Below are 144,179 nucleotides of genomic sequence, written 5' to 3'. Positions count from 1 at the left end.
TTCCTGCTGGAAGAAAGAGTCACAGGGCAGTGGTACAGGATATCACCTATCTGTCATTGCAAAATGAGAAATTCGTACCCAATTCCATGCTAAGAACTATTTCCCTTATTCTGTAATTCCTGAAGTAAGATATACATGCAATCATGAAATACTTAAACATGACTCCAAGACTTAAGCTGGTAGGGTGTTTTGTGACAATATTCAATAAATAAATATGTCATTAAATTTGTTATTTAAACTAGAATTTAAATTGTCATTTAGATGATTATTTATGTCATTTAGATGATTATTTAAACAATAATTTAAATGATGCCAGCAACCATTTAAATTATCTGTCAAAGACGCTCATCAAACTTAGTGGGAGGGCTCTAAACAAAACCGAACTTCCGATTCACAGTACAGCAAATTGTCATGATCTGCTTTCTGCCAGATCTGTCAGATGCCAGCTGATCGACAGCTTAGCCCTTTTGAGGAAAAGCAAAAGCAGTAAAGAAAATGAGATCTTAAACTGAATCCTAAAATGAACAGGGAGCCAATGAAGTGAGGCCAGGACATGAGTAATTTGCTCTCTCTTTTTAGTACCAGTCTAGCCGCTGCATTCTGGACTATCTGATGTGTTAAGAGTGAAGCGTGCGTTCATAAATGGACTCTACAGAACAAGGCACACCCATTGAATTTTCAGGTTATATATGTTTGAAATAATTATTAATTATTACATTGTATCCATATTATATGCAACGGGGAAATACACAAATGAGTTAATAGCTCTAAAATCAAATCGGACAAGCATGTCCTGTGAAGTGTACATTCGTCAGTGGACTGAATGCACATAAAAAACAATGCACATGTTTTGGATTTTCAGGTTAACATTGTCTGTAATAGTTATTCATTATTGTATTGTGCAACACACTAATGGGTTAATAGCTCTAAAACTAAACACGATCTAGAAAAGTGTGCATTTATCCATTGGTTCTAGGAAACAATGCACACCTCTTGGATTTTTCCAAGTGTCCGCATAATTGCCGATACTGCACTATATCAGGGTCAGTGCTGTCCGACCCTGTCCTTTGTGTCCCCCTCCTTGTCTCTTGACCTATCAGCCCCAGTGTAAACTGTTTTGCCTGTTCACTGGGCTGCTGCATAGCTCAGTGGGCTTAGTGTGCAGCTTAGGGACTGTCCTCCTCTGGTCAGGAGTTCCAGGCTGGCCAGAGGGCAGCCACATCTGTTATTTGGTCTTTTTTGGCTTTCTGAATCCATGGTGTTTATTTTCCATTTGTTTCCCTGTCATGTTTATCATGTGTCCTGTTCTCTTCCAGTCCTGTTTGTATTTTTCTTCCTTGTTGTGTTAGTGTAGTCCTCCTGGTTTGTGTTTTCTAGGTTCACACTCAGCTGTAAACCGCCTCAGTGCAGGTCACAGCCTGATGAAGCCAACAGGTCGACATCATCTGGAAAAAGCAAAGACGCGATCTTGAGGTCACCAAACAGGACTCGCGCCACCCTTTGGCTATGCCTAGAAATTCTGTCAATAAATGATTTCAAAATTGGTGATAAAGGGCTGCCCCAGTGGAGTCCAACATCCACCGGGAACAAATCTGTCTTACTACTGGCAATGCAAACCTAAGTCTCGCCCCATTTATGCAGGTCTGACTATATCTAGTCAGTATCTCTATACCTCCTGCACCAGCTCAGGCTTCTTTCCTGCCAGAGAGGTTACTGCTGCTTCTTTAGTTTAAAAGGCCTGAGCTACGGCAGATTGCTATTATCGTGGAGTGTTTATCTGACAGACCAGATCGGTTATTAGCCAAGAAAGGGGACCTGCCTAGGCACGAAGTCGAAATGAGTGAGCACATCATTTACGGGAGCACCACCGTTCCATCTGAAGTCCATATTTTACTTTTCCGTGTGCTGTTATGAGGGGATGTGATAAATTTTGTCATCAGGAGGTGGCTGTAGACGGCTGCAGTCAGTACATGTGCAGCACTGATTTTTATGCCTACCGGAAACCGTCCAAGATCACTGACTAAGTATATCCAGCAGGTGGAATGTATGTAAACTTTCTCCTTTCAATTTGTTCAGTTTGAAACAATAAATATCAATATGACTGGAAATCTTTTCTCATCTATATTTCTTCAACACTAATGATATTTCTCCTCTTGATTATTGTTGTGGAAGTTTCATTCAGTCCCAGAAGATGACCTCTGCCCTCTGCTGGTCTGAAGGAGAATTATTGCAGTACACATGCACCAGCCGCAATTTGCTAAATTGTGTATATGAACTAAGCCTTTTGAGATGAAGTAGGCGTGGGATGAGGTACCAGCAACTGTGTCCTCATTTTCTGACATCATCAGATCATCCAATCAGTGCCAAAAGTGCTATAATGATGTCAGAAGATGTGGAAAACAGAAGCTCGCTGCTGAGCCTGGTGTGTTTAAATACCCATTTTTGTCGAATGATCAAATAGCCTATTATGAATACATAGTTCTGATAATGAACTTGAATGATTTGTAATGATATGATTTATTCTTTATTTATATTAGTACACTTCGAGTGTGTACCTGTGTCTGTATTGAGCACCTGCGCGTTTCTAAAACGCTCCACTTAAATATGATTTAATAATATGCTGCTGATGTTTTCTTGGTGAAATATTAAATGTTATATCACTGCCTTAAAATGTGCCAGTAATGCGCTCAGTCACACCTCATTTAAAAAACACTACTCCAACAAGCAGGAAATGAGCGCAGAATCATTTACTTTGAAAACATGCGTACGGTGTTCATTTTAGGACATCCTTAGGTCTTAGGAAAAAATCCACCAGACTTAAGGCAAAACGGCATCAGACATCAGACTTAACATCAAAAAGCATCACGTGTCAGGAAAAAATCCATTAGATTTCAGACAAAACAGCGGTTTTACTTTCTGAGATATTAATGTTTGTTTACATGGTGACGTCATCAGCGTGAAGTTGGCCTCCCATTTGCGTCTGATTTCCACTAGACGGATTTTTTCCGTTACCTGATGCGTTTTGATGTTAAGTCTGATGTCTGATGCCGCTTTGTCTGAAGTCTGATGGATTTTTTCCTGATATCTGAGGATGTCCTAAAATGAACACCGTACATGTGTGCTTGATGTGAAAATTAGGAATGTGCTGGTATGAAACTAGCAAAACCATTTTGCATCACATTTTCCAGCAGTGCAAAATAGGACCACGTCTGTTATTCTGCCGCTTTCCGGCAGTGCAAAATAGGGCCACGTCTGTTATCCTGCCATCACAAAGACTTGCCTAAAATGCTGCACATGTTTGTTCTGGTTTTAACTACAGAGTGGTACAATTAGCAAAACTGTGTCTTCACTGTATTTTTCACTGTATTTTTTTAGTTATGTTAATTTTCACGCAGTTCACTGCTTTAAAAGCTTCTCATGATCTTTGTTTGCAACATAACCGAAATAAATAGTTTGATGGTGAAGTGTTGCAGAACCCATGAATAAAATGCTTGTTTTATTAGGCCTACTTTTAAACTAGAGACAAATCATTTTCAGGTTCATTGTGCCACCACTATATATTAACCCACGTTGCTTCAAATTTTGAACAAAATCTTCTTATCAGATGTGGATCTTAATTCAATGTTATAATAATGAAAATCTTAAAAAAGAAGTTTTCTTTGGACCACCCTAATACCAGGGTTTTCAGGTTGACTTAATGAGGCGTTTAAGCAAATGTTGGTTTCTGAAATGAAATGCTTCCTATTTTAAAGGTGTTTTCGTCTCAAACTTTTTGCCCTTATACCATAAGTCTATATAAGACATATAAAACAAATGACATTATATTTGGAAATAATGAATGAAATGTAATGTAGGTCTAAGCAATAAAAAATTTTATGGGAAGGAGCCTAAAAGGACTGAAACACACATAGACACGCAGCTATTAGACTTATTCCTGCTGTATATTGTAATAATAACTGTACATTGTATGGTGAGCAAATATTATTTTATCACACATATGATTATTAAAGACATCATTATTGTGTAATAGCATCACAATCATTTAATATGGCTCTGCCTTTATGTTTTAATTTCTGACTGTATTGTATTATCCACTGCATTTTAAACAATCAATCTGGTCTTTTTATTTTATTTTCAATTTTTGATATTGTAAAGAAAAACTTAAATAGAGAATTCTTGAGTTTGCCCCTTGTTTCGTTAGTAAGGTTAATGTCTTATTATGTTAGTAAAGTTTGTTGGTTTATTTCAAATTAGGTCGTGGGCGGGGGGGGGCTGGATATTAGCCAGCCTGCTAGCTAGCTGTGCATAATGGCAGACACTGCTAATATTGTTGACCTGATTTTAGGAAAGCCGTTTGATAGTCTTCCTTACAAGGAGAGACTCAGATTTAGACAGCAGGGCAGATCAACACCCAGGATTCCATAAAATGTGCTTCAACTGTTTGAAAGACCACCAGCTGCCAATGGGTCACAGATTAGAAAGGATGAGAATTGATCCCTTGTGTATTTCAACACCATATAATCAAAAATTAAACTGGTATAACATTCTTTTAGTTATCAATCCATCCATCCATTTTCCAAACTGCTTATCCTATTGGGTTGCAGGGGGTCCGCAGCCTTTCGCGGAAGCAATGGGCACGAGGCAGGGAACAACCCAGGATGGGGGGGCCAGCCCATTGCAGGGCACACTCACACACCATTCATGCACACATGCACTCTTACGGGAAATGTAGTAACTCCAATTAGCCTCAGCACGTTTTAAGACGGTGAGGGGAAACCAGAGTACCCGGAGGAAACCCCACGACGACATGGGGAGAACATGCAAACTCCACACACATGTAACCCAGGCGGAGACTCGAACCCGGGTCCCAGAGGTGTGAGGCAACAGTGCTAACCACTGCACCACCATGCCGCCCCATTCTTTTAGTTATATTCAATTAAATCAGATTTAATTACATATTGAGAATTATTTGTGCACCTTTATCGAAGCATGAATGCCTTTATTGTGAGAAACAGAACTAATGTAAACAATTTATTAATCTCACTTCAAGAAGTGTTTTCTTGTTGCCATGGGGTGAACGCTAGCAGAGCAGCAGAAGACAGCGCCCTTAATGTGCCGTCTCAGGATATCGTCACGTAGGCCGTAAATGAGGGGGCTCAGGAAGCGTGGCAGAAGGATGACGCAGAAGAAGTTGAAGAAGATGATGTTCTCACGCAGCCAGCTGACATGCATCATGAGGAGGTTTTCCGTCACAGGCTGGGCAAAGGATATCATGCAGAGCAGCAGCTGGAGCCCGTGCAGCAGCACAGTCTGTAGCGCCTTGGTGACAGACGCCCGGTCCTGACGCATGCGCCGTGTCTCAAAGAGGATCCTGATGTAGGTGAACAGAATGATGATGGCCACTAGCCCAAAGAACACCCTGTTAAGGACCACTTTGAATAACGTCTGAATTGGAAACAAGTTAAGAATGCCTGATCTGCAGAGCACCATTCTGGAGAAAGTTCCCGAGTCAGGCTGTAGCTGGCCCAGGGAGAAGTCGACGATGGGGAGGATGCAGCTGGTCAGCCACAGGGCCAACATGATGACCCAGATGCGGTCTGCCTGCCACATTGTGGGCTGTTGTAGGGGGTACAAGATGGCCACGTAGCGCTCCAGGGACATGGTGGCCAGGATGAGTGGAGTGTTCTGGAAGGTAGCAGTGGACAGGAAGAGGAGGGAGATGCATGAGGCAAAGAAGATGCGCAAGTCAGCCATCACAAAGAAGAAGAGGATCATGGAGAGGGAAAGCTGTAGTGTGTCATTGATCAGCATGTAGACAAAGAGGATATAGCGTGAGCTGTCCCAGAACTGCCGGTTTGATGCAAAGGTGTACAGCATCACGACGATGCAATAGAAGAATATCATGAAGAAAGGAATTACAAAGAATATCTTCAGTGTCGCTGACAGGCCCTTGTTCATAGTTGTATTGCCCAGAATGCCTGTTTCATTCTGCATTATTTACAGGAGGCTTCAGGAGCTCTAAAGTGAAACAAAATGAGAGGCACATCAGTCAATAGACCTTACATGTTTTACCAACATTAATGTGTGGAGTAAATAATTATGAATTGGCCCAGTTTGTAACCAGAAAAGTAGCTTACCATTTTTTTTAAAGTATTCTAAGCATAATGAATATAATATAATAATTTCTTAAAAATCAATGTTCCTTTAATTTTAAATTGTCATTTCACTATAATTATTTTTTTTGTAACATCTGTAACTATAACTGTCAATAGCATAAATATGTAATAGGTATTACTAATACATAGTTGCACTAATAACTAAAATACAGTATTGTGCAAAAGGAACTCAAAAGAAACGTTTAACGCTATTTATCTGGGTAGTAAGTGCACATTTTCTTTGGACAAAAAATATAATTTAACATAAGAACATATGAAAATTACGAGTAACACAATAAAAACTAGTAAAAATGTCTTCTGTTCTCGAGAAAGTTACTGATATCTACTTGGATGGCTAGGTGAACATCACTTCAGTTCCCAAACTTCTCCTCAGTGGCACCCGAACCATTCTATGTATTTATGAAATTTCGCCACCAGCTCGCCTAATTAATTAACTTAATTAGTTAAAAAAGCGAACGAGATATTGAATAGATATATGAGGTGGGCTAGTGGTCAGGTCAAAAAATACACAGGTGTAATGTATGGTTACTGGAAATAACAGGGTTATGTTAGCAGAGGTTTTGAAATGGCTGAGCTGACACACTTTGCTAGGCATAACAGCATAGTTACACCAACATGACAGTTATTTAAACATAATTTTTTTTGCCTGCCTAAGACTTTTACGCAGTACTGTATCTGTCATGAAGCAAATGTCATGTTATCCAAACAAGTGACATACAGCATATAATGGAACTGAAAAACCAAACTTACCTCACTGAACCGCTCACACTGAACTATGGGGTGGTGAAAAGGTGGTGGATCAAATTTTATATGATTATGCCAGAGAGTTGTTGCCTGGAATTCTTCCCACTGGAGGAAAGGCTTTGAAAGTATGCACAAATTGTTTGTGTTCTTTATTCCTCAAGAGGGAAAATTAATTTCATGCTGTTGTCATAATGGATAGCTTTCGTCATTGCAGTTTACCACGGGTACCTAACGAAATGAAGGATCTACTCGCTTTTGAACTATTTTAATATTGAGAAATATTGATATTGAAATTGAAATAACAAAATGCAAAAGGAGATTTCAACAATAAAGAGTAATTCAGAGCAGTGGTGATTATGGTTGCTATTCACTAGAAAAAACATTTTGTCAGTGATTCACCTAAATTAGTTATATTCTATTACATCAGATTTAATTATATGCTGAGAATTTTTTGTCCATAACATTTTATCATAACACGAATGCCTTTATTGTGAGAAACTTAAATTATAGGAGGTCCATATCAACAAGTACTAACAAGTACAGATCTAAAAAGAAATTAATCTGCTTTACCTTTTATTATTTGTTTAGTTATATACTGTAACATGGTTTGCATAATCATCCCAAACTGTTTTCCTCTTCAGAGCACGGCATGTCTTGTTTTTCGTGGATAGTTCTCTATTCCCTGGTGAGAAAACAAGGAGGAGAAACCTGGGGCAGCAGTGTCTTGCTCAGTGCCTATAATCAGAACAGCTCCCTGGTTCAGGCCTGGCCTCGTCATGTCTGCAGGTCCTTGAGCAAGGCCCTTAACCCCCAGCTCCCTGGTCACCACAAGAAGTGGCTGCCCTTTGCAGGCAGCTTGCTGTAATCTATAGAGAGCACAATGGGGGAGGCAAAAAGAGAATTTCCCCCTAGGAATCAATGAAGTATCTATTATTATTATTATTATTATTATTATTATTATTGTTGTTGTTGTTGTTGTCATGTTGTTGTATTGTTATCTTAAAATCATATTATTCATAACTAGGCTATTCATAGACACATTTAGGTCTTTTAAAAAAATGTGTAAATTAAGTAAGCATTTTGAGACTAAAGTATATTGACTGAGTTTTACTGATGCTGAAGGGCTGTGGTGTTTTTGAATGAACAGCTTCTTTGTGAGTTTTTAAGTTCTCTCTGATGCACGATGCATTTAAAATATATTAACTTCATTTATCTGGAACATTTGTCAAATACACACAGCAGTTTTGTGAATTTTCTAAAGAGAGTTTCAGATTGAAAGAGATTGGGAGGGCATCAGCTCTCGGAAGACTTTTCTCTCAGCACCATTGTTCATTTGGTGGTGTGTTTGGCTCGCTGTGGAAAACCACAAAGGATGGATTTTGACATTGACAAGCTGTCTGTAAACTTTGTCCTCGCTATGTGTGCCTCCTGAATAGGCATAACCAGAGATCTCTAGAGTACAGTTAGTGACACACACGTAATAGGCACATTAATTATTAACAGTTGAGCCCTGAGCAGTGCCTTGTTACATCAGAGTGTTTGCACATTTGCTAGGCAAACTGGATCTCTCCCCGGACTTCTGCCACAACAGGCTGGAACTGGATTCCTCACGGCCACCCAGGATGAACAAGAGACCTGAGTGATTAAGATAATGAATGCATTCAAAAGCAGAACAATACCTCTGACCTCTGAACCTATTCAAATTGTTAGTTTTATAAATAATCAGAGCGTTTTAAATCTTGTTTGAAACTGAACTCATTAGCCTTTACTTATAACATACAATAACCCTCATGTAAACTTTGAGACATTTCATTAAAGCAAGACCAAAATTTGTGACAATAATGTTAAGATTTTTTTGGACATTTTTACTTGTGTCCGTCTCTGTAAAAGGGGAAGGGAAAGGTTTCCATTGTGTGTCTATCTGTCTGTGTCCGTGTGAGGATTATGTTCCTATTACCCAATGAATTATGTGATAAAAACCTGTTATTTTGGCATAGTGGGGGACCATTTTTCATAATCTCATTCATAAATAATTGAAAAACTGAAGGTGCACAGGTTACCCCATACAGCAGGGGTGGCCAGTCTTATCTGCAAAGTGCCAGTGTGTATGCAGGTTTCCGGGGTTACCTAAAGCTCTTCAAACCCAGGTGTCAGGACTCTTCAGCCAAAGAGTCCTCTAATTAGTAATGTATGTCATTCAAAAAGTGTAAAAGAATCTATATGAAAAATTTATATATCTTCTACACGATGACTCCCTCCCTGTAGACATCGCCCAAGGGTAATATGTTCAATCCTCTACAGTATATGGTTAACAGGGCTGGATTGTTCAACCTGCTGCTAGGTGATGTCCAGGGTCCACTGTTTGCACAATTGGTGCTCTACGTTCTTTCTGTCTGCTGCATGATCAAACATACTCTTGAAGTGTGCATAGAACTGTTGTGATGGCAGACTGTGATGACAAGACTGCGCTCTTCTGATGCCATAGGGCTGAATCCCAGACCAGGGCTCTTCCAGGCGGAGATCTTCTCAGGCAAGATCTGAGTGCGTTTCTTGAAAATACCACATGAGTAGTAGCAATGCCTACTGCAATTTAACCAAATTGTGTGTATGGATTCTATAACAGTGGGCCCTGGTGTGTTCTAAACAGAGAATTTCAACAGAGAAGTGCTGCCTCAGGTTAAGAATCACTTATCAAACATTTTCCATAACTTAAGAGTGGTATTTCAAGGGTGTAAGAACACCTTGTTGATGCAGGGTTTTCTCTCCAACATGTCCTCTAAATAATCTGCTTACATTGGGTGGATATTTTAGATTGTCATTGATTAGGCCAAGCAAATGGTTTGAAAAGAAGCCACAAATTTAAAAGCAGGGTGGGGGGGGGGGGGGGCAAGAGTACCCAAAAGCTGTGAGACTTCTTTATGTTCTAGTAATCTATTTATTAATTAAGATGTTGTAACAAAGTGCTGTAAGTGACCTGGCTGCACTGTGTAGGAGACAGGAGGAGGGAGGCTATCACAGACTACTCCACAGGAGAAGATGATGATACTGCACATGAGCAGAAAGTACATTTCAGGTTCCCCGAGGAATGAAAAGGGATGATGGCATTGCCATTTGTAAGCATTACATCATGGCATGTGATTAAAAGGCAAAGCGGAATTGGCTCATTAGTCGAGCGGGGAGAGGCCTCCTGGAACAGCCCTAACAAAGGAAGGAGCTTGTGAGACTGTAGCCGCTTTTCTATTATACCTTGACAAATTGTCACAGGTCTTAGATATTCTTGCTCACCCACTCTGCTCTTCCATCTAAGCACTTACTTGTCTCCAGGGGCATCGGTGGGGCATGGATACCCTGACAGATTCAGGAGGTCCAGCACTTTACTGGGTCCCTTGAATATGTATAATTATGCGATCTAAGGGGGCGGGGGGGCCAAGATAACATTCTTTCAGGGGGCCTAGAATGTCTAGCTACTCCCCTGCCTACCTCATTGACCATCATTCCTCCTCTGGCGCTGAACCTGCCTGCCTTGAGTGGCCACTAGAAAGTGCTTGAGGAGGCCAACATGGACCCACAGGATTATGTCTACCCAGTATTTACACAGTATTTACCCTAATTCAGAGTCCATCCAAAAAACCCAGAACTCAGAACACTTACAAATATTCATAACCACTTAAAACAACTTGGACATAAATCAGGAAACCAAGCCTATGTTTATAATCACAACACTGTTAGGCCCTAAACCCTCACCTGTTTATGTCTATGTGAGTCTCATAGGAAAGCAAGATGGGATATGTGAGAACTAAAGAATTATTACATATCTGTATTTGTAGAAATGGCAAATGAAGTATCATCATCATAGCCAGATCTTCAAATGTGTGGAAGAAAAAAACTGCGGACTGTGGTGAAGAAAAAGCAAGAAAAGGCCACAAAAGGTGAAACACTCTGATTAATGATAAAGTCACAATTAACGCTTGTTTCATAAGTGTCTCTCATGTTAGATTAGTTACCCCATTTTATGATTGTAAGTATCATATACAAAGAAGTAAAACAGAAAAAGCTTTTGTCTATTATGTAACGGAGGGTAACCATGACAATATAAATAGTTTTACAGTTTTTCTGAATCGCTAAAGCACATTTCATAAAATCTCATCTCTTTGTCTCAAAACACTAAACACAAACTCTAAAATTCAAGCTACACTCACAAAACCAACTTGTCTTGCAAAACCAAACATTTGACCCAAAACTATTTTAACTTTACTCAAAATCAAGCACTACTGTCAAAAACCACACAAAACCAGCCAATGTACAAACATAACTGAGCAACAATTACAAATTACATAAATAAATACAAAACACTGTGGGATAGCGGGAAAATAATATTTATTTATTTATTCTTGTACTCACCTTTAAACAAAAAAGTCACATATAAACAAAAAAGATACAGTAAGTAAAAAAAAGCCCAACTATGCTGCATCCTCTCCTCTGTTTCATTCTGGCCACAGCACCTCATCCACATCACAAGCAGTGTTTGCCCTGGCCAAGCAGCGGGGGAAACATTACCTAGCATGGCGAATCCAGCCATGAAAAGCATTACAGTTTTTTTCAATTGCTTAGACACTAAAATTAAAACTTTCTCACAATTAACAAATCCTTATACTCAAGGAGCAAAACACCGGCCTAGATTTGCACAACTGTAAGCACATTTTCAGCTTCAGACTTTTTGCAAAACATAACACACAATGATTTGCAAAACACTAAACACACTTAACATACATTACACACAAAAATCTATCATGAAGTCACTTCCTTGCAATACCAAAGCACTGACTGTCAAATTACCGCACCGTCCAACCAATTGGTTCAACACAGTCATCAGGTGTGCAAACACTTGTTTGCTTAATTGTAGACACACCAATCAGGTGTTTAAGCACTATAAAAAGGCAACAGGCAAGTTCACCTGTCTTCAACAAAAATGGACAGTGTCGGAAGAAGAGGAAGAGTACGGATGAGAGGGGGAATCCGGAGAGAACAAGGTGGAGGAAGAGGCCAAGGTAGGGGAAGAGGAAGAGGGAGAAGAAGACCTAGAGGAGGGGTAGGACATGCACAAAGAAGAAGACAACCAAATCTGTGTAACGAAATTTGTGCTACAATTGTGGACCATGTAATAAACCACGGACTAACACTGAGGGAGGCTGGACTGAGAGTACAGCCTAACCTAAGCAGGAACACAGTGGCATCAATAGTTCGGACATTTCGTCAAGAGCACAGGTGAGAAACTTATCTTCTGTCAACAGAAAATCCATAGCTTACTGCATGTACTATATCAACCGTTTTGGTATGTATTCATGTTTCATTTTACAGTAAGCTACATGTATTTTGTTTGCCCAACATAGGATTGAACGTCGAGAACACCAAGGAGGGAGGCGCCCTATATTCACACAGGAGCAAGAAAGAGAGATCATAAACCTCGTTTTGGCCAATAAAGACAATCAGACTTCGAGAAATTCAAGCCCATATTGTCAATGATCACCAAATTTTCAATAATGTCCTACAGGTCTCTCTGTCAACAATAGGCCGTATCCTTAAAAAACATCAAGTTCTGATGAAACAATTGTATAAAGTGCCATTTGAAAGAAATTCAGACAGGGTGAAAGTCCTGCAGCATGAATATGTGGTGGTATGTTTTGTTCACTGACTGTAGTATTGTGTTCTGCACACATAACCTTTTTACAGTACATGTAATTTTACTGTATAGCATACCTACAGTATATTGATAACGCAATGTGATATTTTGCTGTATTTCAGAGAGATTTGCGAATGGATGCGGAAGAAGTCCCGCATGAGTTTATATACATTGATGAAGCTGGATTTAACCTGACAACAGTGAGAAGAAGGGGAAGAAACATCCTTGGCCACAGGGCTATTGTCAATGTACCAGGGCAACGTGGGGGTAACATTACCCTTTGTGCTGCCATTTCACAGAATGGGGTCCTCCACCGCCATGCCAAATTGGGTCCTTACAACACTGACCTCATTCTTACATTTTTAGACCGATTACACAATATTATCACAGCAGCAAACCAAAGGGACCAGATGCAATACATTGTCGTCTGGGACAATGTGGCTTTCCATTGTTCCGCCCAGGTCCAAAACTGGTTTCATCAACACCCACTATTTATAGTTCACTACCTTCAACCATACTCCCCCTTCCTAAACCCCATCGAAGAGTTATTTTCAGCATGGCGGTGGAAGGTTTATGATCTCCGGCCCTTTGTCCAGATGGCCCTCATTCAAGCTATGGAGGAAGCATGTGATCAAATTGAAGTAGCATCCATACAAGGGTGGATTCATCACTCCAAAAGATTCTTTCCACGTTGCCTTGCAAATGAAAATATAGCCTGTGATGTTGACGAGGCCCTGTGGCCAGAATCAGCTAGGCGGAGAGATGTTTAGGTTTTTATTTTTTATTTTTATTCTGTACTGAACTGGATATGTAATTTGTTATTACAAGTGTTTAAGATTGAGCACAGCAGTGTGTAATTGGTTCAAACAGAATCCGACTGTATGAACCATGTGTGCGCCATAGGGTACCAAAATGGGCTTTTGGTAAATTATTGTACAGTTTTGAATTAAGTGTTTCATTTTGGGGGGCGGCATGGTGGTGCAGTGGTTAGCACTGTTGTCTCACACCTCTGGGACCCGGGTTCGAGTCTCCGCCTGGGTCACATATGTGCGGAGTTTGCATGTTCTCCCCATGTCGTCGTGGGGTTTCCTCCGGGTACTCTGGTTTCCCCCCACAGTCCAAAAACATGCTGAGGCTAATTGGAGTCGCTAAATTGCCCATAGGTGTGCATGTGTGAGTGAATGGTGTGTGAGTGTGCCCAGCGATGGGCTGGCCCCCCATCCTGGGTTGTTCCCTGCCTCGTGCCCATTGCTTCCGGGATAGTCTCCGGACCCCCTGCGACCCAATAGGATAAATGGCTTGGAAAATGGATGGATGGATGGATGGATGGATGGATGGATGGATGTTTCATTTTGCAAAAGATCTGAGATGTTCTGCTACTTGTGTGTGTGAATTGTGTGTAGGATTTTGACAAAATGAGCCTTGTTTTTAAAATCGTGCCTAAGCAATCGTAAAAAACTGTAACTGCCATACCTCCACATGCATCTTCCATAGCTTGGAGAAGGGGTATACGTGTGTGTGTGGATTTCGGTCATACACTTTCCATCTCCAGGCAGAAAAAAATTCCTCAATAGGATTGAGGAATGGAGAATATGGAGGGAGATAAACAACCAAAAAAAGTGGGTGGGCAGTGAAACAGTTGCGAACCAGAGCAGCCCGGTGGAAACTTACGTTGTCCCAAATGACAACATACCTGAGCTGCTCTGAACCATCTATCTGATCTGGTGGAATGAGTGTGTTGTGTAGGATTTCCAGGAATGTGATCAGATGGGCAGTGTTGTAGGGGCCAAGGGTAGCATGGTGATGGATGACACCATGGTTGGTAATTGCTGCACACATTGTGATGTTCCGACCAGGCTGGCCAGAGAGTTCAACTCTCTTTGCCCAGCCTCTCTCATTGTTAGACCATGGTTGACCACATGGTCAATCAAAGTGGCTTTGATCTCATCAGAGATTACGTTCCTTGGCCTTCCTCGTCCTCCCTGTCCTCCTCCTTTTACTCTCACTCCTCTGGCTCTGCCTGTTTCCAACGTTGGCATCCATTGTTCCAAAACAGAAGAGCTCGCCTTTTGGCCTTTTATAAATCTCTGATTTCTAAATTGCTATTATGTGTGACAGGTGTTTACCCATGTGATGAGTTAGTATGCAAAGTAGGGCAACTGAATTTACAATTTTGAATGACAGTGTGTTCCTTGTGAAAACAAGAGATTTTCTTCATGAAAATTGTGCCAAATGCAGAGAATTGTGTGTAGTGTTTTGAAAACTACATTTCATTGTGTCACAAGCAGAAGTAATTGTGCGTAAACAACTAAGAAAAACTGTAATGGCACGTTGACTTATGACGTTGTGACCTCTTCTTCTTCTTTTTGCTAGATTGAATCCAGCTTCATCCACGAAGATGTATTCATGAGGCCTAACCATTGAGTCAAGCTTATAGATTCTCTGTACACAATGAAAACAAACTACATTTAGTTCTGTAAATGACACAGTATAATATATACATGTGCTGCTTCCCAGACAATACAGTATACATTCTAGTACTGAGTTTACTGTGAAAGTTTAATTACTTGCACATATTGACATAGTTGCTTTCACTCTCACACAGTTTCGCTCAAATGTTACCCGATAAACTTGTTTCATCCTTATCTTGTTACGTTACAGGACACAGTCAATTGTTGACAGACTTACACTATTTATTCCCTCAAAATGTATGTTGTCTTCTATAATCCGCTGCTGTATTTCACGCAGTCAAATTGTATTATTTTCAAGGACCGTATCCACAATAAGGGTCTCTTGGTGTTGTGAGAACATGCGTGTTTTTCCACCCTCATGTGGCCGTCTTTCAATTCTAAAAAAAACCCATTTAGTTAGAAGTATACACACACACACACACACACACACACACACACATATATATATATATATATATATATATATATATATATATATATATATATATATATATATATATATATATATATATATGCATAGACTCCTCATCCTCTTCTTCTTCTATTTATTGCTCCATTGTTGTATCCACTCATTCCATTTGCATTTGACTAGGCTTATATACTGTTGACTAATTGGGTTCAGTGATTGGACATGACATATGTGTTTTCAATTTTGAGTGGCAGTGTATTGTGGATGAAATTTCTCGAAGTCCGATGTTTAAGTGTTTGACAAAACTTTATTATTTGATGAGCTCAAAGGGAACAGACACTCAGCAATCATGCGTCTCGTGTTCTGCTCCTCGAGCAACAAATGCATACATCTTTTATAGCCAAAAATGCGCCAGTCATCAGACAGTTCAAGGACAAGTCGGATATCTGGACGTTCCAGTTATTTCTGCCTTTCAAGGCCCACAGACAGTTCAAGGAAAGGTTGGCCATCTGGAGATACCACTTTCTTCTGGTTTTTCAAGGCCCACCTATCAGCTTAGAACAAGTCCATCTATTTGGGACTTTTCCTTTTGCTATATCATTCTAAGTCGAGTCCCTTGTTCTCTTTTTCTGCATTTATATTATCCCATACCATGCATGCATTTTATAATATCTTCTGCAACAGCTTACTTCTCAGGTCATGCCTTTGCTTGACCTGGGCCTCTTGCTGAAAAAGCAATATATGGCAAACATGTTAGTTCCTCTATAGAAAATAGCAATCCCTTACTTAAGCAAATTTGCGTTATTTTTTGATACATTCAATGAATGACAAGTAGGATTACATTGTTTCGACCACTATGTGTAAATCAACAACAGCATTATAAACTCAATTGTTAATTACTGATTAGGTAATGCATTTTGCATAATCATCTATATTCCATTATTGATTACTGATTAGCATAATCATGAATTTTCTATCATAGTGTACATGATGAAAACAGTGTGTTACTTTTGTTCAACTTCTGTATATTTTATTCAGTAAATGTTTTCAAACACAGTACCATGGAGAAATTATTTGTCATTGTCTCCTTACTGAGAGAAGTATACTTTTTACCTGTTTTCTTCTATGAAGGTGCGGATTATAGTAGCCATTGAGAACCTGCTTATGTTTGGTTGCACACGATGCCCTGCCTCCCTCATAGTCATGCCATGCACCAGATCATGATCTATGACAGTTGTTCGAATGTAATTTGAAATTACAGATCTTCTTGGTCTTACAGTTTTTCTCCATTGCTAAAACACTAAATTCTATTGTCTGAACCAAATTCCCAGTTGCCAGAACCCACTTATTGAATCAGTCACTCTTTTGACAAAACCATAAACACTCGTCACCTGTTTAGACACATCTTGTCAACACATTGTCATTGTGATGCACCTGTGTTGCATAATGGTGAGCACAGGTGGCAAAAGTCAAACACAATTAAAGCTCAGGTGTCACCGGTTGAACACAACAACTCAAAATATATCACACTTATGGCTAATGATGTGAGGGTACATATAAGCCAGAGCACTGGTTTGTGAGGCACTACAATGGATAGAAATCTAAGCAGAGGAGTTCGTGTAGGAGGAGGTCGAGCAGGTCAAGGTGGTCGAGGTGGTCAGTGAGGACAAAGAACAGTAATATCTGATGAAATCAGAGTTACTGTGATTGACCATGTTCTTGTCCATGGTATGACAATGAAGGAGGCTGGACTAAGGGTACAACGAAACATCAGTAGATTCACTGTATCCACCACAATCCGAAGATTTAGAGAACAGGTAGTTACTTTTTTTGACATTATAGTATGTAAATGTTGACAACAATTATATATGTACAATGACTTTACTATATACTGTCCCACAGTAAACATGTTTCGGTACATCACTGTGCCAGTGTACTATAGTATTGTATTGGAGGGTTAGTCTGACTGTTTGTAGGCCTATTCCACGTACAGGATGTATTTTTGTAAGTGCATGTTCTCTTTTTGTAGAATTGAACGACTGCCAAATGGGGGTGGTAGGACATCTATGTTCTCCCCACACCAAGAGACCCTAATTGTCGATATGGTCCGTGAGAACAATACCATTAGACTGCGTGAAATTCAGCTGAGGATCATTGAGGATCATGTGCATTTTGAGGGTATCGACAGTATCACCCTCTCTACTGTTGACCGTGTCCTCAAGCGTAACAGACTGTGCATGAAAGAGCTGTACAGAGTGCCTTTTGAACGCAACTCTGATAGAGTCAAAGAGCAAAGATCCCAGTATGTACAGGTTGGTATATATCCAGATACATAAATGTTGGTTACTGTAAGTAGTGATTTACTGTAGTTGGCCTACATCACTCACAAAAATATATATCTATTTCTACAGAGAGTTTTTGAACTGGATGCAATGGAAAAACTCCATGAATACATCTACATGGATGAAGCTGGGTTTAATCTCACCAAAAGGAGAAGGAGAGGCCGTAGTGTGATTGGCCAACGGGCCATTGTTGGTGTCCCTGGGCAGCGTGGTGGCACATTGTGTGTTGCCATCAGCAATCATGGTGTTGTCCACCATCAGGCCAACCTAGGGCCCTACAACACTCATCAGCTCCTCATTTTCCTCAATCACATGCAAGATGCTCTGTTAGGGCAGCAGGATGAGCTATCTATGTTGTTGTTTGGGACAATGTGAGTTTTCACAGAGGCCTCCAGGTTAGAGAGTGGTTCAATATGAACCAAGGTTTTATCAATCTTTGCCTTCCACCGTACTCCCCTTTCCTGAACCCCATTGAAGAATTCTTCTCCTCATGGCGGTGGGAGGTATATGAACGCCAACCTTACACCAGGGTAAATCTCCTGCAAGCCATGGAACTGGCCTGTGGTGACATGGGTGTGGAGGCATGTCAAGCCTGGATACGACATGCCAGGGGTTTTTTCCCCGTTGTCTGGCCAGAGAAAATGTGGCCTGTGATGTAGATGAAGACCTGTGGTCTGACCCAGTACGGAGAAATGATGCTGTGGCGGAGTAATGGACTTATTTTTTTTGTACTTCATTTGTATATTTTTGTGCTTTATGGTTACATACAAGTGCTACATGTAAATGCACAGGATTTCAGTTTTTTTGCAAATTCCTTTTTCTATGTACAAGGGTTACAAATGCCCAGGTATTTTGTTTTGCAACATGCATTTAGCCTAAATAAACATTTATTTATACCGCTTCATGTCCTGAGCATTGTGTTTTCCTTTTTTCTATGTAGTGTTTAGTGATTACTCAGTGGAGTATTTACAGTTTTTGCCCGTTGCCTGAACACATTTTGCAAAACTGCGCTCATTGTGCCAAAACTCTAAACACAAGTAAACATGACACAACACTGGGAAATATACCATTCACATCTGTGCCAAAGTGAAACTCTACTCTCAAAACTTAAACTCTGCTATCAAAACCTAACATTCCTTTGTACTTGAATCATATGCAAACACTTTCAGATCAGGGGGAACACACTAGTCTACTTTATATAAAACACTGCAGTCTTTGATTTTCATTGTTTACTCAGAAGGCATATTTTCAGGAGACACATTTTCAAACAACCAAAAAAGCAAATAGGCCTACTCAATATTGTACATTGCAGCACTGTACATTGCAGTACCATGAAGTCTGATCAATGAAAAAAAAAAAAAACATAATACAGTAATAGAAAAAACACTATACTGTAAACACAAAAAATCATGACAATTGTGCATACGTGGGCTCATGGATCCCGCCGTCTGTTGGGGTCTGGCCACAGGACCTCATCGACATCGCAAGCAATGTCTTCTCCCGCTAGGCACCGGGGAAAATATCCCCTTGCATGTCGAAACCATCCATGGATTGCTGTCACCTGAATGTCGCCGCAGGCCTGTTCCATTGCCTGGAGAAGAGGCATGCGGGCATGTGGTTGGCGGTCATATACACGCCATCTCCAAGCCGAAAAAAATTCCTCTATAGGGTTTAAAAATGGTGAGTAAGGGGGCAAGTATACCACTTCAAGTTGATTGTGGTTGGAGAACCAGGCCTGGACCAGAGCAGCCCGATGGAAACTGACATTATCCTATATCACCACAAACCTGGGCTGATCTGGTCTGTTCTGTACAACTATATTATGGAGAGCATCTAGAAATGTGAGTATATGTTGGCTATTGTATGGACCTAGTTTTGCATGATGATGCAGAAGCCCTCGAAGGCTTATGGCGGCACACATTGTGATATTTCCCCCGCGCTGGCCTGGGACGTGCACAATTGCCCTTTGGCCAATTACATTACGACCCCGTCGTCTTGTTTTGCACAGGTCGAAGCCAGCTTCATCAATGAAAATGAATTCATGAGGCTGTGCAGCTCCATCCATGGCCAAGAGTCTCTGTAAAAAAAGAGAACATATTACTGTACTACAGTGCTACACATACAGAACCCTCACCCCATCACACAGGTACCTGTGTAGCTCTCAGAATGGATCCATGTGGTACTGATATGGTACATATTCAGCTGCTACTGGATTTCACCAATACTGTATTGTAAATGTAAAGGACAGTTACACCCGTACATATTCAGCTCGAAGTCCTTTGACCCTGTCACTGTTCCTCTCAAATGGGCTTCATGGTGATGTTGTGTTTTCCCAAGATGTGTCTGATGGTGGTGATGCTCACATGGTTTATGTTGTTGAACACTTGCCTGTCTGCAAGTATTTTCTTTCGTAGCTGGTGGAGACGGATGGCATTGTCTGCCCTCACTAGGTCCACAACGGCAAGTTCCTGCTGTTGTGTGAACAGGCGCTGGCGTCCTCCCCCAGAAGGTCTTCGAGTCATTCTAGAGCAATACAACCACATATTGTCATCGGTTTGCTTATTTTTCTTACAGTACTTTACTGTATATACTGTATCATCCACTGTACAACACTGTACTTCAATATAAGTAATCATGGTATGTTTCACAAAAACTACCACTTTGGCTGAAAAAGGAGCATTAGCACCCTGCAATATCCTGTACACTTGATATGGTAATGTGATATACTGTAGAACAGTACTATAAAAACCATGTGAGTAGAGTAGAAGGTAGAGAGGTGACGACATACCTGTTTTCTAGTCGGAATGTTCTTATTACAGATGCCACTGTGAAGCGGCTTAGATGTGGGTGGACTCTCTGCCCAGCTTCCCTCATGGTCAGGCCATGGTTGATGACATGGTCCACCAAAGTTGCTCTTATATCATCAGAAATATGGGTCCGTGCATGGCCTCTTCGACCTCCTCCTCCTCCTCCTCTTCCTCTTGCTCTCCCTCCATCCATGCTTGCAAAGTTCTTGAAATGGCTAAACTGGGGGCTTTTTGTAGTTGGCTAATTGGTGTTCAGTTTTGCAAGTGAGTGCCTTCAGGTGTGTATTTGAGTGGTTGCAATTACCTGATGTGTTTTGTATTTTGGATACATGTGTTTTCCAAATGGCACCCTGACATTTCATTTTTGAACGAAGTGTCTTATGTATGAAACGGAGTGTAGTATGCAGGACCATGTGTGTTGCATAAAGGGGTAAGTGTGTTGCATAATTGCAACTGGAGTGCAAAGCAACGCTTTTGTTTAAGGTATGGGTACATGTGTTTGAGGTATGGTAACAAAAGCTTCAGGTTGTGTTACTTTAGTCTAACCATGGGTTTATAGTGTTCAAGCAATGGGCAAAAACTGTAATTTAGATTGACTTGAGGCATGATTTGACAGCATAGTTCAGTTTTGAGCACAGATTGAACTCTTTTGGGGTGAAAGTTTGATTTTGCAAGAACAGTCAGAGGTTTTATGAATGTAGCTTGAAAATTGGGTTTTGTGTTCACAGTTTAGGGAAAAGGAGAGCAGTTTTCCAGGAATGTGTCTTAGCAATATAGAAAAACTGTAATCCTTGCCCACCACCTCTGACATAGACTCCTCATCCTCTTCCTCTTCTATTGTATTGCTCCATTGTTGGATCCACTCATGCCATTTGCATTTGACTAGGCTTATATACTGTTTACTAATTGGGTTCACTGATTGGATACATATGTTTTCAATTTTCAGTGGTAGTGTGTACATGATGAAAACAGTGTGTTAGTTGTGTTTGACTTCTGTAGCCTGTGTGCATAATTCTGGGTACAAGTGCACCACACTGCTAAATGTGTTTTGTGCTTGAGAATGTGTTTAGCATTTTGGTAAATGGGAGATTCAGATTTGGAAATTGTGTCCTAACCAGATGAATAGTGTTTAAGATTTTGACAACTGTGGCATTGATTTGATGAAAGAGTTTTGGTAGTTGACAGTTTAGTTTTTACAATGGGATTTAGTGTTTTAGGAATTCATAAAAACTGTAATATAAGGTAATAATATCGGCATAGCAGGTTTAATAATGTAATTAAACTAGATAAAGTTAAATGGTCAGTAGGAATAATAGTCTGTGAAACTTAAGTGCTTTTTCCCCACACAGTGACTCTAAAGGTTGGTTGAGAAAATTTAATCAAAGCCTGATATAACTTCTGTGATAAAGCACAAGTATTACTATGAACCCATCTAGCCATACATACATTCAGGTGCATCAGAGGGACATGGATACCCTGGCAGATTCCTGGGGCCAAGTATTTTATAGGGGCCCCAAGACCTACGGTATGCCTGAACAATTGTGAACAACTTTGTGGTAAAGCTGGTGCATTTATAGTCTAAACTTACCCCAGGATGAATTTCTCATAGGTACAGGGACGGATTATGGGTTGTGTGGGCCCCTGGGCAAAAAGTTCGCGAGGGCCCCCCCCCCACCACCACCACCACCACCACCACCACAATTCAAGGGCCCTTGGCAGCCAAACGCCCTCCCTATAGGGTCAGGGGCCCTTGTAGGCAGAGGATCAAAGAATGTAGGCCCTCTAAAATAGACAAACGAAAATACATTGTTGATAAGCGTTGCAAATTGTTTTGGGCTAGGGGCCCCACAGGCCCCCTGCACCCCAAGGGCCCCTGGGCAGCGGCCCCGCTGGCCCGGTCCGTAATCCGTCCCTGCATAGGTATACCTGAACAATTGTGTACGAAGTGGATCTAAGCAACAGTCAATGTGTGTGAACCTCCACCTGGTGGCAGTTTACAGTCACACCTCTGATTCTTCACCCTACAGTCTTTTCAAGACTCAAATGCAAACACACAATATTTGAACACCGAATAATTTATATATGCTGATAAAAGATTGGTAACTGATTTTGAAAAAATATGGTATACAAAAAATGCAGGAAAAACATTTTTTTTTACTCATCTAATTATTAAATGTTGTTTGATGTCTGTGTTATACTGTAACTCACAAACTAGAATATAAGAAAGCGTACCCTTCATATAAATGGTCAACATACTGAGAATTACTATTTTCATCCATTTATCCATGCAGGGCACATAATCACACAATTCAGCCATTTTAGGAGCACTAGTTTACCTGACCAGATATTTTAGCAGAGCAGGAGCAAACCAGATACCCTAAAAAAGGATGGATTTAAACCACCCGAACAGAAGGTCTGAGGCCATAGTGCTACCCACATTTATATTAAACAGAATTACATTTTAATTTACTTTCAACATTTATGGATTTTTTTCTCAGATTTCAAAAATGAAAAATTACGGACGTATATCGAGCTGTTAAATAATAATAATAATAATAATAATAATACATTTTATTTATAAGCGCCTTTCAAAACACTCAAGGTCGCTGTACAATGCAAAAAATACATAGAATCAATAAAACAAGATAAAACCTAACCATTAAAAGAAACATGTGTGATTTTGGATGTAAATGGAGTTTGTTTGGTGCTGATGTGCTGTGGCATTTTTAGGCCTCTATGAGTTTATGTGTTTGTGAATTAGGCTTCTTTGTGAGTTTATGAATAAGGCCTGTATGGTTATTATTCATTTGTTAAAACAAGTTGGTAGCTGTGGCTGTAATAATTCTTTGGTATTCAAATGGTTTATCACGGAGATACCCACTGCTGCCTTCTTGCACAGAATGAGTAACATCTGAAATCATATAATTGCAACAAATTATTTTTCAGTTTCCATATAAGGTATCAGAGTTTATTAAATGTGAATATTAAAATATTTAATCAAGACATGCCTGTATACGGACATCTGTAGAACCAACATTAATTGTATAAAAGTCAGCATAGCAATTTCCCCTGTTAATTAAAGATTTTGTAAAAACATAATATGTGTACATTCCAATAATCCAGCATTGATTTTTAATTACACGGTTCCAGTGTCACTGGATGCAGTTTTTAACAGTTATAATTTTATGATACATGGCTAAATATTTTTACATGATTTTGTCTTAAATTTTGAACGACTATTGATCAATAAACTTGGGATATATTTTCTTATTTAACCCACAAAAAGCATAGTGTTTCAAAACAATGTAAAAGTGATCATCCCGTAAACCATATATCAGGGGATTAAGACATTTAGGTGCGAGAATGAAAGCAAGATAATCAAAATACCTGATATGTATAAACAGTTCCAGATTTCCGATTTGAAGCACAGCCATTTCTATGAAAGGGCACCATAGCTGGAACAAGCTGAGCACAAGCTGAAAACCGTGAAGAATAACAGTTTTGAGGCACTTGGAGGTGGATTTCTTCTTCGTATCCGTCGAGGCCATTTTTGCAGCCTTCAAGATTTTGATGTAGGTGAAGATGATGGTGCTGCTCATGATGAGAAAGTAGAACTGCGAGGCTGCAGACTTGAGGTGACTTTGCCAGCTATTCACTATGAGCATTTCCACGCTGCAAATCATGTCCGTGATGTAGAAGCTGAGTGGGACTGAGACTACAAAAATTGGAAGAACAACAAATGACTGGAGGATACTGAAAGCGTGGATGACCAGGATGCCGTACAGAGCTCGATGAGGAGTAGAGATCTCAACATGTCTCAGAGGCATACAGATGGCCACGTAGCGCTCCACACTCATAGCCGTCAGGGTGAGCGGTGTAGCAAAAGTCAGAATGATCATTACCACGCAGATAATGACACACAGTCCGGCAGGCATTGGCATTTGAAAGTAGATCAGTAAAAGCAAAAGGTCAGACAGGAAAAGAAAAACACAGTCACAAATCAGGGTGTGAGCAAAGAAAATGTAACGTGTGTTGGTGTAGAAGGTTTCCTTTTTGAAGAAGGTGAAAATGAGGAGAGAGTTGATATAGAGGAAGACCATCACTAACACTTGCACTATTAATATCATTAATATTCTCTCACTTTTTTTCAGAGAAGGGTTAATGATACCGGAATGCAGTGTTGTATTATTCAAAGCCATCACACTTCCAGATTATTCCAATTGCCAGATTATTAGTGTTATTTACACATATAAACACTTCTTGTACGCCTAGAAAGAAAACACTGCAAGCACAATGAGAAGAAATATTTTCATACTAGAAAGTGTAAATCACCAGATAAGATTTTCAAAAAATTTAAATGAATGAGCTAAAATTAATTTGAATTAAATATTAATTTACAATGCATTTAGGTATCAAAAAAGAAAATGATAAGGTACTTGTTAGAAAGAGCCGAGTGTTTTCCAGTGTCCTCAAAGTCCCCTGTGAAGTGCAACACTGACAACTATGTGGTAAAGGTGATGCTTTTATAGTCTAAACTTACCACAGGATGAATTTCTCATAGGTTTACCTGAACAATTGTGTACAAAGTGGATCTAAGCAACAGTTATGTCAGTGTGTGTATATTCCCAGCTGATGGCAATTTTCAGGCACACCTGAAAAACAGATTGCATTTCAGGCAAATGGAAACAGAACATATTTCAACATAGAATTCTTTACATGTAGTGATAAAATGCTGAAAACACATGCTACCTATATCTACATCCCTATCTATACATCTCTATAAGTCTTATATTTTCCTTCTCAAGCAGTACTACAAATTTTGGCTAATTTATGTAAATTCATACATCAGTCTTCTGACTGGTTACCCAGAGAAGGGTTGCAGAGATCTTGGAGCTTATACCAGGCAGTACAGGATGTATCACAAAGCTGAATAAAAAAAAGTCAGACTTCAAAGATAAGTTCCAGTTTAATTAAAACAAAGAAATGCAATCCAAGTTGAACAATATCAGGATGCTGTCATGGTTGCACGAAGGCACGGACCACGGAAGCAAATTCAGGACTCAGGGAATAGTGGAAAACACAGGATTTAATTCCAGGCAAACACGGAACAGGCAGACACGATATGACGTTAACATATTTAAACCCAGACCTAAATACATCAGACTAATTAACAACAAGAAGAGACAGCTGGTAACACAGGGATTCCACACGAGGTAGTGAGGGGGGCGTGGCACACGAGAGGATCGGTCGAGCAGGTCATGACAGATGCTGACTATCAGCAATCTATGTCAAGTCAGATTTTCATATTAAAACATATATTATTTCCTGAGCGTGTGTGCATAAAAGTGTGCTGTGTGCAACAATCAGGCAATCAGTATGGAGTGCAACAGGTCTACATATTTTCATGCAGCAGAACAGAGAATAATTATGCTAAAATATAAAGAATTCTAAAGTACAATGACAGCAAAGAGCTAGAAAGGCATGCTGGCAACAGATACTAAATGGATACATACCGTTTGATTATCATTAAAATTATTGTCTTATTTTCCAAATAACAGAGGCAACTGTCATGCCCGGCTCGTCCGCTCCTCCTGTGTGCCACGCCCCCTGATTACCCTCGTGTTTTCTCCCGATTGTACCCAGCTGTGTCTATTTAATTTGCTCAGTCCTGTGTATTTCAGTCCGTGTCTTACCTGAGTCCATTGTCTGTCATTGATGTTAGTCGATGTTCGTACCCGTCTTCCTAATTAAACTCCCGTTTTTGCCCCGTATTCTGCCTTCCTGCTTGCCTGCTTACCCGCACGATCGCCTGCCTGCTCGTACCCGATCGTGACAGAATGACAGACCCACAGAAAAGGAAGCGGAGGAGACGGAGAGTCCCGCAGGAGACGATCCGTCTCGGAGCCTGTTTTCTCTCCAGACAGTGGCTCCCTCCGGAGGAGGAGGAGTCCATTGACTACCCGAACCCACTGCCCATTCCCCCTGCAGCAGCCACCCCGGAGGCGCCCTCCGCGCCTTACCCAGGGAAGACGGTGGACTGCAGCTCCCAGTTCTTCACCCTCCAGGGGCTGTTCTGGAGGATCTGGGATGGACTGGTCACTCCAGTGAGCCCGGAGGTGGAGGAGCTTACGGCACGGCTACAGAGGGGCTTTGCCGCGTTTACTCCCGCCTCTGACCGGGGGGATCTGGAGAACTTAGCAGAGGATGTTTGGCAGCTCCTCCTGCTTCAGAGGGCTGCGGATCCCGCTCCTGTGCAGCCGCCGCCGCCCACGGATCCCGCTCCCGTACGGCCGCCGCCGCCCGCGGATCCCACTCCCGTAACGGCCGCCGCCGCCCGCGCAGCCGCCTTCACTGCCTGCGCAGCCGCCTTCGCAGCCGCCTTCGGTGCCTGTGCAGCCAGCGCAGCCCCCACTGCCTGCTGCTATTCCTCCTGCAGTTCCCGAGCAGGCGCCCCCTCCGCCTGCAGCAGCTCCAGAGGCACCCCCTCCGCCTGCAGCAGCTCCAGAGGCGCCCCCTCTGCCTGCAGCAGCTCCAGTCCCTGGCCCCGTTCCTATCCCCCTCCAATCCCTTCGGCCCTAGTTCCCGAGGTGGTCCCTGAGGACTCCACCGAAGCTCCTCCCTCTTCGGAGGTGGAGGAGCTTGAGTGGGACCCCTCGGGGACCCTGCTGGTGACTCTGGTGCCCTCACCCCGGCGAGCCTGGCCCCGGCCGCGGGGCTTCCTGTCCGTGTCCCATAAGGGGAGGGGACACAGACGCCGGGCTAGGGTCCCTCCCGCCCTGCCCCCTGGCTCGCCCTCCATCGCCTGCGCTGGGGCTCGGGAGGCGCCTGCAGGTCCTGGCCCTCCGGGTCGGACGTCACCTGTGGATCCACCTGCTCCTGCGCGGCGGACGACGTCGCCGCCTGCGGCGGCTCGCCCCCTCGCCTATCCTCGCCAGGGGCCCCTCCGGCTCCCACGTCCCCTTCCCTGGCGCTCCCTCCTGCTCCCTCCCTGGCCCCTCCGCGGGTCCCTCGTCCTGTCTCCTCAGCCCCTTCACGGTCCCCTCCGGCTCCGGCCTCCTGGCCGCCTGCGGCCCCTCCGGCTGCCTCCCATCACCCGCTGGGTCTCCCTCGGGCTCCCCTCTATTCCCCCTCCTTGTCTCCCTTCGCTCCTGCCTTTGTCCCTACGTTCCCCTCTCCTCCTTCCGTCTTTGTCCCGCCTGTCTCTGCTCCCTCTCGCTTTGTTCCTCCCGTCTCTGCTCCTCGTCCTCCTGTGTTCCCTCCGTTCACTCCTGGCCCTTGTGGCCCCAACCACCACAATTCAAGGGCTCTTGGCAGCCAAACGGCCTCCCTATAGGGTCAGGGGCCCTTGTAGGCAGAGGATCAAAGAATGTAGGCCCTCTAAAATAGACAAACGAAAATACATTGTTGATAAGCGTTGCAATTTGTTTTGGGCTAGGGGCCCCACGGGCCCCCTGCACCCCAAGGTCCAGCCTTTCTCATTGTCAACCCATGATTTATGACATGGTCAGCTAGTGTTGCTCAGATCTCATTTGAAAGTGCTGTTCTTCTTTGTCTTCGTTGTCCAAGTGGCATGTGTGAGTGGCCAATTGGCTCATTGGTGTGGTTGTTTGAATGGCTGTGTTTAACAATGGTAAAAAAGTTACTTTGTGCCAATTTCCTGTGTCTTACTCAGACACATGTGTGTAGGGGGATGCAGGTTGTGTTGTGTTCAATCGCAAATTGTAAAATATGTATGCAATGTGCAGGATTTCAGCTATATTCTTGTTTTCATTTCTAAATGTGCATATTATAGATGCCACTGAGGTGTGGCTTTGATGCGGCTGGATCCTTCGAACAGCCTAAGCCATGCTTAGGCCATGGTTTATTACATGGTTAAAAATGGAGGCCCAGATCTCATTTGATATCTGTAGTCTTCTGTGACGCCCCCTTCCACATTTTCCCTGTGCTCCTCTGACCCCTCCATCACACATTCTGACACCTCTACCTTGTTCTTATGTTTGCTGCTTGCTCCATTGTTTTGCTGCTACAGACCTGAGATAGACCGTATAAACCAGGGGTAGCCAATCTTATCCGCAAAGGGCCGGTGTGTGTGCAGATTTTTGGGGTAACCTGTAGGTCAGCTGTTCAATCCCATGTATGAGGACTCTTCAGCCAATCAGTCCTCTAATTAGTGACATAATTAGGGAGTTGCAGTGAAAACCCGCATACACTCCAGATCTTTGTGGATAAGATTGGCCACCCCTGTTATAAAGGTTTGCAATTAGTAATTGGTAATAATTAGCCATAATTATCCATTAATAATTAGCCATTAGCCCCCTTTATAATGGGGGGACAATTTCTTAGAAATCTTCAAACAAACTGCCAAATGTATACACTGCTTACTGTACATTATGTTTGACATGCAGTGATTTATACAGTGAGCCATTATCAAATATGAATGAGAAATTTATGTGCCTAAATGATAAAAGGAATCAACTGTTCTGATTGGTTAATTAGAGATAATTGAGAATTTTGTCTATACAATGCAAGTCATGTCTATGCAATGATACATATGTGATTTGCAAAATGTGCTTTACCAATTGCCACTTAACACAAACTCATTAAGAAATGAAACAGTGTTAAGGTTGTGGAGCTTTGAGGCTGTGTTACAGGAATGAGGCTAGGCTTTTAAGAAGTGCACCTAAGCAATGGAAAAAAATGTGGTTCATATTCTCCCATTTTTATTATCCAGCATTAAATAAAGCATGGGTATGTGACAGGGGAAGAAGACAAAGGTGTTGACATGTTTTAGGAGAGCAGCATCCATGTTCATTACACCACTCAAAGTGGAAAGGGTAGAATAATTGGACTAATTACCATAAAGCTAAATGAGATCAACATGTTCCTTAAAGTGTGGTTTCATAGGCATGGACTACATGGTACAATGCACTATATAATTTTCAGATTATGTATTTCTATACATCTTTATTAATAATTCCACTCTGTCCATTCACCACCAGTGGCTGTAAGAGAGCGACAGCTATTAAACGTGAAGTGCAGATGCGAACATTGAAATGTTAATTATAATTCACCCGTATTTCAGAAAACCAAGAGATGCGCAAGAGATGCTATCAACTCAATATGCTGAATCAATGTCTCATCACAGCAGAGATCTCTATTTTTTGTAGATGTTAATAAGATTTGTCACGCATAGTTAAGCAGTTTGAAATGTCAAAAATGATCGGTGTGCATCTCTGTCTGTGGACACAAAGGTCTGTGATTGAAATCTTCCTGGCTTGCAGTTATTATAGCGGGAAGACGTAAAACAGGCACTTTTGCTGCAGTTTTTGCTGCAGCTCCTGGAACACCTCAAGAAGCTTCTTGCCTGTTTCCTGCTCGCTTGCCTGCCCGTGCGCTTCACCTGCTTTAACCAGCAATACCTGACAACGGAGGCCGCATGGACCGGCTAACGACACATGTGGCTAACTAGCTGGCTAACGGCACATAGGCTAACTAGCCGGCTAACGACACATGAGGCTAACTAGCCGGCTAAAGGCACATGAGGCTAACTTACTGGCTAATGACACATGATGCTAACTAGCCGGCTAACGACACATGTAGCTAACTAGCCGGCTAACGACATATGAGGCTAACTAGCTGGTTAACGACACATGAGGCTAACTAGCCGGCTAATGACACATGAGGCTAACTAGCCGGCTAACGACACGTGCCGAAGATTTCCAGGCTGCGTGTATGTTGTTGAATGATAGTCTATACAGTAGTTGGAAGTGAGTACTGTTGATGCTGGCATTTGTGAGTTAGGCCTCTGTGTGGGTTTATGAGTTGGACGGGCTGCACAGCAAACGTTTTCCTTGAACTGTCTGCCTTGTGAATAGGTATAACTAGAGATCTCTGGAGTACAGTTAGGGACACATGTAATAGGGACACAATAATTATTATCAACCCTAAGCAGTGCCTTGTTACATCAGAGTGTTTGCACTTTTGCTAGGCAAACTGGATCTCTCCATGGGGTTCTGCCACAGCAGGCTGGAACTGGTTCCTCACGGTATCCAGGATGAACAAGGGAGCTGAGTGATTAAGATAATGAATGCATTCAAAAGCAGAACAACACCTCTGACCTCTGAACTCATTTCAAATGTTGTTTTCTGTATAATCAGTGCATTTTATATCTCATTTGAAGTGAAACGCATTACCCTTTATTTGTAGCACACAATTGCCCATATGTAACCCTTCATTATCGCAAGACCGAAATGTTCTGACAAATAATGTTTAGATTTTCATGTGCATTTTCATTTGTGTCAATCTTTGTAAAGTATCATTTTTATTCATTTAGATCCCTGTAACTCCAGTGATTCCCATTTGCTTCTCCAGCTGTTGCTAAGTGTCACTGATTACTTCCTTTATTTCAGTTACCTAGGAGATCTTCTTGGTTTGCTGAGAGTTTGAGCATTTACTGTCCTTGATTTCTGATTCCATTTGTTGTTCTATATTCTATATGAGCGCAGCCATGCTGTTTAACTAGCTTAGGACCTCTTGGAACTTTCACACCCAACATGAATCATGAAATAAAAGTCTTTATACCAAATTTTTTCATTTTTGTATCTTTACTAAAATGCTGCTGCCACCTCTACACTTACAGCTGACATACTTAACCTCAGCAACCAAGCAAAATGTATCACATGAAACATATCAATATGACATCTTACATGTTGTCATTTATTTTATTTGAATGTGTACTCTAGATATAAAATCAAATCTAACATATATCATATGACAAATATGCATATTAAATCCCATCCATCCATCCATCCATCCATTATCTGCGACAACCAGGGTCGGATCACGGGGGCAGCAGTCTAAGCAGGGATGCCCAGACCTCCCTCTCATAAACTACCTTCTCCAGCTCCATTGAGAGAATCACAAGGTGTTCCCAAGCCAGCTGAGAGATATAATCTCTTCAGTGTGCCCTAGGTCTGTTCCAATGTCTCTTTTTGGTTGAACTTGCCTGAAGCACCTCCACAGTAAAGCGTCCAGGAGCCATCATATATAGATGCCTGAACCACCTCAGCGTTGATGCCAAGGAGCAGACGGGCTCTACTTTGAGTTCCTCCTGAATGCCTGAGCTCCACACCCTATCTCTAAGGCTTAACCCAGCAATACCTGACAACGGAGGCCGCATGGACCGGCTAACGACACATGTGGCTAACTAGCTGGCTAACGGCACATGAGGCTAACTAGCCGGCTAACGACACATGAGGCTAACTAGCCGGCTAAAGGCACATGAGGCTAACTTACTGGCTAATGACACATGATGCTAACTAGCCGGCTAACGACACATGTAGCTAACTAGCCGGCTAACGACATATGAGGCTAACTAGCTGGTTAACGACACATGAGGCTAACTAGCCGGCTAATGACACATGAGGCTAACTAGCCGGCTAACGACACGTGCCGAAGATTTCCAGGCTGCGTGTATGTTGTTGAATGATAGTCTATACAGTAGTTGGAAGTGAGTACTGTTGATGCTGGCATTTGTGAGTTAGGCCTCTGTGTGGGTTTATGAGTTGGACGGGCTGCACAGCAAACGTTTTCCTTGAACTGTCTGCCTTGTGAATAGGTATAACTAGAGATCTCTGGAGTACAGTTAGGGACACATGTAATAGGGACACAATAATTATTATCAACCCTAAGCAGTGCCTTGTTACATCAGAGTGTTTGCACTTTTGCTAGGCAAACTGGATCTCTCCATGGGGTTCTGCCACAGCAGGCTGGAACTGGTTCCTCACGGTATCCAGGATGAACAAGGGAGCTGAGTGATTAAGATAATGAATGCATTCAAAAGCAGAACAACACCTCTGACCTCTGAACTCATTTCAAATGTTGTTTTCTGTATAATCAGTGCATTTTATATCTCATTTGAAGTGAAACGCATTACCCTTTATTTGTAGCACACAATTGCCCATATGTAACCCTTCATTATCGCAAGACCGAAATGTTCTGACAAATAATGTTTAGATTTTCATGTGCATTTTCATTTGTGTCAATCTTTGTAAAGTATCATTTTTATTCATTTAGATCCCTGTAACTCCAGTGATTCCCATTTGCTTCTCCAGCTGTTGCTAAGTGTCACTGATTACTTCCTTTATTTCAGTTACCTAGGAGATCTTCTTGGTTTGCTGAGAGTTTGAGCATTTACTGTCCTTGATTTCTGATTCCATTTGTTGTTCTATATTCTATATGAGCGCAGCCATGCTGTTTAACTAGCTTAGGACCTCTTGGAACTTTCACACCCAACATGAATCATGAAATAAAAGTCTTTATACCAAATTTTTTCATTTTTGTATCTTTACTAAAATGCTGCTGCCACCTCTACACTTACAGCTGACATACTTAACCTCAGCAACCAAGCAAAATGTATCACATGAAACATATCAATATGACATCTTACATGTTGTCATTTATTTTATTTGAATGTGTACTCTAGATATAAAATCAAATCTAACATATATCATATGACAAATATGCATATTAAATCCCATCCATCCATCCATCCATCCATTATCTGCGACAACCAGGGTCGGATCACGGGGGCAGCAGTCTAAGCAGGGATGCCCAGACCTCCCTCTCATAAACTACCTTCTCCAGCTCCATTGAGAGAATCACAAGGTGTTCCCAAGCCAGCTGAGAGATATAATCTCTTCAGTGTGCCCTAGGTCTGTTCCAATGTCTCTTTTTGGTTGAACTTGCCTGAAGCACCTCCACAGTAAAGCGTCCAGGAGCCATCATATATAGATGCCTGAACCACCTCAGCGTTGATGCCAAGGAGCAGACGGGCTCTACTTTGAGTTCCTCCTGAATGCCTGAGCTCCACACCCTATCTCTAAGGCTTAACCCAAACAACCAGCAAGGGAAACTCACTTCTGCCACTTGTATCTGTGATTTCATTATTTCAGTCACTACCCAAAGCTCCTGAAAGCTTCTGACTTTCTCTTCCCCATGACAGAATCCGCCTATTGATCTCAGACTTCCTTCTTCTCTCACTCGTGAATAAGACCCCGAGATACTTAAACTCCTCCATCTGATTCAGTAACTAATCCCCCAACAGGACAGGGCAATCCACCCTTCTCCAGTCGAGAACCATGGCCTCGGACTTGGAGGTGCCAATGCAAACTGAATGGACCTACCTCTCCCCAGCGGAGCACCAGCGTCAGATCCAGCTGAGGGCCTGCCTGTACTACTGTATGGCCAGGGAAGATACTTCTTTGCATCTTATTCACTAAAAGGGCATGCCCACCAGTGAGTTGGAAGGCACTGCTGGGCATAGTTCCCATAATCCCCTCCTCAGAATGATGCATGTTTCTGTCTGCCACCCTGACATGGGGGTCTATTCACTAGGTCATCGCAGCCCAGATTGACTCTAGGGATGATGAAAGCTTCATAAATATCTCCCTGGTCTAGCAATGGGCTATTCCCATCACACCAAGTTTAGTTCCCCCTGGTTGCCAATGCCCTCGACGGCTACTTGATGGACACCATTATTCATGGTACCCCCCTGGTGAGTCTCTCTTTGTCAGGCAATCATGTTGAACATATATCCCTCTTTAATACAGACACAACCCAAGCTCTCCTCATATTTGGGCATCCTTGACTGCTTAAGTACAAACCACACATGGATTGGGAGAAAGACACTGTGATTAGTTGCAGCCTTTTGTCTAACTCAGTGTGTTTGCACTGTCCTGTTCTTGAGCTTATCTGCTCACCTCCCAGGAGGACAAATACCTGGACCTGTATGCCATCCGAGTCAAATACCTGGACCTGTATGTCATCTGAGTCAAATACCTGGACCTGCATGCCATCCGAGTCAACTACCTGGACCTGTATGCCATCCGAGTCAAATACCTGGACCTGTATGCCATCCGAATGAAATACCTGGACCTGTATGCCATCCGAGTCAAATACCTGGACCTGCATGCCAACCGAGTCAAATACCTGGACCTGCATGCCATCCAAATCAAATACCAGTATCTGAGACCATTATTCAGTAAGTCCCAGGCCACTTTGCTTCCCCCACATTTCCCTTTCGACTGTGCCAAGCACAACATCTCCCCAAGGGTGACTGTATTCCCCTAAGAAACAGGCATTGGAGAGTTACACAGGGTAGTCACTAGTGACTGGCATTATTTGACCCTCATCTTCTACTACAGGGGAGTATCGACTACTCCTCCAATGATATTACTATTAAGAATCATTAATGAACCTGCCTGCCTTGAGTGGCCACTAGAAAGAGCTTGAGGAGGCCAACATGGACCCACAGGATTATGTCTACCCAGTATTTACACAGAATTTACCCTAATTCAGAGTCCATCTAAAAAACCCAGAACTCAGAACACTTACAAATATTCATAACCACTTAAAACAACTTGGACATAAATCAGGAAATCAAGCCTACGTTTATAATCACAACACTGTTAGGCCCTAAACCCTCACCTGTTTATGTCTATGTGAGTCTCATAGGAGAGCAAGATGGGATTTGTGAGAACTAAAGAATTATTATGTATCAGTACTTGTAAAAATGGCATATATCATCATCATCATATATGAAAAAATGTGAAACAGAGAAAGTTTTTATTAGGCAACAGATGGTAACCACGACAACATAAATAGTTTTCATAGCAGGTAATAATGTTGGCTTAGTGGGTTTAATCATGTGATTAAATTAGAGAATTGTTTAATGGTCAGTACAAATAATCATCTGTGAAACTTCAGTGCTTTTCCCCCATACAGTGACTCTTACAGAGTTCTAAAGGTTGGCTGAGAGAATTAAATCAAAGTCTGTTATAAACATGGGTGATACATACAGTATATACATTGTGGAGTGTCAGAGAGACATGGATACCCTGGCAGATCTGCACATACAGATGCAGCCACCTCAATTTTCCCCTCCAAGCCAGCTGCCCGCCGGTTGCCTGCCAAAAGCCAGCCAAAGGGAGTAACCCCCCTCCTTCTGGGGGTGTGCCTAAATTCTCGTCTAAACCCGCCCATTTATTCACTTGCAGGGTGTTACCATGACATGGCGCTTTCTTTACAAAAACACGTTTTAGTTGTGGTCACAAGTTTACATATACAAGTACAATAGGTATCAACCACAATCTTTAGGTAGCCATTAGCAAGCCTCTGGCGTAATTCTGGCTGAATATTTGACCACTCTTCTTTGCAGAATTTCTAGTTCATTTAAACTAGTTGGGTTCCTGGCAACCCAGGTTCGAGTCTCCGCCTGGGTCACATGTGTGCGGAGTTTGCATGTTCTCCCCATGTCATCGTGGGGTTTCCTCCGGGTACTCCGGTTTCCCCCCACAGTCCAAAAACATGCTGAGGCTAATTGGAGTCGCTAAATTGCCCATAGGTGTGCATGTGTGAGTGAATGGTGTGTGAGTGTGCCCAGCGATGGGCTGGCCCCCCATCCTGGGTTGTTCCCTGCCTCGTGCCCATTACTTCCGGGATAGTCTCCGGGCGACCCGATAGGATAAGCGGCTTGGAAAATGGATGGATGGATGGATGGATGGATGGATGTTTCATTTTGCAAAAGATCTGAGATGTTCTGCTACTTGTGTGTGTGAATTGTGTGTAGGATTTTGACAAAATGAGCCTTGTTTTTAAAATCGTGCCTAAGCAATCATAAAAAACTGTAACTGCCATACCTCCACATGCATCTTCCATAGCTTGGAGAAGGGGTATACGTGTGTGTGTGGATTTCGGTCATACACTTTCCATCTCCAGGCAGAAAAAAATTCCTCAATAGGATTGAGGAATGGAGAATATGGAGGGAGATAAACAACCAAAAAAAGTGGGTGGGCAGTGAAACAGTTACGAACCAGAGCAGCCTGGTGGAAACTTACGTTGTCCCAAATGACAACATACCTGAGCTGCTCTGGACCATCTATCTGATCTGGTGGAATGAGTGTGTTGTGTACGATTTCCAGGAATGTGATCAGATGGGCAGTGTTGTAGGGGCCAAGGGTAGCATGGTGATGGATGACACCCTGGTTGGTAATTGCTGCACACATTGTGATGTTCCGACAAGGCTGGCCAGAGAGTTCAACTCTCTTTGCCCAGCCTCTCTCATTGTTAGACCATGGTTGACCACATGGTCAATCAAAGTGGCTTTGATCTCATCAGAGATTACGTTCCTTGGCCTTCCTCGTCCTCCCTGTCCTCCTCCTCTTAATCTCACTCCTCTGGCTCTGCCTCTGTTTCCAACGTTGGCATCCATTGTTCCAAAACAGAAGAGCTCGCCTTTTGGCCTTTTATAAATCTCTGATTTCTAAATTGCTATTATGTGTGACAGGTGTTTACCCATGTGATGAGTTAGTATGCAAAGTAGGGCAACTGAATTTACAATTTTGAATGACAGTGTGTTCCTTGTGAAAACAAGAGATTTTCTTCATGAAAATTGTGCCAAATGCAGAGAATTGTGTGTAGTGTTTTGAAAACTACATTTCATTGTGTCTCAAGCAGAAGTAATTGTGCGTAAACAACTAAGTATGTTGATGCTTCCATGTTCCATTCTCGCCAGTGTGGGGAAGCAATAAAAAAGGCCAATAGGATGTTGGGGTATATCTCCAGGTGTGTGGAGTTTAAGTCAAGGGAGGTAATGCTAAGATTATACAATTCCTTGGTGAGACCTCACCTAGAATATTGTGTGCAGGTTTGGTCACCATATCTTAAAAAGGACATTGTGGCCTTAGAAAAGGTGCAGCGTAGGGCCACAAAAATGATTCCTGGTCTTAGAGGAATGTCATACGAGGAACGGTTACTTGAGCTAAATCTGTTCAGTCTCAAGCAAAGGAGATTGAGGGGGGACATGATCCAGGTATATAAGATTCTAACAGGTTTGGATGCTGTTCAACCAAATAGTTACTTCAGCCTTAGTTTAAATACACGAACTCGTGGCCATAGGTGGAAATTAGCGGGAGAACATTTCAAGCTGGATTTAAGGAAGCACTTCTTTACGCAGCGTGTAGTCAGAGTATGGAATAGCCTTCCTGATAATGTAGTGCAAGCTGAATCCTTGGGTTCCTTTAAATCAGAGCTAGATAAGATTTTAACGACTCTGAGCTATTAGTTTAGTTCTCCCCAAGCGAGCTTGATGGGCCGAATGGCCTCCTCTCGTTTGTATAGTTCTTATGTTCTTATGTTCTAAGAAAAACTGTAATGGCACGTTGACTTATGACGTTGTGACCTCTTCTTCTTCTTTTTGCTAGATTGAATCCAGCTTCATCCACGAAGATGTATTCATGAGGCCTAACCATTGAGTCAAGCTTATAGATTCTCTGTACACAATGAAAACAAACTACATTTAGTTCTGTAAATGACACAGTATAATATATACATGTGCTGCTTCCCAGACAATACAGTAGACATTCTAGTACTGAGTTTACTGTGAAAGTTTAATTACTTGCACATATTGACATCGTTGCTTTCACTCTCACACAGTTTCGCTCAAATGGTACCCGATAAACTTGTTTCATCCTTATCTTGTTATGTTGCAGGACACAGTCAATTGTTGACAGACTTACACTATTTATTCCCTCAAAATGTATGTTGTCTTCTATAATCCGCTGCTGTATTTCACGCAGTCAAATTGTATTATTTTCAAGGACCGTATCCACAATAAGGGTCTCTTGGTGTTGTGAGAACACCCTCATGTGGCCGTCTTTCAATTCTAAAAAAAACCCATTTTGTTAGAAGTATACACACACACACATATATATATATATATATATATATATATATATATATATATATATATATATATATATATATATACATATATATATATGCACAGACTCCTCATCCTCCTCTTCTTCTATTTATTGCTCCATTGTTGGATCCACTCATTCCATTTGCATTTGACTAGGCTTATATACTGTTTACTAATTGGGTTCAGTGATTGGACATGACATATGTGTTTTCAATTTTGAGTGGCAGTGTATTGTGAATGAAATTTCTCGAAGTCCGATGTTTAAGTGTTTGACAAAACTTTATTATTTGATGAGCTCAAAGGGAACAGACACTCAGCAATCATGCGTCTCGTGTTCTGCTCCTCGAGCAACAAATGCATACATCTTTTATAGCCAAAAATGCGCCAGTCATCAGACAGTTCAAGGACAAGTCGGATATCTGGACGTTCCAGTTATTTCTGCCTTTCAAGGCCCACAGACAGTTCAAGGAAAGGTTGGCCATCTGGAGATACCACTTTCTTCTGGTTTTTCAAGGCCCACCTATCAGCTTAGAACAAGTCCATCTATTTGGGACTTTTCCTTTTGCTATATCATTCTAAGTCGAGTCCCTTGTTCTCTTTTTCTGCATTTATATTATCCCATACCATGCATGCATTTTATAATATCTTCTGCAACAGCTTACTTCTCAGGTCATGCCTTTGCTTGACCTGGGCCTCTTGCTGAAAAAGCAATATATGGCAAACATGTTAGTTCCTCTATAGAAAATAGCAATCCCTTACTTAAGCAAATTTGCGTTATTTGTTTGATACATTCAATGAATGACAAGTAGGATTACATTGTTTCGACCACTATGTGTAAATCAACAACAGCATTATAAACTCAATTGTTAATTACTGATTAGGTAATGCATTTTGCGTAATCATCTATATTCCATTATTGATTACTGATTAGCATAATCATGAATTTTCTATCACAGTGTACATGATGAAAACAGTGTGTTACTTTTGTTTAACTTCTGTATATTTTATTCAGTAAATGTTTTCAAACACAGTACCATGGAGAAATTATTTGTCATTGTCTCCTTACTGAGAGAAGTATACTTTTTACCTGTTTTCTTCTATGAAGGAGCGGATTATAGTAGCCATTGAGAACCTGCTTATGTTTGGTTGCACACGATGCCCTGCCTCCCTCATAGTCATGCCATGCACCAGAACATGATCTATGACAGTTGTTCGAATGTAATTTGAAATTACAGATCTTCTTGGTCTTACAGTTTTTCTCAATTGATAAAACACTAAATCCTATTGTCTGAACCAAATTCTCAGTTGCCTGAACCCACTTATTGAATCAGTCACTCTTTTGGCAAAACCATAAACATTCGTCACCTGTTTAGACACATCTTGTCAACACATTGTCATTGTGATGCACCTGTGTTGCATAATGGTGAGCACAGGTGGCAAAAGTCAAACACAATTAAAGCTCAGGTGTCACCGGTTGAACACAACAACTCAAAATATATCACACTTATGGCTAATGATGTGAGGGTACATATAAGCCAGAGCACTGGTTTGTGAGGCACTACAATGGATAGAAATCTAAGCAGAGGAGTTCGTGTGGGAGGAGGTCGAGCAGGTCAAGGTGGTCGAGGTGGTCAGTGAGGACAAAGAACAGTAATATCTGATGAAATCAGAGCTACTGTGATTGACCATGTTCTTGTCCATGGTATGACAATGAAGGAGGCTGGACAACGAAACATCAGTAGATTCACTGTATCCACCACAATCCGAAGATTTAGAGAACAGGTAGTTACTTTTTTTGACATTATAGTATGTAAATGTTGACAACAATTATATATGTACAATGACTTTACTATATACTGTCCCACAGTAAACATGTTTCGGTACATCACTGTGCCAGTGTATAGTATTGTAATGGAGGGTTAGTCTGACTGTTTGTAGGCCTATTCCACGTACAGGATGTATTTTTGTAAGTGCATGTTCTCTTTTTGTAGAATTGAACGACTGCCACATGGGGGTGGTAGGACATCTATGTTCTCCCCACACCAAGAGACCCTAATTGTCGATATGGTCCGTGAGAACAATACCATTAGACTGCGTGAAATTCAGCTGAGGATCATTGAGGACCATGTGCATTTTGAGGGTATCGACAGTATCACCCTCTCTACTGTTGACTGTGTCCTCAAGCGCAACAGACTGTGCATGAAAGAGCTGTACAGAGTGCCCTTTGAACGCAACTCTGATAGAGTCAAAGAGCAAAGATCCCAGTATGTACAGGTTAGTATATATCCAGATACATAAATGTTGGTTACTGTAAGTAGTGATTTACTGTAGTTGGCCTACATCACTCACAAAAATATATATCTATTTCTACAGAGAGTTTTTGAACTGGATGCAATGGAAAAACTCCATGAATACATCTACATGGATGAAGCTGGGTTTAATCTCACCAAAAGGAGAAGGAGAGGCCGTAGTGTGATTGGCCAACGGGCCATTGTTGGTGTCCCTGGGCAGCGTGGTGGCACATTGTGTGTTGCCATCAGCAATCATGGTGTTGTCCACCATCAGGCCAACCTAGGGCCCTACAACACTCATCAGCTCCTCATTTTCCTCAATCACATGCAAGATGCTCTGTTAGGGCAGCAGGATGAGCAGCCCATCTACACTGAACAAAAATATAAACGCAACACTTTTGTTTTTGCTCCCATTTTTCATGAGATGGACTTAAAGATCTACAATTCATTCCAGATACACAATATTACCATTTCTCTCAAACATTTCTCACAAATCAGTCTAAATGTGTGATAGTGAGCACTTCTGCTTTGCTGAGATAATCCATCCCACCTCACAGGTGTGCCACATCAAGATGCTGATCTGACATCATGGGTAGTGCACAGGTGTACCTTATACTGCCCACAATAAAAGGCCACCCTGGAATGTGCAGTTTTGTCTCACAGCAAAATGCCACAGATGCCACAAGCATTGAGGGAGCGTGCAATTGGCATGCTGACAGCAGGAATGTCAACCAGATCTGTTGCTCGTGCATTGAATGTTCATTTCTCAACCATAAGCCGTCTCCAAAGGCGTTTCAGAGAATATGGCAGTACATCCAACCGGCCTCACAACCGCAGACCACGTGTAACCACACCAGCCCAGGACCTCCACATCCAGCAGGTTCACCTCCAAGATCGTCTGAGACCAGCCACTCAGACAGATAATGCACGGCCCCATGTTGCAAGGATCTGTACACAGTTCTTGGAAGCTGAAAATGTCCCAGTTCTTGCATGGCCAGCATACTCACCGGACATGTCACCCGTTGAGCATGTTTGGGATGTGCTTGACCGGCGTATACGACAGCGTGTACCAGTTCCCACTAATATCCAACAACTTCGCACAGCCATTGAAGAGGAGTGGACCAACATTCCACAGGCCACAATTGACAATCTGATAAACTCTATGCGAAGAAGATGTGTTGCATTGCATGAGGCAAATGGTGGTCACACCAGATACTGACCGGTTCTGAGTCCCCAGACCCCCAATAAAGCAAAAAACTGCACATTCCAGGGTGGCCTTTTATTGTGGGCAGTATAAGGTACACCTGTGCACTACCCATGATGTCAGATCAGCATCTTGATGTGGCACACCTGTGAGGTGGGATGGATTATCTCAGCAAAGCAGAAGTGCTCACTATCACACATTTAGACTGATTTGTGAGAAATGTTTGAGAGAAATGGTAATATTGTGTATCTGGAATGAATTGTAGGTCTTTAAGTCCATCTCATGAAAAATGGGAGCAGAAACAAGAGTGTTGCGTTTATATTTTTGTTCAGTATATGTTGTTCTTTGGGACAATGTGAGTTTTCACAGAGGCCTCCAGGTTAGAGAGTGGTTCAATATGAACCAAGGTTTTATCAGTCTTTGCCTTCCACCATACTCCCCTTTCCTGAACCCCATTGAAGAATTCTTCTCCTCATGGCGGTGGGAGGTATATGAACGCCAAACTTACACCAGGGTAAATCTCCTGCAAGCCATGGAACTGGCCTGTGGTGACATGGGTGTGGAGGCAGGATACGGCATGCCAGGGGTTTTTTCCCCGTTATCTGGCCAGAGAAAATGTGGCCTGTGATGTAGATGAAGTCCTGTGGTCTGACCCAGTACGGAGAAATGATGCTGTGGCGGAGTAATGCACTTATTTTTTTTGTACTTCATTTGTATATTTTTGTGCTTTATGGTTACATACAAGTGCTACATGTAAATGCACAGGATTTCTGTTTTTTTGCAAATTCATTTTTCTATGTACGATGGTTACAAATGCCCAGGTATTTTGTTTTGCAACATGCATTTAGCCTAAATAAACATTTATTTCTACCGCTTCATGTCCTGAGCATTGTGTTTTCCTTTTTTCTATGTAGTGTTTAGTGATTACTCAGTGGAGTATTTACAGTTTTTGCCCGTTGCCTGAACACATTTTGCAAAACTCATTGTGCCAAAACTCTAAACACAAGTAAACATGACACAACACTGGGAAATATACCATTCACATCTGTGCCAAAGTGAAACTCCACTCTCAAAACCTAAACTCTGCTATCAAAACCTAACATTTCTTTGTCAAAATGTAACTCTGTTGACAAAATGACACATACTTGCATCATATGCAAACACTTTCAGATCAGGGGGAACACACTAGTCTACTTTATATAAAACACTGCAGTCTTTGATTTTCATTGTTTACTCAGAAGGCATATTTTCAGGAGACACATTTTCAAACAACCAAAAAAGCAAATAGACCTACTCAATATTGTACATTGCAGCACTATACATTGCAGTACCATGAAGTCAGATCAAGAAGAAAAAAAAAAAACACAATACAGTAATAGAAAAAACACTATACTGTAAACACAAAAAATCATGACAATTGTGCATACGTGGGCTCATGGATCCCGCCGTCTGTTGGGGTCTGGCCACAGGACCTCATCGACATCGCAAGCAATGTCTTCTCCCGCTAGGCACCGGGGAAAATATCCCCTTGCATGTCGAAACCATCCATGGATTGCTGTCATCTGAATGTCGCCGCAGGCCTGTTCCATTGCCTGGAGAAGAGGCATGCGGGCATGTGGTTGGCGGTCATATACACGCCATCTCCAAGCCGAAAAAAATTCCTCTATAGGGTTTAAAAATGGTGAGTAAGGGGGCAAGTATACCACTTCAAGTTGATTGTGGTTGGAGAACCAGGCCTGGACCAGAGCAGCCCGATGGAAACTGACATTATCCCATATCACCACAAACCTGGGCTGATCTGGTCTGTTCTGTACAACTATATTATGGAGAGCATCTAGAAATGTGAGTATATGTTGGCTATTGTATGGACCTAGTTTTGCATGATGATGCAGAAGCCCTCGAAGGCTTATGGCGGCACACATTGTGATATTTCCCCCGCGCTGGCCTGGGACGTGCACAATTGCCCTTTGGCCAATTACATTACGACCCCGTCGTCTTGTTTTGCACAGGTCGAAGCCAGCTTCATCAATGAAAATGAATTCATGAGGCTGTGCAGCTCCATCCATGGCCAAGATTCTCTGTAACAAAAAAAGAGAACATATTACTGTACTACAGTGCTACACATACAGAACCCTCACCCCATCACACAGGTACCTGTGTAGCTCTCAGAATGGATATGGTACATATTCAGCTGCTACTGGATTTCACCAATACTGTATTGTAAATGTAAAGGACAGTTACACTTACCCGTACATATTCAGCTCGAAGTCCTTTGACCCTGTCACTGTTCCTCTCAAATGGGACTCTGTAGAGCTGCTTCATGGTGATGCTGTGATTTCCCAAGATGCGTGTGATGGTGGTGATGCTCACATGGTTTATGTTGTTGAACACTTGCCTGTCTGCAAGTATTTTCTTTCGTAGCTGGTGGAGACGGATGGCATTGTCTGCCCTCACTAGGTCCACAACGGCAAGTTCCTGCTGTTGTGTGAACAGGCGCTGGCGTCCTCCCCCAGAAGGTCTTCGAGTCATTCTAGAGCAATACAACCACATATTGTCATCGGTTTACTTATTTTTCTTACAGTACTTTACTGTATATACTGTATCATCCACTGTACAACACTATACTTCAATATAAGTAATCATGGTATGTTTCACAAAAACTACCACTTTGGCTGAAAAAGGAGCATTAGCACCCTGCAATATCCTGTACACTTGATATGGTAATGTGATATACTGTAGAACAGTGCTATAAAAACCATGTGAGTAGAGTAGAAGGTAGAGAGGTGACGACATACCTGTTTTCTAGTCGGAATGTTCTTATTACAGATGCCACTGTGAAGCGGCTTAGATGTGGGTGGACTCTGCCCAGCTTCTCTCATGGTCAGGCCATGGTTGATGACATGGTCCACCAAAGTTGCTCTTATATCATCAGAAATATGGGTCCGTGCATGGCCTCTTCGACCTCCTCCTCCTCCTCCTCTTCCTCTCCCTCCATCTATGCTTGCAAAGTTCTTGAAATGGCTAAACTGGGGGCTTTTTGTAGTTGGCTAATTGGTGTTCAGTTTTGCAAGTGAGTGCCTTCAGGTGTGTATTTGAGTGGTTGCAATTACCCGATGTGTTTTGTATTTTGGATACATGTGTTTTCCAAATGGCACCCTGACATTTCATTTTTGAACGAAGTGTCTTATGTATGAAACGGAGTGTAGTATGCAGGACCATGTGTGTTGCATAAAGGGGTAAGTGTGTTGCATAATTGCAACTGGAGTGCAAAGCAACGCTTTTGTTTAAGGTATGGGTACATGTGTTTGAGGTATGGTAACAAAAGCTTCAGGTTGTGTTACTTTAGTCTAACCATGGGTTTATAGTGTTCAAGCAATGGGCAAAAACTGTAATTTAGATTGACTTGAGGCATGATTTGACAGCATAGTTCAGTTTTGAGCACAGATTGAACTCTTTTGGGGTGAAAGTTTGATTTTGCAAGAACAGTCAGAGGTTTTATGAATGTAGCTTGAAAATTGGGTTTTGTGTTCACAGTTTAGGGAAAAGGAGAGCAGTTTTCCAGGAATGTGTCTTAGCAATATAGAAAAACTGTAATCCTTGCCCACCACCTCTGACATAGACTCCTCATCCTCTTCCTCTTCTATTGTATTGCTCCATTGTTGGATCCACTCATGCCATTTGCATTTGACTAGGCTTATATACTGTTTACTAATTGGGTTCACTGGATACATATGTTTTCAATTTTCAGTGGTAGTGTGTACATGATGAAAACAGTGTGTTAGTTGTGTTTGACTTCTGTAGCCTGTGTGCATAATTCTGGGTACAAGTGCACCACACTGCTAAATGTGTTTTGTGCTTGAGAATGTGTTTAGCATTTTGGTAAATGGGAGATTCAGATTTGGAAATTGTGTCCTAACCAGATGAATAGTGTTTAAGATTTTGACAACTGTGGCATTGATTTGATGAAAGAGTTTTGGTAGTTGACAGTTTAGTTTTTACAATGGGATTTAGTGTTTTAGGAATTCATAAAAACTGTAATATAAGGTAATAATATCGGCATAGCAGGTTTAATAATGTAATTAAACTAGATAAAGTTAAATGGTCAGTAGGAATAATAGTCTGTGAAACTTAAGTGCTTTTTCCCCACACAGTGACTCTAAAGGTTGGTTGAGAAAATTAAATCAAAGCCTGATATAACTTCTGTGATAAAGCACAAGTATTACTATGAACCCATCCAGCCATACATACATTCAGGTGCATCAGAGGGACATGGATACCCTGGCAGATTCCTGGGGCCAAGTATTTTATAGGGGCCCCAAGACCTACGGTATGCCTGAACAATTGTGAACAACTTTGTGGTAAAGCTGGTGCATTTATAGTCTAAACTTACCCCAGGATGAATTTCTCAAAGGTACAGGGACGGATTATGGGTTGTGTGGGCCCCTGGGCAAAAAGTTCGCGAGGGCCCCCCCCCCCCCCCCCCACCACCACCACCACCACCACAACCACCACAATTCAAGGGCCCTTGGCAGCCAAACGCCCTCCCTATAGGGTCAGGGGCCCTTGTAGGCAGAGGATCAAAGAATGTAGGCCCTCTAAAATAGACAAACGAAAATACATTGTTGAAAAGCATTGCAAATTGTTTTGGGCCAGGGGCCCCACAGGCCCCCTGCACCCCAAGGGCCCCTGGGCAGCGGCCCCGCTGGCCCGGTCCGTAATCCGTCCCTGCATAGGTATACCTGAACAGTTGTGTACGAAGTGGATCTAAGCAACAGTCAATGTGTGTGAACCTCCACCTGGTGGCAGTTTACAGTCACACCTCTGATTCTTCACCCTACAGTCTTTTCAAGACTCAAATGCAAACACACCATATTTGAACACCGAATAATTTATATATGCTGATAAAAGATTGGTAACTGATTTTGAAAAAATATGGTATACAAAAAATGCAGGAAAAACGTTTTTTTTTACTCATCTAATTAAATGTTGTTTGATGTCTGTGTTATACTGTAACTCACAAACTAGAATATAAGAAAGCGTACCCTTCATATAAATGGTCAACATACTGAGAATTACTATTTTCATCCATTTATCCATGCAGGGAACATAATCACACAATTCAGCCATTTTAGGAGCACTAGTTCACCTGACCAGATATTTTAGCAGAGCAGGAGCAAACCAGATACCCTAAAAAAAGGATGGATTTAAACCACCCGAACAGAAGGTCTGAGGCCATAGTGCTACCCACATTTATATTAAACAGAATTACATTTTAATTTACTTTCAACATTTATGGATTTTTTTCTCAGATTTCAAAAATGAAAAATTACGGACGTATATCGAGCTGTTAAATGGAGTTTGTTTGGTGCTGATGTGCTGTGGCATTTTTAGGCCTCTGTGAGTTTATGTGTTTGTGAATTAGGCTTCTTTGTGAGTTTATGAATAAGGCCTGTATGGTTATTATTCATTTGTTAAAACAAGTTGGTAGCTGTGGCTGTAATAATTCTTTGGTATTCAAATGGTTTATCACGGAGATACCCACTGCTGCCTTCTTGCACAGAATGAGTAACATCTGAAATCATATAATTGCAACAAATTATTTTTCAGTTTCCATATAAGGTATCAGAGTTTATTAAATGTGAATATTAAAATATTTAATCAAGACATGCCTGTATACGGACATCTGTAGAACCAACATTAATTGTATAAAAGTCAGCATAGCAATTTCCCCTGTTAATTAAAGATTTTGTAAAAACATAATATGTGTACATTCCAATAATCCAGCATTGATTTTTAATTACACGGTTCCAGTGTCACTGGATGCAGTTTTTAACAGTTATAATTTTATGATACATGGCTAAATATTTTTACATGATTTTGTCTTAAATTTTGAACGACTATTGATCAATAAACTTGGGATATATTTTCTTATTTAACCCACAAAAAGCATAGTGTTTCAAAACAATGTAAAAGTGATCATCCCGTAAACCATATATCAGGGGATTAAGACATTTAGGTGCAAGAATGAAAGCAAGATAATCAAAATACCTGATATGTATAAACAGTTCCAGATTTCCGATTTGAAGCACAGCCATTTCTATGAAAGGGCACCATAGCTGGAACAAGCTGAGCACAAGCTGAAAACCGTGAAGAATAACAGTTTTGAGGCACTTGGAGGTGGATTTCTTCTTCGTATCCGTCGAGGCCATTTTTGCAGCCTTCAAGATTTTGATGTAGGTGAAGATGATGGTGCTGCTCATGATGAGAAAGTAGAACTGCGAGGCTGCAGACTTGAGGTGACTTTGCCAGCTGTTCACTATGAGCATTTCCACGCTGCAAATCATGTCCGTGATGTAGAAGCTGAGTGGGACTGAGACTACAAAAATTGGAAGAACAACAAATGACTGGAGGATACTGAAAGCGTGGATGACCAGGATGCCGTACAGAGCTCGATGAGGAGTAGAGATCTCAACATGTCTCAGAGGCATACAGATGGCCACGTAGCGCTCCACACTCATAGCCGTCAGGGTGAGCGGTGTAGCAAAAGTCAGAATGATCATTACCACGCAGATAATGACACACAGTCCGGCAGGCATTGGCATTTGAAAGTAGATCAGTAAAAGCAAAAGGTCAGACAGGAAAAGAAAAACACAGTCACAAATCAGGGTGTGAGCAAAGAAAATGTAACGTGTGTTGGTGTAGAAGGTTTCCTTTTTGAAGAAGGTGAAAATGAGGAGAGAGTTGATATAGAGGAAGACCATCACTAACACTTGCACTATTAATATTCTCTCACTTTTTTTCAGAGAAGGGTTAATGATACCGGAATGCAGTGTTGTATTATTCAAAGCCATCACACTTCCAGATTATTCCAATTGCCAGATTATTAGTGTTATTTACACATATAAACACTTGTTGTACGCCTAGAAAGAAAACACTGCAAGCACAATGAGAAGAAATATTTTCATACTAGAAAGTGTAAATCACCAGATAGGAGAAAGATTTTCAAAAAATTAAAATGAATGAGCTAAAAATAATTTGAATTAAATATTAATTTACAATGCATTTAGGTATCAAAAAAGAAAATGGTAAGGTACTTGTTAGAAAGAGCCGAGTGTTTTCCAGTGTCCTCAAAGTCCCCTGTGAAGTGCAACACTGACAACTATGTGGTAAAGGTGATGCTTTTATAGTCTAAACTTACCACAGGATGAATTTCTCATAGGTTTACCTGAACAATTGTGTACAAAGTGGATCTAAGCAACAGTTATGTCAGTGTGTGTATATTCCCAGCTGATGGCAATTTTCAGGCACACCTGAAAAACAGATTGCATTTCAGGCAAATGGAAACAGAACATATTTCAACATAGAATTCTTTACATGTAGTGATAAAATGCTGAAAACACATGCTACCTATATCTACATCCCTATCTATACATCTCTATAAGTCTTATATTTTCCTTCTCAAGGAGTACTACAAATTTTGGCTAATTTATGTAAATTCATACATCAGTCTTCTGACTGGTTACCCAGAGAAGGGTTGCAGAGATCTTGGAGCCTATCCCAGGCAGTACAGGACGTATCACAAAGTTGAATAAAAAAAAGTCAGACTTCAAAGATAAGTTCCAGTTTAATTAAACCAAAGAAATGCAATCCAAGTTGAACAATATCAGGATGCTGTCACGGTTGCACGAAGGCACGGACCACGGAAGCAAATTCAGGACTCAGGGAATAGTGGAAAACACAGGATTTAATTCCAGGGAAACACGGAACAGGCAGACACGATATGACGTTAACATATTTAAACCCAGACCTAAATACATCAGACTAATTAACAACAAGAAGAGACAGCTGGTAACACAGGGATTCCACACGAGGTAGCGAGGGGGGCGTGGCACACGAGAGGATCGGTCGAGCAGGTCATGACAGATGCTGACTATCAGCAATCTATGTCAAGTCAGATTTTCATATTAAAACATATATTATTTCCTGAGCGTGTGTGCATAAAAGTGTGCTGTGTGCAACAATCAGGCAATCAGTATGGAGTGCAACAGGCCTACATATTTTCATGCAGCAGAACAGAGAATAATTATGCTAAAATATAAAGAATTCTAAAGTACAATGACAGCAAAGAGCTAGAAAGGCATGCTGGCAACAGATACTAAATGGATACATACCGTTTGATTATCATTAAAATTATTGTCTTATTTTCCAAATAACAGAGGCAACTGTCATGCCCGGCTCGTCCGCTCCTCCTGTGTGCCACGCCCCCTGATTACCCTCGTGTTTTCTCCCGATTGTACCCAGCTGTGTCTATTTAATTTGCTCAGTCCTGTGTATTTCAGTCCGTGTCTTACCTGAGTCCATTGTCTGTCATTGATGTTAGTCGATGTTCGTACCCGTCTTCCTAATTAAACTCCCGTTTTTGCCCCGTATTCTGCCTTCCTGCTTGCCTGCTTACCCGCACGATCGCCTGCCTGCTCGTACCCGATCATGACAGAATGACAGACCCACAGAAAAGGAAGCGGAGGAGACGGAGAGTCCCGCAGGAGACGATCCTTCTCGAAGCCTGCTTTCTCTCCAGACAGTGGCTCCCTCCGGAGGAGGAGGAGTCCATTGACTACCCGGACCCACTGCCCATTCCCCCTGCAGCAGTCACCCCGGAGGCGCCCTCCGCGCCTTACCCAGGGAAGACGGTGGACTGCAGCTCCAAGTTCTTCACCCTTCCAGGGGCTGTTCTGGAGGATCTGGGGTGGACTGGTCACTCCAGTGAGCCCGGAGGTGGAGGAGCTTACGGCGTGGCTACAGAGGGGCTTTGCCGCGTTTACTCCCGCCTCTGACCGGGGGGATCTGGAGAACTTAGCAGAGGACGTTTGGCAGCTCCTCCTGCTCCAGAGGGCTGCGGATCCCGCTCCCGTACGGCCGCCGCCGCCCACGGATCCCGCTCCCGTACGGCCGCCGCCGCCCGCGGATCCCGCTCCCGTACGGCCGCCGCCGCCCGCGCAGCCGCCTTCACTGCCTGCGCAGCCGCCTTCGCAGCCACCTTCGCTGCCTGTGCAGCCAGCGCAGCCAGCGCAGCCCCCACTGCCTGCTGCTATTCCTCCTGCAGTTCCCGAGCAGGTGCCCCCTCCGCCTGCAGCAGCTCCAGAGGCGCCCCCTCTGCCTGCAGCAGCTCCAGTCCCTGGCCCCGTTCCTGATCCCCTTCCCTTGGTGACTCCAGCTCATGATCCCCCTCCAATCCCTTCGGCCCTAGTTCCCGAGGTGGTCCCTGAGGACTCCACCGAAGCTCCTTCCTCTTCGGAGGTGGAGGAGCTTGAGTGGGACCCCTCGGGGACCCTGCTGGTGACTCTGGTGCCCTCACCCCGGCGAGCCCGGCCCCGGCTGCGGGGCTTCCTGTCCGTGTCCCATAAGGGGAGGGGACACAGACGCCGGGCTAGGGTCCCTCCCGCCCTGCCCCCTGGCTCGCCCTCCGTCGCCTGCGCTGGGGCTCGGGAGGCGCCTGCAGGTCCTGGCCCTCCGGGTCGGACGTCGCCTGTGGGTCCCCCTCCGCGGCCTCGTTGCCCGGCCTCGCTCCCCCACCTGATCGGTCCTCCGTCGCCTGCGGATCCACCCGCTCCTGCGCGGCGGACGACGTCGCCGCCTGCGGCGGCTCCCCCCCTCGCCTTGCCCTCGCCAGGGGCCCCTCCGGCTCCCTCATCCCCTTCCCTGGCGCTCCCTCCTGCTCCCTCCCTGGCCCCTCCGCGGGTCCCTCGCCCTGTCTCCTCAGCCCCTTCACGGTCCCCTCCGGCTCCGGCCTACTGGCCGCCTGCGGCCCCTCCGGCCGCCTCCCATCACCCGCTGGGTCTCCCTCGGGCTCCCCTCTATTCCCCCTCCTTGTCTCCCTTCGCTCTTGCCTTTGTCCCTACGTTCCCCTCTCCTCCTTCCGTCTTTGTCCCGCCTGTCTCTGCTCCCCCTCGCTTTGTTCCTCCCGTCTCTGCTCCTCGTCCTCCTGTGTTCCCTCCGTTCACTCCTGGCCCTTGTGTCCCGCCTGTTCCCTCTGTGTCCCCTTTCCTTCTCTGTCTGTCCGCGTTCCCCGTCCTGTGTCAGGTTCTTTCCCATTTCCTGTCTTTGTGCCTGTTCTGTCTGTCCGTCTTGTTCCCGGTCTCTCGTTGATGGTTTTGGGTTTTGTTTTTCAGGTCCTGTTTTGCCTCGTCCCGTCCGTCGCCCCCTTCCTTGGCGCGCCCGGAGAAGCGCGCCTTTGGGGGGGGGTTCTGTCATGCCCGGCTCGTCCGCTCCTCCTGTGTGCCACGCCCCCTGATTACCCACGTGTTTTCTCCCGATTGTACCCAGCTGTGTCTAGTTAATTTTCTCAGTCCTGTATATTTCAGTCCGTGTCTTACCTGAGTCCATTGTCTGTCATTGATGTTAGTCGATGTTCGTACCCGTCTTCCTAATTAAACTCCCGTTTTTGCCCCGTATTCTGCCTTCCTGCTTCCTGCTTGCCTGCTTACCCGCACGATCCCCTGCTTACTCGTACCCGATCGTGACAGCAACAGTAAAACGACTAAAGTTAGGCTGTACCCAGGGACGGATTATGGGTTGTGTGGGCCCCTGGGCAAAACGTTCGCGAGGGCCCCCCCCCACCACCACCACCACCACCACCAGCACCACCACCACAACCACCACAATTCAAGGGCCCTTGGCAGCCAAACGGCCTCCCTATAGGGTCAGGGGCCCTTGTAGGCAGAGGATCAAAGAATGTAGGCCCTCTAAAATAGACAAACGAAAATACATTGTTGATAAGCGTTGCAAATTGTTTTGGGCTAGGGGCCCCACGGGCCCCCTGCATCCCAAGGGCCCCTGGGCAGCGGCCCCACTGGCCCGGTCTGTAATCCGTCCCTGGCTGTACCCTCTGTCCAGCCTCTCTCATTGTCAACCCATGATTTATGACATGGTCAGCTAGTGTTGCTCAGATCTCATTTGAAAGTGCTGTTCTTCTTTGTCTTCGCTGTCCAAGTGGCATGTGTGAGTGGCCAATTGGCTCATTAGTGTGGTTGTTTGAATGGCTGTGTTTAACAATGGTAAAAAAGTTACTTTGTGCCAATTTCCTGTGTCTTACTCAGACACATGTGTGTAGGGGGATGCAGGTTGTGTTGTGTTCAATCGCAAATTGTAAAATATGTATGTAATGTGAAGGATTTCAGCTATATTCTTGTTTTTATTTCTAAATGTGCATATTATAGATGCCACTGAGGTGTGGCTTTGATGCGGCTGGATCCTTCGAACAGCCTAAGCCATGCTTAGGCCATGGTTTATTACATGGTTAAAAATGGAGGCCCAGATCTCATTTGATATCTGTAGTCTTCTGTGACGCCCCCTTCCACATTTTCCCTGTGCTCCTCTGACCCCTCCATCACACATTCTGACACCTCTACCTCGTTCTTATGTTTGCTGCTTGCTCCATTGTTTTGCTGCTACAGACCTGAGATAGACCGTATAAACCAGGGGTAGCCAATCTTATCCGCAAAGGGCCGGTGTGTGTGCAGATTTTTGGGGTAACCTGTAGGTCAGCTGTTCAATCCCATGTATGAGGACTCTTCAGCCAATCAGTCCTCTAATTAGTGACCTAATTAGGGAGTTGCAGTGAAAACCCACATACACTCCAGATCTTTGTGGATAAGATTGGCCACCCCTGTTATAAAGGTTTGCAATTAGTAATTGGTAATAATTAGCCATAATTATCCATTAATAATTAGCCATTAGCCCCCTTTATAATGGGGGGACAATTTCTTAGAAATCTTCAAACAAACTGCCAAATGTATACACTGCTTACTGTACATTATGTTTGACATGCAGTGATTTATACAATGAGCCATTATCAAATATGAATGAGAAATTTATGCGCCTAAATGATAAAAGGAATCAACTGTTCTGATTGGTTAATTAGAGATAATTGAGAATTTTGTCTATACAATGCAAGTCATGTCTATGCAATGACACATATGTGATTTGCAAAATGTGCTTTACCAATTGCCACTTAACACAAACTCATTAAGAAATGAAACAGTGCTCCGGTCAGTGTTAAGGTTGTGGAGCTTTGAGGCTGTGTTACAGGAATGAGGCTAGGCTTTTAAGAAGTGCACCTAAGCAATGGAAAAAAATGTGGTTCATATTCTCCCATTTTTATTATCCAGCATTAAATAAAACATGGGTATGTGACAGGGGAAGAAGACAAAGGTGTTGACATGTTTTAGGAGAGCAGCATCCATGTTCATTACACCACTCAAAGTGGAAAGGGTAGAATAATTGGACTAATTACCATAAAGCTAAATGAGATCAACATGTTCCTTAAAGTGTGGTTTCATAGGCATGGACTACATGGTACAATGCACTACATAATTTTCAGATTATGTATTTCTATACATCTTTATTAATAATTCCACTCTGTCCATTCACCACCAGTGGCTGTAAGAGAGCGACAGCTATTAAGTGCAGATGCGAACATTGAAATGTTAATTATAATTCACCCGTATTCTAGAAAACCAAGAGATGCGCGAGAGATGCTATCAACCAATGTCTCATCACAGCAGAGATCTCTATTTTTTGTAGATGTTAATAAGATTTGTCACGCATAGTTAAGCAGTTTGAAATGTCGAAAATGATCGGTGTGCATCTCTGTCTGTGGACACAAAGGTCTGTGATTGAAATCTTCCTGGCTTGCAGTTATTATAGCCGGAAGACGTAAAACAGGAACTTTTGCTGCAGTTTTTGCTGCAGCTCCTGGAACACCTCAAGAAGCTTCTTGCCTGTTTCCTGCTCGCTTGCCTGCCCGTGCGCTTCACCTGCTTTAACCAGCAATACCTGACAACGGAGGCCGCATGGACCGGCTAACGACACATGTGGCTAACTAGCTGGCTAACGACACATGAGGCTAACTAGCCGGCTAACGACACATGAGGCTAACTAGCCGGCTAAAGACACATGAGGCTAACTTGCTGGCTAATGACACATGATGCTAACTAGCCGGCTAACGACACATGTGGCTAACTAGCCGGCTAACGACATATGAGGCTAACTAGCTGGTTAACGACACATGAGGCTAACTAGCCGGCTAACGACACGTGGCGTGTATGTTGTTGAATGATAGTCTATACAGTAGTTGGAAGTGAGTACTGTTGATGCTGGCATTTGTGAGTTAGGCCTCTGTGTAGGTTTATGAGTTGGACGGGCTGCACAGCAAACGTTTTCCTTGTACTGTCTGCCTTGTGAATAGGTATAACTAGAGATCTCTGGAGTACAGTTAGGGACACATGTAATAGGCACAATAATTATTATCAACCCTAAGCAGTGCCTTGTTACATCAGAGTGTTTGCACTTTTGCTAGGCAAACTGGATCTCTCCATGGGGTTCTGCCACAGCAGGCTGGAACTGGTTCCTCACGGTACCCAGGATGAACAAGGGAGCTGAGTGATTAAGATAATGAATGCATTCAAAAGCAGAACAACACCTCTGACCTCTGAACTCATTTCAAATGTTGTTTTCTGTATAATCAGTGCATTTTATATCTCATTTGAAGTGAAACGCATTACCCTTTATTTGTAGCACACAATTGCCCATATGTAACCCTTCATTATCGCAAGACCGAAATATTCTGACAAATAATGTTTAGATTTTCATGTGCATTTTCATTTGTGTCAATCTTTGTAAAGTATCATTTTTATTTATTTAGATCCCTGTAACTCCAGTGATTCCCATTTGCTTCTCCAGCTGTTGTTAAGTGTCACTGATTACTTCCTTTATTTCAGTTACCTAGGAGATCTTCTTGGTTTGCTGAGAGTTTGAGCATTTACTGTCCTTGATTTCTGATTCCATTTGTTGTTCTATATTCTATGTGAGCGCAGCAATGCTGTTTAACTAGCTTAGGACCTCTTGGAACTTTCACACTCAACATGAATCATGAAATAAAAGTCTTTATACCAAATTTCTTCATTTTTGTATCTTTACTAAAATGCTGCTGCCACCTCTACACTTACAGCTGACATACTTAACCTCAGCAACCAAGCAAAATGTATCACATGAAACATATCAATATGACATCTTACATATTAATGTAGTCATTTCTTTTATTTGAATGTGTACTCTAGATATAAAATCAAATCTAACATATATCATATGACAAATATGCATATTAAATCCCATCCATCCATCCATCCATCCATCCATCCATCCATCCATTATCTGCCACTTAACCAGGGTCGGGTCACGGGGGCAGCAGTCTAAGCAGGGATGCCCAGACCTCCCTCTCATAAACTACCTTCTCCAGCTCCATTGAGAGAATCACAAGGTGTTCCCAAGCCAGCTGAGAGATATAATCTCTTCAGTGTGCCCTAGGTCTGTTCCAATGTCTCTTTTTGGTTGAACTTGCCTGAAGCACCTCCACAGTAAAGCGTCCAGGAGCCATCATATATAGATGCCTGAACCACCTTAGTGTTGATGCCAAGGAGCAGAGGGGCTCTACTTTGAGTTCCTCCTGAATGCCTGAGCTCCACACCCTATCTCTAAGGCTTAACCCAAACAACCAGCAAGGGAAACTCACTTCTGCCACTTGTATCTGTGATTTCATTATTTCAGTCACTACCCAAAGCTCCTGAAAGCTTCTGACTTTCTCTTCGCCATGACAGAATCCGCCTATTGATCTCAGACTTCCTTCTTCTCTCACTCGTGAATAAGACCCCGAGATACTTAAACTCCTCCATCTGAGACAGTAACTCATCCCCCAACAGGACAGGGCAATCCACCCTTCTCCAGTCGAGAACCATGGCCTCGGACTTGGAGGTGCCAATGCAAACTGAATGGACCTACCTCTCCCCAGCGGAGCACCAGCGTCAGATCCAGCTGAGGGCCTGCCTGTACTACTGTATGGCCGGGGAAGATACTTCTTTGCATCTTATTCACTAAAAGGGCATGCCCACCAGTGAGTTGGAAGGCACTGCTGGGCATAGTTCCCATAATCCCCTCCTCAGAATGATGCATGTTTCTGTCTGCCACCCTGACATGGGGGTCTATTCACTAGGTCATCGCAGCCCAGATTGACTCTGGGGCTGATGAAAGCTTCATAAATATCTCCCTGGTCTAGCAATGGGCTATTCCCATCACACCAAGTTTAGTTCTCCCTGGTTGCCCATGCCCTCAACGGCTACTTGATGGACACCATTATTCATGGTACCCCCCTGGTGAGTCTCTCTTTGTCAGGCAATCATGTTGAACATATATCCCTCTTTAATACAGACACAACCCAAGCTCTCCTCATATTTGGGCATCCTTGACTGCTTAAGTACAAACCACACATGGATTGGGAGAAAGACACTGTGATTAGTTGCAGCCTTTTGTCTAACTCAGTGTGTTTGCACTGCCCTGTTCTTGAGCTTATCTGCTCACCTCCCAGGAGGACTACCTGAAGCTGTATGCCATCGGAGTCAAATACCTGAAGCTGTATGCCATCCAAGTCAAATACCTGAAGCTGTATGCCATCCCAGTCAAATACCTGGACCTGTATGTCATCCGAGTCAAATACCTGGACCTGTATGCCATCCGAGTCAAATACCTGGACCTATATGTCATCCGAGTCAAATACCTGAAGCTGTATGCCATCCGAGTCAAATACCTGAAGCTGTATGCCATCCGAGTCAAATACCTGGACCTGTATGCCATCCGAGTCAAATACCTGGACCTGTATGTCATCCGAGTCAAATACCTGAAGCTGTATGCCATCCGAGTCAAATACCTGCACCTGTATGTCATCCGAGTCAAATACCTGCACCTGTATGCCACCCGAGTCAAATACCTGGACCTGTATGCCATCCGAGTCAAATACCTGAAGCTGTATGCCATCCGAGTCAAATACCTTAAGCTGTATGCCATCCGAGTCAAATACCTGGACCTGTATGTCATCCGAGTCAAATACCTGGACCTGTATGTCATCCGAGTCAAATACCTGAAGCTGTATGCCATCCGAGTCAAATACCTGAAGCTGTATGCCATCCGAGTCAAATACCTGGACCTGTATGCCATCCGAGTCAAATACCTGGACCTGTATGCCATCCGAGTCAAATACCTGGACCTGTATGTCATCCGAGTCAAATATCTGGACCTGTATGCCATCCGAGTCAAATACCTGGACCTGCATGCCATCCGAGTCAACTACCTGGACCTGTATGCCATCCGAGTCAACTACCTGGACCTGTATGCCATCCGAGTCAAATACCTGGACCTGTATGCCATCCGAATGAAATACCTGGACCTGTATGCCATCCGAGTCAAATACCTGGACCTGTATGCCATTCGAGTCAAATACCTGGACCTGCATGCCAACTGAGTCAAATACCTGGACCTGTATGCCATCCGAGTCAACTACCTGGACCTGCATGCCATCCGAGTCAAATACCTGGACCTGCATGCCAACCGAGTCAAATACCTGGACCTGCATGCCATCCGAGTCAACTACCTGGACCTGTATGCCATCCGAGTCAACTACCTGGACCTGTATGCCATCCGAATGAAATACCTGGACCTGTATGCCATCCGAGTCAAATACCTGGACCTGCATGCCAACCGAGTCAAATACCTGGACCTGCATGCCATCCAAATCAAATACCAGTATCTGAGACCATTATTCAGTAAGTCCCAGGCCACTTTGCTTCCCCCACATTTCCCTTTTGACTGTGCCAAGCACAACATCTCCCCAAGGGTGACTGTATTCCCCTAAGAAACAGGCATTGGAGAGTTACACAGGGTAGTCACTAGTGACTGGCATTATTTGACCCTCATCTTCTACTACAGGGGAGTATCGACTACTCCTCCAATGATATTACTATTAAGAATCATTAATGAACCTGCCTGCCTTGAGTGGCCGCTAGAAAGAGCTTGAGGAGGCCAACATGGACCCACAGGATTATGTCTACCCAGTATTTACACAGAATTTACCCTAATTCAGAGTCCATCTAAAAAACCCAGAACTCAGAACACTTACAAATATTCATAACCACTTAAAACAACTTGGACATAAATCAGGAAATCAAGCCTACGTTTATAATCACAACACTGTTAGGCCCTAAACCCTCACCTGTTTATGTCTATGTGAGTCTCATAGGAGAGCAAGATGGGATATGTGAGAACTAAAGAATTATTATGTATCAGTACTTGTAAAAATGGCATATATCATCATCGTGACAGCATTTTTTGATTATATCATATATGAAAAAATGTGAAACAGAGAAAGTTTTTATTAGGCAACAGATGGTAACCATGACAACATAAATAGTTTTCATAGCAGGTAATAATGTTGGCTTAGTGGATTTAATCATGTGATTAAATTAGAGAATTGTTTAATGGTCAGTACAAATAATCATCTGTGAAACTTCAGTGCTTTTCCCCCATACAGTGACTCTTACAGAGTTCTAAAGGTTGGCTGAGAGAATTAAATCAAAGTCTGTTATAAACATGGGTGATACATACAGTATATACATTGTGGAGTGTCAGAGAGACATGGATACCCTGGCAGATCTGCACATACAGATGCAGCCACCTCAATTTTCCCCTCCAAGCCAGCTGCCCGCCGGTTGCCTGCCAAAAGCCAGCCAAAGGGAGTAACCCCCCTCCTTCTGGGGGTGTGCCTAAATTCTCGTCTAAACCCGCCCATTTATTCACTTGCAGGGTGTTACCATGACATGGCGCTTTCTTTACAAAAACACGTTTTAGTTGTGGTCACAAGTTTACATATACAAGTACAACAGGTATCAACCACAATCTTTAGGTAGCCATTAGCAAGCCTCTGGCGTAATTCTGGCTGAATATTTGACCACTCTTCTTTGCAGAATTTCTAGTTCATTTAAACTAGTTGGGTTCCTGGCAACCCGGGTTCGAGTCTACGCCTGGGTTACATGTGTGCGGAGTTTGCATGTTCTCCCCATGTGATCGTGGGGTTTCCTCCGGGTACTCCGGTTTCCCCCCACAGTCCAAAAACATGCTGAGGCTAATTGGAGTTGCTAAATTGCCCGTAGGTGTGCATGTGTGAGTGAATGGTGTGTGAGTGTGCCCTGCGATGGGCTGGCCCCCCATCCTGGGTTGTTCCCTGCCTCATGCCCATTGCTTCTGGGATAGGCTCTGGACTCCCTGCGACCCAGTAGGATAAGCGGTTTGGAAAATGGATGGATGGATGGATGGGTTCCTGGCACAGACCTGGCTTTTCAGCATAACCCACAACTGTTTTGAAGCTTGGCATCCTGATCAGGAGTGACAATTTACATAAAAACATAAGAACATAGGAAATTTACAAACGAGAGGATGCCATTCGACCCATCAAGCTCATTTCAGGAGAACTTAACTAATAGCTCAGCAACTAATACCTAACAAATTTGTTGTTTTAATATTAATTTATTGTTTTGTATTATTCCTGTAATATAATGTGATTGCACATTTTATACATCAACGTTTAATCTGTTGCATGTTATAAACTGTAAAAAGGCTAGTATTGTGTCTTTTCTTACAGTTTTTTTGAATTGCTAAGACAGGGTAGTATCTAGGGTAGTCTCTTCACATACATGATCCATCCTTGGCATTGCTTTGGAGAAATATTTTGGCATACAGCATTCATTGTTTGATCTTGTGTCAATTAACATAATTTGTTTATTTTATGTGGTTTTTATCATCTATTATGGAAAGGGTCTTGATAGTAATTTAGCAAAATGACATATTTCAGTTTTGACTGTTTTATTAGCAGTTTTAGGGTCAGTATGTACTTATGTGCAAAATGGCCTCTGAAAATGTAATGTTGTGAGTGAGACAGGAATCCGTGATTTTTGAAGCATTTAGTTATTGATTGCATTTAGTTATTGATTGCATAAATACAATGCTTAATAAACAAAATGCTTAACAGTTTAGCCCACATACAGTAAGCTAATGTTGTGGTGACTGTATGAAGCGTTCGGAGAAAGCAACTTCAGTATTGCAGTATCTGTCTTGAATTGAAAAAAAAACTGTAAAATTCCCACTGCCTTTCCAAACTGATTAGTGTGAGGAGCAGTGACAGACATTCCAGACTGATGGGCCATTGACAGTATGCAAAGGTGTGATGACCCCAAAGTCACTTCAAAGTTGTAACACTTTAGTAATCAAACCTCATACAATTCTTTGAATGTCTCATTAACCTTTGTGTAGCCAGCTCCTATGTCTATAAGCTTCAGAGCTCAAAAGTCTTGGCTAGAAATGTTTATAATGTGATTTTTTACAGTTTGTCAGGACCAGTGAAAATAGGTTTTTGAAAAGTATGTTTACAGTAGATTTTAAGAAAAAAAAACAGAATAATCACATTCAAAATGATCTCAGATTATTGGTGCTGAATAAAAGCATTTGTAGCACTTTGGGATAAATGTTCTTTAGATAAGTGACATGTTTTACAGTTTTTCTGAATTGCTGAAATATTAAAAATCATTTTATGAACAAAACTGTATTCATCCACACAGCTTAACTAGTCATGCTGGGGTTTGTGATTTACTTCTTCCATATTTCCTTTAGAAAAATTAAAATGTTAAGCTCTACACACTGTGTTCAGCCTCTTTCTCCTGATCACATGTTTATTCTGACACCGGTCACAGCTGATACTGCATATAGTTGCAGTGTACAGCTTTATACCATTTCCTGTGAACACGTTTCTGTCGTCAATCTAACAACTAAAAATGTTTGTGTTCACTCTCTTACTGTTTATTCCATTTTCACATGAAATTTTCATATACTTTGCAAAAACGAGATCATGCATTTACAACATAAATGTTTACATATAATGTGTCCAAATCTATCAAATATGAATAATAAAATAATCAATGAAAGACGTGGATATGCCTGTATACTGATATCTCCTGCACCAGCATATAGAAAATTCAGCAAAGCAGTTTCCTCTCTGAATTTACAGTTTGAAAATGTTGTTATAACATACATACCATATGCACAGGGCCAGCTGAAGCCCATGTACAGCCTTAGGAAAGCTGTACTGCTGGCACCCCCCAGCAAGTTTCAATGGCCAATATTATGTCTTGGGGCAGGCGGATGGGGGCTGTTCGCTAAGTGGCATTCCTTCAGAATATGGTGACCTTGGCAGCCAGCTCTGCTGTCTCATGGGTTCACTAGCCCTGCAGATACAAACTAATAGAATAAAATCAAAATTTTTAAATACAAAGTATAGTTCAGGTGTTAATACAGTAGATATAGTTTTTAACTGTTACAATTTTTATTAATGTGAAACATTTTTATATTTTAGTAAGACTATTTCTCAGTAAAGGCAGGGGATATTTTGTTAATTAACCCACAAAAAGCATAGTTTTTCAAAACAATGTAAAAGTGATCATCCCGTAAACCATATATCAGGGGGTTAAGACATTTAGGTGCGAGAATGAAAGCAAGATAATCTAAATATCTGATGGTCACAAACAGTTCGAGATTTCCGATTTGAAGCACAGCCATTTCTATGAAAGGGCACCATAGCTGGAACAAGCTGAGCACAAGCTGAAAACCGTGAAGAATAACAGTTTTGAGGCACTTGGAGGTGGATTTCTTCTTCGTATCCGTCGAGGCAATTTTTGCAGCCTTCAAGATTTTGATGTAGGTGAAGATGATGGTGCTGCTCATGATGAGAAAGTAGAACTGCGAGGCTGCAGACTTGAGGTGACTTTGCCAGCTGTTCACTATGAGCATTTCCACGCTGCAAATCCTGTCCGTGATGTAGAAGCTGAGTGGGACTGAGACTACAAAGATTGGAAGAACAACAAATGACTGGAGGATACTGAAAGCGTGGATGACCAGGATGCCGTACAGAGCTCGATGAGGAGTAGAGATCTCAGCATGTCTCAGAGGCATACAGATGGCCACGTAGCGCTCCACACTCATAGCCGTCAGGGTGAGCGGTGTAGCAAAAGTCAGAATGATCATTACCACGCAGATAATGACACACAGTCCGGCAGGCATTAGGATTCGGAAGTAGCTCATTACAAGCAAAAGGTCAGACATGAAAAGGAAAACACAGTCACAAATCAGGGTGTGAGCAAAGAAAATGTAACGTGTGTTGGTGTAGAAGGTTTCCTTTTTGAAGAAGGTGAAAATGAGGAGAGAGTTGATATAGAGGAAGACCATCACTAACACTTGCACTATTAGTACTTTCTCGTTGATTAGTCTTACAGAAGAGTTGATGACATCTGAATGCAGTGTTGTATTGTTCAAAGCCATCACATTTCCTCAGAAAGGAAAATACCAGGTTGTTAGCGTTGCTTAACTTCCATTTCAAAAGTCAATATTGAAAAAGATAGACACAGATATGCACTTGTTGTACACCTAGAAATAAAACACTACAAGCACAATGAGAATAAATATTTGTTGCACTAGAAAGCTTGTCAGAAAAATAACAAAAAATGAATGAGCTAAAAATAATTTGAATCTCAAAAGTAGTTTACTGTCCTTTTAGTCATTAAAAAAGAAAGTTTTGTTGTTCTTATACATTAGAAAGAACCAAATGTTTTCTAGTGTCCTTAAAGTCCTCTTAAGTACCACACTGACAACATGGTAGTAAAGCTGATGCATTTATAGTCTAAACTTACCCCAGGATGAATTTCTCATAGGTATACCTGAACAATTGCATACAAAGTGGATCTAAGCAACAGGCAATGTGTGTCAACTCCCACCTGGTGGCAGTTTACAGGCACACCTGTGATTCTTCACCCTACAGTCTTTTCAAGACTCAAATGCAAACAAATCATATTTGAACACCGAATAATTTATATATACTGATAAAAGATTGCTAACTGATTTTGAAAAAATATGGTACACAAAAAAATGCAAAAAAACTTTTTTTTTTACTCATCTAATTAAATGTTGTTTGATGTCTGTGTTATACTGTAACTCACAAACTAGAATATAAGAAAGCGTACCCTTCATATAAATGGTCAACATACTGAGAATTGCTACAGTATTTTCATCCATTTATCCATGCAGGGCACATAATCACACATTTCAGCCATTTTAGGAGCATTAGTTCACCTGATCAGATATTTTAGCAGAGCAGGAGCAAACCAGATACCCTAAAAAAGGATGGATTTAAATCACCCGAACAGAAGGTGTGAGGCCATTTATATTAAACAAATGGCAGTCTGTACATTAGTTGGCAGAGAGGTTGTTTGGTGCTGATGTGCTGTGGCATTTTTAGGCCTCTGTGAGTTTATATGTTTGTGAGTTAGGCTTCTTTGTGATTTTATGAATTAAGGCTGTGTGTAAGTTAGACCTCTTTGTATGTTTCTGAATTAGTCCTAAGTGAGTTTTCAGGGTTGAGTTTGAGTCTACCTTAATGAAGTCTGAGTCAAGACTGTATCTTTAACAACTCAACAAGACAAGACCTGTAACGATTGCTGGTCGGCGAACAAGTAGGAAACGGGGAAGGATGAGGCTGGCAGACGAGGATGCAGGATACGGGGTTTATTAGGGGAAACTGGGAAACACGGGGCAGACGGTGACGAACTAACATCAATGACAGACCTCGGGAAAACAGACGTGAACACGGACTAAATACTGGACATGACATCAGACTGCTGGAAAACAACTGGGCACAATCGGGGAAGCACACATGGTCGATCAAGGGGCGTGCCACACACGAGGGCTGGGCGCGCAGGTCATGACAGAACTCCCTCCCCCCCCCCCCCCCCCCTCAAGGCAGACAGGACGAGACTGGGGAAACGGGACCAGAAATACAAGAACAAAAACATCACCGGGGCGCAGGGAACAACACGGACACACAAAACAGGCACAAGGGCAACAACCAAGACAGAACCTGACACAGAACAGGAAACGTGTACAGGCAGACGAGGAAGGGAGACACAGGGGAAACACCAACAAGCGGAACGAAAGGGCCAGGAGGGACCACAGAGGGACAAGGAACAGAGACAGGAGGGACTAAGGGACGAAGAGCAGACAGGAAAGGACGGGGCAAAGGGGAGCCCGAGGGAGCCACAGCGGGCGACAGGTGGCAGCCAGAGGGGCCGCAGGTGACCGGGAGGCCGGAGCAGGAGGGGACCTCGAAGGGGCCATGGAAACAGGCTGAGGGACAGGCGGAGGAGTCAAGCAATGATATGTTGCTTTATATAAATACAAGCGCTGTGAGCATTATTTGCCTTAAACGTGCAGGGATGGGATATCATGCTGATGGCAGCAAATCAATCACACCATAATTTGGACCATGAGGGGGAGACTGGGCAAAATTGCTGGACCTGATCAGTTGTTGAACATCAGATGAAAGAATTTATGTTTTTATTATAGTGGGATATGTACAATTGAAAACTGAAAACATGAAAAGACCTCACTTGCTGAAAATCCGCATAGGACTTGAAATGCTCCAGTGTCAAAGTATAATTTCAAAGCACTGTCAAACGAAAAGAGGTCCAGCCACTTTGACGGTTTCTCCAATCACCATTTACTCTGAGATGCTGAATTTGAAGCATTGGTCCAATAGACATCTAGCTTTGCTGCACTGAAAACAGAAGTGCCACTGAGGTCCATTTAAGCTGCACTTGAAAGGATTTTATTGGATCAGGCTGCCACGGGAATGTAATGTATGACAAATAAAATCACGTTAGACAACCTGCAAGACATTTCTGATTCTGAATGAACTCCCCATGAAGTTGAACTCGTTTGAGCACACTCTTTGTAATAGCAGTGTAAATACAACAGGACATATCTGACAAAAAAATTTGTGACATTTTTGAGGAGGCAGAATTTCCTTTGTAGTCTTAGAGCAGTGGCCACTGGTGAATAAGCATAACCACAGATCTCTAGAATACAGTTAGAGACACACATAATAGGCACATTCAGTATTTTAAAACTGAATCTAAATTAGACATTTTTGTTACCTTAGTTTAAGATTTAAGGTTAAAGCATGCTGAGTTGTTGAATGGCAGTCCATATGTTAGTTGGAAGAGTTTTGTTAATGCTGAAGTGTTGTGGCATTTGTGAGTTAGGCCTCTCTGTGAGTTTGTGAGTTAGGCATCTCTGTGAGTTTGTGAATTAGGCCTCTCTGTGAGTTTGAGTTTATGAGTTAGACCTCTGTGTAGGTTTATGAATTTGACAGGCTGTACATGAAATGTTTGTGCGGTATGACTTGTGAATAGGCATAACTGTGCTTTGTGAATAGGCATAATATATCTCTAGAGTACAGTTAGTGACACACATGTAATAGGCACATTAATTATTAATGGCTGAGCCCTGAGCAGTGCCTTGTTACATCAGAGTGTTTGCACTTTTGCTGGACAAACAGGATACCTCAGTGGGGTTCTACCACAGCAGGCTAGAACTGGATTCCTCATGGCCACATTGAATGGCGAATATACTAAATATTATTATTTTTATCCGTCCATTCTATGTTTCATCTGTCCATCCATCCATCCATCCATCCATCCATCCATCCATCCATCCATCCATCCATTTTCTGTACCCACTTACCCTATTCAGGGTGACAGGGGGTCTGGAGCCTGTTCCAGAAGCTACGAGCACAAGGCAGATGATAACCTTAAATAGGCTAATGCAATACAGTATAAAACAACACACAATTAAATCTTTCCTTTCAAGTTAATAACTGTATATTGCAACGTTTTTTTTTTTTGTTTTGATTGTTTTGACATAAATTTTTTTGACGACAGGTAATTTTCTCATTGTTATTTAACAAAAATAAATAATAAAATACACCACTTACAACCTTAGAACATGCAACAAGATAACTGCTTGACCTTGACCTTCTTCTAAATGTAATATATTACATTTAGATATGAGACAACAAAACATTCATCTATTAAAAAAGATTTTGTGGTCTAAGGCCTAGAAAAATGTAATGCAACAGAATTGTTACATTTCAAAAAGATAAAGGTTGAAAGTGTCTTTGCACTAAGCCGGGCTCGGTGACAGTGCATGATAAGGCCTCCAAGACTAAATACTCTCTCCACTGGTGCACTGGGGGCAGAAACAGCAATTACTCTCATAACCACACGAAAGAGCATCAGGAATACCCTTCCATGCCTTTTCCAGAATTCCAGGCAGTCAACTTCCTCATCAGCGGACACCGGGGAGTAGCGAATGAGCTTAGGCTTGACAGATGAGTCACTGTCTATATTCTTCTTTTCGCCTTTCTTTCAGTAGCCAGAGAAAATACTTGGTTTTTTAGCAGGTAGTGGCTCATCCTGATCATCTTCTCCACTACAGCTGTCGCCCCCCGATCGTGCCGATCTTCCTGTGCCACGCCCCCCTCGTTTACCTCGTGTGGATTCCCAGTGTTTAGCAGCTGTTTCGAGTTGTCTTTGTTAGTTCTGTGTATTTAAGTGCAAGTCAGAATGTGTTTCCGGAGTCCGGTCATATTAGTGTTGTGGATTGTTCTGCTGTTTGTTCCTTATGCCCCATTGTTTGCCCCATTAATTAAATCCCTTTATTTTACCCCAGTCCTTATCTCCTTGGCCTGCTTCCCAGGTCCATGCTGCGTAATTCATGACAGAATGACCGGACTCCGGAAACATACCCCTTGCCTGACTGAGGAGAAATACCTCAGTCTGATGGAAGATGGCAACTTACTGGCTAGAGCAGCCCGAGGTAAGGGGCAACCCTGGACTGCAAGCCACCGCCTTTCAGATAAGGAATATGTTGAATGAGGCATCCCTATCCACAGACGCGCACCTCGCAGCTGAGGTGCACGAGAACCTGCGGCAACTGAGAAGCGGAGTAGCTGAAACGAACATGAAGCAAGTGGCTGAGGACTGTGGCTGGGCGTATGGATTGTTCACTGAGCTACCTGAGGTGCCCCAAACTTTGCCACCCACTGCAGGAAGGCAAAAGAAGCCGAAAAAATAGAAGAACCGGAGACGGGAGGAAACGCAGGAAGTACCCCTAGGGGCTGTCTCTGTTTCCGCTGGCCGCCCTGCTTCCTCCCGGTGCTTGATCCTGGAGTGTTTGGGCAGGGCGATGGCAGCATGCCTGAAGCACGTCCACCTGCCACTCCGCTGCCAGCATTGGCAACTTACCCATCTGTGGAAATGCACCTGACCCTTAAAGTAGGACTTCATCCCACGGGTCCACAAGTTCCTGAACTGGGCAGCGCCCACTGCCAAGGCGCAAGCTCCTGCAGCTTTGCCCCCCATGGTTCCTGTGCCGCCTGCAGCTTTGCCCCCCGTGGTTTCTGTGCCGCCTGGAGTGCCTGACCTTCCAGTCCTGAAGGTCCTTACAGGGGCCAAGTCTGCTGCTGAGATGCAGACCTCTGCAGCACCCCCTGAGGTCATTCCTCCGCCCGCTGCACCTCCTGAGGTCTCAGCGCTGCCTCTGCCCGCGGCACCGTCCGAGGTTTCTGCTATGCCTGCGCTTGAGGTCCCAGCCTAGGCTCCGCCCCTCCCGATTTCTGACTCTGTTCCTGTGGCTCCTGTCCCCGAGGAGGTCCCTGACTGTCGGACCACTGCTCCTCCCTCCTTAGTGGAGACCGAGGAGCACGAATAGGACCCTTCGGGGATCTCCCTGATTTCCCTAATGACCTCCCCAGTGACTCCACAAGTGACTCCTCCAGCGTCACCCCGTCTGTGGGACCTCCAGCTGTGGCTTGGCGGTCGCCTTCAGTCGCCCTGGCTTCGGCTCGGTGGTCACCTCCGGTTCCGCCTGCAGCGCCTCGTCGGCTAGCTGCAGTCCCACCTTCAACGCCTTGTTAGTCGCTTGCGGGTCCCCCATCTCTGGCTCGTCGGTCACCTGCGTTTTGGCCTGCGCCTTCACCTGCCACAGCTACTGCTCCCTCCTCCCCTCCACCTGAGTCCCCTTCATCTTCCTCCTCGCCCGCTCCATCAGTCCCTCCCCCTTCCTCCTCGCCACCTTCACCATTCCCTTCTGCTCCCTCCTTGCACTCGCTGAGGATCCCTTGCCTGCAGCCCCTACGGCTTCTGCCCCTCGCCTGCCGAGGTTCCCTCCGGCTCCCTGTCTTCCCCCGCCCTCTGCCTCCTTGCCCTCTGCTTTGTGCTCCCTATGTTTCCTCCCTGTCCCTCTGTGCCTTTGTTCCCTTTGCGCCTCCTGTGGGTGTGTTCCCTGGTGTTGTTCCTCCGCTGTCCCATTTTGTGTTTCCGTCGTTGGTGCCTCTATTTGTCCGCGTTCCCTGTGGTTTGTCGTTTGTTGTCTGAGTTGTTCTCCTTGTGCCTGTTCTGTGTGTCGGTGTTGTTCTCCGTGGTGCCCCATTGATATTTTGTTTGTCTTCCCAGGTCCCGTGATGTCCCTGGTCATGTTCTTCTGCTCCCCTGGGGCACGACCAATGTGCACGCCTTTGGGGGGGGGGGGGGGTTCTGTCACACCCTGATCGTGCCGATCCTCCTGTGCCATGCCCCCCTCATTTACCTCGTTTGGATTGCCAGTGTTTATCAGCTGTTTCGAGTTGTCTTCATTAGTTCTGTGTATTTAAGTCCAAGTCAGAGTGCGTTTCCCGAGTCCGGTCATTGTAGTGTTGTGGATTGTTCTGCTGTTTGTTCCTTATGCCCCTTTGTTTGCCCATTAAATCCCTTTATTTTACCCCAGTCCTTATCTCCTTTGCCTGTTTCCCTGGTCCATGCTGTGTAATTCATGACAACTGGTCTCATGTATGGTGATTTTCCATTCCTCAGCCAAGACAAGGTCTGAAAAAATTCCATAAAACAAGTTGCAGAAAAAAGTTACAACATGACATTGATATACATGCAGTGGTGGTGATTAATCAAATGAATCCAGGCATGATAAGTAAACCTAAATAAGATTTTATTGATGTTAGTGATGCATAATGTGATGTTAATGTGTTTGGAAATAGTGAGTATTTACACCTACTAATTATCATGTCTTTTACATCACTCTTGACTTTATCTGGTGCCAGGACTTCTTGCTCTAGCCAAAAGAGGCAGAATGATGGGGCTAATGCAGACATAATGTAGACCCTATCTCCAAATGGAAGATGTATTACAAGTTGAACAGTTATCCATTTTGAAATTCGCACAGATTCCCTGAAAACGGCATTGGAGTGACTTTTGCAGTGCTTTCACCAAATCGGCCAGGTGGTGAGTTGTATTCAGAATACTGATAAGATTCTTTTGAGTCTTTTGAGTGAGAGTACTCAAGGAAGACTTACACTGATACTCACCACTTTCTTGCTTTGAGTGAAGTCTGTTGCTTGAAGAAATGGGGCCAAAATCTCCACAAGCTCTTTCAGATGACTCCCTTCTCTGGCTCATAAGCACAGGCCTTTATGTTCTTGGTGTCCCAGGAGAGTTTTTAAATTTTGGAGATCCAGCTGAGAGGCTGACTCCACAAGGCGAAGAGTTGAATTCCATCATGTTGATAGAGGAGAGGGTATGTTGAGATTGGCTCCATGTTCTACTTCAGATACTTCCTTCAGCCTACAAGTGGAATGAAATAAACTGCAGAATTCTATCACCTTTGCCATTGCACTGTTCAGAATGTTTCCTTCTGTCCAACTCACAAAACAAGCTGCAATGTACATGCAAAGCACTGAGCTCTGTCTTCATCCTACATCATCCTGGGAATCATCAAACAGAGGTTGATGTTTCTCAGTTCATCTTCACTATCTTCACTGGCAGTTGTAGCCAATAGAAAACAAACCATGAAGGCCTTTTCATATTTGAGGCATTATCACAGATAAATAATCTAATTCGTGTTTTTGTGTTTCGAAGTTGTTACATATCTCCTCAAATTTCTTATTTCTCCAGTGGTAAATCGTTCACAACAGCCTTGGACTGATTGTCTCAATTGAAAATTAAGTGAATTGTTACCCCTAAAAAGCCATTCATACTCCTATCAGTCCAAATATCAACAGTCACAGGCAATGTCTGTTTATTCTAGTTTCAATCTCTTTGTCTGCTGTTAGCTCATTCAGGTGTCTGGTTTTGATGAATCAATTTACTGGCTAATATCTCTCCTTTACCACTGAAATGAAATTCTTGAAGCTAGGTTTGTCAATCAAAGATAGAGGCAGGTTGCATGAAATTTTGAGATTGGGTATTATGGATTCAATAATGGCCTGTCTAGGATTGCCCCCCTGGTTGTATACATGTACATCTCTTATCTGAGTCAAGAAAGAATCAATGCTGTACTGTCCCTTTGCACTGGCCACTTTGTTGAATTCAGTAAACGTGTAAATGAGCAAAGTTCATTTGGTTGCTACTTAGAGTACTAAGATCTGAATAATATAGCTAACATTTGTTTGTTTAGGAAAACCCATCTGGAACCATAGAGTTCTGAGAGAACTGGTTGTAAGCTAATGTTGTAGATATTACCAATCATTTTTTCTAAATATAGAGAGATCAGCTAAGAATGCAAGTAGCTTAATGTTAGCCAAGGTAACCAGAAAATATTAAATTATTACATCCGGCAGGTGAAGAAGCAGAGATGGAGACGCCCCCAGGAAGATCACCGGTTTGTCTCCTGGCCTCCGATTTCTCCGCCTCTTCTTTTTCTTTTGACTGGCTGTTGTCTGCGGAGGTTGGGGTGTTTCGGGAAGATCCGACAGCAGACATCCCGCTGGGGAGCGGTACCAGTTGGGTCCTTCTTAACAGCCACCGGAGATTCCTGCACACCTCGTTCACCAGGTGGCACGTTCCCAGGGAGGGGACATCTCCTGCAGGATGTTCCCACTCCGGCTGGCTAGATCCCGCACCACGGGTCGTCCTGGACCTCGAGCTGATTCAGCCAGTAAATTGTCTCCTTGAATAGACTGAGATGCTGGCATCTCTTGTGGGAGCCCTGTCACTCTGTTATGACCAGTTGCGGAGCAGGGAAGCATGGGAGTCCAGAATATGAGGAAACTCAGGGTTTATTTAGGTGCAAACAGCAAACACGGGGGAAAAAAAGCAGCAACAGCGAAGGACGTCAATGACAGGACTCGGGAAACATACTCGAACATGGACTGAAATACACAGGACCTAATGGAAATAATACGAAACAGCTGGTAACAATTGGGATTTCACATGAGGTTAATGAGGGTCCTGGCACACTGGAGGATCGAACGAGCAGGGCGTGACAATATGCCTCCTGACTAGTGATAAACTAGCGTGCCATTCACTTGGAGGGCTTTTAGAAAGCTTTTCAGGCAACAAATTTTAGCTTTTTTTCAAGATGGTTTATGTTTCAGAGTTAGGTTATTTGTATAACCATTGGAAAATGAACATGTTTGCAAGTCCCACCCCAAAGTACCAAAGGAGTACCCAAGCTGGTCTGGTACCTCTGTACTGGTACTGGACCGGAAATCAATGTAAAAGGGAAATTAATTTATTTATGTATTTGTTTATTATCTATCTACCTACCTGGTCCTAGGTGAGCAGGCAGACTAAGTGCAGTTCAAAGACACTTTGATGATGATTGCGAGAAAGGAGCATGTCACCCTGCCTGGATTGGGAAGACCGGGACCTTGCCCTGGAGCCAGGCCTAGGGCAGAAGCTCGAGGGCGAGCACCTGGTGGCTGTGCACCCACCCATGGGGCATAGCCCTGAAGTAATAACATGGTCCACCCTCCTGTGGGCCCACCACCTGCAAGGAGAACCATAGGGTTTGGGTGCAAGGTAGACCGGGTGGCAGTCGAAGGCAGGGAACTCGAGGGACCGATCGACAGCTACCGAAACTGTCTTTTGGTACATGGAATGTAACCTCTCTGCTGGGGAAGGAGCCTGAGCTGGTGCGGGAGGTAGAGAGATACCGACTAGATATAGTGAGGTTCATTTCGATGCACAGTTCAGACTCTGCAGCCAAGAGGGGCTGGACTCTATTTCACTCTGATGTTGCCTATGGTGAGAAGCACCGGGCAGGGGTGGGGCTACTTATAGCCTCCCGGTTCGGTGCCAGTGCTTTGGAGTTTTCCCTGGTGGATGAGAGGGTCACTTCCCTTCAACTTCATGCTGGGGGATGGACTCTGATGGTTGTTTGTGCGCGTCTGGCAAGCACCAGTTTGGAGTATCCGGCCTTCTTGGAGGCCTTGGAGGGGGTGCTGGAAGGTGCCCCCTCTGGTGATTCCATTATTCTGCTGGGGGACTTCAATACTAATGTGGGTAATGACAGTGTTCATAAGTGCACTTGGTACCAGAGCACCCAAGACCACAGTTCAATGATTGATTTTGCATCTGTGTCCATATGTTTTAGACACTCGGGTGAAGAGAAGAACTGAGCTGTCAACAGATAACCACCTGGTGCTGAGTTGGATCCAATGGCAGATGTCGGACAGACCTAGTAGACTCAAACACACAGTGAAGGTGTACTGGGAACATCTGTCAGGTGACTCTGGAGGGGGAAGCAGGGCTTCACCAATGCTATTTAGAGCAGGGATGAAGAACTGTTGACCTTTACTGGGGATACAGTCGGGCAGTGCAACAATTATTTTGAGGATCTCCTGAATCCCACTGACATGCCTTCCTCAGAGGAAGTTGAGCTGGAAGACTCAGAGGAGGACTTGCCCATCTCTAGGGCCAATAAAATAATTCAGTCAAATAATTACTCGGAGGTAGTGTCCTGGTGGTGGATGAAATTCGCTCTGAGTTCTTGAAATCTCTTGATGTTGTAGGGCTGTCTTAGTTGACACGCATCTGCAGCATCGCATGAACATCGAGGATGGTGATCTGGATTGGCAGACTGGGGTGGTGGTCCCAGTCTTTAAGAAAGGGGAGTAGAGGATATGTTCCAATTTTAGGGGGATCACACTCCTCAGCCTCTCTGGGAAGGTCTATGATAAGGTACTGGAGAGGAGGGTCCATCAATTGGTGGAACATCGGATCCAGGAGGAACAATGTGAATTCTGTTCTGGTCGCGGAACGCAGGACCATATTTTTACCCTCATAATGATACTGGAGTTTTTCCAACCTGTCTATATGTGTTTTGTGGACTTGGAAAAGGCATATGACCCTTTCCCTTGGGGGGGTCCTGTGGGGGGTGCTCCAGGAGCATGGATACAAGGTCTGTTGTTGCAGGCCATCAGATCCCTGTACAAACGGAGAGAGAATTTGGTTCACATTGCCAGAACAAATCATACTTGGACTCCGCCAGGGCTGCGCTTTGTCACTAATTCTGTTCACAACTTTTATTAATTATTAATTAAAAATGCAGATTTCTAAAAAAAATATAGAATGGTCTCAATTTTTTTCCAGGGCTGTATGTTGTTTTAAAAATAATGTAAAGCAGGGCTGGGAAACTGGCGGCCTGTGCGGAATATCTGGCTCCCTCTGCTCTTTTTAATTAAATATTAAATATATGTTTTATAAATGAACTAAATAAAAACATTTTGAAATGAATCCCAGCACATCATGCTGCCTGACCACTAGGAGGAGCTGGAAACAGTTACCAAGAGAAATGTTAAACAACAGTGGTCAGCTGAATATCTGCATGAAAGGAGAATCCAGCAGGAATAATGTGTTCTTTCCGAAGCCAACTGCCATCTGATCATTATTGATAAATATCAATGTCTATCTCTTTAGGGCTTCTTTCATTTTCCTGCTCTGTGTTTTATTATGTGTGTTTTAAAATCTCTTGTGCTTGGGTGGCAATATGGTGGAAATTAAATACCACCCACGCCTACTTGGCTCATGTTCTTACCGTAGTTCACATTGTTCTTTCCCTTTTTTCCCTTGGGTGCATTTTGCATTATACTGCAGTATACAGTATTTTGGTGGTATTTTCAAACAATATGTTGATTTATTGTTAATAAACAGACCGATGTGTGACGATGTATTAGTGTTATTTTATATGTATTTAAGATGCTCTGCAGCCTAACTACAGAGAGTTGTAGGGTTCAGTTGTAAATATACTACATTACAAAAGAAATACAACTAAAATGGATGCAGTACAATGTTTTATTGCTTGCATGTACTGGGCCAAAACCGGAGTGGCTACTCAGGAAGCAGATGGATCCCCACTGAACAAATTTGACTGGCCCTGTCAAAGCTGTTAATACATTTCATAGTCTGACTAAAGCTGCCCATCCCTGATGTAAACGACAAATAAATAAATAAATGTAAGATAAAGCATAGACATACTTACCATGAGCTAAACCTTGTTATGTCCCCTCAGGAGGACTGAGGATGAAGACTTCATCTCCTGTCAGTCTCTTCATATTACGCGAGAACCATGTGACCTGTGTGATGTCACTGCACGTCGTCACTAATGTTCAGTCTCTAACTTGAAGTGAATCAACAGCAGCATCTTGGTGGTATGTGGAGGGTAATTTAAATAATCTCAGATGCTCTGGAAGAACTAGGAACATTGAAGATGGGCACATGTAAAGAGTCTGGAAGGCATGTGAAGGCAGTACTGTCTTATGGTGCTTTGTGAAATTTTCAGCAAGCTTCACACGGGGCCTGTTGGTTAGATAGATAACTTGTCTGATTTAAGGTACCCCAATTTAAATGGACTTTATCTTTGTTCACTTATGTTTAGCCCAGACTACCTTAAATCCGATAAGTTATTTCGCTAATCCAAACATCTAGTTTCAGGATACAGACCCAGAGCCTCTGTTATGCTTTGTTTAGAAACACCTGGTTATGGAGCATTTGCTATCATCCATCCCAATAAACACTTTTTAAAAAATATTTTACATTTTATTATTCATATCTTCCAGTTTTCCAGAACTGTTTATCTCTGAGGTAACATGATAGAAAAATGAACTCAGCTGTCATGCCAGCCATTTTTGTTACTGTCGGAATTGATGAATGAATACCAAACCGTTAAGGACACAAGGCATGTTTGTTTTCACTTTGGAAATGATTTACACACTAACTGCTGTAGTTATAAACTTTTGGGCCCATTAACAGGCTGCTCTTACCAGCTGAACATGGTCCTCATATTTAGTATATTGCACTACTGGTAAATACTTCACTGATGTTGTTCTTACTGAGAGGGGAATATGAGACAATTAGGTCATCTGTTGTTTGCCATCTAGGATGTGTCAGATTGTACTCTATGAACACATAATTTGCTCTCATGAAACCAATCAAGCTACCCAATTAAGCAAAACTCATTTAAGCGGTCATTAATTATTGAAGGGATCTTAAAACAACTCATTCAAGGGAATTATCTTGGCAAGAAAATTAGATGATGTAACTGCTCCCAAGGTATAGAGATGGTAAATTTGTTTGCACAACAAGCCTTAACCTTAAATGCATTCATCAGAGTTAATTAATCATTAAAATCATTTGTGATCAAAGCATTTGTTTTATCGCATTTAATGAAACCCAGTTATACATTTGAGATTCAGCATGAACTCCCACTGAAAGAGACTTCAGAGTGAATCCCAGAAATTGTGAGGATGTAAAAATAATTTTGATAAAATAATGGATTGAATCCTTGGTTAAAGTTATGGCACAATTTTGCCTTGTTCTTGTAAGCATGTGTGAACAGAGGATATATTTTCCTTAACTAGCTTTTAGATAAGCTACTTTTGGAACATATTTTTTATTTTTTTTTTATATGCCTGGCTGACACACAGCTGAAATAATTATTAAATTATTTGAGGTTTGAGCTAAGTGTTGCACTCATGTTGTGGAGCACAGTACTTGTTAGAATTGACTGGGGGACAAAGGTGTGAGCATCAAGCGCACGTAGCACACATGGCAGTAACACCACAAAGACAGAGGGTCATTCAAAAGCCCCTCACTTGCCCCAGGGCTGCAGCATGCTGATCATGTGAAGTGTACATGTTTGAAAGATGCAATCTGCACAAGGCATATATGTGTTACACCCCCCACCCTAACCAGTCTGTTCAGGTTCAGAGGAGGGGGAGCGAACTGCGAATGTACCCCTATAAAGGTTATGTTGACCAGAAAGTTCTTGGAGCATTACCACGGAGATATCCTCGAAGTGGTTGCTCTCTGAGCTCAGCAATAAAGCGACGTCATATTCTGAAGCACCGGATAAAAATTCAGAAATTTCTACCACACATGACACATGATTATAGATAAATGGCAATATAAGGTAAACAGAATTTGCAACATACATGCTTGGGAATACGTATTGTTATGTGTTGTTAGGAGATAATAGAAGAATCAGGGAATCCATTCATGTGATATGCTGTACTGAGGAGGAAGAAGGGGGCCCAAAACAAGGACTCTGTGATGAGCTAAACATTTTAACATGCAAATGAGCTTGAAGATGAGCTAAACATTTTAACATGCGTTATGTGTTTCAGGGAGAAGAAGCGGTAGAAAGGGTCAATATTGGGATCAAATTAATGAAATCATTAAAAATGTGGTTTAAAATCTGAATCTCCATTTACAGTACATTTGTTTAGCAGATACTTATATCCAAAGTGACATATATCTGAGAGATCAGGGTCTGCCGATCCTTGGGGCACTTAGGCTTAAGGGCCTTGCTCAGTTCATAGGGACAGCATACCAACCCACTGAGCCAGCCAGCGCTGCCTACAAATGCATGTTCCTTCGAGCCAGAATTGAACCTGAAACCTGTCCAGCTTTATACTTCTATAGCCCTCCACACTACAGAATGAGGCTTCAAAGGATCACATTCTGCATTTGAGCAGACAGGCCAACAGTACCAGTTTTACATTCAGTAAAGATATCTTTATTAACCATAGCTGTGCCACATATGTCAAAATGTCAGCATGTTCTCCTTGTCTATTCACATACCAGCTGTCATTTAAGCTATAGGAATTCGGCTTGTGTTTACAGCTTACAAGGTTCAGACTGTATTGATTGCAAGATAGCAAAAAAGTAAGATTACCACCAAAAAACAGTTTTCATTGGATATTTGAAGAGATTATTGCCTATGGTGAAATGTCTTTGATAAAAAGGCACCTCTTACTCTGTTTGCAGCCAAATAAATGGGTAAAATGTGAATAAGGAAATAAATATGGCATAAACTAAATAAATTATAAACGAAATGTGTTGTTTGTCAGACTAGATAAATAAAGTCATGTCTTCAGCATAAATCCTGAGAGATATATAAAGTCCTAGCTTATTAGTCAACATCCACAGAGAGACCTTGTTTATCCAACAATAGAACAAACCAGGCAGTTACGTTTTATGAGTAAGTGTTAATGAGTGAGTAGGGAAGACACACCGCCCCCTAGAGCTTTGGACTAGACACTCCTTGTCTGTACTGTGCACATAACTCACACGCAACACTAAGTTCATTGCAGCTGACTGTTGCAATATACTTGTAGGAGTTTCATCACGCATGACTATGACATAAAACTGTGTGATAAGGTGAAGTCATCTCTCTTCAGACCTCTTTAAAATGTGTGTGTGCGTGTGTATGTGTGTGTGGGGGGGTCCAATTTATCAAATTATAATTTCTGTAACACCAGAACTGCCATTCGTGTTTTTTAAGTTACCATTTCTGCTACACAAGATTAAAAGAACTGAATCCCTCTGGGGACGACACATCTTTCTCGACATATTTTAGTTCATAACTGGCTTAAATTTTATTGTAGAAACGTAAAAAAAAAAAAAACGCTGATTAGATTCGCAATAGAACATCAATTGTCGGAAGTGTTAAAGTTTTTTAAATTAGGTTAAATCGGAAAAAAGTAAACCATGTCACCTTTCTTTGTTTTACCTGCATCGGGGGCGTGTAGTGCCGCCCTCACATGAAGATTGCTATTCTCATTCTGAATAGCTGCATTTCCACGTACTATAAGACTTTGGTGATCAGATATTTTGGGATCAAAACAAACTACCAGCATTGCTTACTATGTACTTTTATAATGTTTCTGCATGTGTTCCAAACTGCATTTTGCAATGTCTACACTTTAATGTCAAATTACAAACTTCACTTAAATCTGACATATTTACGAAGTACAATAAGATTAAGATGAGTTTAATGCCAAAACAACTGTATAAGAAATAATTTATTTGCCATGAATTAAATTTATGATATTGAATGAATTATGTGACCATGCCCCAGTCAGTGAAAGTGTGTTCCCTACCCCTAAACCCCAGAGAGTTAAAGAAAAACATCTTATAAAATAATATTTGCAAAGTTACAGGTATGAAGGGATGCAGCCATGCGCACAGCTGTGCCAAGCTGACTTAGAGAGTTCCTTGATAAATACCAAATTGTAGACACAATCCTAGCTGATCTTTCTGGCAGATACATACAGGCAGGTAAATGGGGAGCAGGCTTCAGAGCTCCCTTCATATGAAGATGAACAGTATATCTGAAGGAGGCGCATCCCTCACTCAGGCTTGTCTTCTCTCTTCTCTGCCATTCTCCACACATTCACTGACTGCTCTGTGCAACTGAGAGGTTATCAGAGACACTGATTAGTAGATGCATTCATGCAGTTTAACATGTCAGCAAGTGAACAAGATGCATTAGGGATTCTGCAAAGCACAGGTGTTACTCTGCTGAAAAATCTATAACTTGGTTGGTGAGAGCATGTTTGATTTCAGACTATTCCAGGTAATAACAGGCAGTTCACTTTTTCTCAGATTCACAGTGATTTGAACAGTAGAGGCCCACCTACACTGATGGAAGACACTGTAACTGACCAACTCCTACTAAGTGCACCTATTTTTATTATTGATTGGATATCCATCCATCCATCACCATAATCGCTTAATCCCAACTGGGGTCATGGGGGGGGACTGGAGCCGTCATTTAGAACTGCCTCCAGAAACTGAGAATCTGCTTAGCAAATTAATTTATGCAACACACACACAGGCTCTTATTAAGTAGTTTAGGGAACTGAAAAAGTACCACCTTAAATCCAGTACCATAATGAACATCAATCAAATTAAAAGCTAGGTATTGACTGGCTATGATAAGGACGAACATGCATCCTTGTAGTTAATTCACACTTAACCAGTCAGCTTCACTTTGTCTCGGACGGTGTGTGACGCTCTGCATGCTGACTCATGTCTGACATTCTTTCATTGTTATGTCACTGTTGCTCCTCCACTGCTGCTGTATGTAACACCCCAACTTGCACTGCGATATGTTCCTAATGCTCCTGTGGATGGTCCCCGATAGCACTCTGTACCCGCAATGTTATGTGGTATTTAGTCACCTGGTACTCATTTAGGCACATTGGAGTGGAGTATCTTTGATGTAATTATCTTTCTGTCTGTCAGTTAAGGTTGGATATTTTGGGGGATATGGGGGATATTAAAATCATTTCCCAGTCACACAAAGCAAGACAATAGAGTTATTCTATATTTCTATCTACCTTATTGATGCATTCCACATCTCATATGTTAGGCTGGCAGCTGCATGGACATCACTGCTGGATAGACCCAAATGCTAGTTTCCCTGTATTGACACCCCAGATGCCACAGACCATTTGCTAACATTATTGTGATAATGGGACGTGTGGGGCTTGGTCACCGTCCATCTAGGGAGGGTGGGGAGGGTGATTCAAGCAAATCAGTGTTTGCACTGATTCCTTCCACTTCTTCATCTTTACCAGAAATCGTATACAATGAAAACTGCTTATAGTGATCAGGGTTATAGTGCTCAACCTCTTATATGGATCAAAAAGCTTGGGACAGAGTCATTCCAGTGCAAATACTGTTTAAATAATTTGTTTTTAGTAATCTGTAGTCTGCTTACAGTGTTCATTTTGGGTCTTTATAAACATGACAATATATGGAGAAATTTAAATATGCGTTTTTTTTTTCTCACTTTGATCACCCGTCTTTAACTTTGCCTTGTGGTAACTCGTCTGCTGCTGGCTAGCTACCTGAGGCTAATGCTGCATGCACAGAAAACATGACGGGAAAAAGAAAGTCAGTCCCTCAATGACAAATATAGACTTATCAAAGCTTATGATAAACCGCCAAAAATGAGCCAACGAGATGCAGTAGCGAAACTATAACATAAACGCTTTGAGACAGTATAACTTGTGAAAATGCACTGAATAAATAAAATTGAATTGAATATTTCTGTACAATACTTTACTGTATTATAGCGTATTTGAATTATACATGGTTCAGGAATTTAACTTGTGTAGTATTGTAATTTGAAAAGCGTTTGAAACAGCTGTACTGTATTTTGAAATCGTCAATAAAATTTATACATAGCAACGCTGTCCGTTTTATTAATTTATTCATGCAATAAATATACAAATGTCAATTAGATGGTAATCTGCCTGAGACATAAAGAAAAAGGATAAATCAGTTATAATGATCATCCACTTATAGTGATCAATTCCATCCAGACAGATTAGATAAGATCAGATAAGTGGTTTCCACTGTATATGAATTTATTTTTCTTTTGTTTTTATAATAATCCTAGAACATACCCATTTAAAGTGTCTGAGCTATTAAATACTTTCAGTTGTATTGTACCTTAATAAGAAGGATTTTTGTTGTTTATGTTTGTATGTTATCTTAGATTCAAGCTACTCTTGATTATGGAATTCGAAAATTAGAAAAGCTAAACATTTATTTTTTTAGCATTTTTATTTGTAATTAAATAGAACTATATTTTTACTAAAATGTGCCAAAAACATAGTCACTTAAAGTCACGCTTAAGACTCTTGCTAGTTTTATGATGTTTATTTTAATTCTGCAGGTTTTCTATATATAAATAAGTCTAAATAGTATTACAATTTACTAAGAAATACCATTGCAACCATTCAGCACCCAGAGTTTAGTCTTTTTTTCTTGATTTGCTGACGATCCAAATATAGCCACCAGAGTTGTTTTTTTCTTTACTGTGAAATCACCCTGTCTTTTGCCCTGCTTTTGCACAGCTGACCTGCTAACTGGCTACTTACTAGCAAAGGCTACCTGTGATGTCCATAAATATGTGACAATTTTGGTATTATATGACAATGCATTTACATTAACTATAACAACTGACATTTTACATTTTTCGGTCTAGTCTGCAGTTGTAGATGACGGTACATATTTGTACTAAGTTCTTACCTCTGATTGTCATGTTAGTGATTACTAATTAGTAGTAGTTCATAGTATAATACAAAAAAATGCTCTCGTTATATGCCATTATTTTTTCCTAGTCCTTGTGTTAATGGTACATTTAGAGCCTATTTCTTTTCCAGCATTTTTTGTTCCTTCTGTTGGGTAAAGTCCGCCACCTTGTGGAGGAGTAGAGTCAGCAAGAGTATTCATGGCACCTGGGCTCTAAAATTAGCTATGATGCATCCATTCATTCAATTTCCAACGACTTACCTGGTTAGGTTCATATGGGGGGGGGGGGGTGTTACAGAGGCCATCACATGCAGCATAGGGTACTCTGGATGGAATACTACTTCATCATAGTATCATCATGTTGGTGTATGTATCTAAATGGGGACCTTTCATTCCTGTCTATGGGTATAACCTTAATCCTAACTATGATGACCTTAATCCCTACCCAGCCCCAACCTTAACCATAAGCAACCAACCAAAATACAAGACTTTTGGCACTTTTTTTGATTGCATTCACAGATTTTTATAAAATTGAGGTTATCCAAATGGGGACCTGAAGAAGTGTCCCCAAAAGTAAGGAAGTTTCAGGTTTTACCGCACTTTGGAGACATTTTGGTCCCTGAATGTGATCTATGCAAACCCCCACACACACACACACACTATGGGCAGTATGAACATAACAAGAATGACTGGTCTCACTATAGAGTGGCCTATTACTATCACTAATTGTTAACTCGATATGTAATAATTGTATGTAATAATTGATTTTTTACTAATGCTGTGATTAAAGATGGAACACTGAAACAGTATGGGCATGAAAACTAAAGTCCATAGAGTGATTAGGCTACATATTAACATCGTAGCTGCTAGTCCTGTCTGTGAAAGTGTGTACCCTATGCATGAGAGGATAAGCCATAGCACGTAGTTCATGTTTAAACAAGCTTGTTTTGACAAGCAGGTAAACAGATCGATGGAGCAGTGAGTGGAGTCATGGTGAAGCTCGCATAAATACTTCAGGGTCACTCTCATACAGTACATTACAAGCAGTGAGAGAGAAGAAAGAGAGCTGCTTTATACAACCATCCGCCAGGTGACGACATTTCGCCACAACAACAAACTTGCATTAAAAACAAACAAAATTGTTCCTTTTCAGTTCGTAGTTATTTCGGTTTGTTCAGCAGTATAGCTTAATTTTTAATTCTGGTAAGGCTTTACCAATTAAGCGGAGAAAATGCAGGCTCTTCGAACCTGTGCGCTGTGTTCGATGGAGGGACTACTATGTGGTCGGACCGACTTCCTGCATCTTCGGAGCAACATGGCGGTATTTGCGCGAGGGTTGTACTCTGTTGGTTTATTAAGGTATGTAGCGGATCTTTCAAAATCAGTAAAAACCAAAATCTATGTAAATGTCATGTGTCACTGCATTCATAGTAATATATGTGTAAAAGCGATACTTGCAGTGGTTAACTGAACATTGAACAATGTGCATCGTTACTACCATAGCGATATTCGGGGATGTACAGAACTGGTACAGATGCAAGTACGCATTCTTCCAATACTAACTTTACTAAATAAATTGATACGCGAGGAAGTCTGTTGTCGTAACAGCTCAAATGCAGATACAATGAATACTCATCTGCGTTATGAGAAGATATTACTATGTATTTTAACGTTTATACCTACGCATTAGCCGTTACCCGGTGTAGCAGTGATGCGCACCCTAGCATATAATGCATCTTATGCACATTTAGCCATTTCAGTCGTCGGAAACGTTGCAGTTGAAGCTGAATAGTTATTTGTTGGCTGCTCTTTTCCTAAGTGTGTGACACATTCATGCAATTTCAATGTTAACGCTATTTGGGGGAAAAAGCGCATTTAAAGGTGTTATTTTTTGGGGGGGATACAGGAATACGGCATGCATACTAAGCAGCAGGAGACCTACGCGACGGAAGCTGCCCCAGTGGACACGAGCCCTAAGCGTCTCCGGGGGACTGTGCGCTCTGCCGTTCTATAAGGTCCCATCGCTCGTATGCACCTACAGCACCTCTTACCTATTACAAAGTACAAAACGTTTGAAACCTAAAATGTATGTGCAGGATTTGTTGAAAAGTGCAAAATAGTAGAAGGTGTGACAATATACCAAAGAAATGCAAATAGCAGAATTAAATACAGGAAGTCGCATTTTATTCAGCTGTTGGCACCTCTGGTATGTTTTCTGCACCAAATACCGTTTTGCACTCTTTTGCAAACGCTGTACACATGGGCGTCGCCGCGGTTAATCTGAGGGGTCCCCCTCACATTTCATAATTATTCGTTTGGACCCTCCAACATTTAACATAAAATATTAGTTGTATACCAGTGTGCCCCCTCCCCATTCAAAATGCTTCTGACGCCCCTGGCTGTACATATATTTATAGTTTCACATTTTTTGTACATTTTGAGTTTTCTTATGACGTACTGCTGACTAGAGTGCTACTGAGTGACTTGTAAAGCAAGGTTTCTCTTCTATTATAAATTAGGTTGCAGTGTTTTGTCAGTGTATTTTCATTACATTTTTGCCATTGCTTATTCCAATATGTCACAATTACTTCATTAAACTTGATTTTTAAAAGTATTGATTAAAATTTACTTATTGGATTACTTGGCAATTTGCCGGAAGAAAGACACCAACATAGTGGATGAGGGTCCAAATACAAAGGAAGCAAAAGCAGTTGTCTGTCAATATGGCAAAACTGAACTTAAAAATCTGAATTTAAATATCACATCACAACAGCAACGTAACAAGAAAAGATGACATCCACGGGCTCCCTTAGTAATGCATGGTTAGTCTTAGACAACCCTAACCTATACGCCATTTAGCTTCTTGGAGTAGCCTAGTCTGTTTTTGTCATCATTTTGACTTAAATTATATATCTTAAATTACTTTCAACAATTCCTAGATAACCTAGGAATAGACAACTGGCGCTAAAATGAAGGCTAGCATCATCTCTTAGCCACATCATCTTGGAAAATAAAATAATATATAATATTGTACATAATAACGGTACATGGTGGTGCAGTGGTTAGCACTGTTGCCTCACAGCTCTGGGACCCGGGTTCGAGTCTCCGCCTGGGTTACATGTGTGTGGAGTTTGCATGTTCTCCCCATGTCGTCGTGGGGTTTCCTCCGGGTACTCCGGTTTCCCTCCACAGTCCAAAAACATGCTGAGGCTAATTGGAGTTGCTAAATTGCCCGTAGGTGTGCGTGTGAGAGTGAATGGTGTGTGAGTGCCCTGCGATGGGCTGGCCCCCCATCCAGGATTGTTCCCTGCCTCGTGCCCATTGCTTCCAGGATAGGCTCCGGACCCCCGCGACCCAGTAGGATAAGCGGTTTGGAAAATGGATGGATGGATAATAACCATATGTTTTATATATGTGATTTTCATTTGTGAGAGTGTTGTGTATTTTCTATGGAGCTCCCAAGAGGACAGGGTTGGAAAATATTTTGAAACGGTCCCCTCACGATTGTTTTGTTCCTTCTCAGTACTTACATGGGAATTAAACATTAATGCTATATCTGTGTATTTTACATTGTTCAAGATAAACATTAATAAGCTTATTAACAGGATACTGCACTTCAGTTTTATTTTGTTTTTTGATATTTTCATAAGCAGTTTCTTTGTATATGCACAGTGACAATGATTTTCTCCTTCTGCACATCATATTTTAACTGAGTGCACTAATTCCTCTCCGTGTTTTTCCCCATCAGCAAGTGGAAGACCTTTCTCATGAAGCCATAATACGCAGAGCGTCATCACTGGTAACAGACAGTGCCAACACCTACCTGTCCCAGACCACCCTGGCTCTTGTGGATGCCCTCACACAGTATACCCGAGTAAGTAGCCAAGATCCCGCAAACACTGATTCAGACAAAGTACCAGTCCTGGTTTTATTGGATCTGAGTGCAACATTTTACACGTATCTATCACAAAATACCCCTGGATAGGCTAGTGCTTTGGGTGGGCTTCACTGGAACAGTCTTGAACTGGTTTAGGATATACTTTGAGAGCAGAGGTTGTTGTATTGAAATTGGCAGTTGTAAATCGAGGTGGCCACCCAGTAATTGTGGAGTTCCACACGGCTCTCTCCTAGAATTCTTCGTGATTTAGAATTAGAATTTAGTGATTAATTGTCATTGTTGACAACAACGAAATGTGTTCTCTGCATTTAACCCATATGTGACAATGTGACATAGCAGGGGGCAGCTAATTCAGCACCCGGGGAGCAGTGCTTGGGAGCGGTACCTTGCTCAGGGTACCTCAGTGGTGCATTGTTGGTCAGGGATTTGAACCTGAAATCTTTCAATTACAAGTGCGCTTCCCTAACCATTAAGCCACCACTGCCCACAAAATGTATTTAACCTCTATAGGCTTACTTTAGGTAAGAGAGAGGTGTAACTGAAGGTTAGTCCCTGCCTAGAGTCTAAGGCCATGAAGACAAAGGACCTTGTCAGAAATCATGGTATCCTGCTTGGTGAAGATCTGTTTCACTGACCATATTAAGGCGCTATAAAAATAATCTTCCTTTTCTCACCTTAGGAACATCTCTAAAATCAGAGGCCTCATGTCCAAGCACGACCTTGAAATATGTATCATATACCTTCCTCTCCAGTCAGGAGATTATTGGATTATTGTGACCTTGTCCTGTATGGATTTACCAAAAAATCCCTAAGACAGCTCCAGCTCAACCAATATACTGCCACACATTACTCCACTCCTTTCCTTACACTGGCTTCCAGTTGCCTTTAGAATGTACTTCAAAGTGCTGCTGCTTATTGATAAATCACTCACTGGTCTTAGCCCAGTTTACATCACAGATTTTCTGATTGAATTTGAATGTAACCAGTTGCTAAGATCATTAGCAACTGGTCAATTAATAGTGTGGAGTGAATGGTTAGCAAGGTCAAATGGCATTCCGCTATTTCACCATTCATAACTTGAACTGACTACCTAAGGAGAAGAGAAATGACCGATTGTTGCCGCTCTCAAAACCAGGCTTAAAACATTGTTATTCCACAGTGCCTTTGATTAACGCTGCTAATTAATGTTGATACTTTTTCTTTCACTGTTAATTTGGTTGTCGTTAACTTGTAGTGTTAAATTATTATTTAATTGCCTTTTACTTGTACATTTTAATTGTTCATTTAATTATTGCTGTTACTTGACCCAGTTTTATGTAAAGCATTTTGAGTGACCTCTCTGAAAATGTGCTGTGTAAATTGACTAGACGTTGTGAAGCTGCTTTCAGGCATTATTCTTCTGAAAAGGGTGTTATAATAAGACACAGTCACTGGCTTTTACTTTGTAAAATTCTCTGTTGTTGTAGGCATTGGGGATAAATATTGTGCTCTGACCAAAATCTGCCTCTAGCATTATCTGTTCTTTTTTGTTTTTGCTAGTTGACACTAAAGATAAGTATTATGTAAGGCAGGGAATGTCCAGTTTCCATTAACCTTGGGGTCACGTCGGCACATACGCACATCGCTGTTGCCTCTGGCTCTACAAACAAGGCCACAAAGCACTGCTTGCTTTGGTAACTCAGGGTTTTGGCCACAGGCTCTGCACACGCAGATCGCTCTGCAGAAAAGGTACCTGACGTCTCTTGGAAAGCTCACCGCAGACGAGGAGGATGCTGTTTGGCAGGTGATAATCGGCCAGCGTGTGGAGGTGGGCACCATTCCGTTTGAACTGGATTCTTTCCCCCATTATACCCCTCAATTAGAAGTATTGCAAATAAAAATGCTAGTTAAATCAGCCCGGCTGCACCAGAATTTAGGGTAGTTTTGTAATGCAGAATTCACCACCTTATAGTAAGGCTCTCCTGCTAGTTACTTATAAATAATAATGTTGTACATTGTTTACAGTTGTCTGTTAATGTTTCACAAAGTGTTGACAACCTAATTAATAACCTAATTATAAACCCTTTATAAGGGTTGTCTTATTGTTTCAGAGCAATATATATATTTTTTGATTTCATTTACAGTGCAAGCATTTTAGTGACCCCACCATGAACTCCTTTGATCCTAAGTTTGAAAATGATTGATGTTGAAATCTCATGTGTGCCTTTCTAATTTATTTTCCGTCTGTCAGGTGGGTGACAAGCTGGAGGAGTGCAAGCGATATGAGGCGAACTGGGCGAATGCCATCAGCCTGTGCGAGTTGGCTGCTCAGGCAGCACACAACGCAGGTATGCCTGTCATTTTGTGCAGGTTTTATCTGTCTGCCAGTGGGAAATGGCTGATGATTGTTAATATAACACGAAATCAAAGTCCCTTGGATTTACAGCACTGCCGCTCATCGCACCTTATGTTCCCAGGGGCAAATGAGGCATCTGCAACAACCCAGAGTAACCTGCAGGTGGCGCAGTCACAAGTGGAGCAGGTTCGGCAGCTGTCACTGGTGGCGGAGCGGAAGCTGGCAGAGACTAAGGCTGAGGAGATCCAAAGGGTTGCTGAGTTTGCGGCCAGTATGGAGAAGGGCGGGGAGGATCTGCCGGAGGCCTACCTTCGAGAGGACTGATTGTAATAACCCAATAATCCCACCCCCCTCGCCCCTCGCCCCTTACAGAAAAGTCAGCTTGTCCAGAGCATTGGTGGGTACATAGTAGTGTAATGATTGGGCCCACACGTGAATGAAAGATCTACCGTATGGTACAGACAGTTTGCTTTTACTTGCCCAGAATGGACTTTTCTGCAAATCAATGTTTTATATAAAAACAAATCTTTGTTACTATAAATTTGTTTGGAAAGATCCATTTCTTGATGCAGGCAGAAATATTGAAGAACATTTAAGTTAATGCTCAGCTATAGAGCAGTATACCTGTATAGGGAGCAATGTGTGGCACAGCAGGTTAGGACGCTGTACCCGTGGTCGGTGGTTCAAATCCCAGGGTCAGTGGGGTGATGTCACTGTTGGGCCCTTGAGCAAGGCCCCTGACCCCCCAATCACTCCAGGGACCGGCTCATACTACTTCCTAAATTGTATGTCGCTTTTGGATTTAGATCAGCTTAATAAATTCAAAATACATGGAAGTAATAGACTAAATAATGCTAAGATTTCTTATAACAGAAGTTATATACAGTTAATACTTCCTGTTTAATGCAAAGGAAGACCTGCAGTATGCAATAATTGTATTTTTGATAATTTTTTGGGATGCGACTGTATTCGGCTGTGTGTGTATGTATATAAATGTGTGTGTGTGTGTGTGTGTGTGTGTGTGTGTGTGTGTCTTAGATGCTTGTGGCCTGGATCTGGTCTGGACTGTGTTATAATTATTACATTGTGAGGACCAAATTTCCCCGCAATGTGATAAAAACCTATTATTTTGACCTTGTGGGGACATATTTTTTTGGTCCTCACAAGGATAACCTCAATTATATAAAAATCTGTGACTGCAGTCAAAAAAGTTTTGTATTTTGTTTATTTACGTATGAGTTAGTTTAGGACTGAGTAGGGGTTAATGCTGTCATGGTTGGGATTATGGTTATGGCCATAGAAATGAATGGAGAGTCCCCATAAGTGTATGAATATGTGGAGTCTGTGTGTCTCTGTATGTGCGTGTGCACTGTGGACTCGCATTCTGTCAGGGATATACCCTAGACTGCCATAGGCTCCACTCATGCAATCAGCTGAACATGAAATAAAGAAATTTATATGGATATAATGTGAACCTTTTTTATTCTAAGAAACATTAAGTTTTATACAGAAAAGTCAATGGATAGTACTGTAGAGGTAACCATAACACAAGGAAAAATTTCAAAAGAAAAAAATATTTCCATTTCACTTTTCGAACTGTGTTTGACTAAAAGCAAAAGCATTTTTGAAAATATAGTTTAAAAAATGAATTGTAATTTAAATTTGTAATGCTACAAGCGGCTGAGACGACAGGCTCCAAAAAACCGGAGGTGGTGATGGTATCCCAGTAGTGTGAGTAACTGTACCGCAGCAGGCTTGGAGGATCCTGCACCAGTGAAAAACCATTAACAGATACAACAATGTCCTGTGTAACATACAGTAATCATCCCCTTAACAGTTTGGTTTTGCCCATCAGATGGCGAACACCCCTATCAGAAAAGTGTAGTGGTAGCATCCCCTCAAGCTTCACAATTACAACAGTGATAAAGCACTCTTCCGACTGGAATTCAAGTTACTAAACTTACTACCTCCCAGCCATGATCTCCCCCCTTAACAATCAATGCAAGTACCAATACTGCACTTTGTCTTGTTAGATAGATACCTTAAAACCCAAAGCCAGTCAGAACTGGAGATTATCAGTAAAGTGTCAGAACAAAACAAAACCTAAAAACAAAATAGGACAATTATAGTCGTACGTGACATTAGACGGTTTAAGTTTCGTAAGTTATCAGCGACTACATTCATCATTATGTTCAATGTAAGTGTTTCCAGCATTTTATAAACATACCATGCAGTCACCTTTAACTTTTTGGTCATAGTCCAGTCACATTACAATCCAGTGATTTTATAATTGTGTTTTCAATCATGTACCTTCCAATTGCTATGCCTGCCCTGGACAGCCTGGGAATCTCCCTGGACAGGATGCCAGTTCATTGCAAGCACTCATAAACCACGACTGGCATACTTTCCAAAAATGATTGCTGACAAAAACAATACTATAGTACTATTTTAAACTACAAATAGGCTCCTCCACCCTTCACAACCTACGATTCAGGAGGCATCTGCTGAGAAATGTGAGCAATTTCCACTGTTCTTTAAAACTAAAATGACCGATATTAGTGTCTCTGTAGTACCAGCTTATGATCCATGTAGCTCTGACAGCAGAGCCCCGTTCTTGATGGATTCTATTAATGAGATTGACATGGAATGCTTGGAAAGAGTGACACAGTTGCACTGACCCAACCCAGCTTTTAGTCATTATGCACCCAAACTACGGAACACAGCACCAGTTAGAGAGGCTGAGTCACTGTCTTGTTTTAAAAAGCTTTTAAAGACTTATTTACCCTGACTTTTAAATTTTGTATTTGTCCCTGTATTCTTTTTGTATAATTCTGTGTTATGCATAACTCTTATTCCAATTTTAGATCTCATTCTTGATTTTTTTATATAATCATATTATTTATTCTAATTTGTGTATTTTATTCTTTCATACTATCTTCTTACACTCCTCTGCTCTCTCTCTCCCCCCCCCCTTATATTTATTTGCAGTGTAAAGCACTTTGGGCTGCATTTTAAGTATGAAAGATGCTATATAAATAATTGAGATTAAATAAAGATTATGACACAGAACTTTCTAGCATATCAGTAAATGAGAGTAGAAAGTGGGACCCCAAAGCGCCCAGAGTCTTGTTTGTCTGGGTTCTTGCTGCTCTGGTTTTCCACCCAAACAGGGACAATGTGGCTCTGTTGGACCCTTGAACAAAGAGTTTAATCCCAGAAAGCCTTGTCTGGGTGCACTGGACAAACACCTCAGCCTGAGCACTAAGCGCAAGTTTCACTTTGACATATAGAGCTCATACATGCTACCTATACAATGACAAAAAGGCATTCTGCTAAATGGCACTGACCTTTACCTTTGTGGGTGGGGGACCAGTAATCCTAGATAGATGTCTGAACCACCTCAAATGGTTTCTTTAGAAGTGGAGGGGCAGTGGCTCCACTTTGAGCGCCTCCCAAATGTCCGAGCTCCTCACCCTGTTTCTAAGGCTGAGCCCAGACCCTCTGCGGATGAAGATCATTTATGCGGCTTGTTATTGATTCCCATAGGGAAATTCTCTTTTCTCCCACCCCATCTCGCACTCCATAATACACTCAAGCTCACACTTTTATACTTAAACTCCTCCGCTTATGACAGTAACCCCACCTTGACAGGGCAATCCACCCTTTTTAGGTTGAGAACCATGGCCAGACTTGGAGATGCTGATCCTCATGCCAGCTGCCTCACACTCAGCTGCAAACTGCGCCAGTGACTGCTGCAGGTCACAGCATGAAGCCAACAGGACCCCATCATCTGCAAAAAGCAACAGTGCATCAGTCCCGGAACCGATAAAAGTTATGAACAGAACCGGGTAGCCCCAGCGGAAACACCCACCCAGAACAGGTCTGACTTACTACTGGCAATGTGAGCCAAACTCTCACTCCAGTGTCCTTGTGAGGTTAAAGACATGGTCCAGTATTCCAAGATCAGGACAGAATCTGCATTTTTCCTCCTGAATCCAAGGTTTGGCCAAGAGACAAACTGCAGTACTCTCCAGTACCCCTGCATAGACCTTCCTGGGTAAGTTAAAGTTGAAACACATTGTACAGTCTCCTTTCTTATAGATTGGGACAACCACCCCTGTCTGCCAGTCCAGAGGTACTGTCCCCAAAGTCCACGCAATGTTGAAGAGTGTCAGCCAAGACAAAACTCTCCACATGTTTCCTAAAAAGTCCTTATTAAAAGCTGACCTTGAATTAAATTCCCCTATAATGAAAGGTGCAGAATTCTGATACAGTGTGACAACAAGCTGCTGATGTAAACATCAGATAAAGTAAATCGAGTAATAAGATCAATTCGGGGTGTCTTGCTGAGAAGAAGAGGTGTCTAATGCACTCATCCATCCCCTTGCTGCCCTTACGAGACACTGCTTCACTTCTCCTGTTATTTCTCTTAAAATCTGTTAACTCTCAGATATTCACAAATAGACTCTGTCTGCAAAAAGATCTGTCAGATAAATCAAAGACATATACTGTAAGTTTTCACAGTAACAAATAAAATGTCTGAAACCCCCTATGAGGAGGTTGAAAAAGTGGCCCAGATGCAGATCAACAAAATCAGGTTCAGATAATCCAAGTCCAGAACCAGAATGGGCGTAGGCTTGGTCCTAGTATTAGCAGAGACAAAATAAGCCCGAACCTGAGCACGACAAAATGCACATGGTACTGCCACAATATTCCTCGGACATGTCTCTACTGTCCATACCCAAATTCACATCCCTGTTCAATACATCAGGCAAAACGGAGACCTGTGACTTGGTGAAGGCCAGGTGTGGAGCGAACAGTGATCAGGGCACAAGGTGGACTCGGAATCCAGGGAGAAAAACAGGTCATAAAAAAACAGAAAGCAGAATACTTACTCAAACTCTCAAAAACTGAGAAGGCCCTGCGTCAGTAAAACGCATCATAGGAACTGAATTAGTGGACATAGTCAGTAAAAAATGAACAACCGCTGGTGCCAAGCATGGCCGAAAATAGTAAGCACCAGGGAACCTAGGGGGAGAGCTGAACAGGGATTCCCTGACTGGGTGGAGACCTATGGTGGGGATTCCCAGGATGGTGTGGCTAATGTGAAGGGGAATCCCAGAGTGATGTAGATGGGGTCCTCCCAGGCTGATCTGTTACACTGTTCTTGTCTAAATATTTTAATATTTATTAAATCACACACACACATATATATATATATATATATATATATATATATATATATATATATATATATATATATATATATATATATAATGAACAGGTACATATTGCTCTTCTGTTTTGCTGATCCATCCATTCTTCCACCCATCCATCCATACATCCATCTTTCTTTTGTTTAGAACAAGGTCACAATTGGGTGGAACCTATGCTTGGCAGGGGTATATCCTCAACAGAATGCGAGTCGATTGGGTGCGCACAGACACACACATGTGCACGCACACACACACACAAACACACACCGACAGTGGGGACTTTTCATTCATTTCTATGGGGAAAACTCTAATCCCAACATGACTACCTTAACTCCTATCCAACCCTAACCTCAGCCATAAGTATCCAAATAAAATATGAGACTTTGGAATTTTTTTATTGCATTCACATATCTTTGTGAGGACTTGAAAAATGGTCATCCTTAGCCTCCAATGCCATTTCCTTTCGACACTCCTCTTAATATTATTTTTTAACTCAACCTGTAGACTTAGATACTCCTGCTTTATTTTGACATCATTGGTTAATTTCCATTTGTGGAACAGAGCCCTTTTACTCTTTACTTTATTCTTCACTAGTAATTTCACTAGTAAATGACATTGGTTGCAATTTCCTAGATTTAGTTTTGCTGGAAACAGGTATGAAGTCCTCTTGCACTTGCAACAATCTGCTTTTAAAAACTTCCCATGTCTCTTGAACAGTTTTGCTGTTTAACTCCATCCAGTGGTGTTTAACTGTTTAACTCCATCCAACATTGTACATTTTTGTTTAGGACTTTGCTCTTTGGACACTGGAATTAACCTCAAATTTAACCATGTTATGATCACTACTGTCACGTGGTTCTACAACCTTAAATTTTCCAGTCCTATCCTGGTTATTAGAGAAAATAAGATTGAGAGTTGCTTCTCCCCTGGTATGGGTTTTAACAAACAGAGTAAAAAAATCCATCATCCCAAGTTCATACCCACACACACACACACACACACACACACATACAAATAAATACTGTCCATTATCTACCCTTGGTGCGATTTGTCACAAAATCTGAGGACTTCCGGATCATCATCCATACAAAGTTTGGAAAAGATCTATCAGATCCTTACCAAGTGTCTTCCAAAGCCTCTATTAACACATCTAGTGTTGCTGTTTCATTTCTGGGGCAGTTTCAAAATGAATTCAAGTGTAGATCATCATCCATATAATGTTTTTGCATAGCAGTACTAAGATCCATCAAATACATTTGAACTCACCGCATTCACAAGGTCAAATGCCATCTGCTTTCACCCTTCGCTTTACTGCAGTTAAGCAGTATTGCTTCAGAATTTGACCAGTTCCAGATGTTCACCCATACATGCTGTCTGCAGAATCTGAAAAAGGTCCTGCCAATAATTTTGTAGTTATCACAGTAATAAGATCAAGTATCAAAACTGCCCTTTTCTGTTATATCACTATAGGATGCTGCTTGAATTTTGGTGCAATCTTTCTTAAAATTTATTCAGTTCCAGTTACCCAGATAATGTCTAAATCTAAAAAGGTTGAAAAGATCAACGAAATACCCAAAACTCAAGGGATTGGAAGATGGATGGATGGATGGATGGATGGACAGATGAAAGGATGGATGGATAGTAAAGTAAGGCAGGATAAGTCTAACACAATGTCAGGGTAGGAGATTTCATTACTATTAATATCTAAACGTTTGTGCACACGACAGAGTATGTTTTCCTATTACTAGTATTAAATATATTTCTCTGTTTAATGATCCACAGATGAGACAAAATACTTTCTTCTGCCCATGTTCCACACTTCCCAAATCACCTTTATTAAATCACATTGTCCATTGGAGCAACTCCATGGTCATTATACTTAGAGTGTTTTCTGCACATGTCATCACTGAACCCACCAGAAGTTTTTGACAAGTTGTTCCACTTGGGAAAATAGCTTTTTTCCAGCTATTATCTGTTATCTGGTCTATGTAATCTATGGTCTTTTGAACTTTGGATTTCAGTCCACTTTTGGTTCAATGTTCAGCTATATATCCGGAGACAACAAACAGTCTGCGTCATTTAGTGTCCCAATGGAAGGCCAATGAAAACAAAAGCTGTTTGTTTAACGTAGGTCGTGCCCCTTCTGATGTGATGTGATCAATATGCAGCTAGTCTTGCAAACTGAAGGTGGTGAACCACGGACAACAGGCAGCTAAATCTAACACAACTCTCTTAAAGCTTAGATGTCTTTCTTAAAGGTCACAGTGTGTCTTTCATTTGATGAGATACATAGGCATGTTTGATGAGATTTAGGTATGTTTATCTTTTGCGGGGGAAAAATTTTAAATTAGATTTTTTAAATTTTATATTTATAATGTCTAAGAACTAAATATTGTGCTGATAACTGTGCTTGGCCATCCTGGTTCAAATTATTCATGGAAATGTCTTATTAATTCATATAAAATTAAGCCATTTTTAAAAATGGAAAAAAAGAATTCAATGTGCTGAGAGACAGCGCAAAAAAAGTAATTTGAACTAAAGTAAATTATCCACGCCGTTAATATCTGACAGTCCATTTAATTATCTTATTTACCCTGGCCATGTTCCAGAGACCAAAGAATTTTGCTTTCCTTGGAAATAGAGCCATTGTTAATAATCTACACAGCCTTTTCCTGTTGTTTATACGTATTACTCCTTATAGGTAAAATCAGACATCCTGCTTTTAATTTGTATCAGGCAGATCTTGCTGTCAGTAATTTTTATTAAGGTTTCTCGCTGTTTTAACAGCCTTTCCATGCCTTTGTGCTGCTTTGCTGTGACGGTCACACAGGATATCAGTGAGAATCACCATGGCCACACATGCTCCAGTTCCTGCCCTGTATGTGTGTGTATATGGAGTTTGTATGTTTTCTGTGTGTGGTGCAGGTTAGCATGTTCGTCCTTTACAGTCAGTAAACCAGTACTGCGTTTCCCACCTCTGGTTCTTCGACGGTGGAATAAGGTGTCAGAACCACTTCCCCACTTCGAAGAAATGCCTTAAAACCCCTCTTTTCCCTGTTCCCACGTTTCCTGAATGCTCTTAATGTTGCACTTTCTACTTATTTTTATAGCTGTTCTTGCTTATTAAGTTTTTTAAATGTTTGATAGGTGTTATGTAGCTCCTGTGAACGGGTATTCATTAGAGACTCTACTGGCCCTACTAATGCCTAGTTGACTCCTTGACAGTCATATATTTGACATGTGCTACGTGCCTTTCTTGCGCGTAAATAAATATTAAGCAAAATTATATTTATAAGTTGCCCATAGTTTATATGTACCCTAAGAGGGACTGGCGTCCCATTCAGGGGATTCCCCTGTGCTTAGAGAGAGCTTCTCTGTAAAACTGTAATACACATGGATCCATTATATTTCTGTTCTTTTCAGATTACCCCATTTGTCTATGTTATATCCGGATAAACTGCAAACTCTTATTGCTATATGCATATACCAAACATGTACAGCAGATGGCACCATAATATCAATAAACTCTCTGGATTGGCCATTAAACAATCTTTCAGTGTAATTTATATTTTGCAGTGACGTGTTTCAAAAATTAATAGCTATAAACAGCAACACATTCAATATATTCAAGTACTATTCAGTACATCAAATCGACTGAAAACAAATAAATGAATATTTATGATTGTTGAGAAGGTTATAAATTTGTATAAAAAATGTGTCAAATTTGAAAAGAAATTATTTAAAATGCCAGGATCATTTTATTTGTACTACACTGACATCAAATGTTTATAATATATAACGTAGTTTTGCAACTGATTAATCACCCCATAAACCCATATTGAATAAGTAATTAGAAGGTGGATGAATGGATGGATAAACACTTTCTGAAAAGGATATAATAACCGGAATACCATAAAGTAATGGTTGCTGTAAGAAGAAAGCCATCATCAGTGGCATCAATTTGTTATGCTGATCTGCTCTTTAGATCATCATGAAAATGTACACACTGGCCTTCTGTTTTGCTGGTCCACTCTGGGGACAAGCATGGCCGAAAATAGTAAGCACCGGGGAACCTAGGGGGAGGGCCGAACAGGGCTTCCCTGAATGGGTGGAGATGTATGGTGGTGATTCCATAGAAGGTGTAGCTGATGTCATGGGGAATCCCAGAGTGATATGGATGCCCCCCTCCGGCCGATCTGTTGCCCTGCCAGTATCTATACAGACGCTCCTTCATTTACAAACGGCCGTTCACTTGAAATGTTCGTAATTTGTTATTCAACATAATTTTAAGGGTATACGCAAGTATTAAGAAATCGGATGCTGGGAGTACGTACGCTACGCTGCTGCGGAGTAGCAGTGAGAGGTCGTACTAGGCGGAATTGGTGCGCAGAAAAAAAAATAATGTTGCAGACAGGAAACGGGAGCCCAAGGAACACAATTTGGAATTCCTCTGAGTCCTCTGAGTTCATATGTCTGAAAGTTCGTACGTTGAAAGTAGAGGAGCGTCTGTATTTATCATGAACAGGTACATACTGCTCCTCTGTTTTGCGGATCCATCCATCCACCCTTGTGGGACTGAAAATGTCCTAACAAGGTCAAGGTAAGGTTTTTGTCACATTGTGGAGACATTTGGCCCCAACAATGTAATATATACATGACTACACACACACACACACACACACACAAGTTGGTCTTCCTATCTAAATGGGGACTGTCCATTCATTTCTATGGGGAAAACCCTAATCCCAATCACGACGCCCTTAATCCCTACCGAGCCCTAACCTTAACCATAAGTAACCAACCAAAATACAAAACATTTGGCATTTTTACTTTTTTGATTGAATTCACAAATTTTTTATAAAAATGACATTATTCAAATGGGGACCTGAAAAGATGTCCCCAAAAGTAGGGGAATTTCAGGTTTTACTACACTTTGGGGACAATTTGGTCCTCAAATGTGACCTATGCAAACCCACACACACACACACACACACACACACACATACACACATATACACATACATACACATTATGGGCAATTCTGAGTGAACTGCCAGTCTTTGGAGCTTGACACACACAACATGTGAACTGCAGACATGAGGCACTGTCTCACTGTCTCACTGCCTTATAAACCCCCTAACCCAGGCCTCTGAGGTGACCGCGCTATTCACTACACCACCATGTTGCCCTTGATCTATTGCCCCCTCCCCTCCCCCCGCAATAATATGACAGTTCACTGGAAACACAGATTCGTCTGAGCACCTGGTGTCATGGGCAAGCACACATCCATCTGTTTCCCATAAACGCTAATCCAGTGCAGGGTCATAGTTACCCTGGAGCCTGTCCCAGGAAGCTCAGCAGGTGAGGCAGGGCACACCCTGGATGTGATACCAATCAATCACACGTAGGAAACTGGATTCCTAGCTGGGGAGCCATGAAAGCTGACCTCACGCAGAGCCAGGGGAGGAAATCAAATCCGAAACCCCAGAGGAGAGAGGCTATACTACTATGGACTGAGCCACCAGACAACGCAAAAAAGTTACAACCATTGGTAAATAGAATAATTTAGTTTTTAAATTTGAGGGTAGGGGTGGCATGGTGGTGCAGTGGTTAGCACTGTTGCCTCACACCTCTGGGACCCAGGTTTGAGTCTCCGCCTAGGTTACATGTGTGTGGAGTTTGCATGTTCTTCCCATGTTCGTCGTGGGGTTTCCTCCAGGTACTCCGGTTTCCCCCCACAGTCCAAAAACACGCTGAGGCTAATTGGAGTTGCTAAATTGCCTGTAGGAATGTATGTGAGAGTGAATGGTGTGTGAGTGTGCCCTGCGATGGGCTGGCCCCCCATCCTGGGTTGTTCCCTGCCTCGTGCCCATTGCTTCCGGGATAGACTCCGGACCCCCCGCGACCCAGTAGGATAAGCGGTTTGGAAAATGGATGGATGGATGAAATTTGAGGGTGGGACATTGCATGCTGCAATGTGTTTCCCTCACTAGATTTATGCTGCTTTATTCAGGAACCCAGGGGAAGGGGGGACCTGGGACAACCCCAGGGGCAGTGTGGGACGTTGGTGACAAAAGGACACCTCGGGTTCAAGTCTACTGCAGCCAATATTGTTTAGATCTGTCCCTCAGTGTATGTTAGTGTGGTAACACTTAAAGCAGTCATATAACTGCATTATACATTCCCCCATCATGTATTGTAATGCATTCATAAAGTATTATAAACACGGTTATAAATATTTATTTAAAAAAGCATAACACATTATAGCCATGTTTATTGCGCATTATGAATGCTCTCGAAGGTCTGTGCTGGGTTGAAGAACATCAGTATTGACAGACATTTAGAGCTTTGGAAACTTCTAGGGAAATCGGTGTCCACTTGATCCAAGCTAAAATGCTATTGGTGGGTCTGGTGATAGGAGACGCCATAGAACCTGCATCACAAACGAAGCTTCTGTGTTAGTGAAACCAATTCAATATGGAACCTGTTTAACCTTTAAGTGTTATACTGTAGGGGCTGACTGCTCCATTTCAGCATGTACCTTAATTTCTTCCATAGCCACTCCAGGATGAGCAATCAGAAACCCTAAAAAGACACACTGAATATGTTCCTGCAGTGTCTTAGACAAAATTAGTATAATAACTAAGTAAAAAAATGAAAAAGCAATTGACCAGATACCTGATCTCACTAAGGAGTTCTGCAGTCCAGACTGCTCTTTGCAGAGATTTACAGTTTATAGCTGTAGTGCTGGCTTAGATTTCAGATGTGTAGCAGAAGTATGTTTTCTATCAAGAAATTTTCCTGGAGTCGCTGAGGTACAGTTGTTGGCTCTCCTTGGGAATTGCAGGTGCTGCTATGCCTTCTTCAGTAGTGAGGAGATATTGTGAATCCATGAAAGGCCCATGGCATGAAACTTAAATAGATTTGATGATGATGTTGGAGTTATACATGAGTATACAGTTATGAGTGAAAAGTGAGAAGAGCAGAGGACTCAGTATACAGCCTTGTGGCACCCCAGTGTTGATCAGGGTGGAGGAGGAGCGGATGCCTAGCCTGACAGTCTGTGGTTTGTCAGTTAGAAAGTCTAAGATCCAGTTGTATAGTGATGTACTGCAGTTTCGGTTGAGGAGTTTCAGGGTCATCTTCTTAGGTAGGATGGTATTGAATGCTGAGCTAAATGTAATGAACAGCATTCTGACACATGTGTGTTGTTGCTCCAGGTAGGTTAGTGCTATGTGAAGAGCAGTTGAAAGTGCATCTTATGTGGATCTATTTGCTCTTTAGGCAAGCTGGTGTTACATGTGAGCCAAAACCAGTGTCTCGAATACCTTTGTCATTACAGGGATGATTGCAACTGGCCAGGAATCATTCAGACAAGTGACCACTTACTGTTTACATACCGGAACACCTGGTGTCCAATTGAAAGATTGGGGACAATTGGCTGAAGGGGAGATGTTAGCGATAACCTGTGCTAGCTGATCAGCACAGGCTTTAAGTGTAAGTCCTGGGATGTTATCTAGTCCAGCTACTTTGTATGCATTTGTGTTGCACCACACCTTTCTGACATCATGCATGTGCAATACAAGTGTATGGTCAAGGGCAAAGATATGGCTAAGTTTGGCTGGGAAGAAGACCTCACTTGTGGTCAGACAGTTGCCAGTGTTCTTGTAGTCTATGACAGTCTTAATTCCTTGCATCATGGGTCAGTGTTGCAGTTGAAGCGGTCCTCAATCCGCTGACTGTGATTTTGTTTGGCCTCCCTGATGCTCTTCTTTAGGTTCCGCCTGAGCATTTCATAGGCCTTCTTGTCCTCCAGAGAACATTGGCTTTTGCATGTAGACCTGGGCATTTCTTTTGAAAATGACCCATCGCCCAGCAATTAAAAGATTTGCCCTCATGCTGTGCCTCATGCTTGCTACACTCAAGAAACGTAGCTGTAGAGAAAACATCTGCAGTAAGTGGCACTGATGTAAGCCATGATGGAGGCATCTCCTACAGATCTCGGTCCTGATTTGCAATCTCATCTTTTAAAGCTTCCATGTGTCCAGAGTATATTAGTAACCTATGTTTTTTCTCCTTCATTCCTCATGCAGGTGAACATTGGAGGGAATCAGTCGTTTAGCTTCAGCTAATTCCGTAACTGTAGCATTTTACTATGATAGCGACCTGTGTGTCGTTCCCGGCAGCACACCCTTGTTAGCTAGTGAGGCTCTCAGTACTTCATCATGTGCTGTGCTAATCTTGCTGTCACAAATCCAAAACCAACAAAGCACCCAGCAGACACAGGCCAGGGTTGTGAGCATGAAATATCTTTACCCAAGGATAAAGTTCCTTGAGGGGAGACAAAACTGGAAGAAAGCTCAGAAAGTTCTAACATAAAAATCACAAAGCATCACAAACCACCAACAGTGGTGGTTGTGTATTTTTTCCCATAGGCGAGCAACTCAATATTGAGCAGAAACAAATGTTACAGTTACACATTGGCTGAAATTGCATTTCTTGTGAAGCACAGGTGGTTCTAATCTTTCAACAATCCACCCTTGGAACACAATGACGTCACTTCCTAGGGTTCTGGGAGGTCTGTCTGGTTGGTGCCACCTGCTGCTCTAGTGTGGTATGACATAATTATGCGGAAAGCTATGAATGCTTTGTTAGCCATTCGCAAACAATGCCTGCTCAAACTTAAAGTTAATTAATGCTACTTTTGTTTTTTAGACTAATAACCCTATGCAAAGAAAGGAAGTTTAAATTTCAATTTTTCTTAGACACAGAGTGATGGAAAAAGGTTTACAAGAGGCACTGTTTTATCCGTGAGATCTTTTTCTTTGCTGTGATGGGCTGGTGCCCCATACTGGATTATTCCCTGCCTTGCTCCTCTTGCTTCTGGGATAGGCTCTGCACCCTCACTACCCTGCATAGGACAAGCAGGTATAGATAATGGATAGATAGACCCTTTCCTGTGCTTCTGTGCTAAAAAGACAAGCACAAGAAACCTTTAACCCAATATACTACAACTAGCAGTACTGTGTGATCTGGCATCACAGCTACATAGCACAAATCTATGGGATGTCAGTCATGCACATCTTAGGAGGGGGGACCATCATGCTTTGCTCCAGGCCATTTTTTTTCTCGGGAATTACAATGGAGCCAAATTCACACTATTTGGGTAAAAAATGCCATATTTTTTCTGTCAGCAATCCACCTCAGGCTTCCCTGTTGCACAAGTGAGACAGTAAGCCTCAGTTTTGCTTCCCTTGTGTCCCTCGGCCAGAAAAGAGGTCAAATAAAGTCCATGCAGCTCACTACTTTTCATCATTCCTTTTGCACAGACGTGAGGAATACCTCACATACTTGACTGGGCCCTGCTGTTTGCCCTCACCATGGCAGAGCTGCTAGTGAGTGTAATTGCACTACCTTTATTGCCCTGTATTTACGCATTTTTTTTTTCATGGAATGCAGTCTCTGTGGTGGAAGCTTGAAATTCTGTGCTTTGCCTTAATAGCTCAGTATTTTTATTTCTGTCTGCATTGTCTGCACCATTTTACCCGAACACATAAGTTTTTATCATTTGTCCCCTCACACCTTTGTCTTTTTTTAAAACATTTGTCTCTTTTGCAGCTGGTTAGTGAGCTACTGTGAGGCTTAGTCCACTGTTGTTTTCAGAAGAAATTTGACCCCTCACTTGATGCCAGAAAATGTTCAAGGAGGGCTTGTTCCACACCTGTCAAGAGTGACCTATTCACCTGTGCAGGTTCATTTTCTGCATATATATACACTCAAGCGAGTTTACATGTATTGTGGTGCATGATGTCAGTTTTTTTGTATTTTCCTATAACAAGCAATTCCTCCTGTTTTAACCTCTGCCTTTTTGGGAGTGTGTATCAGCCAGGTCCACATCACAGTAAGTCTCACATGTTTGTAGAATTTGTAAGGTGACATAGTATTTCTCTGTAGGCTACAGTGAGTCTGATTGACATTCGGGAGGCACTTGTTTGGCACATGTACAAAATCAGGCCACAGAGGTCAGCACTGGGTCAGTCACAAACGATGCAATATGATAAATCCCCTTGTAATGAATACAGAGTTGGCTTACTTATGCAGGTAGGGGGCGCTATAATATATGTACAAGTACTGTGGATAATCAACTGGCTTTTTAAATAGCATTCTAGTTCTTATAAGGGTAGCATGACCTGTAACTAAAAATACAAGTATTTTACTATCAGTCTTTAATTATTCTAATTAATAATATTATCATAATTAGAGCATAGTGTTGGGTTTCTGGCTGAGATAGCTTCATTTTTAATCATTTCACACCATGAACAACACAACATAAATTATGCAAAAGATTCAAACAAACAAACAAACAAACAAACATTTTCCTGTGGATCTCCCCCCCCCTCCATGAAAACAGACGTAGCACTATCCAACACATAGGCTTTGTTCATGTCTACCTTTACATGACAATAATAAATTAGCCAGACCTTGTTCTTCCACTTTGACTAGAACCTTCAACAAAGAGATCCAAAGTGCTTTGTCAACCATCATTGCAAGAACATAGGTTTGATTTCAACACTGGTAAGGACTATATCAGCCCTGAACCCCCACCCCCCACCCTCCAAACACACACAGTACTCCTACAATATTGGACGGGACACATCTCTACCATCCATACCTAAATCTACGCCCTTGCATCAATGATAATCCAGTCTAATCCACTGAATTGCCTGCCAGCTCCTCTGGACTTCTCTGCCATATCAGACCCATAGGCAGTGAATCCCACCGCTGCCACCATATGTCACAATGATTCAACACTTGCTGCTACCAATTCAGTAACTCAGATGCCCAGTTACTAAAATATAAATTTAGGTGTACCGTATGCAGTGCAAAAAAAAATACTGCATGCGACTTTAGCCATAGCCGGGGCTGTATCTATCTTTTCAGGGGCCCTCGGGAAGTCCATAGACAGAAATAAATTTTGGGGTGGGGCCCCCCTCATTAGATTTCACCGATTGGGTTGGGTCCCCCTCGGTAGACCTGGGACTTTTTCTGGCCCCCCATGTGGCAGGCCGACCCTAGACAGCTGTCCAGTTTGCCTATGCCTAGATCCGGTTCTGGCCATGGTCTGTTTAAGCAGTACCTAGTCTGGAGGGGATGAAAATGGTTACGTATGACCCAGTGCGAGGTCACTGACAAGGGATATAGGCAGAGTTGTAATACCCATAAAGTATGAGAAAAATATACCAGAAAATAATGTGAGCAGGGCCATCACTAGAACTCTTTTTTTTTTTTTTTTGGAGGGGGGGGTCATAAATGTACACTAATTTGTTTAAATGACGTGCTCTTGTTCGTTGTATTTTAAGTCAGATCCCCAAGTAAAAGTTTAGCCTCCCTTTTCATAAATCTCTAGTGGCGCTCCTGAATGTAATTATTGCTGAATGTAATTGGAAAGCAACATTAGACCTCATTAAGTATAATCGTACAATTAAGCAAAAATGTCATCAAAAAATTCGTGACAACATTTCACAACAAATTCTCAACGCAGAAACAATAATTAAGAGCATAACATTGCTTTCGCAGCACTTCACACGGTAGCAATAGAAATACGATTCTGAAATGCTTATACCTAGCCACTCGCTTGTATATTGATTAAATATGCGGCTTCGGTTTCCAAATATTTCATTGAGTAGCTACCGCTTATGCAGAAATGATTTAGTGAAATGTGAAACTGGCTTCTTTTATGAAAGTTGGCTTTAGGACAGTCAGGTGTCCAGCGCACCCCTATTTCAGGCAGCGAAGTGGTACAGCCAGGCGCAGCTCGGTCCCCACGGGAAGCAGGCGCCGAGTCTTCGGAGTTAAGAAACACCGAGTCTGAGACCAACTGTGATTTGGGGTTATCATGGCGGTTATATTAATATATTATCACAGGAATATGCCTTCTTACTTGGGATTGGGGGGCAGAGTACTACTTCTCCTGTTTTTCTTTACCGGTGAGTTGCGTTTGCTTGAACTGTAAGTGTTAACGGGCGAGCGTGTATCATAAATGAGCAGTACTGGGCTCCTTTAGCGGATTCCCAGAAAATCGCCCTGATTCGAAGTGAAGGAAAAAAAGTTGCCAGCTGTATCGAACTGAATTGTTCATATGCTGAAAAGTTCCACGTATTTAATGTGTTGCCCTGTGTTTTATATAGGCGGTTTATTGTTCCCATATGTGGTCATTTGGTGTGAGTACTGGCCACACGGCTAGTTTTGCTGCTGCCAGTGCCGCTATCTTTCGCCAAAAGTTGGCGAGTTGATAGTAAGAGCACTTCCCCAAGTGGGTCAGGTCGGCTTGCCTGACTAGCCGGGTCACACGACTGCGTTTAGGTAGTAAACCAGCTAACTCGTAAAGCGGTGTGTTCTGCGGTACTTGGCTTCGGAGGTAACTTGTAACTGGCGACGCATTTGGCGGCCATGGCCGGAATAAGTAGTAGAGGATGTGATTCCAAGTTGTGTCTCATGCCTCCCTACATATGTAGTAGCCAGAAGAGTAATGTTATACTGTAGGATAAGCTGGGGTCCAGTGCCAGTTGTAATGGGGGTAACCGGACCCGGCTTGCCAGCGGTCTCCTGCGCGTGCTTCTGTTGGGGTCACCGCTGTCATGGTAACAGCCGACATTGCGGCGATGCGCGGAAAACGAAATCGGCCGCTACCTTCGTTATCAGCTTTTTATTCTCCTGTTTTGTCACTTTTGAAACGATGTAGTCAAACAAAATGTAACGTAGTCGAGGGCAACAACATTATTCTATTGTTGTATTCCGAATAACTGCTTGGCTGCTTTTGTGAGGAGGCTGGCATCCTGGTTGGCACTCATTTATCTGTTTATATTGTATATCTATTCATATGTGTATTTGGCGCAGCAGTTTCTTGGCCTCGGCGGGCTTGAACGCAAGACAGCCGCAAAATACATCAAAGTTTTTATTATATATTATTTCATATTTGCAAACATAAGCAGGATATACAATTTAAAGCTCTTGTGGTTGCCCGGATTTGGTCGGACCTCATGTGTAACGTTATGCTTGCAATTTTGCTCTATAAACCACCGAGTCACCTTGTCGGCCTATGGGAATTAATGGTGAAGATGATGCCTGCATTTTCCTGTACTCTTACAACCACTTTTGGCCATTTTGTCCTACTGTTAAGGTTTTTTGGTGATTGAGACACAACTGTTTATTGTGTGTGTGTGTGTGTACATGGGCTGACTGGAGAACTTACATGTTTGTAACCTCTAACGCTCATGCAGAAGTAAAGGACTCCCACTATACTGCTCCCATTTATCTATTGTACTTACTGTATTTTCCTCCTATTGTTTTCTCCGGACAGGGAATATATGTGGTTTTAGGTGTGCTCCACCATCTCAGAGATTTTGCTTGTTAAGACAATAACTCAAAAACAGTTTGTTGGACATTTTTCTAACTTTACAGAGGTATTGTATGGGAGACGAATTGGAACTGATTAAACTGAGACAGATCGCCCCAAAGTTGAAGCTATGCTGCTTAATGGCAGCCAAGGGAAGGATGAAAGCAGAAATTCAACCTTGTGAATGTGTCAAAAAGAATTTGATGTGTCATATTATATTACTGCTTCACAAATCACAAGATCTACACCTAATTTCATTTTCAGACAAATTTGAAAAATGAAGCAGTAGCGCTGTGTGGAAGCAATATTAGAAAACGGCAGCTGTAGGAGACCCTTGGTCTGGTAACTCTAAAAGTATTTTACAGATCTTTTTCAAATTCTACCAGTATATTGTTGGGGTGACAGACTGAAAGTGGTCAAATTTTGAGGTAGATCACCCCAAAATTCAAGGATTGCTACATAGTGATGGCAAAGAAAAGGGCAGCTCAGACACCTGATCTCCTCAGCATGATTATCTGTCCGATCTTTTCCAATCTTCATTGTCCAAGTCTTTCCTGTGCCCCATGGGTTTAGGAAAGACTTGGACAAAGATGTTTTCTGAGTATTCTGTAGTAAAGTTTTATATTGATAATTTTTTTTCTATTTAATGTAATTTTTTGTTGTCTGGAGATGTAGGGAGTGTGGGTAAGGTTGTCTTTTAATGATGTTTTCTTGAGACTTTATAGTGCACTTTTTCAGTCTGATTCTTTGTCTTGGTAAATATAGTTTTCATTTTTATTTCATTTCACAAATTATTTTCTGTTTTTGTTTCAGCTTAAGCTTATGATAACAGCACTAGTCCCCAAGGTTGCCAACTGTCATGCATCTGGCGCGACACTCACGCTTTCAGACTCTCACGCTCGCGCACAAAATCTTACGACAACTCTATCTTATTCCATTATAAACTTATAATTAGCCACATCAAATGCTTTGGGGTAGTTTGCAAACCATACAAACCTTTAAGGTAATAAAACTGTGATTATGCAGACTAGTCGTGAATTTAAAATCTCACGCCAGCCAGCTGACTAAAGTTGACAACCCTGGGTCCCAACAAGCCTATTGCGCACAAATTAACACATTGGCACGGTCAAAGTAGAATAAGCCCAGATTTTAGCCAAAACATTTTCTAAAACACTTATTCAATGGAAATTCTAAGGCAGCAGGCAGACAAGTTTAGGACTTTAATTATGAGTGTATTTAGCAGCTACAAGGACAAAAAAAAGCTCTCCATACTAATGGTGATATAATAAACACAAACAGACAACACTTATGTTGGTTTCGCCTACTCTTGCGGTCAACCATCTAGGATGGCACTTGTGTGTTTTTTCTTCAGGTGTTCTTGCATAACGCTAGTGCCACGCAATGTGCAAATCACCTTTCTGTTTGGTGATAATTTTAACTACTCACATAATTACGTAGTAATATTTAAGGATTCATTTATTATAATAAAGTGTTCAGAAATCATAAAGGAAATTTCTTTTAAAATATTTTTTTAAAGATGCAGCGATTTAAAATATTGATGTCAACAAATTTCAGCATTGACGTCATCAACTGTGGCTGTCCCAACAATTACATTAAACAAGTCGCACAAAGTGTTCCAGGGTCACTGGATAAATGGCTTCACCATGCAGTTGGACCCCGAGCTTTGCTCTCAGCTGTGTGTGAGTGTGTGTATGTATGTTCGCGCACACACAAATATGTATGTTTTAAAAGGAGAGCAATTTAACAACATTTAATAATTCAAAAGGTGACTTGACGCATCAGGCAAGATGCAGGTACTTTGTCAGTATTCTTTGTTCATTTGTTGGCAAGAAACTGGTATAGCTTATTCTAAGTGAAAGTGCCAAGAGTTAAAAATATTTTGTTTCCTGTGGATCAAGAGGTTTGGCATGGGGGCAATATGACTGGGGGGGAGTAGTACCACTGAAAACAATGTAGGTATTAGGTCATGGGTGTACATAGGTATATGCAGGTGAACAGGCACTTAATTATATGAATTAATATAGCCTAGTTTTCTTTTCCCCATGGGTCAACTTATCATTTTTGCACCCATTCCTACCTAGTACCATAATGATATGTTTACAATTATGAATGTGTATGAGAGAGAGAATGGGGTGTAAAAGAGGAAAGAGATGCATCATCTCTCCCCACCCAACTAAATACCAAATCTGTACCTTGTCTGTTTTCTTTTCCTTGGAAAATATCTAAGCAAGTTCATTAATGCTATTAACCAGCTAAATTTTGTAATGCATGCTTGGGGGGTGGGGACAGGCATCGGGTTTCCTGGGAGAGTCACCAAGGCATTGGATTAGATGATTGGATGGTTTGATGTGCTTTTGCCGTGGTGGCAAAGATTTTGACATGGCGGGCCACTATGGTGAAATGTTACCATCATAAACAGTGCTTTGATTTGTAAATACTGTTATTGTTTATTGTAGCTAATCCCATGTATATGAGAAATGTAAATGAGAATGTAATTTTTTTTTTTTCTCAGTTTATTTTGCAAAAGGAACATGTCAGTGTAGTTCGGCAATTATTTCTTTTGGTAAATCTGAAAATTAGAATTTGCACCCATCCTGTATATTGCTTGATCATCCTATATTGAAAAATATAATGCTGTGTCACATTTTGAATCAGAATGGGACATGATTTGTATTGTATTATCTGGCTGTAAGCTCGATTTTACATTTTGTGTGGACATAACCTAAAGCATGGTCTAGCATAGCGTCAACAGTGCTCCAATGCAGAGTTCATGGATTTAAGTCCCAGGAAACACATATAATTTGTAGCCCTTCCCTCTGCTGAAAGTCCTTTAGGATCAAAGCATCAGTTAAGTGTGCATTTGTCAAATGTACTTTGTGCGCATGAAGAAAGGGCTCTGTATATACAATTAGTGTATCTGTCATAGTTCGTACTGTTATGTCAGGGAAAATGTTGGTCATAGTGCAAAAAATAAATATGTAGAATGTAAATGTTTAAAATAATGACATTTTCAGACATGGACGTTAAGACATGCACAAAGAAATACAGGTAACCACCTTTTTCTTTTGTAAATTGGCTTGTAAGTGGATTGTGCAATAAATGAACAGGTGTAGATTCTGAGTCACTAGGACTCGCAGCATTGCGGTAAAAAAACACGTTCATTGGCTTTCACATTTAAAGTCTATCCAGTACAGTACATCTATAGACTGTAGAGGTTGGTGAGTGTGCATGGAGTACGGATTAGACGGGTGGAGCAAGTGATGGGGCTATCTGGGGAATACAATTCTGCTGTTCCGACAGCCCCCCCCCCCTTCTGGTTTATAGGAATGATTCCTTTAAAATTATGAATTATTCTGGTATTTGACTGAATTAAGAGATTCAAAGAAATTGTATTTAGCAATGCATTTGTTATTTTTTGTTCTTTGAAATGTGAACCCTGGTATGTTGGAAGTAGTTTTAAAAACATTGATGAATGCTGTTAAGAATTAACTATTAAAGTCTGAAATTGTATTATTCATATATTATGTTCCGGTTTGCTTATTTTTAACTGATAATTCGTAATAATACATATAACATATTACAATTATAAAGGTGAGGGTATATTCAGAACAGACAGTGCTGAGATGCAGAAACTTTTGTTTAACCTTTAGTTTGTCCCTTAATATACATTTTGTTTTTAAATCACTTGACCCTAGTATTAGTTGTGCTAGTATTGACTGGTAGGAGACCAGTTGCAAGAGGGACAATTATCCAAGGAAGACTTCAGGAGGAGAGCTAGACATGATGGAAAGTGAGAAGTGCTTTGAGCGGGACATGGAGGTGGATACACAGTAGATACATTGAGGAGAAAACTCTCTCAGGGTTGGGTGTGTTGAAGCTAGAGGGGAAATGAATGCATTTTTCAGTGAGTAGGGGAGGAAGGGGGTCGCTGCTGGAGTCTGGAGTTATTGACCTGTCGCCAGGCTGTAGGCTAGTGAGCAACCTCGCCCAGCCTTTTGAGGACGCTGGGAAGCTGACAAGCCAACACCTATTGCTGTCCGAGGCCCAGGTAGAAAAGACCCTTCAATCACAATACAAGGCATCATTGATTCAGTCAAAACATGGGCTGTCCCATGGCGCTGCACTTATTTCTCTGTGCCTGCGCACTATGGTCTGTTTTTGGCCTACAACTATATTCTAGCACTGTGTGACTATTCCGCCCCATCTCTGCAATGTGGTCCTAGGGGCCGTCAGTAAGACTGGCCCCAGACCTCATTTCTGGATTTTTCTGTGACGACACAAAACCGTGGGCCAATCAACATTGCGGCATGCCCTCTGTTTGTCTCCATTTTTTTTGTGCCAGGTCTTTAACGATGGTGATGGAGGAGGGGAGCAAAGATATGGTTAGAGCCACTGTGGTCTGTAATTAAACTGCACAGCTATATAGTTTCGGCTCTCAAGGGTGTGTGATTTGAAACAAATATAGTAATGGAGTCTACTAAATTGCAGGTTAAAGGAGGGAAAAAAACTTGAAAACGCATAAGTATGTTAAGGGAGCAGGTCTAATGAGGGTTAAGGAATGAAATGGGCCTTTTAACTTTTTTTTTTGCTTGAACTGAGGGTGTGGGGACGGGCAAAGGATTTTAATCCTGGGCTCTCGGATTCAACGCTATCAGGCTGCAAGATTTAAAGTTTTTCTTTAGGACAATGCTTTCAGCACCAAATATGTATTTGCATGTTTCTCAGAAAGTTCTGTACTTAATTCAGATGGGACTTTTGCGTTTTAATTTGCTGATGAGTTTGTGTTGAATGTTTTACTATCATGCAGAATTGGTATTATGTTTCTGAAAGTTTGGTGGAGTAACATTGTGTGTTTGTATATTTCTGTAGATTTAAAAACCTGCATTCATGCATGTGCACAGATATTGAGTTGTCGGAATTTTTAATTTAAAGTTGATCTAAATTTAATGGTTTGGTGGCAAAGTTTCCTGCTTTTTTTGTTATATAATTGTTGTTCTTTTTCATGTTTAGATATAGGCCAAACCACTATATTGTGGAACTTATGTGCATATTGTGTTCTCTTATGTGTTAGCAGCCTGACATACTGCTTCTGGAGACCTAAAAATTTCTCTTGATTGTCGTGCTGGTGTATTTGCTTTGATATTTTCTATAGTTATTTATGTTTACCGGCCTGGCTTTGAGCCATGCAGTTGTCCAGGTAACTTTTAACTTCATTGCACTTACTGAGCTGAGTTGTCATGTGGACATCATGTCTTTCAAGGTGTATATGTACATTTTGTGCGTGGAAGTGAAGTTAGATGCAGAAGGCATAATGTCTGCCAGCCAATTCATCCCTATCTTGGAAGCTTCCAGCCAGAAGATTCCCAATCAAGCTAAAATGTTTCTCTTGAAAGAAGCCCATTGGCAGATGAACCTTGCACATTATTGCAATGTGGCGGGAGAGGTTGCAGTGGCATAAATGAAGTGGTCAGGGATATAAACTGTATTCGCAGTAAGTGATGTTTTGCACTCCTTTGGCAGATGGGCTGTCGTCTGATGAATTCTGTGACCCCTGCACCACATTTACGAACATAGGGGAGGGCCTTGACCTTAGTGCCTTCTGCTCCTGGTCATGGTTTTCTTTAAACGAATGCCCTATCATGAATCCCTGACTCTGGGCTCTTTCACTGGTAATCAAAAAATTTTGGGCAGTTACCATTTCAAAAGAATAACGGTATCTAACTCAGGGCATGAGTCAGGGCATAGATGCAAATTACCAGCTAGGTCTGGGAATGTACATGGGCAACTTCATGGTTGATATCTGATATCCCATTGTTAAGATATTGTTTTTTCTCTTTAATGTTTAATTTTTATTTAATATTTTTTCTTCCCCTACCCTCAAAATATTTTGTGTTCAGTTGATTTTGGAGAGAGCTGGTTGTCTAATTCGTGAAAATTCTTGGATCCTGTAGAGTTTCTGAGTTCTCTCCTAGTGGTGAGCAGAATGCAAGTGTAGCATCATGAAGAATACAAATTGAACCCTATTAGTAACAAAATTAATACCTTTTAATACAACACTTGGCTATTAGGAATGCACCATATCAGTATAGAGTCAGATACCCTGCTCATGTACTCATACTTGTCCTTGTGCAAATGAGCCAATGCTTATAAATGATACCACATAATGATGTATAAGGGTTATGGCGCTTTTAGCCAGGAAGTTCAGACCAGGCTAAAAAAAATGACTATGCCTATAGGGTTGTTTATCGATACAGGTATGTTACGATTTTATGTAGTAGAGAACAGGGAATTTAATCCATTTTGATTATTGTGTGTGTGTGTGTGTGTGTGTGTGTGTGTGTGTGTGTGTGTGTGTGTGTGTGTGTGTGTGTGTGTGTGTGTATTTCTGGGACGTAGGGAAATGCATATGGGTTTAGTACACTGGTCTGCTTTCGTAGACATTTTGCTTAAGACGATAACTGAAGAACTATTTGGTGGATTTTTGCACAGGTGTTGTGTGGGTGTTTATGCATAATGCACCAGGGTGCCAGCCTGGAAATGTTTGCCTGATCACATCAAAATTGAAGCACTGTATAGTAACAGCAAAGAGAAGGTCAGCTTGGACACTTGATCTTGTCAAGATGATAACTCAACTCATTATTAGGCAGATTTTCTTTTCCAAACGTTGTAGACACATTGTACAACTTAAGATTTTGAGACAGACTGAAGACACATCTCTTTGTGACAGCAAAGAGAAGGATGTGATAGGATGTGATGATCCATATTAACAGGACAATTCTATTTCTCATTTTCACTCTATTTAATCTCTATGATCTTTGATGGATCTTAACACAAAACATTAAATTGATGAATATCTAAATATGAAAATCAACCCAAAGTTGCATTATTTGGGGAGGGGGAGAGAGTGCACTAAATAGGCTTCTAATATTTCATTTAGAATGCAGTATTTTTATTTGGCAAAATCTATCATACAAACTGCTCCCAGGTCACCAGATAGGGTTTACCTGCATTCAGGCCCCAAACTTCTCAACTGTGTGCATGAACACTTGTGTATGTCCCAAAAGGAGAGTGATTTAACCATTTAAAACCTGAGTTCAGGCATCAGTCAAGATAGTCACTTCTTCGCCAATATTGCTTCTTGTTTTGTGGGCAAGGAATTGCTATACTCTTAAGCGAAAGAGTCAAGAGTTAAAAATATATTGATTTGTAAATTACTCTTCTTGTTGATTTTAGTCTTGTAGCCAACCTCGTATAGACTGTAAATAACAATGTATTTTTTTTTTTGCACTAAAGGAACATGTCAGTGTAGTCAAGTTCGCACCCATTCAATAACCCTAGTTATGTTTGACAAAGGTGTGCATCTCTAGTTAGCCAAACGTAATGACACAGTGAGGGGAAAAAACAAGATTCCGAAAAGGCTGATTGATGCAATTTAATTCTTTATTTGACCGGATCTGGAATTTTATAGAACACGATGATGGTGAAACCTGCAGCAATGAAAACTAGATATGCTTTCCTGCTTTGAAAATACAAAATTATTTTCAGTTATTATTCGTCATATTTAAATGAACTGAAGTTGTATCACTGACGTTATATAATGTTTGACTGATGGCTCCAGCTTCTTGCCAGTTCCTTTTAATTTAAAATGAACTGGCATTTCTAGCTTTCTGTTAAAAAAAAGATTATATTTGAAATGACGCATAATCTAATATGCATACATCCTGTTATACAGTATAGACACAAATGACCTTGTATTAACCAAGCCATTGGCAGAGACTTCAGAAGGGGTTCTTTACAGATGGATGATTTACACAAAACTTTTGCCTTCACTGAAATTGTGTAGTATCGGCCACATTGGCACGAATGTACCGACGCATGGATGACTAAAAGTGGAAGAAAGAGGGTTGTAGTTTTTAGTCTTGTGCCATGATGAATATTCATCTTGTTTTTAAGAATAGTTTGTTATTCCAGAGACTGACATTAATAACTTAAGCTTGGACTCTAGTGGAGTCCGTGCCTGTATTAAAAATAAAAAAAAAAATAAAAAAACTCTTCTTGGTGTATGGACTTCGGGGCATTTTGATGTATTTCTGTCAGCTGTAGGCATAGCATGCATTTTGATCATTGAACTGCTGTTTCTGCATAATTATGCCAATCTGACTGATCATATGTCCATTTCTCCTGCGTTTGGCCAGACTCCACTTGCAGGAAATGTAGGTGGTGTGAGTTATGGGGGGTGGCCTGATCGTCCACTGTCTGAGCATCGTCTTGCACACGGGCTTGGCGTTTGCCAGGTGGCAGAAAACATTGTGAGTCAGGTCTGTGGGCGTCATCTTTCCACTTGCCTCCGCTCATGCCGTCGCATTCCATCCGACCTTTCTTGTCTTACTTTCTCTCAACCATTAAATAACAATCAGAATTCTGCTTTGTTTGTGCCAGTGGTTCTGTGGGAATGTGGTCATGCGAACATCACCCTTACCTAGTCAACATTCCTATTTTCCTCTCGGATTAGAGTGGAGCAGCAAAATATTCTACCTGTCCTCCAAAATTTTCCACTTCCTCCCCCAAAACTCCTTTGCTGGCTTCAATGCCAGTGTTGCATGCAGCTGCAGCTGCAGCAGCAGAGAGACAAAGTTGTGAGTGCAAGATGCAGCACAACAGCAGAGGAGGACGCCATGGAGTCAAGACTGATTTGCATGTCTTGAGTTCCTGTGTTCCTGGCCATGCAAGAAGGGAGAGATACTTTTTCTTAAGAAACTGAGACTGAAACTGAATGATTCACACAGCTGCTGTGCTACTGCAGTGGTATTGCCTGTAACCGAACGTGTGTAAACATAGGACATACGTAGATGATCTATACAAGGCAAGTTTCAATAGCAAAACAGTGGTTTTGTTGTGTGTTTCCAAACCAGAATACTTGGCATTTTAAAGTAGAATATATCTAGGATCATCTACCAAGCTTCACATCTTGTTATGTGTTGGAAAACACATACTGTTCTGTTAGTAGCTGTTTTCCACAATCCTTTTTGAAATTGACTTGATAAAAAGTTGCATTTTTTTTTACCATTTCACTGCATCTTTTAATGCAACTTCTACAGGGTGATAACATGCTTTTATTTATTTACTGTAACATATATTTTTCATGTAGGAACTATATTATTGAGAATGGGACCAAATGTTATATCTTATAGAAAATGTCAATGTAAACAAATGCAGTCATTCACAAGAAAATGTTATTCCCAGGAGAATGATGCATTTATGGAAGTTCTTAAAAGCTCCTTTTTTTTGTAAAAATGTGAATACATACTGCTGTTGACCTTATTTGACCTTTGACCTTATTCGGTGATTGAGAGGTTTAAATAAGCTGATTTTGTTTTTGTTCATTTATACATTTTTGAATGCAGATTTTATGTGAGTCCAGCTGGAAAACTGAACTTGTATTTTTAATATCGGCAAGCAAGTGTAAATTAGAATGTGATATTTTTGTTATGGGGTGTGGTTGAATCTCTCGTTTAAATACAGTGTTCAGTGCTTGGTCTCATTTGTGGGTCCTTGTGCTGTTATGAAATTCATTTCTCCTGTGCAGATTTATTTTTTTAAGCAGCCAAGAATATACCGTGGCTTGCAAAAGTATTCAGCCTCAAACCAAACAAGTCACATTTGGATGAATTACGGATTGTGTTGTGCAACAAAAACTTGCAGTGTGTTTATGCCTCCAAATAAAGAATTATAATGCTTATAGGTTACTTACGGTATTCAGAAAGTTGCATGCACCCCAGATTAAATGTATGGAAATCAAATGCTCAGTACTACACAGCGGTATGTATCGCTGTCTCTCAATACTGCAGTTGAAGTGTTTTGGCTTTAGTCACTTTGAGTAGGCCTCTGCCAGTTTTTTAGTATTTCCTATTCCTAGAAAATTACTCAAACCCTCATGTTAAACCATTTCTGTATATGGCCTTTGTTTCACAAGTCACTGCATTGTTGCATTGCTGAAGTTTCACATTAGTTCCAAGTTATATAGTGTTGTGTTTTTGCACTTTGTCCATTTTCCCTGTCTCTCCTGACACTCTCTTGAGTGTCTCCATAATATGATTCCGCCGGTAGCACCAGACAAATCAGGATTTCTGCTGGTAGCGCTGGGCAATATGGTGAAATATGTTATCATTCTGTTGATAATTACATTATTCTTTACATACATAATTCTTTACTTCACAGATTCTTTTTGCTTTAAAATTCCTTAGGCTTCACCTTAAATATATTCAGACCATGAAAAAAGATAAAATTATTCCATTCCATTCTATGTTAATAAATAAATCATACAAAAATAAACTTTTTTTTTTTGTCTTGGTGTGTAACACTATAAAACACACAGTACAGTTAATTGCTGTTTTGTGTTTTTTCTTGGACTACCTCACTGCTCACTCCAGGAAATGAATTTGACATTGCTTGTAGAATTGCCACACCACCCTTATTGAAGAATACAACTCTGTGTCCCATTTTGAGCCAATGCAGGACACTTACCTCTTTTCCACTAGTGTTGTGCCGGTGCTGACTGGGTGCTGGGGCGAGAGGGTGCCACTTCGGCCCCACCTGAGAATTGACTCGCATTTCCACCGGGTAAAAACAACATGCATAACATGCACACAACAATGGGCATATAACATTTTGAGTTTGTTTTATGATATTTTTTTACAGAGAATATTTAGGGTAATGCTAAGCTTTGGTTAGCATTAGTTGTGACATTCTTTTTTTACTAACCTTTAGCTAGCTGCATTACAAAGTATTAAATCTTAATTTCTGCATCTTTGCTGTGTAGATTAGGTCAGACTACTCATTTCGTCCTGTACTTTAGTTTCACCACAATTATTTGACACTGGTGCCGGTGCCAGGCTGGTGCCTAATATGGATGGTTCCATGCATTTCCACTGCCAGTCAGCTAAAAAAACTGGCTCCAGCGAATTTCTGGTCTGAGAGTGTGAACCCATGATGTTTTGGGGGGGGGGGGACAATATCTTGTAAATTTCAGGAGAGCTGCACTTGATATTTTCAGTATTTAATATTTTGTTTGATTTCAAACAAATTTGATTTGTTTGATTTGCTAAAAACATGCACAGATTAAAGTACAGCTGGAGAAAGCAGGTTACTTGCATAGTTTGGAGCCATATTATTAATACATTAATAATAATAATAATAATAATAATAAAAAAACTACAAAAAGATTACCAAAACATAATAAAATTCTCGCAAGATGGCATGGGACGATAAAAGCTTCAAAGGGCCCCATTATTCTGTATTCATTGTTGGTTAGGACGCAATCAAAAATTGGTGATGTATGGCCAAATGCCGCGGGTCAAACTAAAGTCCTGGATGAGCTTCATCCAGTTGAATCTAGTGTCCCACCATTGACTTTTTTGGCATCATCCATTTCACAATCTTCCATCTGACTGCAATATCTACACAGCAAACAATTGGTAATTAGTGATACTTTATAATGCTTGGAAATGTTGCCTTAAATTAATTAAATTAAATTAATAAGCTTAAACATTCTTTGTCTAAAAATATTATTTAACTAACTGAAAAATGTTACATGTCGACATTTGTGTGCGTGCATGCATGTCTGCGCTCACTCACTCGCTATGTTATGAGTTTTTTTTTTTTTTTTTTTTAAACCAGTGGAAATGCGGTCCGGTTCTCAGATCATGTCACTTGAGCACTATGTGCGAACCAACTCCCTGTCAAACCAGCACCGGCCCTAGTGGGGAAAATTTGTCTCATTTCTACCGACTGAAAGTGGAAAACCTGATTGACGATGTTTGTGACCTGTAACTGCTTATATTTTCTCTGTTCTACTGGATGTAAATGCTTCAAATGGTGAAGTAAGTTCTCACTGTTTCCAGTTTTAGTTTTAGTTTCCAGTAAGTTTTCAACAGAGTTTACTGTGCACAGCACCAGTCTGTTGTATGTCGGACTTTAAATTGACAAAGTACAGCCACACCACTGATGTCTTTATACTTTGTTTATCCACAGTATCTTATTTTTAAAAGATAATGTGGGAGCCTGTTTGCACCTTTTTTCCATTGACGCTTGTAGTTTCCTCTGATTACCAAAACAGTAGCATAACTTGTGCTCCACTAATTCAATCAACCCTGCTGTGCATTTGCTGGTTGTCCATTCATGATTGTTTGGAATTTTGTTAGTTTCTGTCTACAGTCTTTTTCATCTTGCCAACAAAGCCTTTCTCCATATCTCTGTCGAGTCACAGATATAATTTCTTAAACTATGCACAAAGGCCTTATCATGCAAGCAGATAAGGGTGAGCTGTACTTCTGCACAGAATCTACATTGTTGGTAAACTGCTGGTACAGTGTAGAGTAAGTGGCTGTTCAGCTACCAACGGTGTCAGTATAAATCAGCTCTTAGGCACAGCAGTCTGTTAGGTTCTGTTAGCACCTGATGGTTGTGTTGTGTTATGTATCTAGTACAGTTGGCTCAACAGTGTTCAAATATCAAGAATGTGTGTAAAATCACATTTAAAAATGAATAATTTTACATATTATTTGGTAGCAATATAATTAGTTACTTATCAATTCTGTAATTAGTTTGCAGTTTATCTCTGTTCTTTTCACTTGAGCTCTGCATGAGTTAATCAGTCAATCGTGTGCTGTGTGTCTGAGAAATTTAACAAATCAGTGAGGCGAAAAAAGCAAACTAATCAGCAGAAGACATTTGTCTTTCAGTGTGTAGAATATTTTTGGCAATATTTTGGATTCCATAGAGACAATATTGAGAAAAAACAAGTGATTTGTTGTCACTGCTTTGTGTCTGTTGGCACAGTTCGCAGCAACAAGTGTAAGAGAATCTGATTATGCTGCTGCAGTTTATTTTGTTTGTACATTTAGGTTGTCATGGTTGTCATTAATAGTTTGTCAAATTTTGTTCCTAATAAAATTTAAAAATTAGAGTGAATTGTCAGTGTACCAGTAGACTTTTTGACAAGTTAACCAGTAACAACAGACACTATTGGCAGATAAGATTAAGAGATTAAGTTGTATTTGCATTTAGTTTATTTTGGGTACGTTTCCAATTCATTTTTTGTTTTATAAATATTGTAGTGTTTATTGAAGATTTGGAATACCGCAATATGAATTTTTCCAGTATTGTTCAGTCCTAGTTTCACGGCTCTGTTTAAAGTTTTTAGTTATCCTTCTGCTACAAGAGTAATGTCTTATTTTGTATGGCAGTAAATTAACGGAGGAGCCTATAAGCTGGAGAAGTATTGTTAAGATTGTATTAAAAATGAAAAAATTTGCCGTAACTGCCCAAGGCCTAGATTATTAAAGGTTATTGTATGCTTCTGCACTTGAGCTGTTGCTTCAGTTTTAATTTGTTTCAGTTTAATTTATTCAAGCAATTTTTGTGTTTTATTTTTACATTTTGCAGCAATGAGTATCTCTTTTTGTACGGAAAGGAATAAGTATTTTGATCCATACTTGATACACTTTTCTTTGTGTGTAGTGGGGGTGGGGTTAATTGAATATTATTCAAATAATGACTGGTAAAATTCGACTAGTAATTCTGTCTGAAATGCCCTTGCAATAGCATCTGTTTGTTTGGTAAAATATTTTGGATGACTTTCTTCTATGGGGGAGCTGAATAAATTTAAAGCCACCAAACTGCAGCAGCATTTTTAAACTGCAAGTAATTTACATACTGTAGGCATTTTATTTTCATGCACATGGAGAAGATTTGTGCTGAGGTTTTACTTCAGGGCTATGGCATGTAAGTACCATATGGCACCTGTTACATGGGAAGAAAAGAACTTTGCAGGAAGCCACAGAAAATGGCTAATAAGGATTTTTACCTCCAGTATGAGTTGGAATATTTGTATGTCAGTCCAGACTGTGGAAAAGGGTCCTTTCAGACAAAGGAGAACACAACATTGGTATGGATTGCGAAAAGGTGACGATCCCTGTTTTTCAGTGGCCGCAAAAATGTTCTTTTCTTAAGGTTTGTCTTGAGGTTGATATGTAACTTGATCACAGTAATGAAGAGGATCATAGCTGAAACCTCAGAACTTTTCCAGTGTCCATAGGATTCCAGGTGGGTTGTTGCTGACGTGAGAGAAATCCACAAATCAGTATGGGGGGGTGGACTGTAAGGCTGTTCAGGAGAGAAAGCGACTGGTGTTTGACAGAGATACAAGCCTCATCAAACAGCCTGCATTTAGCATTAAGTCTCCAGTATTTCTTCTTCTTCCTTAGCTATTTTCCATGATTTAAAATTTTTTTTTTTTGTATTTCATAATCACTTAGTCAGTGCAGTTTAATATGCTATGGTTTTGATTCACTTTGTGTACTTTAAATTTTCATTTACCAGTTCATGTTATATAAAAAATCCTTGGAATAGCGCGTTATGCAAAGAAGTGGCCTAAAATGATACCCACTCATGTATATGTACACTGACACTCGACTTCCGATGCCTCAGTGGCCCATTGTGGGAAAGTGCAGTAATTACTCATCGCGTCTGGGGAAGTGCATCACAGATGTGCCAGCGGCCAAGTCTCTGAGCTTCCATCTATATGTAGTCCAAGTTTTTTTACATTTTAATGTTCTGCTCCCCTTCTGTACAGGTACTGTGATCCAGCTAAAGAGAAATAAGCAATTGATAAGCAATTGACCCTTTTCGGGAGCAAAAACGAGCTTCAGCTGGTTACAGACTATTTACCCTGCCTGTTACAGATGCTCTTGTGGGCTATCTGAGAGGCAGTAGTCCTAAAAACCAGCCCTGAGTGAAACTCCACTTCCTTCAGTAACCCCCCCCCCCCCCCCACTTCCAGTGTAGGAAACTATGCAAGATTTTGGTGTCACAGTCTGTTTCTGGGACCCTCAGGTGTTTTTCGTATCTGCCAGGCAGTGTTTACTTTCAGGTGACCACCAGCGTTTAATACGTGTGGCTTTGGAAGTAAAAGTCTTAAAAAAGGGCTCTTGCAGGTCTACTATAGGATTTTGGAAGGCAAGAGCCTCACTCGAGTGTTACAAGTGCTGTGCGTGTGTGTGTGTGTGTGTGTGCGCGTGCGCTTCTCAGACACTTGTGGCCTGGAGCTGGCCTGGACTTTGGCAGCTTTCATACTCGAGTGCACTGTGGTATGAAGGCAGCCAGATGTGGACACACACGCCAGACCGGGTTTCCCAAGCACTCCCATGGTGCTGAACAACCTGTGCATTCTCGCTATTTACAGTCTGCTTGGCTGATCTCATTCTCTCAAACTCACTCTGCCTCAGCACCCAGCTGTAGATATTCATATCTAGACTGCACTATTCTTATAAATAAATAAATAGCTAATGGGTCTGTAATTTAGAGGTGTTGCTTGTCTGTGTGTCGAACAATTTGCCTAGTCTTTGTCGGTTTCGTTTCAAGTTCACAAGAATTGGTGACTTATTTGGTGTGTGTGTGTGTGTGCGCGCGCGCGTGCATGCATGCTTGTGTGCATGCATGTGTGTATTTGTGTGGGTCTTTTGGTAGTTGCTAGTGGACTGGTGTGCAATCTGGTTATTAATCACTTCAGACTCCCTTGTTGGTTTGTGACTCGAGAGGGAGGGTTAAGGTCATGTTAGAATCTGTCTTAAATATGGTTTGGGTTCAGGTCATGTCAATTAACACCACAAGAGATCAGAAACTAACTTGCACCTGCATGAGTATTTGCTAGTATGTGGACTGTGCTCTGTCTCCTAAGTTCACTTGTGTTCTGACTGAAGTAGCAGCTATTCAGAGAGTCAGATTCCTGATGGCGTCAAAGCTTTTTCCTATTTGCCACATGAATGTGTTGAGGATGGGTAATGGTGACTGGTTATTACCAGTTGGCAACACTGGTCAAGCTGGCTGCCTACTGGAAGCAAGGAACTGAGAACTAGAAAAAAATGAGAGAGAAAAAAAAACGTGAATTGCTTAACTGTAATGGTTACCTGTAATTAGCCTAGTTTAGAAGGTAATTTTTCCTCCCTCTCTTTCAAAGCTAATTAATGTAGTGAATCCCTGTCATGGACTGGTGCCTGGGATAAGCTCCAGCAATTCCACAGGCCAGGACTGGATAAGCAGTTGTCATATAAGTGTAGGCTCGCTACCGTTGTTTTTAGCAAAGTTTCTTTGGGGTATCAAAATATAACTAAACTCATGAATTTATGCCAGGGCTGTACTATATGAAATCATGATTATATGAAATGTTTGTGCTCAATATTGCTCTATCTACAGTATAAAACAAAAGGGAGATAATTTACCCAAAATAACTTCCATTTGGCTATAGTTTATCTACCAACAGAGTATGTCAGATAACTTGCAGCAACACCACCCATTTATGCCAACAGAAAAATCAGTGCCGACAAATATAATGTGATTACAGGGGTCTAGATAATGGGCATGAAGATACTGTCCTGACACCAGCAATTTGGCACTGTATGGTTGTTTACTTATGCCTACAATTTGATAAGCAGATTAGTAGTATGCCTTACGTTTACACTTATCCTTAAACTTTAAACTTCAAAAAGTACCACCACACCACTGACCTCTCATTTATTCACAGTAACTCCTTTCTTAAAATATGTTGTGGCTGCTGAGCTGTTCCTTGCTTCACCGCCACTTTAGTGCGTATCACTTCTGTGATAAATACTAGCATGTGGCGTGCTACACTAACCAAATTTAATAAACATAAGGATATGCAAAATTTATATAGACTAATAAGTTTTGGGCATCGCAATACAATACTGTAAGGTTTTAGGTATACTACTAATCTGTGTATCAAATAGTGGGCATAAGTAAATGTCTGTATAACACAGAAAAGCCGGCATCTGGGCTAATTTTTACGGCCACTACATAAGCCCTAGTGATTATTACGCATGAGCTTATGTCGTGATTGTATCACGATGTGATATCATGCAGCCCTGATTTATGTATTTATTTATTGTATTTTTAGAAGTGATGCGTAATAAAATTCTACATTTGTACATTGAAATACATTTTATTTAATTTTGTTTCGTATTGTGGATTTCTTTGCACAGTCAGTTATGGAAGTCAGTTAAGCCAGGTCTGCTTAGCTTGCAGACACGTACTTGGACTCTGAATTAGAACTTTAGCACACAGCTCTTCTTTGCTTTGTGTGATTGGTTACAGATGGCAGTGATAAGCTGCAATGGATGGATGGATGATAGAAGGATATGTGGATAAGTGGGTGGGTGGGAAGACCTTGGGTTTCGGATTGTCTGCATAAAAACACAGAAGAATGAATATATATGGTAGGTAATTTTGATGATGGACATGGAAGTTCAGTAGAGTGCATGCATGTTCTGACAATGGGGGAAATGAAAAAAAATATGTGTGTGTGTGTGTGTGTGTGTGTGTGTGTGTGTGTATAATAATCTTATGGTTACAGTATCAAAAAAATCAAAGACTTCAATTTTAAAGGCATACGTTTTTGCAGTTGCTGTCCGATTTATGTAACTCAAAATCAAAGTTTGGATCATCTAAAAAAGAGAAATGCCTGTTCAATTTCCCTTCTGTCTGTTAATGTCATTATGCAGTAATGTCTTGCAAATTTCATGGCTGGCAGTACTCTGAAAACAAAAGTACATATCCAAGTACATTGTTCATAGTCTCCCTTAATTTATGAATGTGAGTAATAAAAACCAAATTCAACCTCAAACCAAACCTTCCACCCATCTATGTACAAAGCCGGTGCTGGTGGCCTTGACTGGAAATGCCTTTAGTGAATGTCACATTTTGAAGACCCTGAAGTTAGAAGACCTTTCAGCTGATTTTTATTATTATACCTAAGTGAACACATTACCTATTGTCAAGCACTTAAGCAGGACTTGGAGAGAACCTAACATTGTGTCTTTCGTTATGGCCCCTGCTAAACTCATTACGTAGCTGTATTGCAGCCAAGTGTGTTTTTTCTTTAGCTCCAGGGTGTCGTCTGTTGACTACATTTTCTCTGCCCTGTAGCTGTAAGTAATGCTTACTTCTGTGACTGGAGACTCCAAAGCCAAGTCCCCATTTTTAATGCTTCCACCTGCATCTGACTTTGTTTATCTGAAGCCCAGGTCTAACATAGCAAGTTCTTCTTAAAAGGTTTTAATGGCATTGTATTTGTGCCTAGCTTTCTTATCCTGCTGATAACAAAAGTATTTTGGAAGCATTGTCTATATGGATTCTAAGCTGATTTGTTTTGGTAAATTTCATTCGCTAGTTTTGATGTAATACACATTGAATCATCTTACTGTGTGGAGTCCTTGTTTGAAGGTTCTCTTATTTACTTATAGAGAAGTAATGTTGGAACCATCCTCAAGACGTACATTATTCCAAATGTAACATCTTTGTCTCCTTGCCTTTAGTATCGTGGAAGATTTTTTTCAGGGAAGGCCAGGTAAAATCTACAATGTGCTAAATTTTGAAGGCCCTGCCTATGTTGACAGGCCTCTTGCTGTTGATTTTACCCCTCTACCCAGATGGTTGTCAGTAATCTTAACGTGGCAGGCAGCATGCGGGAAGCCTTCTGTAGAACAGAACCCTACAGTTTTCGGAAGCCAGCTATAAAAATGCAGCACGGAAAAGCCTACCAAGATAGGCTTGTGCCTGGTCTGAATTAACCAGCAGGATTTCCAGTTCCCATTGAGGAACAATACCAGGAAGAAATGCAGCAGGTTAATGTGAATTCAGTCACGTTAAGTCAAGACCATGATCCCACTTACTCATAAAATATTCTTGATTTGACCTTTTATTTTCTAAGCAATTTAGATGGATTAGTACATGTATACAGATGAGCCAAAACACTATGACCACCCCCACGTGAAGCTCATAATGTTAACCGTCTTGTAAAAATGGTACGTTTCAACGTTTATGATATACTTAAATGTTAAGCTAACATTGAGTATTTATAATATACATGTCGAATGCATAAGAAATGGGAAGAGGTAAAGATCTGAGTGACTTTGACAAGGACTAATTCATTCTAGCCAGACTGAACTCTGTCTGTATTGTATTATGGTATGTGCTTAGTGAAAGTGGTCGGAGTAGCTAAAAACCTTGGACACAATAGGGTGTTGGTCGGCCAAGACTTGTTGGTGCTTGATGTGAACAAATGCTATCTCATCTGGGCAACTCAACTAAAGGGTTACTGTGGCCCAAATGGCAAATAATTTTGGTGATGACCATGACAGTACCGTGTTACACCACAGAGTACATCAAGCCGTGCTGTGCGGTTTTCTGACACAGTCTTCTGGCCATAATGATTTAGCTCTTGTCAGAGTCACTCAGATCTTTACCCATGCCCATTTCTTCTGCATTAAACATGACTAAATCATTGACTATGTGTACCGAATGTTAGCATACCATCTAATATATGCCATACCATAACTGTTTTACGAGTGAGTCAACATTATGACCACCGCCACATGAAGTCAATAATGTTTTGGGTAATCAGTGTGTAGTATTGGCTCTCCGAGTGTAATAAAGACCTCTTTTCTTTCAGTGCATTCCTGCTAGGGTTTAACTGCCTCTGATTTGTGCTTGAGTTGTGACAGCGAAATGTTTTGTTGTGATTCAAAAAACTTTTAAACTTTCTGGATTAGCTACAAATATATCAGGACCCACTTACTCAAACCCAAGAACATCTGTTGGCTATTGTTTTTCTAGCTTGTGTTTTTCTTGGATTATTTTGGATCCCTGATGCATTCTATTTTAAGATCCTTCAGTAGCTGACGGATGGGCCGGGGGTGCATCAGTAACCATAGGTCACACCACCTTGAAACCTCAAAATGTCAACACACACAGACCCTTTTCTAGGGCTAGGAAGTTGACATGTTAGACACTGTTTTTCACTGCTTTATTTTGATTAAATCATAGGCAATTAAAATTCTTTAATTTTTTTTATTTATACTTAATTTTCTCACTTTTTTTGTGGAAAACACTTAAACAACTAAAACCAGCTGCTGTTTATGACCACCCAGTTTGTAAGTATTCTGCAAGTCACAGCTGAGTCTTAGGTGACAACTGCATCCCTTCACCACAGTGCAGAAATGGGGGTCATACGATGGCTTTGCCCCACGGGATAGGGGCGGGGGTTGTATGCAGAATACGAGATTGATGGCCGGGATTTGAGACCTGTAGACTGATGCTGTCAATTTGCAGACTCAAAGCAGTAGGTGGGGAAAAATGATTGTCTACCCGAGACTGACAAATTAGGCATACAATTAACAAGGGGTATGGTCAGAATGTGAATTTCTGTCACTGTAAGGCACTGACAGCTTTATCGTGTTTCTTTGACCAGAGAAGCTGATTCCTGGTGCGTCTGTCTTGGTCTCTTATGGCCTTTTAAAGCATTGCACCATAAACCTACATCAAGTAAATATAAATGACAGTCTCATTTTAAAAGTGTAGGGAGTTTATTTGTTTGCAGGGCACCGTTTTGCATATATAGTTCTTCGTGGATGCCTGTCCAGTGCGTACAGATGAGACTTTTTATAGACACAGGTGTGTCTCTCTATCAAGCTTAGGTCAAGTTATCTGCTGTCATGTCTGGCATCCTTGAAGGTTTGTAAACATGATGGTACCACTTCGTCCGAAATATCTGCTAGCAAACACGTTCTGAATCCTTAAACCCCCCACCCCCCAATGAGAATAGCTAAACCCCACTCAGCAGTGCCCCACTCCTGTGCCACTCACCTGACACCTTTTCTAGGAGGAAAAGTGCTGGAAGGAGTCCTTTTAGCTAATCTCTCAGGTGTGTTCTTGTCTTCTGTCTTGTCACACCACTGCTGTATTAGCTGCCTTTTTTGTCTTTCTGTTGCCTGGTGGGTTGTATTGCATTGTTTGGAATAGTTTCTCTTGAACTTAAAGCTGAACTGGATTCCGGTGGTGTTTTGAGTTTCTGAAAATGTTGCACAAGCAGAAAGCGAAAAGGTATCTTCGGACACATTAACGGATGACCTCGTGTACCGTGCACATTTGGTATGTGCCTTTTGCGTTATCTTCCTCATTCTGGTGGTGTGAACTTTGGTGCTGAGTCAGATGTATAACAGTGGTGATCTTTTTTATGAAAAAAATCCCATAATGCCAAAAAGAACTTTGTGCTTTTGCATTTGTGTTTAACCTCAAGTTATTGACAATGCTGTAACTATGGGTTCATTATACATTGCTGCTGCTTTCTGAACAAAGGAAAAGCTCCATGTTGTTTGGGGTAACTCTGTGTCTTTGTCCTCCTGACCCCTTCGGCGCAGCTGACCGAAATGTGTATCCCGCCATTCTTGCTGTCAATTCCCGGGTGACCCCTTGATTCCTTCTGGCTTGTGACCTTGCTCAGAAATTGACTCAGCTGTGCTCTCTTAGCTGTAGTATTCATTTCTATATTCACTGCTCTTTGTCTGCTTCTTCTCTTTCTCTACTCCTCATATCGTTATGACCCCTTGCTCTGGTCTAGGTAAGCGCAGTTTTCTGTGTCTGTCTGTTCACACAGAACAGAGACTTCCTATTTAGTCCTGGTGTGGTACAGTATGTTGGATTCTCGGTGCTCTTTAAGCTACGTTCGAGTTCTCTCCCAGGAAACTGCTAAATTAGTTATAATCTTTTAAGTAGAAGTTTCGAAGTGGAAATATGTGTACTATGACAAAAATGGACATATAAATGGCAGAATGGCAATATAGTGAGAGATTTAGATTTATATATGTATAAAATATGAGTTTTTATGTATTTCATGTAATATGTAATGCATATGATTATTTTATACAACAGATTCTTCAGTTTCTCATCTGAATTTGAGTTTATAGCTTATACAAAGGTTTGCTTAAATTTAGAGGGGAAAAAAACAGAGTTCTGAGCTAAGATTTTGGCTGAGATGACATCATATTCTCAATACTGGATGTTGGGATATTTCCTGAAAAAGCAAGCCTCTCTGCATGCAGCGTGTTTGTCCTCCCTCCCTCAGGTCTGGGGGGATCACGAACAAGGCTGGGTCAGGAAGGCATGTGCGGGGGCCTTGGCGGATCCATCTGGCCGTATGGAATCTTTGAGGCAGTTGCTGGGTGGCGCATTTATAGTTAGTTTTGATTATCTATCACCAGCGTAGCACCATCCCAACAGCTTGCCCCAATTAGTGATGTCACCAGAGACTAAAGCATAGCTTTTTCATGAATTAATTTTTGCCCTGCTTTGTACTTCTACTGCTCATGAAGAGCTTATTACTGATGCCCCCCCACTGTTTTTTATTGAATTAATCTGTTCTCTTTGCATTGCATTACACCATCACTGTGGCATTTCACACATAAGATTGTGTTTTAATCATTAGGGTCTCTACAATTTGGCAGTAAAAATGACATAGATCAGGCAGCAGGATGGCAAGGTGCTTCTGTTGGTGATTCTGGGGGTGGGATTGGGGGGGGGGGGTTAGGAGATCTATATGCTTCAGTGCTTCATGAAATGTCATCGCTGATCTCTTATGACTCCATGGTCATTCACTGAATACAAGGGGACATTTTCTCTGACTGAGGCAACAATTCTGGCCGTGCAGTGTCCTGCAATACTCCATCTGTGTATCCTGTATCTGTCACCAGTGAGAGAGCTGGTATGTAAGAACGCCATCCATATTATTTAATCATTCACTCCTTAAGATGCAGCTTAGACATAGGCGCTCCAAAAGTTGTGGAGAAATTATAGTAAAACTGACTTCCAGTCTGCTTGTTTTGATACTGATGTTTTGATATTTAATTTTATCTATTCAGTGTTTATTTATTAATCTTTTTTTCAGTTGTGGTGCCATTTCTAGGCAGCTCTCCTCTCCCGATGCAGCAATGAACGGCTGGCCTCCAAATCTTCTCACTGGGGTTTTCGGGTGTCCCGCACAGTGGCCATCTGTTTCCCCTTTTCTGGAGATGGGGGCAGAATTAAGCCCCGTGCCCCCCCCCCCACTGCCCCAAGAGCTGTGCATTTGTGCTATTCCCATCCCAAAAGCGATATGCATATGCGACCTGTGTTCCCAGTGTCTGCCAGGACGCATCTTGTGTACGACCAGTGGACATGCCAGTGGCGTGAGTGAAACGTTTGAGGCGGGAGCATGTTCTGTACCAGGATGGACGCCATGTTTCTCAGATGGCTGTTACGGACGATGCCTGTATTTCCCCCTCAGCGTCGTTTATCTCTGTCTTGCTTTATTGTTCAGATTCATAGCAGACACCTTTTTTTTGTTCAAATGAACTTCTGTTCTGTTGTAGTTGCTCCCTTTTACATAGATTCTATTTATTCACAGGCGACATCAGTTTCCAGCTTTCTAAGGTCAGGTCTCTCTTAGGAATTTAACCTTCAGTATTATTAGCAATCCATTTCCCAACCAGTATTTGTTCCTGTGCCCTTTACTCAATGTGAGTATTGTTACTGGTGCTCTGGGAATGGGGGGGGGGGGGGGGGCGTGTCCACCTGTTTTGTCGTCTGCTGATAGCCAGTGTGTGTGTAATGTGAAAGAGTTACTGTTTAGCCCTGAAACTGAGGCAACCAGTGCTTCTGGGTGTTTTTTACTGTTAATGCTTCCCTCTCTTATGGTTGCACTTATTTTCTTTTTTCTATTAGTATATGCTACCCTTTAACATGCTCACCCCCTCCATCTTCTCCTGTTCACATATATTCAGGTTCACTGTTTACAGGGCCATTTTACTACAATAAGGCCCTTCCTGGGATTTTGAACTTACCTTCCAGTAACCTTTCTGAATCCTTAGCAACTATGCAACCTGCTGAGCATCCAAGTGGGTATGTGGGCATATAAAGCCGCAGTCGAAAATGAAACATTTGGTTCGGTGAACCTGCTGAAAGCACATCGGAAAAAGGCAGAGTCATCGCCCACCCACCCACTCGCTCCCCCTGTCTTTTTTTCGAATTGGCCTGCGTCTGGCTTGCTGGCGCGTACTTCTACCTGCGCCCAGCTGTCCTGCCTCCCTCTAAGCATGCCTGGCTTTTGGATGAGAAAAGGAGGCCAGGCTGGAGGAGGGGCTGCCGTCTCCGCGCTCGACGCCTCGCTCCATCGGAGTGCTCAGTTTCATTGCGCTTTTCTTAGAAACTGGTTCCGTCAGCTTTCTTTTGACTTTACACACATCGCTCTGTCCTGTGTCCTGCCTCCTCTGGGCATGCGCACGTGCACTCGTGTTGTAAAAGCGGATGTGCTAGGATGATTTGGGCGGTTTCTTCAGAAGTGCCACCGTCCACAAACTGTAACCTTCTGCACCCCTGCACCTCCACCTCCAACTCCATCCCCTGCCATGGCCCATCGTAACCTTGTAGTAAGCTAGAATGAACTTTTTGCATTTAAACTGTGATCCATTATCCACATGGGGGTCCCAGACATAGACAGAAATGCCTATAAAACGTCAAATTGCTTGGTTTGTTTGATGCTGTTCCAGAATATCCTGCTTCTTTGTTTGGTGGTTTGCTTTGCCAATTAGTAATGGGGACAGTGAGGGCATCCCACAGAGAACAAGAAGGCAGCACACAGAATGCTCATTAAAATAGTGAAGTCTGTCGGGTGCTATGGCAAGACGCTTCCCCTCATAACTGATGTTGTACCCCAGCTGGAAGGCAGCCATCTTGCTTAAGGGCGATGTGGACCCCCCCCTCCCAACATGCGTTTTAATGGCCACTCTGAGAACCACAGTCAGATGAACCTTCCTCTGCCCTTCAGGGAATAAGAGTTGGCGTTTGCTTGATTTTCTTTGCGTACGTGATGACTAATGGCAACTCTTTGAACCTTCCTCCTGATGAATCTCCCTCCCCCTACAGGAGTGATGTGTAACGAGGTGCTGGTCCAGAGGAACATCGATGCTGTGCTGGGGAAGAACATCACCCTAGGATGTCAGATACAGGTGGGGTCCAACCTCAGCCTGACACAGAGCTCGTGGGAGCGCCGTGTGGCATCCAGTACTGTCACCCTGGCTGTATACAACCCCGAATTCGGCACCTCGATCACAGATGAGTATGCAGGACGCCTCTCCTTCCTGTCAGCATCCAGGCATGATGCCACGGTCCTGCTGGAGAATGTGGGCTTTGCTGACGCCGGGGTCTACACCTGCAAAGTGGCCACTTTTCCAATGGGCAATAAGCAGGCCTCCACCACCGTCAGCATTATGGGTAAATATGTGTCCCCTGCCTGTAAATCCTGTGACTTGTGTATGTGAGAGAGAGAGAGAGAATGAGTAAGCATGTTGATATTGGTGCAAGAGTGTTTTGGGGTGTTGCTAAGGTACGTGGCCTCATGGGATATGGAACCCCTGGAAACTCTCTGCCGTCTCTTCGCTTCAGCTCTTAATTACACAACAGCCAGGAGTAAAAACTCATAGTGCGATATGTATTTTTCAGTCTTATGTTGCATTATCGTTAGTGGGCATCACTCTGATCACATGCGCTATAGTGACCATCAGCTGCATTGTGTCATGTGAGTCCCGTGAGCGGAACGGGGCTCAAAGTGGCTTCACTGTCTGAAAATCGTTGACCCCTTTGCTCAGGCAGTCCCCTTCCTGACAGGGTCTCCAATTTGGGTGTCCATGCTGGGGGCTGCCTGCTGCGGGAGGCGGAGTGACGACGCCGCAGTATTCAGGGAGGGGGGGGTGTCAGCAGTAGGAAGAATGGGAGGAATGCCAGGAGGGGTTCTGTTGGCCAGAGGTGGTGGTGGGGGGGGAGGGGTGGGGAGCTATTTATGTCTATTTTAGGTGCAGTGGGGTGCTGAACTGCAACGATGTGTTGACCCACTGTGGTCGTATTTCTGCATGGGGTTGGGGGCCAGATTTTAGAGGCATGACATTCTAAATTTATGCTGCAACTACACTGACTCCAGCCTATACTGAGTGTAATGCAGGCAAACTAATTCACTCACGTTTTTTTTTGTTTTTTTTAAGCAAATCAGTACATTGGCTGTTTAAATTGCTGAGAGAAACTGGAAAAAGCCCCACCCCAGCTCCCAATACACAACTGTGCTGTGTCATGTGTAGAAATGTGTCTCAGGGGACAACCTGTCTAGCCGTTTGATTGGCCTAGATACTGAGAAGTCGTGTAACCAGACACGGTCCCCCTGCAACTTAAACAAAAAGCTTGGCACAGTTACGATGGGAACTGCGCACCAGGGTAGGACTGTAGGCACGACCAAGCAAAGGAATGCAGATGCTAAACATCGTACACAAAATAGTGTCTGGGAGTTCGATGGGAAGGCGAGTTTTATTGGGGACTCCTGCCAAAATGTGCGTATCTGGTTGCCAGTGAATGAAAGTACTGCTTGCTGCTGCCGACTGGGCTGACGCAGTCACTGTGGAAACTTTGACTGCGTTTGGTAGAAAGTGGTGCATGAATATATAGTTACTTAAATGGAAAAGCAGCATGGCCAAAAACAACATTTTCCTGCTCTTCAGTTTGCCCAGCATCTGAGTGTGGGTCCATGATTAATATCTCATTAATCCTCAGAATGTGAGACTATGCTTGTGTAGAGACCAGCAAGTAAGTCCCCCTCTGCTCCAGAGCGCTGGGGCTGCAAGCCATAATAACCACTGCAAGAATTTCACACCCCAGGTTTACACGACATCTGTCCATTTGCTCATTTCTGGTGTATGTGTGTATGAGTGTGGGCTATGTATACATTACAGTACCCCACAGTATGATTAAAAACCTGATATTTTGGAGATTTGGACATTGTGGAAGGCAAAACTTAATTTTATTAAAAAACTGTGACAGCAATAAAAAAAAACTAAAGTTGTCAGAAGTCTTGTGTCTGTGTGTTCATTAGCATTGTGATGGGGATATTTTGTGTGCATGCACTCCTTTCCCCCTATAACCTGTAATATCTGTGGAATGTGCGTCTATTCTGTGGTTACCTGTTGTCCTATTTTTCCATCAGTCATCCATGTGAAGCTTACCTTATCTAAATTGTGTGCAGTCTGCCCTGGAATACATAAAATTGTTCTTCTCCCGCTCTCAAAATTTACCTGTCGCCCAGAACTTCTAGCTGTACCCCTGCATGTAACCATACATCTTTGGCTCCCTGCTTTACACTGGATGGTGCTTAATTGTAAATTAACTGTTTGATTGTAAGCAAATTGAAGTGTTTCCTGTCCTTGAGTCCTTGAATCTTTTCTTCCTGGTCCATTTCTCATCTGTCCAACAGTCTACTCTAGGGCTGAACGACGTATCGATTTGAAATTGAAATCTCCATTTGAAACAACGCGATTAGCAAATCGCAAAGGCTGCAATATAGGACATGCATTATAAAGCACATATGACCCAGGGTTTAAAACTGTTCTGAGAATAGTTTTACAAATTCATGCCAAGCTGCCTGTGTGACAGTCATGCTCACGAATCAGAAGTGCCGTGCTCCTCGCATGCCAGTCATGCTCACCAATCAGAAGTGCCGTGCTCCTCGCATGCCAGTCATGCTCACCAATCAGAAGTAGCCCAAGGTGACTGTGTATATGCCCACAAACAAACTCAAGGAAAACATTACATTTGCCGTGCAAAAAAATGTTGACTTTGCTGAGCTGTAAGTGAATTATCTACCTATTTCATGGTCAGAGATTGTTTACAGAAAGGTCCTATTATGAGAGGTCCAAGCAGCCTAAGCTACAGGATCCCTGTTGTTTATTTTAATAATATTATTATTATTATTATTAACTTATCACAGTCACAGCTTTTGTGATATCTGTTCTATGTTTGTTCTCTGCTAATTTGAAGAAAGCAATAAATACATGTTGGAAGAAATTCTTTAACTTTTCATCCTTGCAGTAATATAGACCACTTAATATTTTGAAGGTATCTCGTGATAATACTGCATCATATGTTTTAAATAATTTGCACACTGAATTCTAAACGGAAACTTGATTGTTTAAAAATATATATATATTGCTAATCAAATTCGCAATCACAATATCTGTTAGAAAAATTGTGATCAGATATTTTCCCTGAATCGTTCAGCCCTACTCTGCTCTCTTTCTCAGTGGAGCCCAAGGTGTATGTGTCAGCGAGCTCCGCCCCATTGCTGGATGGCGGGAACGAGACACTGGTGGCCACGTGCACAGCTGAGCGAGCCCTGCCCCCCGCCGAGGTCTCCTGGGAGTCTGACCTGTTCGGCCGCTCCCAGGAACACCAGCAGAAGGAACCTGATGGCACCGCCACCACGTGGGTCAGCTACACCTGGCGGCCCACACGTCACACCCAGAAGCACTCCCTCACTTGTGTGGTGCGGCACCCTGCACTGCAGTCAGAGTTCCGATCGACTCACTGGCTCAATGTGCAATGTGAGTTTTCAGGCGGGGGTGGGCTGGAGAGGGAGACAGGGGTGCTGAACACCCTGGGAGGGAGGGGTTCACCACCACCACCACCACCACAAGCTCACCAACAAACACAAAATGATCACCAGTCATTTGCTGCCTGTCACTGGAATTCCATCTGTTTTTCATTATGATGCTGGTGTAGTGCAATGCTATAGATATAACAAGCACTGGTAGTTATACCAGTCTCAAGCTATAGAAAGATGACTCTCCAGGGTTACCTCTGCTGTATAAGGTGTCCGTTATAAGCTGCTCATTTAATGTATGCTTCCTGGACCCGCTGAGCTCTGGCAGTATCCTTATTAGCATGTTTTTTTGGTGCTGGCTAGTGAGACCCTGTATGAAATATTGATAAAACCCTCACCAGTTACAGCTGTGGGCAAATGTGGGAGGTGGAAATGGACAGAGAGGATACCAGACACAGATAAACATCCCGCGCTGAATTGGCTGTGGGCCACGTCATGCTGGATGTAACTTAAAGACAACTAATGGCACAGTGGGATGCCGTGCTTCATTTATCACGGAGGGGATGCTTTACCTTCTGAGCCATAGTAAGGCCATAAATCGCTGCTTTTTAAACATTTTTGTATGGATTCAGTCCTAAATTGTGTTGTGGTGGTTTTCCAGCAGTAAGTTAATTTTGATCATGACATTTACAATGTCAAATGAATTAAACAGCGAAGAGAACTAGTCTTTCGTATTAAATCTCACCCTTCTTTGGTGAAATTATGGGAGAATAGAGTTTATGCACATTATGTATGTATTGTATATTATGCACGACATAGGCATAAATTTATGTGTGTGATTTTGTATATTCAGTATCACAGCACAAGCCATGTGTTTTCATAAAATGAAAACACTGTATGTGTTGGATGGTGTAATGGTCTCTGGGAATTGCATGAGCCTTCTATCCAAAGAACTGGGAAATTCCACTTCTTACATATATAAATATTCACTGTTGGGTGTGGATGGTGTCTAGCAGGTCCACAAAGGCTTTCAGTTTTTTCCACGGTTTCAACCTTTGTGCCTCATCTCTTCCAGTTGCTCCTGAAATCGTGCTTAAATCCATTGGGGACTGGCTTGTTGGAGGAACAGACTGTCATCTGCAGTGTCGAGCCAATGCTAACCCACCCGTCGGCTCCCTAACCTGGTCCAGGTAGGCATTTCTTGCAGAAGTCCAGGCTGTTGAGTCCTTAGTGCTAGAACAATTTTTTTTTCAAGTGTTTCCCGCAGTTTAAGTAGAAGTTTACTTTGGAAAGTCTTGGTATGACGTGGCATGGAATCAGTAGGAGTCTGGAAGCCTTCTACAGGAATCTACTGCTGTCATTCAGGGATACCCTCCAAAACATGCTGCTTGTAGGCATCCGCCCAGAACGTCCATCAGCTGTTAATTCAGAGTGTGGGCCAGTGATTGGGACTTTCTGTATTTTTATCTTAATGTTATCAAGTATGAAAATCCTGAATGAATTAGCTGGTCCTGTAGCTATTTCCAGCAACGCTCCTCTGACTAGGAATGATGTGCCACAGGTAATATGCCAGAACGCGAACAGTTACTCCTATTGGCTGTGAAAATCACGTGGTCGTTACAGTTAAGTCCTGCTCTTCACTTGCCTCATAACAAGAGCACTGAACACATAAAAGCAGGTAAAAGATATGTGTACTTATGGAAGTGGATGATCATAAATAAAAATGCTATTTTTAATTAAAAGTGGAACTCTTGCAAATATCAAAGCAAGAGGATTTCAGGTCAGTTAAATCTGTAGTATTGTAAGAATGAATCTATAAGTCTTCTCTGATTGAAAGGGGCAGTTCATCCCAAAAACTGAAACAAAGACACCAGTCGTGTCACTGTGCAGAAGATGCTCATGCTTGTATCTTCTGTGCAGCGATATGACTGAGGTATGGAGTTCGGTAAGAGACATTGCTATTGGATTTTCAAATGTATTTTTCTGATACCTTAATCACCACAGAAATGCCATTCACTCCCATTATATTAGTCTCCAACAACATTTCTTTGGCAGAAATCTCCCAAACTTGGCAACTGGCAGCAGAATGGATGGATAGGTAGCACTAAAGTCCCTCTAAAACATTTCTTTTTTCAATTAGCCCCTTTAAAGCTTTTTCACACTGAACATGACATGTAAAAAAAAAAAAACTTCAATTTACTAAATATTCAGATGCAAATTTGATGGATCAAAATCTTTCATACTAAACACTGCAAACTTTTTGCAAGTGATTGAGAAGTTTATGTACTGAAAAAATTGTCAAACTAGCGACAGGCACTAGCAGCCGTGATGATAACTTTAGGGTTTAGCGGTATTTCAGCGTAAGCAAAATGAATACTAAGAACATGGCAGCAACATAATCTGTTTTCAGGTAACTTACTAGAGGAATAGAGGAAACAGAGCTTATTGATTATTTTTATTGGATATTCATTGTATACAGTCTAGAAATCAAATACAATTAAAATATTAATAAATAGCCACAGTGTAATATTACAAAACACATATTACAACATTTTCAAAAACATTAAGGAATAACCAGCATAAACAGAAGCATCCAGAACAACAACAAACAGATTCACATCCTTGTCATCAGATAAGACAGGCTAGTATGGATTCTTTCGATCTGAATGTTTTCATTTTGAGAATCGATTCTAACATTAGAATATTGACATTTTTAACCTTCTGAGTTAAATATTTATATTATATGGATCAGCGTATGAACTCCTATTGGGCAGGTATGCCCATAATTGGGGAGGAAGTGGAAGTTTTCCAGACACTCTATGATCGAAAGGTAATCAGTCTATCATTACAGGCTTGTGTTATAAACCAAATGAATATTATTATTTTCTTGAAAGAAAACCAAACTTATCACTTGTGAAAACTGACATGCTTTTGATTTGTTCTTTAAAATTCAGATTTTTAAAGGAACAACATAGAACATACCCTAAAAAGGTTTATGAATGGTCCAGAGCAGTTGTACAGACATTTTGTGACATCAAGAGAGAGAGAAGAGGAACGCCGGTTTATTGGATTTTACATCCGGTCATTTATTAAATTATTATTTCCATCTTCAGGCTTGTTGAAAAGACCACTGCAATCGCATGCTTCCATTCAGCTTTTTTTTGTAGCACCGGCAGATGTACTATCAAATAAAATGATTTGCCGTTCCTCCCTGTAAAGTCTGTACGTTGCATTCTGAGAAATTCCTTTTCCCCCCTCTCGATAGTGGTTCCGTTGTCTCTGAAATGGCATCATAAATGTCAGATGTGCGCGTATATATAAACGTGGCTAATTTGCATTACCAGTCTAGGGCAGTTAGTAGGGAGGAATGGGGTGGTCTCTTAAGAGTGCGCATTTGCAAATGTTTCTTCAATATGCAGGATTTATAACCTGTACGATGCATATCACAGTTTACGCTGCACATCTTCATAGCAGTGTTGTCACTTTGATTACAGATAATTAAGAATGCCACAGGCTGTGGCATATTTGTCAGTTCTTGTTTATTATTGCAACCCCCCCCCCCCAGGTTGGATGGACCTATGCCAGAGGGAGTGGACGTGGTAAACGGCACCCTCTATTTCCTGCGACCCCTGCAGCAGAATGATTCGGGGGTGTATCGCTGCACGGTTGAGAACGACATTGACACGAGGAGCAGAGAGACTCGCGTCTGGATCCGAGGTGAGGGACAGCCCGCCTTTTCTACTTCTTTGGGGTCTATGAGTGAGTGGAAGCTGGTGTGTCTGCTCTGCTTTCTGTTTGGATGGTTTTTGGGGGCGGAGACTAAATGCGACCTTTCATGAAGGCTGCATTGTATAATTAACCCTTTCCTTGCCCAAGCAGGAAGCCCTGCAGAAATACCTACACAGTTACAGCTTGTTATGGTTTGCTACTTATTTAAAGGTTTTTTTTCCCAAAAAATAACAACAACAAAAGCCTTTATAGGTTTTTTTCCCAATGACCCTCTCGATCTGGGGGGTGGGTGGGGGCGGGGCAGGCTGTGGAAAGGAATGGTGAAGCTAGAAAAATCTGAAACCTCTTTTTTGTATGTATTGTGGAAAGTTCCGGGCAGATTGCCCTGACTTTCAGGGACATCCCAGCATACGCACATGTGCAGCACATCATCTGCTACTGTGGCCAGGCTCTTTTTGCGCTTGATACTTATCACTGTGTGTGGCTGCTTTCTTCATTTCCCCCCTCCCTGCCGCCTTCATTTCTGCAGTGCCTCTGTGCAGCATTGCCAAACCTCTATTCTCGAAACCGGCTGCTGGAAATTTCTTACCACATTAAAATTAACGATGTGAAGGCAGAAGGTACTGCATTTTGTGGAAGAGAGAGAGCTCTGTTAAGCTGGGCACTCGTGTCACACCCTTCTACCTGATCCTCTGTGTAGTTGTAGTCATGAAGAGGAGTTTTGCTTTTTGCCAGTGGCAGCGATTGCAGACTACCTCCCTATTATATGGCCGTTCCCCTTCTCTATAGCTAAAGACATTTGGACTGATGTCTTCATCAGCTGCCCCTGCATCCTCTTTAGTCTCTTAGCAAGGACCAGCAGACTTGTGTGTGTATGTATGTGTATATGTATATGTTTCTATATGTATGTCTGTGTATCAGTGGCATTTTCTTTCAGGCAACAGGTGAAGCAGAGTTTCGTTAAAAAAGAAAGGAGACAAAACATTCCTATCACATGAAATATATTTTTTATGGCACTACATAGTTACAACAGATATTTCTTTGTGGAAATCAAACAATTGTGGCTGTTCAGAAAATGTCTGAAGTATTGTCCAAAACCACACCACCCTTAGGTTGATGTTAGTAAATTTCATGAAGCAAGACATTATCTCCCTCACTAAGCTAATAGACTTGAGTGCATTTCTCATCATGTTTTATTTAGCAGTTGATTGGATAATTATGACACATTTTTAAACCCACCCAGTGAAGCTTGCTTCACCTAGTCCTTCCAGTTATGTGCGCCCTTCTGTGTTCTCGACCCGAAGATGATCGACATACGTTTAACCATTCAGAACATGAGTTCAGCTATTCGGCAAGAGAAACTCATTTGTCCACCAATATTTTTGTTGGTGTGTGGACAAGGAATTGGTATTCTTTGAGTAGAAAAGTTGAAAATACTTTTGATTTATAAATATTGTTGTTCTTGGTTGTATCTAACTTTGTAATTTTTAATATTCTATACACTTCAGTAATTGACATGAGTAGGTATTTGCACAATTTTAAGATTAAACAAAAAATGGTGTTGGTTTATATCCAACCATTATTTGGGCAAGAACTTTGCACTACTGACATTGCGCACTTTATTCACTTTTTCCTTCTCTCTTTCTCCTGCTTCACTCCCCTGCTATTCCTCTCTCCCTTTCCCTGACCTTCCCTTTGAACTGCCCCTCATCATTAGACCCCCCTCCCACCACGGCTGCAGCCCCTACCACTCCCGCACCCCTCCATCCTAGTGGCGGCTTTTCCCATACTCCCCCCACCAAGCAGCGTGCTCAGTTCAGCTCCCCAACACTGGGCTCCTCTCCCGACAACAGCCTGGGTGCCATCGTGGGTGGAATCATCGGTGGGCTTCTGCTTTTGGTACTGCTTCTGGTGCTGGTTGGCATCTGCTACATGCGGCAGCGGCGTACCTTCCGGGGAGACTACTATACCAAGCAGTACCTGGGCCCAGCCGACATGCAAAAGGAGCCCCAGCTGGACATGCTGGAGCCCCACGAGCTGCAGGAGGTATATGGGGGAAGTGACTTGACAAAGGATAGTCCAGACCTGAAGCCCAAGGCTGTCGGGGACATCATTGACTCGGAATACAAGGAGAGGAAAGATCGGGAGGATTGGGGCGACAGCATTCGCGGCAGCCGAAGGATGCATGGAGAGGAGGACTATTATCCCAACCACCACAGCTCGCACAACATGTACCCAAGGGAGATTACTATGCCCTTACCAAGTGTGCACAATGGCTCCCCCTACATGTCGGAGGACTTCTATGACAGCGGTACGGACAGCGAATATGTTTCCCACCTTGATGGATCGGTCATCTCTCGTAGGGAATGGTATGTGTGATAGAGGAGAAAATGGGACTAAGACAGTAATTTAAGTAGTATAAATGCAGAATTAAATTATCAAATTATTTGGATGGATGCAATAAGTAAGACAACCAAAATTCAGGGGGAATATGCTCTTTCTTTCATTGGCGTGAACTGTATGTAATCGCCATTGACCGATTAATGGCATTATTCTGCTTTACCTGGCTGGGTTTAAAGAGTATTAGCAGAAGACTGGTGTGTTGCTGTCAGATGTGACTTGACAAACTTGCACACCTACTCTTGTCATTTTGGTGTTTCAAGTCGTCTTTTTAATTTGTGTTTGATCTTCACAGCCAATATGTACTTATGTGCTAATGCTGCATTAATATATGACATTTTGAATTCTGCACAAAGCTGTATTGACCAGATGATAGACATGGTTCTTACCTTTGATTAAATTGTCATGTTCCACATTGTAACTGCGAAGTACAAGGGAAGGATAAAGTGAGAGAGCCGATGGGAGCTAGACTTTTAGACTGAGGCTTCCCCAGGAGGGGATCTTTAGGTACATATCCTGACTCGCTTCAGTAAATGTGCAGCTGTATAAACTATAATTTAGTGATGTTAGATCACTTAGGACAAGCCAGAAAAAAAGTCGTTCCTCTTCTGTGTTTTTTTGGAAACTCGGTGCCATAAGCCTGAGCCCAGTGGTTCCCATCTGGAGGGTCTGAGGCTCTTCCTTGCATCACCCCATGCCAGATCAGCCTTAATAGTGCATTTTCTGTTTCCCTAAACCGTTTCTGTAAAAAAGGGCTGTGTGCCACCTCCTGTTGGTTTTTGGCAGCAGACACTCAAAGGGTCTGTGGCTTTCACTTGTTATTGAACATCGATAATGGTTTTGGTTTCGGTTTTGAAGGGCACTGGCTGACTTTTTAATTTGCCAATTTATTTTTGACCCCCTGCTCCACCTTGTCGCCAGCTGTCCTGACACTCCCATCCCTGAAAGTTCAGATGTCCCAGAATAAACTGGGGTACATTTGATGCGAGCTCACACATCTGCTTCATGGTTTGCCCCACCTATCTTCAAAGAGGCTTTTTGCTCAGAATGGAAGCTTTTTAATTTTGTCTAGATTTCCTGGTGTGTACCCTCAGTGATGTGTTCAGTGGCTATGATTGGCAGCTCCACTAATGCTTTTTAGCCACTATAAAAGTTCCATCCAGACCCCTAGCTGTGAGGGAGAACAGAAAAATAAACGTCTGGAAATTACAGTAATATTAGCTTCTGACTAACTATTCACTGCAGGTGATTCCATCTTTTTAGACTAGTTGCTCGATTTGACAATCCTCACTTTGTTTACACACTGTGTATCTGGAATGCATACTCTTCTGCAGGGAAACCAATGTGAGCACTTCCATGCTTTATACTTCTACCTAGGGTGCATGCATTCATTCCTTTATTCATTTGTTCATTCATTCATTTATACATACATGAATTCTCATTTTTAGCATGACATGAAGAATCCAGGGACAAATGTTTGACTCAGGATCCACTGTGAACGTTTTTTTTTCCTGCATGCCTGGAGTAAAAGTAGTTGGAATTAAATCATTTTGTTCAATAATGATGATAGAATGTAACATTAAATCTTGAATTCTGGTGAGAGAACAGGACATACAGTACTGTGCATTGTGGTGCTTTAGCTCTTGCTACGTTAGTGTTCAGCTGGGAGGATTTTTCTTTGTTTCTTTTCCCCATTATAATATTTATGGTGTGCACCCATACATACACAGTTGTTTAAGTCCTGCGTGAACAAGATCACATTGACATACATCAATGAGACTTGGTCATCCATGGAATTAGCCTGTAGCTGGTTTCCAGTCTTGGTCAGGGATCCTCACCTGGCACCAGGTTTGTCCTGTGCTAAGGAGACTAGGAATTATGTGCCTATAAGTACATGTCTTTCAAGATGATGATGATGATGATGATGGTGTGGTGGTGATTAAAATATGCACAGTAGGATGTATGAGTAAAATGATTATGAGGATGTGGTTATTCTGTGGAGAGCAGACAAGTGTTGGGGAACGATAAGGGAAATTTGTGCTTTAATTGTTTGCCTTCAGAGTGAAAATGTGTCTACAGTAACTATCCCAGGGACTTTGTGATGTTATTTTTTGTACCATAAACAGACATGGAAACAAAATTTTTGTCCTCAGTAAATGACATTTGCAGCACCCAAGTTGCAATGCACCTGATCTATGGGCTATATAGCAGACTAATCTGCCAAAGTTTAAAGATTGCTTGTAAATATTTTTTCTAAAGCCTATATGGTTGTGCAAAGCCTAATTCTGTTTAAAATTCTGTTCCTGTTTATTGTATGGATATATTGATTTGCCACTTTTTTTCACTCCTTTATTATTCTGTAAATAATTAGAAAAAAAATTGATTTGCTGACAAAAATGAAACTGGAAAAGGAAACATGCTTTTTGTTACATACTATAGATAGTTAAATTTTATGTTTGGAATAAAGAATTGAAGCATTTTTGTGAGCAATGTTTTGCAGCAGTTCCCCCCCACTCACCCCCCCCCCCCATAATTCAGGATCTGTCTCTCATTGCACTGTACCCATTTCCAAATGCCTGCCAACCTACAATTTTCATCAGATGGAAGACTGTGGTTCTGTGATTCTCTAAGCTGTGTGCAGGGGGTGCATTGAGACCCTCACCCTTCTGAATTACCCTTCATGCAAAACAACTGTCAGACACTACAATGAAACTGTAACTCCACATATCCTGCTTGGGTTCCTTCCAGCTTTGTGGATATGTTGAAGAGCCATGATGTCCTCGTAACAACCTCTCCCGTCTCTCCCACCCACACTGCCTGCATTCTTTCCTCTGTTAGATCTTCATGTCTTCTTGACTTTCTCTGTTAGGCAGCTTTGTTTCTGTGGTTTTGTGTCTGGAGGAGTGTTTAGAGCAGAAATCCAGGATACTATTCACCAGTATTCAGATCAAACTGCTTGTGCACTAATGCTCAGAACTTCGCTTAAGTGTCATTTGATCCCCATGGCAACAGGCTTATAGCAGTATGAGTGGCCAGCTTGCCCATTAAATAGCCCAATACCAGCACCTTCTCTCCTCTTCCA

The 144,179-nt window shown here is 41.9% G+C and overlaps 6 protein-coding genes across 6 annotated transcripts; 2 read left to right on the top strand and 4 right to left on the bottom strand.

Annotated features, from left to right (window-relative positions):
• Positions 1-3,878: 3,878 nt before the first annotated feature.
• Positions 3,879-7,059, bottom strand: or95a1 (odorant receptor, family 95, subfamily A, member 1). The gene is made up of 2 exons (XM_048980905.1): positions 6,927-7,059; positions 3,879-6,018 (listed from the first exon to the last, which is right to left on the bottom strand). Exon 2 carries the CDS (start codon positions 5,992-5,994, stop codon positions 5,041-5,043), a length of 954 nt encoding a protein of 317 aa, XP_048836862.1. The 5' UTR covers positions 5,995-6,018; positions 6,927-7,059; the 3' UTR covers positions 3,879-5,040.
• A 15,773-nt stretch (positions 7,060-22,832) lies between these two features.
• Positions 22,833-25,143, bottom strand: LOC125711697 (odorant receptor 131-2-like). Its single transcript, XM_048980903.1, has one exon. It carries the CDS (start codon positions 24,826-24,828, stop codon positions 23,866-23,868), a length of 963 nt encoding a protein of 320 aa, XP_048836860.1. The 5' UTR covers positions 24,829-25,143; the 3' UTR covers positions 22,833-23,865.
• A 21,957-nt stretch (positions 25,144-47,100) lies between these two features.
• LOC125711700 (odorant receptor 131-2-like) lies at positions 47,101-49,036 on the bottom strand. Its single transcript, XM_048980906.1, has one exon. It carries the CDS (start codon positions 48,734-48,736, stop codon positions 47,783-47,785), a length of 954 nt encoding a protein of 317 aa, XP_048836863.1. The 5' UTR covers positions 48,737-49,036; the 3' UTR covers positions 47,101-47,782.
• Positions 49,037-60,439: 11,403 nt separating this feature from the next.
• LOC125711698 (odorant receptor 131-2-like) lies at positions 60,440-63,452 on the bottom strand. The gene has a single exon (XM_048980904.1). It carries the CDS (start codon positions 63,129-63,131, stop codon positions 62,175-62,177), a length of 957 nt encoding a protein of 318 aa, XP_048836861.1. The 5' UTR covers positions 63,132-63,452; the 3' UTR covers positions 60,440-62,174.
• Positions 63,453-82,822: 19,370 nt separating this feature from the next.
• diabloa (diablo, IAP-binding mitochondrial protein a) lies at positions 82,823-89,503 on the top strand. Its single transcript, XM_048980908.1, has 6 exons — positions 82,823-83,161; positions 83,709-83,817; positions 85,551-85,676; positions 87,397-87,507; positions 87,931-88,027; positions 88,157-89,503. Exons 1-6 carry the CDS (start codon positions 83,034-83,036, stop codon positions 88,357-88,359), a joined length of 774 nt encoding a protein of 257 aa, XP_048836865.1. The 5' UTR covers positions 82,823-83,033; the 3' UTR covers positions 88,360-89,503.
• Positions 89,504-105,060: 15,557 nt separating this feature from the next.
• On the top strand, positions 105,061-143,576 carry nectin3a (nectin cell adhesion molecule 3a). Its single transcript, XM_048981721.1, has 6 exons — positions 105,061-105,238; positions 131,476-131,823; positions 134,670-134,969; positions 136,044-136,158; positions 138,534-138,685; positions 140,415-143,576. The coding sequence occupies exons 1-6, from the start codon at positions 105,148-105,150 to the stop codon at positions 141,074-141,076; spliced, it is 1,668 nt and encodes a 555-aa protein (XP_048837678.1). The 5' UTR covers positions 105,061-105,147; the 3' UTR covers positions 141,077-143,576.
• Positions 143,577-144,179: the final 603 nt, after the last annotated feature.

This window comes from Brienomyrus brachyistius, chromosome 17 (genome assembly GCF_023856365.1).
Source record: "Brienomyrus brachyistius isolate T26 chromosome 17, BBRACH_0.4, whole genome shotgun sequence".
NCBI lineage: Eukaryota > Metazoa > Chordata > Actinopteri > Osteoglossiformes > Mormyridae > Brienomyrus > Brienomyrus brachyistius.
This window is presented reverse-complemented; position numbering and strand designations above follow the sequence as displayed.

Excerpts from the sequence above, each read along its gene's own strand:
- LOC125711697 (XM_048980903.1), bottom strand. The coding sequence starts at position 24,828 with ATGGCTTTGAATAATACAACACTGCATTCCGGTATCATTAACCCTTCT.
- LOC125711698 (XM_048980904.1), bottom strand. The coding sequence starts at position 63,131 with ATGGCTTTGAACAATACAACACTGCATTCAGATGTCATCAACTCTTCT.
- nectin3a (XM_048981721.1), top strand. The coding sequence starts at position 105,148 with ATGGCGGTTATATTAATATATTATCACAGGAATATGCCTTCTTACTTG. Across the intron at positions 105,239-131,475 it reads TCTCCTGTTTTTCTTTACCG|GAGTGATGTGTAACGAGGTG; the intron begins GTGAGTTGCGTT and ends CTCCCCCTACAG. Across the intron at positions 131,824-134,669 it reads CACCACCGTCAGCATTATGG|TGGAGCCCAAGGTGTATGTG; the intron begins GTAAATATGTGT and ends TCTCTTTCTCAG.
- or95a1 (XM_048980905.1), bottom strand. The coding sequence starts at position 5,994 with ATGCAGAATGAAACAGGCATTCTGGGCAATACAACTATGAACAAGGGC.
- diabloa (XM_048980908.1), top strand. The coding sequence starts at position 83,034 with ATGCAGGCTCTTCGAACCTGTGCGCTGTGTTCGATGGAGGGACTACTA. Across the intron at positions 83,162-83,708 it reads TACTCTGTTGGTTTATTAAG|GAATACGGCATGCATACTAA; the intron begins GTATGTAGCGGA and ends GGGGGGATACAG. Across the intron at positions 83,818-85,550 it reads GCGCTCTGCCGTTCTATAAG|CAAGTGGAAGACCTTTCTCA; the intron begins GTCCCATCGCTC and ends TTTCCCCATCAG.
- LOC125711700 (XM_048980906.1), bottom strand. The coding sequence starts at position 48,736 with ATGGCTTTGAATAATACAACACTGCATTCCGGTATCATTAACCCTTCT.